The sequence below is a fragment of the Notamacropus eugenii genome, chromosome 1 (assembly GCF_028372415.1).
Source record: "Notamacropus eugenii isolate mMacEug1 chromosome 1, mMacEug1.pri_v2, whole genome shotgun sequence".
NCBI lineage: Eukaryota > Metazoa > Chordata > Mammalia > Diprotodontia > Macropodidae > Notamacropus > Notamacropus eugenii.
Window position 1 is genome coordinate 250,692,194 of NC_092872.1, and position 144,179 is coordinate 250,836,372.

General features: G+C 38.9%; 1 long non-coding RNA gene across 1 annotated transcript; it reads right to left on the reverse strand.

The window, feature by feature from the left end:
• Nucleotides 1–13,995: 13,995 nt before the first annotated feature.
• On the reverse strand, nt 13,996–118,418 carry LOC140525011 (uncharacterized). The gene is made up of 3 exons (XR_011973892.1): nt 118,331–118,418; nt 14,535–14,615; nt 13,996–14,272 (listed from the first exon to the last, which is right to left on the reverse strand). It is a non-coding gene; the product is annotated as an uncharacterized lncRNA (long non-coding RNA).
• Between the last annotated feature and the right edge of the window lie 25,761 nt (nt 118,419–144,179).

Consider the following 144,179-nt stretch of genomic DNA (forward strand, 5'->3'; position numbering starts at 1 on the left):
CTCCCATATCAAACTATAATTCTTCCAATTATTTCCTCTAGATCTCTCATTTCATTTATAATATTTATAAATTCTGTTTTATTTCTTACAGGAATTATATTTGACATTGTGGCCAAGCTCTGACTCTCTGCCACAAACCACAGGCCCTAACCTTGAGCAAGGGGCTAGAAGGTTCTGTACAGGCCTTTCTGGTTGGGCCTCTTTCCCAGTGCCCGCTAGTCTCTAGCTCTCTCCCTGTTTTTACCTATGCTTGAAAAATGGTCTCCTATGGTTTCTCCTTGGATTCACAATCACCACTAAGTTAGTTACTTTTCCTCCACCTTTGAAGATGTGAGCAGAGTTATGCTGCATGGCTCTCACTTACTCCCATTATCTTTGCCAGCCATGACTTTATGTTGTTGAACTGATCAGGTTTGATCTTAACTTTTATGGGTCAAATGGTTTTTCCTTCCTGAGCAGTATGGCTTTGAAGGTGTGAGTTCTGCTGTAGTCTGGCCTGCCCTTTTTACTTGATAGTCAGGGCTTGACTGGCAGGTGATATCTTCAGTGGTGTCCACGTGTAGAGGGTTGGTCATGGGCAGCCTCTGATCAAACTGATGAACATACAGGTGGTCCCAGATGTTCTCAGGGTTCTCAGCTCCCCTTCAGCTTTGTCCTCTTTGAGAACAGAGGTGTTTCACCTGGAAGTCTATTTGTGCCTTCTGGCAGGTAGACTTCCCTGTAGCTGCACGCCTCCTTCAGGGAGTGAATTAGTGCCATTCTGTTCAGGTTAATTCAACTCAACTCAGTTTAATTTGATTCACTTTGTTCCATTTGACTCAATAAGCACTTGTTAAGTGCCTACTATGTGCCAGGTCCTATGTTAAGCTTTATGAAAATTAATATGTCTTATGTAAGTTTTAATAAGCTTTATAAAACTTCCCTTTAAGGGGCTAATATTCTGAGTCACACAGTATATACAAAGGTAAATAAATACATATTATTTGCAAAACAAATATAAAGCAATTTCATTGCATGGAGAGTCCTAAACACTGACCAAATCAGTTCCAGTTATATGGGATGTGGTACCTGAAGTAAACTTTGAAGAGAGCTAAGGATTCCAAGATGTGGGGTGAGGGGATAGGGTATTCCAAGGAGATAGTCTGCACAAAGGTATGGAGGTAAAATGTCCCATATAGGGAACAGTAAGTAGGTCTCTTTGACTAGAATACAGAAGTGATATATAATAAGTCTGTTCATTTTCTAACCTGTAGTCAGATTGGAAAGGGCTTTAATTATCTGAGGAAAAGATCATAGGACATACACTTAGAACTGGAAGGGCCCTTAGAGGCTGTTGACTCCAAATCTTTCATTTTACAGATGAGACTGGGAAATATTTGTTGACTTGTCCAGGGACATACAATGGTGAGTGTCTGAAATAGAGTTTGAACTCAGGTCTTTCTGACTGCAAGTTCAGCTTGCCATCAACTTTGCCACCTAGCCACTTTTAATATGCTCTTTTATATGCCTGCAAAGTCTGGAAACAGTCATAGATGTGTTCAATCTTATATATCCATGGCTTGCTAAAGATGTCACATACCCAGTAATGGGCATGCACCCCTACCAGTACAGTTGGACACAACTAAGGCAGTCACATGTTATGTGCATGCATTTGGCAGCAACATGCTCCTTCCAGACATGAAAACAGATGCTTCCCCATGGTATATGTCAGAAACAGCATTTAGTAGCACATCATTCAGAGCTGGATGTTGAGCAGACATTGTTATTAAAAATACCCAGCCAGGAGGATGCCCCTTGCTGCGTTTGGAAGTTAAATACCCACCTACCCCTGCTCTTTCAAGAAGCTGGGATAAATATGGCAGATGTGAAATGGATCTAAATTGCTTTTGATGGCTCTATCCAATAATGTTGGTCTTTTTCTCCAGTGGTAGATAACAATAGTCATTTCCAAAATGGGGTATAGCAGTTGTTTTTTTAAAGGAAGAATCGGCAATTTTGACCTACAGAGTGGTGATTTGCAAAATGTTCTCTCTGAATCATTCACTTGGAAATGTAAGAAACTTACAAGTGCTGGACTTTGGAAGAAATGGTTGTAACTAATGGTCTCTCTAAGTGCAAAGTTAACTTGTTCTTTTTCATGCCTTCCTAGTCAAGGAGCCTAGGACAGTGGGATAGGGAAAAAGAAGACTTTAGCTAACATTAGTTGTCTCTGAGCTCTTGGGATTAAGACTTTTTTTTTTTTTCACATTTCTTCCATTGGTACTCCAGACAGGCTGCCCAGGGATGTGATCCAGCCCTGGTCAAAGACTGAATTAGCCAAGAGATAGATTCCATGTCTTCAGAGAGGGACATCTGTCCTGGGGTGCCTGTCTGTCCTTCTGTCTGTCTGTCTATCTATCTATCTATCTATCTATCTATCTATCTATCTATCTATCATCTATCTATCTATCTATCTATCTATCTATCTATCTATCTATCTATCTATCTCTCTTTAAAGTAGATATAACAGTTAAATGTTCTGAATCTATCGGGTAACATTCATCCTTCCCCAAATATTCTTGTCTTAGGAGACTTGAAGATTTTCATTCTTGATATAAGCTCTTCTGAGTTTTTTCTAGATAGAATTGGAGCTGAAAATTGAAGATGAAAAGTGTCTGTCCTTTTTCCTCCATTGCGTATATCTCTGTCTAGATGTGTAACTCTGCTGGTGCAGTTGTGTATACCTGTGATTATGCATGCATGAAATTGCAAAAAAAAATGTGCTGTGGGTTCACCCTTTTTGCCTTTATATCCCTAGTACTTAAGGAGATGCAGCCTAGTCTCTGACCTCTAAAGCAGAGATCATGGATCTCTTAGGCAGTTTGGTGAAGCTTATAGTCACCTCATCCTTCCCCTCCCCCCATTTTAATGTAGTTAAATATATAAGATTGCAAAGGAAACCAAATATATTGAAATAGTTGTCACAAGTTTATATACTCCAGGTTAAGGACCCTAGCTTATGTGCTTTCTGCATAAAGTGTTCCCCCCTTTACATATAGAAATTACCTTCCTAACACCCTTTACCCTAGTGAGCTTGGGGAGGTTGCTGTAACTCTAACAGGGAGAGTGACCCTTTGTCCCATGTTTATGAATGACAGGAAGAAGCTAGAGGGACAGTGTGTATGCAGGGTTAGGATAATGAGAATAAGTCATGTTTTGAAAGTTGTTGAAGGTTTACAAAGGAATTTTTTTTAGTGTCCCTATGAGACAGGTTGGAATGTCTCCACTTTTTTTTTTTTTAATTTTTACAAATAAGCAAAGTGATGCTTAAAAAGTTTATTCACCTGCTTAAGGTCATCTAGCTGTAAGTATTCAAGTCAGGATGTGAACTTCTGTTGTTCCTGAGCTCCAAGTCCAAAACACTTATTTCACTGTACTATTCTATGTCTGAGGCTGGTCTGATGATCTCTTGAAGCTTTTTTTTTTTTTAGCTCCAAGTGCTCTGATTTTTGACTGTCTGATTTTAATACCTGAGTTTTGATCTGTTCCTTTCTCTCCCTCTCATCATCTCTCTCTACTAGCCTTTTCTCTCTCCATCTTTCTCACTTCATTTCTCTCTCCGTATCTATCTCTTTTTTCATCTCTCTTCCTCATTCTTTCTTTTCTTCTTTCTCCCTCTTTTCTTCCCTCTCTCTCCATCTTTCTCTGTCTCTATCTCTTTGTCTCTGTCTCTCTGTCTGTCTGTCTGTCTCTCTCTCTCTCTCTTTCCATATCTATCTCACTCTCTCTCCCCACCCTTTCCCTCTCTCATTTCCTTCCTCTCCTGTGTTAGTTTCCATGGTGCTCCTTTTCGAAATTGTCCATATGTTACCTGGTAACATGGTTTCATTTGACATTTCTCCCTACCCAAGCATTCCGTTTCTCCAATCTGCCTGGCCCTCTGTTTGCAGCATGCATGTGAAACACCGTGTGTGTGTGTGTGTGTGTGTGTGTGTGTGTGTGTGTGTGTGTGTGCGTGTGCGCGCGCGCGCGTGCGCGCGCACATGCGCGTACGCGCACACTGTTTACTGTGCACAGAGATGAGCAGGCAGCCCTGGTTTTCAAGGCAGCCAAGTTTCTAGAACAAAGCTGGTTCCTCCCTTTCTTTTCAGCTATCTCAAGCAGAAGAGGTCATCCTTACTTTGGATAGGGGAGAGGAGGTGGACACAGACCCAGAGTTTGTGGGATTGTCAGAGGCTGACCCCTTGGACCATTTCAGTAGTTTCTTGGACTTGCCAATTCCATACTATGACCATTGATCTGGTTCTAGGCTTGAGGTCCAGATCACATAATAGATGATAGGATCATAGATCTGAGTGTAGAAGGGATCTCAGAGGCCGTTTAATCTGATTCTCTCTTTTTACAGATTAAAAACAAAACAAAAAACCCAACAATAATAATAATCTATGGTCCAGAGTTGTTAAATGACCTACCCTTTCACAGGATCAAATATAAAATCCTATTTGGCTTTCAAAGCCCTTCATAACCCGAGCCCTTCCTACCTTTCCAATCTTTATATACCTCCCACGTTGTCTGAGAGTTAGTAACATTTGTCTGCTTGTTGTTTCTCATATACAACATTCCTTCTTCTAGCTCACAGTGTTTTTCACTGGCTGTTCCCCGTGGCTGGAACACTTTCCCTCATTTCTGTTTCCTAGCTTCCTTGGCATGCTTTAAATCTCAGCTAAATTCCCACTGACTACAAGAAGCCTTTTTCCATCTTCCTTAAGCTTGGTGCCTCCCATCTGAGACCACCTCCCTACCCCCAATTTACCTGTTTATATATTGTTGTCTGTTGGCTCCCTTGTTCCACTGTGAGCTCCTTGAGAGGACAGTCTGATATTTCCCCTTTCTTTGTATCCCTAGCACTTAACACAGTGCCTGGCACACAGTAGGCTCTTAATAAGTACCAATTAACTGACTACCTTTGGCCACACAGATAGTAAGCTGAGATTTAAGTAAGAGGACAGATTTGAACTCCAGAGTCTGTAATCTTTTAATGTGCCATGCTCTCATGCTCTAAAGCCTTAGGAGCTCAGAATTACCTACAAACTCTCTAACCTGATATTATCCTAAGTGATAATTATCAATATAAGTCTAACCAAAGGGATGCAGAGGAAGCTAGGATCTAGGTCAAGGCCCAAGAAAGCCAGGCCTCAGCTACCTTCCTTTGTTATCTCTAAACTTCCTGGGACCTTTCCTCCTTCTCTTGCACTCCTCATCCTTGCTGGCTCACTGAGGTGGGATCATCCCTCTCTGCGGCAAGTCTCTCCCGAGTAATCAAGGAGGAGGCCCCAGGCTTTTTTCATCCCACAATAGTTCCTTTTCTTTGGCAAACAGATCAGTGGTATTTCCTGGGACCTTCTCTGTGGCTGCAACATCAAGTATTTATGAATGCTATCATTCTTACCTATCACTGGCATCGATCTTTTCTCTCTACACCATCTGCAGCATCTCTGGCTGCCCAGTACATCCCATTTGTCAATGTAAACTGCTTCTTGGGGAGATCTATGATGTCAAGTCATTTCAGGGTTGTTTTTTTTTATTCCCCCTGCCTGCATTTGGTCTTGGTCTCATGGATGCCCTTAAACAAATTCATGTCCAACGTAAAACAATGGACTGCTTTTGTTCCCTGTTTATTTTCTTAGCTTCTCTCTCTCTCTCTCTCTCTCTCTCTCTCTCTCTCTCTCTCTCTCTCTCTCTCTCTCTCTCTCTCTCTCTCTCTCTCTCTCTCTTTCTCTCTCTCTCTCTCTCTCTCTCTCTCTGTCTCTGTCTCTCCCCCCCTCTCTCCTTCTCTCCTCCCCTCTCTCCCTCTCCCTCCACGACAAAACAAGCTCTCCTCATAAAAGACACTGAAAGGCAGGAAAATTCTGCTTTAAAGGTAGAGGACAATTGCCAAATTCCTCCATTAGAATTCTTCTTCCCTTTTCCATTTACACAAACCTTACATATTTTCAAAGTCCTATCTCAAATTCCACCCCTTTTTCTCCATTAGAATATAAGCTCCTTGAGGGCAGGGACTGTTTCATTTTTGTTTTTGATTCCTCAGGACCTAGCATGATGTCTTGTACTAAGGTCAATCAATCATTCGATCAATCAGTCCTTACTCTGCACTAGGCACTGTGCCAAACTAGAGATAGAAAAAGAGGCCTCAAAATCTACTGGATTCTAATGGATTAATCTTTGTGGATCAGCACTTAGTAGGTACTTAATAAATTCTTGTTGTTCAATCACTTGATTTCCTGACCACCTCAGCCTTCAGTGATTCCTTCCTCCTTCATTTGCTGCTTAGCATCTATTGCCTTATGATCTGTTCTCTCTGTTTCTGTCTCTATCTGTTGGTATCTCTCTTTCTCTCTCTTATATTGATTATGTCATATTGATTACTGACTTCAGTTCCTTGCCTGCAGGATAGGTGATAATAAGTTTGTACCACCTACCTCACAGGGTCCTTGGACAAGGGCTTTGCAAAACTTAGATTTCTTTTTTGTTTTGTTACATGTGTTTTGATTATTATACTTAGTCTGCTTGATCCTATACGGCAGAATGAAGAGCAGTGGACAGAAATTGTAGAGAGGAGAATCTGAGCTTGATGTAAAATGGTGTAAGAAAAATTTCAGCTTGGTGAGTGCCATCCAAGAATGGAATGGACTTCCTCAGAAGTCTCATTGTAGAAGGAAAGAATTTGATTTTTGTTCATGTTGACTTGAAAGTCTATAAGGGGATGCTGTATGAACCCTTGTCAAAATGTTGTAGAAGGAATTAATTGGGACATATGAGAGGGATTAGCTAGTCATGTAAACAGGAGGAGAACCAAGAGAGAGCAGTGTTCCAAATAACAAGAGAGAGTATTGAGAAGAGTGTGATTGGCAGTGTCAGAGGTTGCAGAGAGGTCAAGAAGAGTGATGAGTGAGAAAAGGTCATTGTATTTGGAGATTATATCATTTGTAACTTTGGAGAGAGCAATTTTGGTGGAGTGATGAGGTTAGAAGCCAGAGTGTAGGGGGTTAATAAGAGAATGAGAGCAAAGAAAGCAGAAGTTCCTACTGCAGATGGCCTTTCCAAGGAGTTTAGCTACAAAGGGCAGAAAAGATATAAGATAATTGTGGGGAATGGAAGGATTGAGTGAGGGTTTTTTCAAGATGGGGAAGACATAGGCATGTTTATAGGTAACAGGAAATGAACCAGTAGTCAGGGAGAAATTAAAAATAAATGAAAGAGTGAGGATGACAGAGGGGGCACTCTGTTGGAGGAGAGGGAATGGAATGAGGTCACTTGAGCAGGTAGAAGGATTATCTTGGTGTTCCTTGGATTACCAGGGGTTAGCACTGGTAAGGAGTAAGGTCATGTGAGAAGGGAGTGAAGGAGTAGATAGTGGCAGAAAGCATATCAGTGATATGAGATAAGGAATAGGGGGATGAATGACCACAATTTTTTTCTGCAGTGTATGAGTCAAGTTTCTTAGCCAAGAGAGAGTGGGTAGGGGGAAGCCATGGTAAGTTTGAGGAGGGATGAAAATGTCTGAAAGAACTGCTGTGAGAACTGGGATAGAGAGTTGATATGGGAGGTATAGTAGAATTGCCTAGCAGCAGTGAGGACTCAGTTGGGGTTGTGAAACAGGAATTTGTGGGTTACCAGTCAGAATGACTGTGTGTTTTTTCCTCTCCTTTGTTCAGTAGCATGTAAGTAGAAGCCAAGGTAGAAGATGGTGTAAAATGAGCCAAGGCGGAGGTATGGCAGGGCTCAGGGATGTGATAAGGGAGTTAAGAATTCAAGAGAAGAGGATGGTGGAGTTGAACTGATTCATCTAAAGGTTAAGATGAGGAAAAGAGGAGAGAGTGGCTAGTAAAAGGGTGATACCCTGGGAAAAAAGTGGAGGGGTCAAAAGAATGAAGGTCATGGTATGGACAGATAAAGTTTGGTATGGCAAGGCAGAGAGAAAGAGAGAAGTGGAAAGCCATTAGACCATGGTCAGATAGGGGGATTTCAGAGTTCTCTAACATGGAGGTGGTACATTTGTGGGTGATGGCACCCCCTTTTTGTACATAGTTGTTTGCACATTATTTCCTTCCACTTAGACTGTGGGCTCCTTGAGAACAGGGGCTGTCATTTGTCTTTTTTTTTTTTTCTATTCCCAGCATTTAGCACAGTGTCTGATATTTAGCAGGTGATCAATAAGTGTTTATTAACCGACTGTCTCAATGTCAATTTGGCATTTGTAAAGCATGGACATGGAAATATTCCTCCTCAGCTCATGGAGCTCAGGTGGCTCCCTATTGCTTCTGGGACTAAACAAAAATCTCCTCTTTATGGAATTTAAAAGTCTTCTGATTCACCGCACATTGTTCTCTTTCATGCAGTTTATGTCCCAACTAAATTGGCCATTTTACTGTAAATTACCTTGCATTTTCCATCTCTGTTCACAGTACCTGACATGTACTAAGGACTTGATAAATGCTCTTATCCACTTATACGTCTATCAGCTATCAACCCTTCCCTCCCCACCATTATCTTCAAACTCTATTTTCTTCAAAGTTCAGCTGAAGTGTGACCTCTTACAGGAATCCTTTCCTTATTCCCATCCTGTTGTAATGCCTTTAGCCCATGTTACTCTATCTTACATTGTATATATCTGTTATTTGCTTATTTATTTATGCATTTTCCTCACCTGGGAGAATATAAGGACGTTGAGGGTAGTAACTACTTCTGTACTGATTTTGTATCCCTAACACTTAGGACAACATTCAGATCAAAGGTAATAAACTGGGGTCCATGGTTCCTCCATGAATGGATTTCAAGGTGTATGAGATCTTGGATGATAAAAAAACTACACCTTTATTTTGATATAATTAATTTCCTTTAGAATTCTATTTGTTGGATACATTTAAAAGTATTATACTGATAAAGGAACGATCCATGGACTTCATCAGACCTCACCAGAAAGATGCCAGGTTTAGAGCATTGTAAACATGCAATGAATGTTTGCTGAAGAAATAAGGGAATGTATCTCTCTCACCATGTACCCCCTCTCCGCCAAGAATTCTTCTTGGAAGAATAGACTCTTTAATTTTTTCTTTGAAACTTCAGATCCTAACACAATCCACTGCATAGAGAAGGTGCTTACTACAAGCTTGTTGAACTGAGTTTAAGTAAATTGCACAAACCCTTTTCTTCCTCACTTTAGAAGAGACAATCTTGGAGATTGCAAAAGCAGCTTTAGTGTGAAGCTAAGGGATTTTGCCAAACACAATACAAATGGATTTATAGAACACAGGAGTGTTATACTCAACTACACTCAAGCTATACAGGGGCTTGGCTGGCAGTGTCTGAGGGCCACAGCGACCTGTCCTTATTCCTCCCTTGGTTCTGGTCTGCCACACTAGCCAGACAACTGATAAATTTGTCTCTACCTTTTTAAAGGAAGGTCTTTTACTTCACTTTATGCTCTCAGGCTAGAATTTAGGCCACTCTCATCACTGGTCTTGTGATTCAAATGGATGTTTCTGTTTACCACCTTGAGCCTGCCTCACTCATGACTTTTTCCTGTATGTTTCAAATGCAGACTGTTTCCCTACCTTATGGAACCTTGGTAGTCTTTCCCACCTCCCACCCCTTTCCCCCTTGCAAGGCCTGGGTTCAAATACCTGATTCTGTTATCCCAAATTAACTTTCCCTCTCTGAATCTTTTTTTTTCTCATCTGGAAAAGGAGTGGATTTGACTTGTTCTCATATTCTTAATTTGAAGATTGTGAACTCTCAAGAAGACTATAGATAAATTACATGGGAAAAAATTGCATCTGTATTTTCCACTAACCTCTGAAATCTTTATATTTCCTTGTATTATCAACATAGCCAAATAAATTAGAGTAGTATTGAGTTTCACCAACCTATTGCCAAAGATGTACATGACCCCAAAAGGTTAAGAATACTTAGCCTAGATGATCTCTAAAGTCCTGGGCCATAGCTTTTGAGCTAGAAGGAATTTTAGAAGTTAACTGGTCCAACCTCTTCATTTTACAGATAGGAGAGGAAGTGTCCTGCCCAAGGTCATTGAGCTAAGAAGCAAGAAAACTGAGATGTCGACCCAAGTGTTCTGACTCCCTATGAATGTGGCTCTTACCACTGTACTGCCCTGCTGCTGCTTAAAGTCCAAGGATCTACCGAAAACTGCCACTCAGCTGTTGTGACTGGGGTGCAATCCAGTCAAGCCTCTTAGGTTCTGTTTCTAACCTCCATTTCTAAACTCATTTGCAGAGCAGAGTTGGCTATCCTGTTCTCCCTTCAGTGAACATTAGTAGGCTACTCTCTCTGCATCTTCCTCAAGCCTCTTTATTGAATCAACCTTAAATCCAGAATCTCCTATTATAATTTTAAAATGTCACAAATATGTCAGATGCTTTCCATCAGTAATAATGATTCATCTCCTCATGTCAAGGCTCCTTAAAAGTGCCATCTATCAATGACTTATAGAAAGACTGATAAAATCTGGATCACCTCCGCCTCTTGGAGATGATGTATTCCAAAAATCCAATGTGACACCTTTCAAATGACCTTCTGAATTTTCAGCCTTAAAGGACTCAAATCTGAGGCTTGGCCATCCTACAACGTCCAGCCCATCTCTACCTCTTTCCAACACTTGCTTATTTGGAAAAAGGTCTATCTGTTTGTGTCTAGGTAATAGCAGTAGCCTTGGCACCGGAAATTTTAACCCCAGCCATCCCAAGAGGTATGTGGCCTTTTTACTGGATAGCTCTTGTGGTTAATATGGTTGGTGACATTAGCAACAACTCCAGCATGTTGACCGTTGAAGAAACTTACTCAGCAAGAATGGGGAGGGGGAAATGTACCACAAAGCAATTGATTCTGCTATGCTTCAAAGTTTTTTGGTTTGGGAACTTTATTGTGGGTCTTTCCTGGTAAGCAGAGGGAGGTATATACAATCTCCATCATAATGATATCCACTTATCTGTTAACATGCTATACCTCATTTCCAAAATGATGTACACTTCTTGAGACTGCTTTGCTTTTGTATTTGTATTACCATTGTTAAGAACTTGATAGGTGCTTCATGCCATGAATCATCATGCCCCACCCAAGATAAACTGATCTCACCTGAAATCTCATCATAATGCTGATTTTTGATACTCAGCACCTTCTCAACCCAGTTGTCTGTCCCTTCTGACCCAAGGGCTGGAGGGTAGAGAATTAAACTCCTCCAAAAGCCTTCTTTTATAGAGGACTTGGAACTTTTATAACTTTCCAGTAATGCTCCTTTTTCTATTAGTGCCTTTGCTTAGTTTTGATTATATAGAACATCATGCCCCTATGCAGAGCACTTCCTGGTCCCCTCAACCCTCCCATCCCCAATCCAATTTTCAGCTTCCTTTTGCTTATTGTCCTCTTCCCTTAGATTGTAAGCTTCTTGAAGGCAGGGACTGTGAGTTTTGTATTTCTATTCCCAGTACTTTGCACAGTGCCTGGCACATAGTAGACAATAAATGTTTATTGAATTGAATTTATTGAAAATACTTAAAAACATGTTGATTGATCTAGGTTATACTTCCATTACATTCTTTGTGGAAGAGTGGGAAGGAGGTGTAAAAAATAACATCTCTTTGGGACTTATGACATTACTAAGGAAAGGGAGGGGGTAAAGACCATCTGAGAGTATTACTTGCCTGAACCTCATCCTGTCCAATTTCAGTCCAATAATTAGTGGTATACTAAAAAAAAATTTTTTTTGGATTAACTCTCAGTATCCCATGTACTATGCCCAACTAATCTGCATAGCACACCTTTAATGAATTTAAATAGCCAATTCTGGACAAACTACTGGCTGGGGTATGAAAAGAAACCATGCCTATTATTGTTGAAATATCAGTTGTGATGCTTGAAGCATTATGTTGCATTGGAAAACAGTTGTGGGATTAGAAATGCACAAATATTATCCTAGTTTTCATAAAGGTGAAATAAGGTTGATTCTTTAAATTCCAGGCTGATGAGTTTGATGCTAATTCCTAGAAAAATTCTAGAATATGTTAGTAAAGGGATGTTTTGTGAGGGGAAGCAATGATCAGCATGAGTCAGCTTGGATTCATTAAGAGCAAGTCATGCCAGGCTAACTTCATTTTCTTGTTTGATAGAGTTACTCAACTGGTAGATCTGGGAATGCTGTAAATAGTGTATTTAATGAGGCATTTAAAAAAGTCTCAATGTGTTTTGTGGGATGCATGAAGAACTGTAGACTGAGTGATTAGACAGTTAACTGAGTTTGGAACTGATGGAATGTCAAGAGGCAAAGAATAGTCATTGATGGTCAACTTGATGAGAGGTGTCTGGGGGAGTGTCTCAGGGATCTCTCCTTGCCCTTGTCATATTGAATATTTCATAAATGCCCAGGATTAAGCCATAGATGTCATGCTGATTATCATGACATGAAACTGGTAGAGGTAGCTAATATGTTAGATGGTATAATTTAAATCTCAAAGTAGGTTGATAGACTGGAACAATGAGTCACATCTCACAAAAGGTAACCTTTCTTTGATGTTGTAATGCAATTGTGCTCTTATGCTTGCAGGCACTTCATCTACCAGGGAAGATCACAAACCATCCACAGTTTCTTATCTTCTAGAATTCTTGTGTGTTTCTTTCCATTTCTTTCAGAGAGAATCTATCCAATGTAACTGGGCATCTAAGTGGCCCAACAGAGTGCTGGACCTGCAATCAGAAAGGAAGAGCTGAGTTAAAATCTAGCCTCAGACTCTTACTAGTTGTGTGAACCTGGATTAGTCACTTAACCCCTGTTTGCCTGTAAATCTGTAAAATGGGAGTAATAATCCTTCTCCTAGGGTTGCTGAGATGATTAAAAGCGATGATAATTGTTAAGCACTTAGTGCCATTTGTAGCACATAGCAAACTCTATATAAATGCTGTTTTTGCTGTTATTGCCAGAGATCTTCTTTTGTGTCTTTTACTATTTTGGAGGTATCATTAAACTTGACTCAGTCTATCCATTTACTATCCCTTTCTCTTCCTACATAGGTGGTCCTCCTCCTTTTTCGATCATGCGTATCCTCCACATTGTTTATGTTTCTTGAGCACAAAATGCCATTAACAATATCCTTCAGCCTTCTTGCCCTTTAGGTCATTTGCAAATTTGATTCTTCTGAGGTCATGGCATTCACATCCATATACCATCACTATGAGAATATTGGTGTTAATTAGTGGGAGTCATTTAGGTTAATTGAAAGAACTGCCCAATTTAAAAAAAAATAGCCCATCTCTCCTAGGTTCCACTCATTGTCCATCTACTATCATCATCCAAAGCATATATTCTTATGCACTTCCCATTTGACCATACTTCATAACCTGGGTAATATACAGTCTTCATCCTCTTGCTTTTTCTGTGTGGATTGCCATCTTGATTAATCTCTCATGAGTGACCATGGATCTCATTGAGGAAACCAGGAATCATATTGATGCTAACATTTATTCAGTCATCCACAGACAGTTACATCTGGCGAATTCACCCTCTACAGGCAATCCTTCCATTTGGATTAGACAGGAAATTCTTCATGAGGTTGGCAAATAGTATTGGCAAGAATGTATTGTCCTTAGCTTAATAATGGTAACTGAAAGATTTCTGAACCTCAGATACTTTCTGCTTGTGTCTTATTCAAGTCTTTTTGTATCTTCACTTTTTTTAATCTATAAAATGGGTGTAGTAGGGTGGAAAGATGGCTTCTCAAGTCCCTTCCAACTCTTAATTCATGATTGATTTCTCTTGTATTGTTTATCTTAACATGTCACATATATATCTTATATATTATATCTATATGTCTTATAGTATGCATATGTCAGTGATATCTATCTGTACATATCTATACATCTGTGTCTTAACATATGTGTGCAAGATGTCCTGTTGTTCGAGGTTGTACTTTGCTCTGTTGAATAGGAATAATAACAACAAAATATCAATAGCTAAGTATCTTATATTTTTTACATCCTTCAGTCAATTATAGTTGGTTCTTGGACTATTAAAATGTAATCCAATGTAGAAAATTGCTCATTCCATTTTCATATTTTCATCAAAGTTATTCTTGTCATATGTAAATTGTACTCATAAACATATTTAGTGATGAGGAAATTAGCAAGGAAATTGTTAGTTACTGATGTCTTCTTGGATACCAACAGCAACAGCATCAAGAAGGATAATCACAAAGCCTTTGACTCAGTTGCTCACATTGTTTATGTGCTGGAAATATACAAAATAGATGATAGTGAGAATGCTATTAAAACTGAAGTCTAGGTGAAAAACTCTATTTACTTCTACTTCTATCTAAAACATTCCATCAACAAATAATGTTAAGGAAATTGGTTAAAGCGTGCTATTTTTCAGGGAGACAATTTAATCCCATTACATTTCTGCCTATTTAAGCATGCTATCATCTCTCCAGAACAGAAGTAAGTATGGCTTTCAAATTAAAGAAGCTGAATCCAAACATCTCATTAATTACCTGTTGTTCAAAGTTGACACCATGCTATGTGGTTCCATCCAAAGCACATGAAATTGCTTCTTTGTTTTGTGGAGACTTTCTCTGAGGAAATAAAAATATAATTTGAATTTAATACATATAAAATTCTTAATATATTCCAAGGAAGGACAGAGACTGAAGATTTCAACCTTGAACCCAGAAAACCTAGTAAACCAATGGAAAAAATGATACTTGAAAATATTGTGGTCTTTTCCATGTAAGATACTCGAAGCACAAAAAGGTCAAAAAGGCAGCTGTGGCTGGATCCACTGAGACCTACTGGCATCCTGAAATTGAAGCTGAATGGGAAGAATATATTTAAAACAATTAAACCTGACATAAAGTCAGTCTTTCGTGTATACTTTCAGAACTGTAAAATGGAATGTAAGAGATTTGCAAAATATCCTAATAAATATTATAATGAATATCAATGAAACACAGGACCCTAAGGCAGCTAGAGAAAATTGAACATTTCTTTGCCAAAAAGAAGAGAGGGAGTTGATATTCATAGGGCACCCAATGTACACGTCAAAACCTACAGAAACATGTTTCATAAAAGAAGACCACTTCAATTAGAACAGTAATATAGGATTGGATTTGTTGAATGTAATCACAAAGTGTTTATCTCCAGATGGAGCCTACAAAATGGCTGAGATCCAATCACAGAGCCAAAAGGCCCTTAATGGGTAATATCCACATGAACTCAAACAACAATATGTTAACAAAGAGGCAGAACAAATAGTTGTCATGAGGTTTTGTTTATCGTGATTCAAAACCAGGTCTTCACCTCTAGAAATGACAGGAGGATTATCCTTAAGAAGGTTGCACTTAGATATCAAGGCAGATTATGCAAGGAAACTTGAATTTCCAAAAACAATAGAATGATAGAAATTCCAAATGAATTTCTAAGTGTCTCAGATGTCTGGAATACACAGAAACAATAGAATTTGTGCATCACATCACCACAGACTGTAAAAAATTTAGCACCTACTGAACGTCTAGCACAACATGAGCTGTTGCTAGAATTATATACCAAAAGCTCATTATCTTCCATGGATGGACATATGACAAATCACTGTACTACAAATACAGACTTCAAAATATTCTGGAGAAATTAACCAATAAATTGAACTGAAATTGTGCCATTATTACAGGCTGAACCACTGCTCATAACTACCCAGACATAAATTCCATAAAAACCTAGGACAGTTTTTAATAAATGGTGCCATTTTGAATACTCATAGTTTCCAATGTACCTGGAATAAAAAGCTTTCAAAAATATAAAAGACCTAGCAGAAGAGATCAAACTCATTCAGGAATGGGATGCTGTATATATTATCCATGTTCCATCTGCTGCTGAAGTTTATATTAGGGATGTTTTCCATGATCTTACAGAGGGTGAGCTGATATTCTAAAACTTTATTCACCTCAAAAAATGTTTATTTTATTTACCTGTTCATTGGTCTGCAGAACAATAACTATAGAAGGGATAATATAAGAATAATGATTCATGTCAAGATTTTTTCTAGCTGAACCTCATTGAAAATGGTGAGAATGAGAAATGACAATAATAATAATAATAGAAATGCCTATAGATTTATGGAAATAGAGAGGTTTATGATAGCAATTTAGGACCAGATGACAATTACCAGAAATTACAAATAAATTATAAGAGACAGTGATCAATATAGATTTTTGTAAAGAAATGAAAGTATCACAGGCTTCAAAACTTCAGCGCTTAACAAATACATAGTAAGGCATGATGTGTTGACTAGCATTGTATAATAGAAACACTATTTTTCATTAAAAATTTCCCATTCTACAACTATAATCCTCAAAATATCAAAGAGAGCTCAATCAAGAACCTGTACCGAAGCTGAACCATTACACAGGTGCCCTTTCCAATTTCTCATGTAGTAATCAGAAATATTCTGGCTGTACTATCATTGATGCTGGGAACAGATCGTTATGGAAATGATGATGGAGTGGTCTATTTCAAGTTTATTTGTTTCATTTTTCTGAATTTCAACTATAAATGCTCAAAGAATGTTTTGATTTATATGAGTATTATGAAAATATTTTATGCAGAATCTTACACTATGCTACTGCTTTTCAATGTTTTATGAGGTGATTTTGCATGTAGTCTCTCATCTTTTCAGAAATGAACTTGTATTCTAAATTGATATCACTTTTGGCTATCACGTCTCTCCACTTGGCAAGGAATTGTATCAGTTGGATTTTTTTTCTCCTTATGACCTTCTTGTTGTGACAATTGCTTTGTACTGGAAAAATCTCTCTAAGAAATGGCAATAATCTCAGTCAAGGTCTTTAATTATATTCTTTTTTCCCCCATTTTTTTAGTTGACAAATTATTTAAATACTTTGGATCCAAGCTATTGTAATTACATGCAATGTATTCTTCTTATCTTTTACTTATAAGCTATTCTTCATTTGGACTTTCATTTTAACCAAATGGATGATCAAAATGCACAAAGATCTCTGATTTGAAGTGACTCCCTCATTGATATCCAGTCATTTCCTACCCATTAAGATACGATCAATACTTTTTTTTGTGAAGTTGTTCAGTGCTATGCCAAGTACCTTCTGATTTTCTTTTCTTCCTTATCCTTTCTAAAATGTTGGCTCATAAGTTACAACAACGGTCCCTTAAGTTATTCTTATCATGAACACTGTGAGGCAGAATGATCAAATGTTCAATGAAAGGTTGTTTCTTTTTACCTTTGTGTGTGTGATGAAAATAACCCTGACAGCACTAACTAAAAAAGCACATAATCAAGGACTTCTTATCCTGGGGTCTGCAAGTTTAAAATTATATTTCAGTGTAATGGATTGACTTTGTAATCTCATGCATTTTACTCCATCTGTTTGAAAGTACTCCAACAAGTGGTTTATAAGCTTCATCAGACTGTGGAAGGAATTCATAATACAGAGGTGGTTAGGAACTACAGATCTATACAAATCAAAATATCACTATCTAACTGGTAAATCTTATCCCTTGGTTTCCTAATCCTCTTTTGTCTCATGTTGACTTTGTGACTGAGGGATATCCCTATCATGTTTCCAGTGTGTTCCAGATCCTTGGACTCCCTCCCTTTCTTCACTTTGACCCATAGAAGCAACTTTAATTAACTAAACTGAAGCTTCTAAAGTTTTCATTCAGTTCAATATACTTATGCTGCCTTGTTCAGCTTTGGGGTATAATAAGGGAATCTGAGGACCCTGCTAAGTCTTGTATTGTGGGGAAAAACAGAATTACCTTGAGAGTCAGTCAAGTGTCCAAAGAAGAAAGGCTGGTGCTAGTCAGTAGAGACCATGTGGAATAGTGATTGAATGTGATGTCAGAAGACTTGAGTTGGGATCTCATCTCCGCTATTAACTCCCTCTCAGATGCTACTTCCTCCCCAAGGCCTTTCCTGACCCTTCTCTCAATTGCTCACCACTCTTAGTGATTTCTCTCTTCCTTTTAAAATTACTCTGCATTTGTTAATCTAGAAGTAGCTAAATGGTGAAGTGCATAGAGTATCCCACTTGGAGTCAGGAAGACCTGAGTTCAAATCTAATCTCACATACTTTCCAGCTGTGTGACCCTAGACAAATAACTTAATCTCTTCCTGTCTCTGTTTCCTCATCTGTAAAGTGGAGATGATAATAACACCTACTTTCCAGGGTTGTTGTGGGAATTAAATGAAGCAAGTGTTGTAGGGAATCAAACAAAGTTAATCACTTTGCAAACCTTAAAGCATTATTTTAAGGCTAGCTGTTTTATTATTTTTATAAATGTTGTATTCTGCCTGTGGAATACAAGCTTCTTGGGGCAGAGACTTTTTGTCTTTATCTTTGTATCCTTGGTGCCTAACCCAGCGTATTGCTCATTGTAGGTGCTTAGCAAATGTTTATTGAATTGAATTGTTGAATTGTATGACCCTGAGCAAGTCATTTAATGTCTATAGGCATCAGTTTCCTCACCTATAAAATGAAGGAGTTGACTAGATGAACTCAAAGATTCCTTCCAACTCTGCATGCAATTATCTTCCTTCCCACTAGCCTCTGCTTTGGGTCATTCATGAACTTCATTGGATTGAGGTCCCCTTTATATTCACTGCTAGAGCAGCAGCCTGGAAAGAGATATAAAATCTCCTTACCAACTGGTACCATCTATTTGGCAATGGCAGGTATGACTTGGGATCACTCTACATGCCTTGTTTTCCCAGTAGATTACAAGTTCCTTGAGGGAACAGAGCCTGAGCTCTTTTGTTCTGAACAGAGCTTTGGAGCCACAAAATTAAAAAGGGATCTCAGAGGGCATGTAGTCCAATGCTCTCATTTTACAGCTGGGGAAATTGAGAGCTCAGTTAAGTCACTTGTTCATAGTCAGATAAGAATTAATTGGCAGGGTTGGGATTTGAACTCAGGTCCTTTAACTCCAATGGTAGTATTTTGTTTTGTTTTCTATTCTGTGCTGCCTAAAATACAATAAGTGCAATGAGTTTCGCCTTTATGTATAGAATTTCTTTACAGTCATACCATTTTTATACACCCCAGGCATATAGAGTTGTCTTATTGGTAATTAACTGATTACTGCTATGAATCCAAGAGATCCTCATTCATTTTGGGATTGCTCTGGTGCATTTGGCCCAGGCAACAGGTTATGGACCATACGATCTGTAAAGGAGTCTTTCTAGCCCACAGGACTCTATAATTCTTGATTCTAAAGATTCTGGGTAACTAGATAAATGCCTTTTCTTTTTAAAATTTATTTATTTTTAATATCACTTAAAAATGTTTTGAGTTTTAAATTCTGTTCTTCCCCCCTGCCCTTCCTCTACCCACTGAGAAGGCAAGCAGTATGATATCACTTATACATATGAGGTCAGGCAAAAATTTATATATGTCATTTTACAAAAAATAATAAAAAGCAAGAAACAAAAAGTAAAAAAAAATGTATCCTTCAATCATCAGTTCAATTATCAGAGTTCAGTTCTCTCTCTAGAGGTAGACAGTATTTTCTATCCTAGATCCTTTGGATCATTGCCTTCATCAGAGTAGCTAAGTCATTTACAGCTGATCATCATACAATATTGTTGTTACTGGCTACAGTGTTCTTCTGGTTCTGTTTACTTCACTTTATCTCAATTCATATAATTCTTCCCAGGTTTTTCTGAAATCATACTGCTCATCATTTCTTGTAGCACACAATCATATACCATGACTTGTTCAGCCATTCCCCAATTGATGGGCATCTTCTCAGTTTCCATTCCTTTGCCACTAAAAAAGAGCTGCTATAAATAGTTTTGCACAGAAAAGTCTTTTTCCCCTTTTCTTTGATCTCTTTGAGATGCAGACCTATTGGTGGTATTACTAGGTCAAGATAAATGCTTTTTTATTGGTCTTCATGCTCTAGGAAGGAAAATCCCCTTGAGTCTTAGGAAGAAGACAAGTAGAAAAACTGAAGGTTGTAATATTCATTCATAGAAGAGCTGGCATGAGATTATGGTTGAACAAGACTCTCAGGCTATCCCTTGCATTGGGGCCAAGGTGCAGGAAGAGTTCCCCATTGAGAAAAAAAAATGGATCAAGTCTCATTTTTTGCATAAGGCTACAATTGGGTGTTGATAAATTCTGTCTACCTCTGATTCCTGCTGTATTAGCTTAACATTGATGCGTTAACTTTGGAGTAAGTGGATCTTGGATGAGGAGGAGGGTAACTGGGTTTCTGTAAGCAGAGATCAAGGGCCAGAGCCGTAGTACAAACTGGAGATTCTTATTCACTATTTGCTTTTAATTTCTTCAGTGACCTGAGGATGCTATGAGTAATGACCTGGCACGTTCTTTCTATTGGGGAGCTAGGAACTGCATGCAGTTACTGAAGCAGCAGTGGCGATGCTGCAGTTCCTCTGCATTGCTCAGGACTATTACATGCCTCTCTGGATGGGGCTTTTCAACTCTGAATGTGGGGGAAACCCTTGAAAGAGATAATTGGACACACGTAGAAAGAGGGAGTCTGGGACCAGGCTGCATCATCACTGCTAAGCAGTCTGGCAATTTTCTTGTCCACAGACCATTCTGACTCAAGGGGCCTCTGCCATAGGAACCTGACCTTTGGGGATATCAGCCTGAACTATCTGCCCTTGAGAGACACCCAGGAAGGCACAGGAAGCTCGCATGTTCTGCTACTTAAAGCCCTCCACAGTCTGACTCTTATCTACTTTCCAGATTATTAAAAAAAATGATTTGTTTTCGATTTCCAACAATCACTTCCATAAGTTTAAAATTTTCTTCCCCTCCTTCCTACCTTCCTCCCCAAGATGGCATGCAGTCTTATATGGGCTCTACACATACATTGTTATTAAACACATTTTCGTATTAGTCATGTTGCAAAGAAAAATTAAAACGAATGGAAGAAATCATGAGAAAAACCAAACCAAAATAAGACACAACAGAAGAGAAAACAGTCTGCTTCATTCTGTGTTCTGATTCTATAGTTCTTTCTCTGGATGTAGATGGCACTTTGCATCATGAGTCCTTTGGAAATGTTTTATGTCCTTGTCTTGCTGTGGAGGACTAAGTCTATCATAAACAGTCCTCACATACTGTGGCTGTTACTGTGTATAATGTTCTGGTTCTGCTCATGTGACTCAGCATCAATTCATATAAGTCTTTCCAGGTTTTTCTGAAGTCTGCCTGTTTGTCATTTATTATAGCACAATAGTATTTCATCACATTCATATTTGACAACTTGTTCAGTCATTCCCCAAATGCTGGGCATCCCCTCAATTTCCAGTTCTTGGCCACCATAAAGAGAGCTGCTATAAAGGTGGGTCCTTTTCCTGTTTCTGTGATCTCTTTGGGATACAGTCCCAGAAGTGGCGTTGCTGCATCAAAGGATAAGCACATTTTTATAACCCTTTGGGTGCAGTTCCAAATTGCTCTCCAGAAGGGTTGGATCATTTCACAACTCCACCAACATTGAATTAGTGTTCCAATTTTCCCACATGTTCTCCAACATTTATCATTTTCCTGTGTTGTCATATTAGTCAATCTGATAGGTGATGTGGCACCTCAGTTATTTTAATTTGCATTTGGTGATTTGATTTAATTTAGTGATTTAGAACATTTTTTTCATATGACTAAAGATAGCTTTAATTTCTTCCTCTTAAAACTGCTCATATTGCTTCCCTATCTGTATTCTAGCAGCATTTAATTAGCTTTTACTATGTACCAGATGTACTTTATATTCCTTCTAGATTGGCCTATTTCCTTAAACTTTTTGTCTAATGTCTTGCCTCCATGCGTTTGCTATAGTCTGTCCCCTCTGCCTGTAATGCACTCTCTCTTCACCTCTGCCTGCGGAAATTCTCCAAAGATTCTCTCCACTATGTCACAATGACTTTTATTTTCATGCTGCCTTCTACTCAGAGACTTGATACTTAATGAACGTTGGTTACATTGAATTGAATAAAGAAGGAAGGAACTCCCATATAGTAGGTGCTTAATAGATGTTTCCTTCCTTCCCTCTTTCCCTCCTTCCCTCCCTCCCTCTTTTTCTCCTCCCCTCCCTCCCTCTGTCCCTCCCTCCCTCCTTTCCTCCTTCCTTCCTTCCTTCCTTCCTTCCTTCCTTCCTTCCTTCCTTCCTTCCTTCCTTCCTTCCTTCCTTCCTTCCTTCCTTCCTTCCTTTCTACATTTCATGTTTGTCATACTGAACACATATAATGCTTGAAAAATACCCAGCTACCACCTTGCTGTGACTTCCCCTGGCACACCAGGAGCAAGAGCTGCTAGCCCTGATTGGCAGGTTACCAGCAGAGCTTTGCCTCTTCCATGGGCTTGTCTTCTGGGTCTGGGAATTGCTTGACACAGGAAAGAAATAATCAAGTGCAAGTGACAGGTTGCCACACTGTAACTGGGAAATGGCTACACCTGTGCCAGGCTCTCTCCTCTCTTCAGCACTGACAACTCTCTTTACCTCTGGACCATATGGTGGGCATGGTTTTCATTATTAATAGGGAACTTTGTTTGTCTTGTTCCAGACTCTGCTCTGAGAGAGAACTCTTAAAACACAGGCAGATTTCATTCACCTCTCCTGGAAGGTGTTAACGTATATTCTGTTTATAAAGAATTAAGAAATAAATCACTGTAACCACCTACCCTATTCCACTTTCCTTGATGCCTTAGAAAGAAAAGCAGTAAGTGTCAAGAAACTGCCAGTCTTTTGCTTTGGTCCCGAGATGGTAAATACTCTGCATAGTATTCTTTCTAGAGAGCTGGGTGGCATAGTGGATAGAGCTCTGTACCCAGAATCAGGAAGACCTGAGTTGAAATCCAGCCTCAGACACTTAAAAATTGTGTGCCCATGGGCAGGTCATTTAACCTCTGCCTGCCTCAGTTTCTTCCTCTGTAAAATGGGATTCATAATGGCACCCATATCACAGTGGTATCATGAGGATCAAATGAAATAATTTTCATAAAGCATTTAGCACAATGCCTGGCATGTAATAGGTGCTTAATAAATACTTGCTCTTGATTATTGGGAAAGTCTAAGTTTATTGCAACTTCTAAGCTGATGACTCTTGGTAAATAGAATCAGATGCCCTGGAAAATGGTATTCTGTGTCTGACAGGAATGATCTTTTGGTGTCTAATGCCATGTTTTAAAAGTAATCCAGAATTTCCACTGCCAAGACATTAGATAACCCCAAATCTTCACCTTCCAACCCCACTCAAACACTGTCTAGTCTATTCTGTGCTCAGACCATCCCATCTGAAGCTCCAGAGCCAGTGGGACTCTGTACACATCCAGAAAGTTGCTTCAGTGGCAGGGCAGAGCCAAGATGGTGGAGAATAACCAGGAAATTGCCTAACCTCTGCCCAGTTTTCCTCTGAAACAACATTAAATCAAGCCTCTAAATGGATTCTGGCATGACAGAATCAATAAAAAGTTAGAGAAAAATGATTTTCCAGCATAAGATAATTTAGAAAGACTTTAAGAAAGGTCTGTTTCACTTGGCTAAAAGGGGAGTGCAGCCCAGCACAGATGGTATCTGGGCAAGCCAGTGGGAAGCTCTTAGCCACTCAGATCAGTCACCAAGGCCCCTTGGTCCTGGCTCAGGAGACTAGAGGCACAGCAGGCCAGGTGTGAGGCCTCAAGCCTCAGCATAGAAGGCAAATTGCCAGCCCAGGAACCCCTGGCACAACTGATGCAACTAAGTAGGCCACCCCAGAACCAGAAAGCCAAGGACCAGGTTCCTGGTGCCCAACACAAGAAGCTAGGGACAGTGCCCCTGTGCCCAGGAGCAAAGCTCAACATTAAAAGTTAAAAAAATTAGTAAAAATAAAAATAGTAAAGAGTCCTAACTGTAGAAAGCTACTATGGTGACAGGGAAGGTCAAAACTCACACACAGAAGAGGAAAACAATATCCAAATGCCTACATGTGAAGCCTCAGAGGAGAAGATGATTTGGTCTCAAGCCTAAAAAGCCTTCTTGGAAGAGCTCAAAAAGAATTTTAAACATCAAATAAGAGAAGTATAAGAACATTTTGGAAAAGAAACAAGAGTTATGCAAGAGAGAGTCAACAGCTTGGAAATGGAAGGACAAAATATGACTGAAGAAAACAATTCCTTAAAATTTAGAATTGGGCAAGTGGAAGCTAATTGGGACATCAAGACATAATATGAGACATCAAGAATCAGTCAAACAAAATTTTAAAAATCAAAACATAGAAGAAAATGTAAAATACCTCATTGGAGAAAACAAAACAAAACAAAACATTTGACCTAGAAAATAGATCTAGGAGAGATAATTTAAGAATTGGACTACCTGAAAGTCACAATAAAAAAAGAGCCTGGATAGCATCTTTTAAGAAATTTTCAAGGAAAACCATCCTGAGATCCTAGGACCAAAAGGTAAAATAGTCATCAAAAGAACCTCCTGAAAGAAATCCCAAAATGAAAACTCCAAGAATATTGTAGCAAAATTCCAGAACTATCAGGAAAAGGAGAAAATGCTGCCAGCAGCCAGAAAGAAACAATTCAAAGATCAAGGAAGCATAGTTAGTATTACACAAGATTTAGTAGCTTCTACATTAAAGAGTGCTTTGAATGTAATATTTCAGAAGACAAAGGAGCTTAGATTACAATCAAGAATCAACTACACAGAAAAACTGACCATAATCTTATAAGGGAAAAGATGGACATTCAATAAAATAGGGGACTTTCAAACTTTCCTGATGAAAAGACCAGATCTGAGTAGAAAATTCAGTCTTCAAATACAAGACTCAAGAGAAACATAAAAAGGTAAACCGGAAAGAAAAAAAAGCGTGTTATTCAACAAGGTTAAACTACTTATATATCTACATGAAAGATAATACTTGTAACTCTGGAGAACTATGTTTCTATTAGGGTAGTTAGAAGGAGTATACATAGAGGGTGTAGGTATAAGTTCACTTTGATATGATGATATAAGAAAATTAAGGGATAAAAAAGTATTGTATTGGGAGAAGAGGAAAGGCAACCAGAGGAGGCAAAATAGGGCAAATTACATCAGACAAATAGGCACAAAAGACCTATTACAGTAGAGAGAAAGAAGTGAGGAAATAAGCATTATTTGAATCTCACTCTTACCAGATTTAGCTCAAAGGGTTAATAATACACCCTTGATTGGGTATAGAAATTTATCAGAAGTAAAGTAGGTGGGGAAAGGGGATAGAAAAGGGAGGGGGGGACTGATAGAAGGGGGCAAATTGAGAGAGATATTGGACAGAAGCAGAACACTGGTGAGGAGGTACAGGGTGAAAAGAGAGAGAAAAGTATAAATGGAGAAAAATAGAATGGAAGAAAATAGAGTTATTAATCATAACTGTGAATGTGAATGGGATGAACTTTCCCATAAAATGGAAGTGAAAAGCAGAGTGGATTAAAAACCAGAATCCTGTAATATATTGTTTACAAAAAAACACATTTGAAGCAGAGTGATACACACAGAGTAAAGGTAAAATACTGGAACAGAATATCTCATGCTTCAGCTGAAGTAAAAGAAAAAGCAGGAATAGAAATCTTGATCCTAAAGCAAAAGCAAAAATTAATCAAAATCGATTAAGAGAGTTAAGAAAGGTAACTACATTTTGCTAAAAGGTACCATAGTCAATGAAGTAACATAAATACTAAACATATATTCACCAAGTGGTATAGCATCCAAATTCTTAGAGCAGAAGTTAAGTGAATTACAGGAAGAAACAGACAGAAAAACTATGCTACTGGGGGACCTCAACACCCCCCTCTCAAAACTAGATAAATCTAACCACAAAATAAACAAGAAAGAAGTTACAGAGGTGCATGGAACTTTAGAAAAGTTAGCTATGATAGATGCTGGAAAAAATTGAATGGGAATAGAAAGGAATATTCCTTTTTCTCAGTAGTACATGGTACCTACACAAAAATTGACCACGTATTAAGGCATAAAAACCTCACAATGAAATACAGAAAGGCAAACATTAAATGCATCTTTTTGAGATCATGATGCAATAAAAATTAAATGTAATAAAGGGCCATGGAAAGAGAGATTAAAAAATAATCAAAAATGAAATAATCTAATTCTAAAGAATGAATGGGTCAAATAACAAATCATAGAAACAATGAATAATTTCATCAACGATAATGACAACAATGAGATAATATAGCAAATTTATGGGATGCAGCCAAAGCAGTTCTTAGGGGAAATTTTATATCTCTAAAAGATTACATGAATAAAAATAGAGAAAGAGGAGATCAGTGAACTAAAAAAATCTAGAAAAAGAACAAATTAAAATCTTCAATTAAACACTAAATTAGTGAAATCTGAAAATCAAAGGAGAGATTAATACAATTTAAAGTAGGAAAACTTTTGAGCTAATAAAAATACCTAAGAACTGGTCTAATAAAAAAAATAGATAAACTTTTGGTTAATTTCAATTAAAAAAAGAAAGAAGAACACCAAATAATTAGGATCAAAAATGAAAAGGGTGAATTCACCAGTAATGAAGAGGAAATTAAAGCAATAACTAGGAGATATTTTGCCAAACTGTATGCCAATAAATCTGACAATCTTACCAAATTTCTTTTATGGCACAAATATGGTGCTGATACCCAAACCAGGAAGAGCCAAAATAGAGAAAGAAAACTATAGAAAACATTTTCCCTAATGAATATTAATGCAAATTTTAAAATAAAGTATTAGCAAAGAGATTACATCTATTTATCATGAAGATAATACACTATGACCAGGTGGGATTTATGCCAAGAATTCAGGCTGGTTCATTATTAAGAAAGTGCCACCATAATTGACCACATCAAAAACAAAATTAACAGAAATCACATAATTATCTCAATAGATGCAGAAAAAGTTTTGACAACACACATTTCTATCAAAAACACTAGAGAGAATAGGAATAAATGGAGTTTTCCTTAAAATGGTAAATAGTATCTATCAAAAACTATCAGCAAGCATTATATGTAATGAGGATAAGCAAGGAGCATTCCCAATAAGATTGCTGAAAGTGTTGAAAGAAGAAAGATGCCCATTATCACCACTATTGTTCAATATTGTGCTAGAAATGTTAATTAGCAATAAAAGAAGAAAAACAAATGGAAGGAATCAGGCAATGATGAAACAAAATTATCACTCTTTGCAGATGATATGATAGTACATAGAATCAACAAAAAAAGTACTTGAAATAATTAACAACTTCAGCAAAATTGCAGGATATAAAATAAAGTTACACAAATCATCAACATTTCTATATATTATCAACAGAGCCCATCAGCAAGAGATAGAAAGAGAAATTCCACTTAAAAGAACTGTAGACAATATAAAATATTTGGGAGTCTACCTGCCAAGACAAACCCAGGAACTATATGAACACAATTACAAAACACTTTTCACACAAATAAAGTCAGATCTAAATAACTGGAAAATGTCAATTGCTCATGAGTAGCCTGAGCTATTATAATGACAATTCTACATAAATTAATTTACTTATTCAGTGCCACACCAAACTAACAAAAATTATTTCATAGAATTAGAAAAAGTAATAATGAAATTCATCTGGAAGAACAAAAAGTCAAGAATATCAAGGGAATTAACGAAAAAAAATGCAAAGGAAGGTAGCCTAAGCCATGCCAGATATAAAACTATATTATAAAGCAGTATTTATCAAAACTGTTTCTGGCTAAGAAACAGAGTGATGCATCAGTAGAATGGGTTAGGTACACAAGACACAATAGTTAATGACGATGATCTAGTCTTTGATAAGCTCAAAGATCCCACCTTCTGGGATAAGGACTCATTATTTGACAAAAACTTCTGGGGAAAATAGTATGTCAGAAACTAGGCATAGACCTATCTTTCGCATCGTATATATACCAAGATAAGGTCAAAAGCAGTCTAAATTTACATTAGCTCTTTGGGTTTTTTGTTTGTTTTTTGTGTGTTTGGGTTTTTTTTTTTTTTTTTTTTGCTATCACATCACACTATCAGCTTGTTGCCCACTTTTCAAAAAAAAAAAGATTTTCATTTTTAGACAAATCATTGCCTATACATACCTCCTACATCTTATCCCTGGAAAGTTGATTGTTTTTTAGTCCCTAGACTGCTTTAAGAGAAGGTTATTGTCCATGACTAGTGAAGTAATAATCTTGTCCTGATAAACCACACCTGGAAGACTGTGTTTAGTTCTGGGTGAGACATTTAGGAGTAGACTTGATAAGCCAGAGAATGGCAAGAAGAAGGCAGCCTGATTGGTTGGCTATCTTCAAGTATTTGAAGGACTGTCATATGAAAGAGTAAGAAGACTTATTTTGCTTGGCCCCAGAAAGCAGCACTTGGAGCACTCAGTGGAAGATGCATAGAATCAAGTAAAGGCTGTTGGTAAGGAAACATTTCCTAACAATTAGAGCTATGCACAAGTGGAATAGATTTTCTCAAGAGCTAGTGGGTTTTTCCCTCCTGATTATGTGGTGACCTCTTGTTAGATATGTGGTAGAGGGGATTCTCTTTTGGCTAGAGATTGGCCCCCATGTTGTCTGAGGGCCCCTCCAGCCTTGAGACTCAATGATTACTAAGAGGACTTTCATGCTCATGACACAGAGGAGTTCGTACTAGCATTTGTGATTCTGGAACAGGAATTCTTAACTTTTTTTGAGTGTGTGTCGCAGACTTGGTGAAGACCCTTATCAGAATGTTTTTTAAATGTACTAAGTAAATACATAGAATTACAAGAGAAATCAAAGACCAAGAAAAAAAAAGATGTGATTTTTTTTTTCCCATCCAAATTCATGGACCACCTGAAACTTATCATCAGGTATACGTCAAGAACCATGGATCTATCGATAAAATGATTAGTACAATATATTTGGTTTTACACCATATTAACATGCCTATTTAATTGCTTACTTTATACATTTATTTAATTAGATTTTATAATAACAAGTTAAGAGTTAAAAAAATTACTTGAGATCTGAATTCTGAGTCTTGAGGACCTGATAGTATGCTTGTCAAGGGTGAGCTAGCAAATGTTTAACTATTTCTTCTCTGAAAGAGGTATTGATAGGATACCCAGTTTAATCTACATTATTAACATTTTCTCCTTCACTATCTTAAGTCTGGACGTGGAACAAAACAATAAATCGAGCCTTGATTTGTGGTTTTTGCCAGTTTCTGAGGTTTAAATACTCACGCTGAAATTGTAACCATCAGCTCTTGGGAGCCCAAAAGAAGAGGCTCCAACACACCTCTTTCTTTTAGACAATACTCGTGGAGTTTTGAAACTTACATCCATTTCTGCACTGCGACTCTCAGGACAGAGAACTGCATTTTTGGAATGTGAGTAGCTAGAACTCAAGTCTCCCAGAAAATACCCGGTGTCCTTGGTTAGTTTAGATCTATTTTAGATAAGATACATGGATATTCCTTGACAGGTTGACTGAGTCAATGACATTGTGGAACTATTGTTGAAATTAAAAGACCTGGGTTCGAGTGATGTTCCCATTTCTTGCTATCTGTATAACCCTGTGCAAGTCACCTAGCATCTCTGACTCTTATTTCCCCCATCTCTAACAACCTCACAGAGCTGTTAAAAAAGAAACACTTTGCTAAACTTTAAAGTGACATGTGCAGGGCATATAATGTTGGACTTAGAGTTAGGAAGGTCTGAGCCTGAATTCTACCTCATACAATGAGACTTTGGGCAAGTCATGTACTTTCAGCTTCAGTTTCTTCATTTGTAAAAGCAGATGGGGATAAATTAACACCTACCTCCCAGGGCTGTTATAAGCATCAAGCGAGATGACACATGCAAAGTACTTTGCAAATCTTAAAGGGCTCTACAAATATTTCTTATCACCATTGTCATCAACAGTGTGAAATAGTATTCTAACAGGAATGATGGCTGATCTTTGGCTGTGTCTACTGAAGGGAAAAGTAGAAGTGAACTTAAAATGAGATGGAATGGGATTAAGCTAGACTTCATTCCTTCGTTTATTCACTCAAGAACTATTTACTCTGTCTACAGCTGTGCTAGGCACTGCTGTAGATACAAGGAAAGGTATAGACTTTGTCCTGGAAGGGTTCCTAGTTGATTGGAAAGACAAGGTAGACTCACCTTCACCTCTTAGAATTCCAGGCTACCTTTAAAATGCATCTCAAATATGACTTCTTCCATGAAATCTTTCTTGATTCTTGCCCTACCTCCCCAGCTGTTAGTGTCTTCCTTCCAAAAATTTTGTTGTATTAATTTTGTATATATCAGATGCATACTTATATATGTAGATTTTAGAATAGAAACTGTGTTATTTACTGTATGTATATCCCTAATGACTAGTACAGTGCCTGGCACATAGTAGGTGTCTAATATTTGTGAATTGATTATTAATTGATGTCTCCTTCTATAGAATGTCAGTTCTTTGGGAGTGGGACTGTTCCACTTATGACTCCATAGCCTTAGGACCTAGTGAAGTGCATGACATTTAGGAGGTGTTTATGAATATTTGGTGGTTGTTTAACAGAAGGAAGTTAAATAATGATATGAAATATCACTAAAAATATAAAAGTTAGCTGCAGATAGAAATAGGTCCAGAATCATGATCTTGGAAGGATCGTTAGAAGCCATGAAATCCAGCCTCTCTAATTTCTAATACCTTCATAAAACTCTTGGCAGTTGATCTTCCAAACTTTCCTTGAACCCTTCCATGGTCAGGAAAGCAGTTTTCTTGTTAAACTGCTCTTATTATTGGCATATACAGAAAAGGACTTCCAGGGTTAGGAAAATAATTCTTTTGTTTTAGCAAATCTAACCATTGGGATAGATAGAGGGAGGCTAGCCCCATTCCCAGGTTGGATTCTCCATAGCACCAAAGAAATCCAGGGAACAAGCAAGCTCCTACTTACTAAGGAAGACTGAGGCTAGTTATTCCTAGAGGTTATGGTAATAATAGCTAGCATTTAGATAGCACTTTTAAGGTTTGCAAACCACTTTATATATACTATTTCATTTGATTTTCACAACAACCTTGTGGGAATTTAAGAATGCCCATTTTGAAGACAGGGAAAACTGAGACTGGTAGAGACTAAGTGACTTGTCCAAGGTTGTCTCCTTAGTAAGAATATGAAGCGGGATTAAAACTCAGGTCCTCCTCACTCCCAGTCCAACTTTCTAGAGTTACTTGGCAGCTTCTAGATACTTTCCCAAAGTTGCAAAATAAGTGTCAAGCCTAAGTCTTTGGACTCCAACACCATCAATTTCCACACTGTATCATAGTATTCAGTTTGACCAGAATTTTGTATTATTTTGTCATCTGTCCTTTCTTAACATCCCTAACTAGCTTTGGCCTGAATTCTTACTAAAATCTTACCTTCATAATGATCCAGGATTATCTAATGATTTTGTTCAGAGTTTCCTTGAACACCTTTTGGCTATGACTATTCTCTTTCTCTGTTAATTCCTCGGGCTGTGCACACTAATCGCTACAGAGGGAGCTGTCTCTCTACCACCAGATCTGGAGGTGGAAGTGAAGTCTACCTGAACACAGGCTAATATACTTCAGACAGAGTTGGAACAGAGCCAGAAAAAATAAGTGCCCAGGCAGGTAGCAATCTAGAGGAAGGAAAACCAATGGCTATGGTTGTAGTCCATGGAGATCCCCTGGGAAGTTTACAAGCAATACCAAAGAAAGAGATTGCTTCTCAGAAATGCCTGAAGCTATGACCCTAGGACTGTTCCTTTGATCAATCAATCAATTAATCAAGAAACATTCATTGTATAACTACTATGTGCCAGGCACTAAGAACAGAAATGTAGAAATGAAGTCACCCCTGCATTCCATCAGAAGAAACAACATGTACACACCTAACAAGGGATATATTGATCAATATTTAATAACTCGGCTTTCAGAAAAAAATAACATGTATGCCCATCCACTTTTAAGTTTCATCTGAACTATTAACATTTTGTTATGTCTAGACCAAACCAATAAACAAATCCCTGATATGTAGTGATTTTTGATTTTGGTGGCATAAATACGCATATTGGATATTTAGCATTTGGCTCCTGAAGAGGGTTAGAGTTGGCTGTAATCTACCTCCTACATATAATTATTTATCAAATATATGCCAAGTAAATGAAAGGGATTTTTTTCCCAAGGGACACTGATCTGGGGGAATCAGAAGAGGCCTTGGGTAAAAGATGGCATGAGTCAAATTTAGGAGGATGTATTTTTCCATATTGAGTCACATGTGGTAGATTGGAAACAGGAAAGGTGACTTTCAAGGAAGCTAAGATTGTTGTTCTTGTTTCTCCTTCATGGTTCATGTTTTGACTTGCAAGTGAATTGGATTTAAGTGAGGTAGAGCTGTGCAACGTCAGCAGGCTGACTCTCCCCTCCAGAGTCCAATGGCAAGACAAAAGTGAAGATGATAGCAATGGCCCTGAGGAAACTAAGAAAGAAGTTGAGGAGGGGGTGCATTCCATGACAGGGGTCAGCCTGAACAAAGTCAAGGGTCAAAGGGATGATGAGATTCTTGGTATCCAGGCTACCAGTCTGGATATTACAGCATGTGCTATTCCTGAGTACATCTAATGCCTTCCAGCCTGACTTCCAACACTTAATAGGGAAAGACAACACTTGATTTTGGACAATGAGGTGATATGATGGGTAGAGGGCTGGGAAGGGAGTCAGGAATACCTGAGTTCAAATCCAGCCTCAGACATTTGCTGACTGTGTCATCCTGGGCAAGTCACTTAACCCTGTTTGTCTCCGTTTCTTCATTTATAAAATGAACTGGAGAAGGAAATGGTGAACCACTATCTTTGCCAAGAAAACCCTAAATGGGGTCACAAAGAAATGGACATGACTGAAATGACTGAACAACAACAATGACTACACTTAAGGATGAAAGTAGCATGTACCTTGGAAGCCTTGCTGTGTTGGGAGATCAACAATCAAGGTCTCAGCCAGCTCCAGCAGAAGTGTGGCTCAAGGGTGGAACATGCCAGTGTGTTCTGGGCTCTGAGCCAGGATCTCAGTTGTAGTCCCTTTATATTTTAAGGATCTTCGATTTTGTCAATGTGGATATTCCCTACACCATCACAGATGGCAACTTTATGACTTGTTAGACAGTTTTTGAGAGTTGCCAGGGCCAAAAAAACAAAATTCATCACCCTGTAGCCTCTCCAAACTTAACTAGACTAGTCCTTAAATCATAGATTTAGAGCTGGAAGGAATCTTAGAGGCTATCTAGTCTAACTACCTCATTTTACAGATGAGGAAACTGCAGTACAGACAGTTTTTTAAAATTCCATTCCCAGGATCTTAGAACTGCTAAGTGTCTGTGGTAGAATTTGAACCCAGGTCTTGATTTCCAAGTTTAGTGCTCTACAGAGACTATACTTTGTTGCCTTTTACTGTTTCTCACTGAGTCTTGTACTCAAAGATTTCCAACCTTGTAGGACCTACCAGAACTTGAATTCTGCTGACATAGTCCTGGAGGAGCCATAGTCATCTCTGTACCATGATAAGGTTTCACAGCAGGACTTCAGTGAAACCCAGTTTTTGGTTGGAATAAGGCCACACTAATGAACCTACTTTGAGAGGGATTAATGAACTCTTGGATGAATGTGCTAGGGTGGAGTTGGCCACATGCCTCTTATAAAACAGAGCTTTTGTTCCCATCCCAGGAGGGTGCATCTTGTGCCTTCTCTAGGCACTCATGCTACCAGCAGCCTCCCACATCTTTGGCATGTGTCTCCATTTTCATTGTTCTCATCAACTCTCTCCTCCCTCCATCTTGGCTTTGGTCTCTCGTATGACTTCATGTAGTACCCACCTGCAGGGGAAATCCTGGCGTCCCCTCCAGACATCTGCTGAATGCAGAAGCTGCTGCTGCTCCTAACCTCATCTTTATTGTAGGACAGAACAGCTGTAGCTGTCAGCCCTAAGTCCCATGGAGGGGCAGTCCTGGCATGGCAGCTCCATCTGTCAACTGAGCTGAGCAGAGAGGGAGCCTGCCCAATAACTGGATGGCATGCACCATGAGAACCAGTGGGTATCTTTTGCCTGTTGCTTGTTCTCATCACTTGTTATTCATCCACCACAGCTCTCAATGAGGGAGGTTATCTCGTGTCTACCCTACATCTGAAATGGACTGGCAGAGTCAACTTCTATGACTATAGACGTCATGGGTTCAAAGACTCAGAGCTGAACTCAAGAAACTACTCCAGGCAATTCATTAAACTACAGATCTAATCCTGTTCCTCTGTCCACAGTCTATACCTTCTACTCTGACAGAGGCCCCTAACAAGAATATGCTATACTGTCTCTCTCCCCATTGTATTCACAGAGGGGATGAGACTGCAAAGGTCTTTTCATGCAGGCCCTACAGTGGCAAAGGCAGAATTCAGTCACAGTCCTTGAGAATCCAACTGTACATGGATAGTTTTTTAGAGCATATGAATTCAGAGAATCCCCATTCAAAGCCTTAAACCATGACTAAAATGACCTTGTCTGGAAAGAGAGAAGGGAGAGAAAGAGATAGAGAAATAAGGAGAAGGGAAGGAGAGACAGATATACACAGAAAGAGAGACAGAGAGATGGAGAGAGGAAGGAAGGGTAGAAATATAGAGACAGCCATAGAGGCAGAAAGACAGAGACAGAGAGAGATGAAGAGAGAAAGGAAGATAGAGGGAGGGAAAGACAGAGACAGAGATGGAAAATGAATAGAGAGATAGAGGTGAGAGAGAGGAAAGAGTAGGAAAGGAAGAAGAAATGGAGGGAAGAAGGGAGAGACAGAGACAGAGAGGCAAGGGATGGAAACAGAGACAGAGAGAGACTGAGAGATAGAGACAGGAAGAGAGAGAAACAGTAGCATGTGGCTTCTCTTGGAAAACACCTCTAAGTTTTTCTGCAGTCTGAGGCTCAGCTTTCACAAAGGTGCTTACCACATCAGACACAAGTGTGGTGGATTCAGGTCAACAACTGGTCTGCTTCTATATGTTTCTGCTCCCTCCTTTTCTCCCCTCCCCTTTACCTCCTCCCTTCAAACAACTGAACTGACGTTTTTGTTTTTCTCAAAGGTGACCAGATCGAAGGGTTGTTTGTGTATCATAAAGATATAACCTGAACCTTCCAAAGGGAAATGGGTTTCATTGCCGCTTTGATGGATCCCTGGTCTCCATGCAGGGACTCCTTCCACTGATGGAGACCATAACCTCTTCCGTGTAGTTGTTGCTTGCGGCTCTCCAGGGTTCTGCAGACTTTCCTTTTTGTTTCTGATAATGTCAGTATGTGATTGTGCTTCACAGAATGTCCAGTTGTTTCTCATTCTTGCTATATGGATCATACATTTGGGGTCAGTACCTTCGTGGTCCATAGGACCATAGATTCCAAGCAGGAAGAGACCTTAGAGGTCATGTTTTCCAATTCCCTCATTTTACAGATGAGGGAACTGAGGCCCAGGCCCAGGCCTAGGACCAAATAAGTAGTAAGTGGCAAAGATGGAATCTTATCCCAGCTCCTCTCACTCCTAATCCAATGGGTATATCTGCTATGTCAAACTGCCTCCCCTTAATCTCCTACGTCAATCCCCTTAATTTTACAGATGTAATAGTAACTAAAATTTATATAGCACCTATTATATGCTAGCTACCACTGTGCTAAGCACTTTACAAACATTACCTCGTTTGATCTTCACAACAACCCTGGAAAGTAAATGCTATTATTATCCCCGTTTTTCAGTTGAGGAAACTGGGGTAGACAGATTAGGTGACTTGCCCAGGGTCACACAGTTTATATATCTAAGCGCCTGAGAGAAATTTGAAATCAGGTCTTCCAGACTCCAGGCCCAGTGTTGTATCCATGGCACCACCTTGTTGTCCCAGGGATGATGGGAAAGAAATTGAGAAACCTGAGGCCTAGAGAAGCTAAGTGACTTGTCCAAAGTAACACAGATAGCAAGGGCCAGACACAGGATTTATACTCCAGTCATTTGATGCCGAAGTTGGTCCTCTTTCCATGGTGCCACCTGATCAACCCACTTCTTTTTTCATTCATTCACATCATAAAGTTTACTTTTGCTTCTTGATCTGGACCCGTGATTTTATATTTTAGAAATTGTTGCTCTTGTTGTTCATCTGTGTCCCCCTCTTTGTGACCTCACTGGGGATTTTCTTGGCAGAGATACTGGAGTATCATTTCCTTCTCTGAGTCATTTTACAGATGAGGAAACTGAGACAAACAGGGTTAAGTGTCCTGGTATCTTTCTGCCTGAAAGACTGGTCCTCTATCCATTATGCTAAGTTGCCTCTCCAAAATTAATTAATATCAATTGCTTTTTCTAAGTGTAAAGAAGACTTCTGTCCTCTCTGAAGAGAACTGAGTAATGTAAACTGTGTGTGGACATGTAGGCAGTCCCTGCTGAATGGCCCTAATCACATGCCTAAGCTACCTGCCCTCACTAAGGTTACTCAGTATTTAGTAGGTATCTAGTACAAGCCCAGCACTGTGATAGGTACTGTGGGGGAAGAGAAAGGGGGAAAACAAATTTCCTATTCTCAAGGACATCACTGTCCAACAGGAGATACAAGGAGTGCCATTTGAGTTGCCCCTAGTCTTACCAGCAGTACTAACTTTTTTTTTAAGCTAGGACAGTGGCCTATCTTCTCTCATCAAAAAATGAATTCTTGGATTTTATTTTCCCTGTAGGAACGGAGTTTGCTCTGATGTACCTTCATTTTGGTTACCATGGCTACAAATGTAATCGGGGGAGGAGGGGCAAATTGCACTGACATTCAGATTGGATACATCACCACCCAAGTTCAGCCGTGGCACAGAGAGAGACAAGACTAAGTCTGTGTCAACCAGGGGCTCAATAGAGCCTCCTTAAGTCACCATCTTAGCTGAATAATCTAAATAACTCTAGCCTCCCCTCCTTACTCTAGGGCACCAGCTGTTGGTGGTGGTGGGTGTCATACCCAGAGTCCCTAGACCAGAGAGATAAGTGTATCTCTGAAAAGGGAGGGAATCCTCAGAGCAGTCAGACTTGGTATCCCCATGCTGCTCCACTTTGTAGGGCAAACCACACAAGCTCCCAGTTCCCAGGGAAGATAGTTGATTTTTCAGACAGGCTGGTTAAGAATGATGGAATTACAAAGATTTCCTTCTGTGAAAGCTCATCAGGACCATAAAAGCAGAGCTGTTGCCAAGAGTCCTCTTTCTGTCTTGGTTTTTATCTCTGATGCCTGAAAGGGACAATGCCTTACTCACCAATTCTGCATCTGAACTCCCAAGCAAATAGTAATTCTCAGACCCCTCAGTCCCAGTGTTCAAATCATGGAACGAATTGAGGTGCAAAATACTTGGCAGTGTAGAACAGTGGGAGGGGGGCTGAATTTGGAGTCAGAGGACCAAGGTTTGAATCATGTCTTTACCACTTCTACCTGCTTGACAAATTTCTTCACCTCTATGGGCTTTATCTGTACAACCAGGGAGTTGGACCAGATAAATGGATGAAAAGCATTTATTTATCACTAAAACTATGTACCAGGGACTGTAATAAATTCTGGGGAGAAGTTCAATTAAGCAAGATAGCTCCTAGCTTTAAGGCACCTACATTCAAAAAAGGAAGTTTTGGTCAAGGAGGAATATTGTGAACAGGAAAGTCAATGGGTCAATGATTACCGACATAAGGCAATTGACTGATATCTCCTTTTCAAGAATATCATTTTGATTACTATTCTCAGACCCAGAAGTAGTGAGTTGGGGAGAGGTGGGATGCGGAGACTGGTGGAATGGTATGAAGATGGCCTGGAAGGAGTTGGATAGAGACACTCCATCATTAGGCATTAGAGGAAGAGTGTGGTGAAGGGATTGGTTATACATGGACTCTAAGAAATGGGTGCCATGTTGTGACACCTTTGTTTCTTCTGCTAACATCTTTCCTTGCTACCTCACTAGATCTGGGGGTGATTCTAAATTCTGAGAGGCAAATCCTCTAACATGGTGCAGAGGACAGAATCCTGGCACAGGATTTGGATTCAAACTCCACTTTTGGCACTTAATATCTAATATCACTTGGAAAAGTGACTTTACATTCCTGAGCCTCAGTTTCCTCAGCTGTTTTCCTGTGTTCTATCAAACAGGGAAGGTTTCAACACTGCATTCTGAGAGAGATTGTGTCAACTGTCCAGCTTAAAGCCTAGTCAATCGAAAGAACGTTCAACAAGTATTTATAAGGGGCTTAGTATGTGCAAGGCACTGGAGATACAAAGACAAAACAAAAATAACCCCAAATAGTCCCTGCCCTCAGGGACCTTATACTCTACAGAAATATGCAACATTTATGTAAATCAGCACATGTAAAATAATTTGAGAAGGAAGAGAGCATTAATGTGTTTCTAGTGTGTGGTGGGGAGATCATTCAAGTTATCTTGTTGGTTCCCAAGTTGTGCTTTAGAAGAAGCTAAGGTCTCCAAGAGGCACAAATGGGTTTGGCCATGTAGGGCAATTTATGCAAAGACATGGAGACAGGAGATTAACCAAATGCGATTTTGGGTAATGGCAAGGTAGACCAATGTGGCTAATAGAACCAATAAAGAGAATCGATATGAGATAAGAAGGCAAAAGTAGAATGGAAATCTTTAGCTCCACCAATTTGAGTTTCCTGAATATCATCATTTTATATTAGAGACAGTTGGGAGCCACTGAGGATTTTGGAGCAGAGGAATGACATGGTTGCTCACATGCCACCTTAAGTTATTATCATTAAAATAGTGACTGTTCTATCCTCCTTCCCTAACTCACCTCATCCTATCTTCTTCTTCATGCCTAACTGAAAAGCAAAATCATTTTTCTACTTGTCACTGAGAAATGAGATGCCATTTTTCTTTTAGATTTTTGGAAAAGCAGTAGAAATTAGGATTCAGGCAATCCTTCCTTCTGTTTCCTCCCTCAGCTGCAACAATTATAGGCATATCTCTTTATTTCTAGTTGTAACAAATTTGTGTAATATCGAGCTAGCTTGATGGTGACCCTCCCACTTCAGTCTGGAAGTCAGAGTCAATATAACTTTGAATCAGCTGCTGTCCCACAGGCAGTGGCTCAGCTCTGGGCATGATCACTTCTCACTGATGCAGTTCACTTTGTCCTGTCAAAGGCCTGAGACCCAGAACTTATTTCTTAATGGTTCTGATCTGACAGAGGTTAATAACGTGAGTGAACTCTGTTAACATTCTCAGTAGCACCGAATGTGAAACATTCTGTGGTCTGTAGAAATTAATGCTGTGTTGGAATTACTGACTTGTTGAATTTAGGAAGTAAAGAGAGAAAACACAAATGAGAAGATTGTGCCTACGTTTATAAAAGCAGAATTCAACCATGAGGCTGATTAAATTGTAGAATAAGGTCTTAAGGCAGATGTGCCATTTTCCTTTATGGAATTTCTAGACTATGGGCACCATTAACAATCAGGCTTAGATAATTTCTATGACGAAGTGCCTGAAGTCAAATTCTAACTTAGGGCTTCTAAACCCAAGGTACACACTCAATAGATAGATTTCATGGGGTATATGAATTTGGATGGAAATAAAATTGCATATTTATTTTCATGAACCTCTATTTGAATGTTAACTTTTTTTTCAGTTAGAATTTAGATAACAAACCACCATAATATGTGAATTTATCAGATTACCATAGGAGTCCATGACATAAAAAATTAGAAACCCCTGGTTTGTCTCTATGAAGCAATGAAAATATGAATAACAATCAGCCATAGTAAGTCTAAAATTATAGATACCAAGCTTAGATAAGACAGTGTCCTTTTCTTCAAAGAGCTTGTGTTCTACTAGGAATCGAGTTTAGACATAGTTGGTAACTATGAGCTGCTGGTGGGAATGGTGGATGAGAATCACAGAACACCAGAATCTCAGTGTTGAAAAGGACCTTGGAGTCATCCCTCTAGTTCAGCCTATACCTGGCCAAAGAGCCCTTTACAACAGCCTGAGTATGTGTGGCAATCCAGCTTTTGGTTCAAGATCTAAAGTAAGGGAGAACCTACCATTTTTTAAGCATAGAGGTTTTTTTTATTCTTTTTTTTTAGAATTCCAGATTGTTTCCCCCACCCAATGAAAAAACCTATTACAAGTATGTGCAATGGTTATCATAACTTCTTAACAGACAACATTACCCTGTGCCCCCTTCAACCCATTTTATTCTTTCTGAATTCAACATACTCTTTGATAGCTGTACTCCAATCATGAGACTCATCTTCCCAAATCTGGGAGATACCTGGGAATTCAAATGTGTCTCTTTACATTAGGATTTCTGAATCATCTTACTATTCAAACTTTTAAAAAATAATATTTTATTTTCCTCCAATTACGTGTAAAAACAATTTTTAACATTCATGTCTCTTTTTAGGTTTGGAATCCCAAATTTTCTCTCTCCCTCCCTTCCTTCCCCACTCCTGAGACAGTAAGCTATCTGATATAGGTTATACATGAGCAATCATGTAAAACATTTCCATATTAGTCATTTTATGTAAAAAAAACCTTAAAACAATGAAGAAAAAGAAAAGTAGTATACTTCTATCTGTATTCTTATGACACCCGCTCTTACTCTGGAGGTGGATAGCATTTTTCATCATGATTCCTTTGGGATTGTCTTGGATCATTATATTGCTGAGAATAGCTAAGTCATTCACAGTTGTTCACCATATGACATTGACGTTACTGTGTACAATGTTCTCCTGGTTCTGCTCACTTTATTTTGTGTCAGTTTATATAAGGTTTTCCAGACTTTTCAGAAATCATTCTGCTTATCGTTTCTTATAGCACAATAGTATTCCATTACATTCATATATCTCAACTTGTTCAGTCATTCCTTGGTTGATGGACAATTTCCATTTCTTTACCACCACAAAAATAGTTGCTATCCTTTTTTTTGTGTACAGATAAACTATTTCTCTTTTCTTTTTGATCTCTGAAATACAGACCTACTGATGGTATTTCTGGATCAGTGGGTATGCACAGTTTTATAACCCTTTGGGCGTAGTTCCAAATTGTTCTCCAGGATGGTTGGATCAGTTTTCAACTCCACCAACAGTGCATTAATGTCCCAGTTTTCCCACATCCTCTCCAAATGTATTGTTTTCCTTTTCTGGAGTATTAGCCAGTCAGATGTGTGTGAGGTGGTACCTCAAAGCTGTTTTACTTTACATTTCTCTTATCAAGAGTGATTTAGAGCATTTTTCCATATGACTATATGTAGCTTCAATTTCTTTGCTTGAAAACTGCCTGTTCATATCCTTTGACCATATATCAAATTGGGGAATGGTCTATTTTTTTATAAACTTGACTCAGTTCTCTACATATATGAGAAATGAGACCTTTATCAGAGATGCTTGATGTAAAATTTTCCTTGGTTTTCTGCTTTTCTTCTAGTTTTAGTTGCATTAGTTTTGCTTTTGTAAACCCTTTTTAATCTAATATAAACAAAATTATCCATTTTACATTACTTGCCTTGGGGTATGGGGGTAGAGCCTCACTGGTGGTTTGCCTCTCGGTTTAGAGCCTCACTGAGGGCAGCTAGGTGGTGCAGTGGACAGAGCACCAGTGCAGGAGTCAGGAGGACCTGAGTTCAAATCTCACCTCAGACACTTGACACTCACTAGCTGTGTGACTTTGGGCAAGTCACTTCACCCCAAATGCCTTCTCCTGGGTCATCTCCAGTCATCCTGATGAATATCTGGTCACTGGATTCAGATGGCTCTGGAGGAGAAGTGAGGCTGGTGACCTGCACAGCCCTCCCTCACTGAAAACAAAGTCAAGTGCAAGTCATGTCATCATATAATCATATGATGGCATGGTCTTCTTCAGCAATGAAGGACAAACACATAGAGCCTCATTGCAATCCCCCTGGGGTGTGGCTTGATGCTACTGCTCACCAACTGCACTCCCCTTCCACCCCAGTGAGATGAACCTTTTCTGTTGAGTTTCTAAGCTGTCCTGGACTGGCAAGTTGCTTTCCTGTTGGTTCAGAGGCATTTCCAAGGTTATTTGGGAGAAAATTTGGGAGAGCTGTGGGGGATTTCCTGGTGTACTCCACCATCTTGGAAATTTGAACCTTCCATCTTTCAGCGCAGCCTAGACAACTTTTAGATAGGTCTAATTGTTGGGAAGCATGTCCTTGCCTTCATCCTAACTCTGCCCCCTGCAATGTTCAACCACTGCTTCTAATTTTTCCCTCTGAGCCTAAGCAGAACAAGTCTGATCAATTAACTAGCCAAGGGGACAATAATTTTCTTGTCAAAATATAATACCAGTTCCAAGGAGTTTGGCTGCTGCTGCTGCTGGTGTGTGTGTGTGTGTGTGTGTGTGTGTGTGTGTGTGTGTGTGTGTGTGTGCGTGTGTACACATATATGTATATATATCCATATATACACCTAAGTATATAAAGGATCTCTTCCTATATGATATTCCTGTATCTATGTCTCTATATCTAGCTGCATGTCTTTAATAGAAGATGCTAATCAGGAGGATAAAGCAATGATTTTGCCTCTACTTAGTTTTGTTCTAGTTCACATCCATAGATTTGGGATTTTTTAACCTTAAGTAAACTGTTGTCTAGGATGAAGGACTGCAATTCAGGCCAGATATGTGATACCCTATGAAATGCCTTATTGTTTGCCCAAGGGCACACTTCCTGGATTTTGTTTATCAGTCCAGCCCTTTGGCTGATTGTGGTAGCTTATACCTGCTGGTTATTATTGAAGAGTTCTCAGGATGCACCCATCAAAGATATTTTCTAATCACTGCATTCCAGTATGCAGGAACTGATATCGTCTGCAAGAAACCTTGAAACAAAGAAGCTAGTAAGAGGAAGCAACTTCCAGTGGCAACCATAGGGTTAGCAGAATAATGTTTAGCAGAGGCAACATGCTCTGTGATGACCATGAGGTTATTAAAATGCTAATTTGGGAGCAGAGTTGTAAGCCTAGCTGAGAGCAGCCTACTGACATTACCCTAGGATATTATCATTCCTGTAGCCTTAGAAGTATGAATTCACTTGGCAATGAGCATACCTTGTCCCAATGGGACCCTGATGTTTCTTTACTATATGCACTAAGTGACTTTCTGGCACATACCTACATCTTTATGCATCAACCTGGTAGTATGTATCTCAACAAGTGAACCTTCCCTACTAGTAGTATAGTAACTGTAAATACCCCTCAGGGTTCTGTCCTGAGTCTTATTCTCTTCTCCTTCTATACTACTTCACTTGGTGATCTCATCAGCTGCTATGAATTCAATTATCAACTCTATGTTGTTGATTCTCAAGTCTACCTATTCTGCCCCAGTCTTTCTGCTGAATTCCAGTCTCATATCTTCAACTGTCTTTTAGACATCTCAAACTGAATGTCCAATAGACATGTGAAAACATGTCCAAAACAGAATTCATTATCTTTTCTCCCAAACCCTCCCTATTCCTACATTTCCTGTAGAAGGCAACATCATTCTTCCAGTCCCTCAGGCTCGTAGCCTAGGAGACATCCTAGACTCTTCATTATTCTTCACTCCCCCTATCCAAGCTGTTGCCAAGGCCTGTCAGTTCCACCTCTGCAACATCTCTTGAATATGTCCCTTCCTTCTCTCCTCTGATACTGTCAACCTCTAGTGCAGACCCTCATCACCTCATGCCTGGATTGTTGTAACAACCTGCTAGTAGGTCAGCCTACCTCAAGTCTCTTTCTACTTCAATCCTTTCAACCACTGGAGTGATTTTCCCACAGTACAAGTCCTATAACGTAAATGACTATTCACCTCCAGTGACTTCCTATTTTCCTCCAGGAGTAAATACAAAAGGTTCTGTTTGGTATTCAAAGCTCTTCATAACCTAGACAGCCCCCTTCTGCCTTTCCAATTTTATTCCTCAAATAAACTGTTTGATCCAGTGAAATTGACTTCCAGGCTCTCTTACAAACAAGGTGCTCCATCTCAGTTTCAACATTATTACTGGAGTTGAGATTGACTAATAGATTGATTTGAATTTTGAATTCTTTTGATACTGTCTTTCTTTCTTTGCGTTATTGCACCCACTTTATATATTGTTCATTTGGTTCTGCTCACTTCCTTCTGTATCCATTCAATTCTTTCCATATTTCTCTGGACTCTTTGTATTTGCTGTTTCTTGTATATGATAATAATATTCCATTAATGCCATATTCTGTTTAACCCTGATGGTATTTTTGTGAGGACCAACTAACACAAAATTTGAGATGATAATGAAAATTAAAATTTATTTGTAATTTTTGCAGTTCATAAAACCTTTTGCATATATTATATAATGTGATCCTTATTAACAACTTGGTGAGCCTTGGGACAGCTACATGGTGCTGTGGATAGAACACTGGGCTTGGAATCAGTAAGTCTTGTGTTCATGAGTTCAAATCTACCTCAGAGACTTACTTGTTGTATGATCCTGGGCACATCACTTAACCCTGTTTGCCTAGATTACTCATCTGTAAAATGAGCTAGAGAAGAAAGTGGCAAACTACTCCAGGATCTTTATCAACACATTCGTGAAGAATCAGGCACAGCTGAAATGAGAAACAACAATGAGAATAGCCCTGTTATCTCCTTTATATATGGGAAAACAAGTTCAAAAAAGGTTAAGTGAATTCTCCAGGGTCATATGATTAATGACAACACTGGATTTAGGACTAGTTCCTTTAACTCTAAAGTCAGTGATTTTTCCACCACGGAAAGATGAATGTGAAAGAATCAATCCATATTGACCACATTGACCAAATGGCCTCAAAAAGTTTTTCTGAACACAAGGACACTTATTACAAGATCTAGCTCAGGTAAATAATCATAGATCCATTGAATCTTAGAGTTGTAAGGGAAATCAGAGTTCATGGATTTCACTTCATATCCAAAATGAAATCTCCTCATCTAGCTCTCCAGCAAATGGTCTTGGGGAGAGGGTATGGTTCTGTGGAAAAAGCACTAGATTTGGAGTATGGAGGTTCTGAGTTCAAATTCTATCTCTGATACTTTCTACTTGTGTAGTGGGCAAATGCACCTTCTTTATGACCCTGAGTTTCCTTATCTATAAAAAGGATTAGATTCCACAACCTCAAATGACTTCCTCTTTTCCAACTATGATTCTGTGATCATCAGATTTATTTGAATTCTTTCAGTGATGGGAAACTGACTACCTTTTGGGGCAATCTATTTAACTTTTGAATAGCTCTAATTGTTGGGAAGATTTTTTGTTTTGTTTTTAATTTAAAATAAAGTCTAACTTCTTTGTAATACCCACATGGATCTGTCTCCTGAGGTCAAGTAGAATAAGTCTAATCCCTCTTTGCATAAATAGTTCTTCAAATATGTGATGGAAACTATCCCATTCCACCTCTGTCTTTAATTCCTTAGGGCAAACATCCTCAGGTTTTTCACTTTAATTTTACGTTGCCTGGCTTCCAGTCTCCCTCCTTTCTCATCCCCCCCCCTCCTTATCACACCCCCCCTCCAATTCAAGCAATCATTAGGTCTGAAGATTCTAATTTTAATAATTCATTACCTGAATTTTGAAATAATTAATTCAATGGTTAATTTCCAATTAATAAGAAAAAATGTTTTAAAAATCAGAAAGAAGGTTTTTCATTTTTAACAAAGAAATGTTAACCAGAAATTTACACCTGAGCCCCTACAACCCAACAGATGGTATTTTGTAGCACCTGCCCAAGGCACATTATTTTCATCCTTGGCTGCTCAGGGAATACAAAATTCATCTCCTCTGAATCCAAAGTCATTCCTCAATGAAGCCTCCTAGTCTTCTGTGTCATTGGAAGACTGAGGCAGACAGTGAAGATGTGCCTTTGTTGGGTGAAGGGTGAGTTTTCTTGATTGTCAGACATGTCTCATTTTAACTTAACCCAACTGGCATATATCCCCAACTATCCAAAGAACTGAATTTCCCCTACACCAGTCTCTAAAGTGAAGGGCACCTTTGACCAGTGCATAGTGGTCACTGAATTACCTTATTCCTCACTGGGTTATAGAGACAAAAACAAATAGAAAATAATTTCAGCAATTAGCACAGTGCCTGGTCCATAGTGTTTAATGAATGCTACTTGAGTAATTAACTTACAGGTTCTCCCCCCTCCCCCTCCCACCACCATAGGGAACCAGGAAATGGAGAATTAAAATAGACTTGACCATAAATTTATTGATTATCGTCCAGCCTAATTAACAAATTGATTTTTAATACATGGAAACTTTGTTTCTTTGGAATTTTATTCAGAATAGCATAGAGTTTGTGTTTGTGTTTGAGTTTGTTTTGAGTAAGGAAGGCTGTGCAAGGTCACCACCCTCACTTCTCCTCCCCAGCCATGCAGTGACATTCATCAGGATGACTGGAGATGACCCAGGATACACTGGGAGACCTTGGGTCCTTTAGGCCAAGGTCTTTCCAGGTATTCGTTTAGGATGAGGTAACACCTATTCATTGAATAGGCCTGTTTAAGAAGTAGCCAAGGTATGGCCACTTTAATGAGGCCAAGAAAAACATAGACATCAGACTGGGAGGGAAACAGTAACAGTTACTATTGATAATTGCTCTAAAGCCATGAGGGTCCAGAAGAACCCTTAGGCAGGGGCCCATTGGCATCCCAGCTTCAGTGTGCAGTAGGTTTAAGGGAAAGGTTTCCTTGGGAAAGGAAAAGACAGGACAGGGCAGGAAAGGGAAGGGAAAGAAAGGGAAAGGAAAGGAAGGGAAGGAAACTAGTCAGTAAAATCCAAGTCAATTGGGCATCTTTGGGCCATCCAAACTTACCTTCCTTTGGAGAGGAGAAAGAAGGGGAGGGGGAGGCAGATAGAAGAGGAGGAGCTGAGTTACTCACCTAGCTGGGTCTCCATTCAGCCAGCTGCATCTACTCACAGGATTGTGTTTATCCTTCGTTGCTGAAGAAGACCATGCCACCAGAGAAATGATGACATGACTTACACTTGACTTTGTTTTGAGTGAGGGAGGGCTGTGCAGGTCACCAGCCTCACTTCTCCTCCAGAGCCATCTGAATCCAGTGACCTGATATTCCTCAGAATGACTGGAGATGGCCTAGGATGCACTGAGAGACCTTGGGCCCTTTAGGCCAAGGTCTATGCAGGTGCTCACTTAGGGTGAGGTAACACCCATTCATTGAACAGGCCTCTTTAAGAAGTAGCTAAGGCATGTCCCCTTTAATGAGGCCAAGAAAAAGAAAGACATCAAACTGGGAGAGAAACAGCAACAGTTGCTATTGATAATCACTCTGAAACCATGAGGGTCCAGAAGAGCCCTTAGGCAGGAGTCCTTTGGCATCCCAGCTTCAGAGTGCAATAGATTTAAGGTTTTGGGAAAGGAAAGGAAGGGAAGGGAAGGGAAAGGAAGGGAAAAGAAGGGAAGGGAAGAGAAAGGAAAGGAAAGGAAACTAGCTAGTAAAACCCAAGTCAACTGGGCATCTTTTGGTCATCCAAATTTACCTTCCTTTGGAGAGGAGAAGGAAGGGAAGGGGGAGGCAGAAAAGAGACAAAAAGCTGAGTTACCCAGCTAGATGGGGCCCCATTCAGCCAGCTGCATCTACTCACAGGATTGTATTCATCCTTTGTTGCCAAAGAAGACCATGCCATCAGAGAAATGATGACATGACTTGCACTTGACTTTGTTTTGAATGAAGGAGGGCTGTGCAAGGTCACCAGCCTCACTTTTCCTCCAAAAAAGTAAAAACTTTTCAACTGATTAATTGGCATAGATCTAAAATTTGAACTTGGTCCTTTGACTCCAAATCTAGCACCCACACTCAACTTTTTTGATAAGTAACACATCCTAGCTAGCCGAAAATCTGCTCAATAAAAATTCAATCCTCTCATTTGCTGGTACCCTCTGATACCACTTAGGGGGAAAGCCACTGCATTCCTCTTTGACTTGAAATTTCTGTGGCCATTATAAGATAGAAACAGCCTTTGAAATGGATTTTTAAAAAGCTTTTTTCCTTTTTTGAATATTTTATTTTTCCTAATTACATGTAAAAACAATTTTTAACATTTGCTTTTTTAAAATTTGTAATTCCAAATTCTCATCCTCCCTCTTTCTCCTTTCCCCTTTATGAGATGGTATGCAATTTGATATAGGTTATATATGTACAATCATAAAAAGCACATTTCCATATTAGTCATGTTATGAAAGAAACTACAAACCAAAAAAAAATGAGAAAAAAATAAAGTGAAAAATAGTATGCTTCAGTCTGCATTCAGACTCCATCAGTTCTTTCTCTGGGGGTGGATAGCATTTTTCATCATAAATCTGTTGCAAGTCTTGAATAATTGTATTGCTCAGAATAGCTAAGTTATTCATAGTTGATCATCACACAATATTGCTGCTACTGCGTACAATGTTCTTCTGGTTCTGCTCACTTCGGTTCCTTGAAACTGACTCTTACCAGTGTTCCCAAAAACCTATCATTGTCTTAATTAGACTCTCCCCTTCATCACTCACAATTTATTCACCCCTGTGGCAAAGCAGGTGTCTTCTGTGAAGGATGAAACAAGACAGGCCAATTCCTACACGAGCCTGCCAGAAGTCTATATTAAATCCTTACTGAATCAATGCTAATAAACCAAATTGTCACAAATAGACAACAAGTTGGAAAAAAGTAAAGTTCTAAGGAATGTACCTCTCTTGGTGTCCCAGGGGGAAGAAGTTAGTGTTAGTCAGTTTTGCAGACTCAGTAGATTAGAACTCAATATTGTTGAATGTGACCTTTTGCTTCTAGCTGAGACTAAACCAAAATCATCTCAAAGAGACCCTGGATCACCTTATTCCTCAAATTCCAGAAGAATCTTCATTTTCTTTATATAAAGGTTTTATATCTTTTTCGATCATAATCATGAAGGACTCATGCTGAATATCTAACTTAATTCTTTCACCTTGAAATATAACCCCACTTCTTCTAGGTCAGGGTTTATTATCTTTTTTAAAATCAATTATCAAGCATCAAGCCTTTATTAAGTGCCTAATATGTGACAGGCGCTATGCTAAGTTCTAGGGGTATAAAGAAAGGCAAAAAAAAAAACAAAAAACCAAAACCATTCCCTGTTCTCAAGGAGTTCAAGGCTTAATGTCTTGAGGAACCCTTCTCAAAATTATATTTTTTGCCTTTATTCCTAATTGAAGGAAATGATGAATGTCAGTTAGAGGTATGCAAAAATAAAGACAAAATTTTTTTCCTTTCAGATTCACAGACTCCTTGAAACCTCTGAAGAATTCCTATCTTAGATAATCTCTATAAATTGGATAAGAAGAATATGGTGATGGAACCTGAGATTTTCTTTCTAGAAGGTTACACTCCATGCTGTCTTGTTAAATATTCCCTAAATTCTTTTTTTTCCTTCTCTAAATCCTATCATTTCATTGTTTTGAGGTCAGGAAGGAATTTAAAAGAGCTGGTAGTGGGTACAATGAGCTTTGGAGTTAGAGGACCTGTGTTCAAAATCTAGCTTTACTGCTTACTACTTATGTGACTGGTCACTTAACCTGTCTGAGCCTCAGTTTATCCATCTGGAAGACTGGTTCTCTGAATTAAATGAACTCTAAGGTCTTTTTCAGCTCTAAATGCTATGATCCTTCAGTCTTTTTTCACTTCCAAAATTAAGTGCCCAACATCTCTAAGAGTATACTAAGAGCTCGGTGTATGCAGAGTGATTAGGTTTATCCTGGGGTCCATAATTCTTAATTATAGCTCTAGACTTTGCACATGTAACACTTATTGGGTATTCAGCATTGTAGATATATACAATAGCCAAAGGCTTTTGTTATGTGGGAGAATATATGGGCTGTGTATTGGAAGAAAACAGCTCCTTATTCTGAGCACAACCTATCCTTAACTCAAGAATTACAGGAGCCATGCACCCCTGTGGGGAAGAGAAAATAGCTGACTTTATTAAATTATAAAAATAAAATTTTAATAATTATGGTAATTGGATTTTATAGACTTTTAAATTGCCAAATAACTTTACATGTTTCATTTGTTCCTCAAAACAGTCCTGCAAAGTAGGTAGTTACAAGTATTTTAACCCCATTTTACAGATGAGATAATTGGGATTCAGAAATAGTGTCAGATTCTTAAGGTCACACAGCTAGTACATGTTCAAGGCTGGATGTAAAGTCCACAGACTTCTGACTGCTGACAAATGCCGTGCTATTTCTAGAATAAAATACCTTTTATCTGAATTTGGGTTGTCATGAATAAAGACCGATAAGCAAATCATATATGTTTCTTAAGAGGGGTCATGGAGTAATCGATAGGGAAACTTTCTCAAAGTATTGAAGAACTAGTTCAAGTCCCCTCTATGATTCATACTGTTTGTGTGACCAAAGGCAAGCTATTTAAACTTTCAGTGTCCCAGATAATTCTCTGAGACAGTAAGTTTTTAAGTCAGGGGTGGGGAACCTGAGGCCTCGAGCCCACATGTGGCCCTCTGGGTCCTCAAGTGCAGCCCTTCGACTGAATCCAAACTTCACAGAACAAATCCCCTCAATAAAAGGATTTGTTCTTTAAAACTTGGATTCAGTCAAAAGGCCACAGCCAAGGACCTAGAAGGCCACATGTAACCTCAAGGCCACTGGTTCCACACACCTGTGGAAAGAGTCTACTTATCTGGAGTCCTCTATTCTGAAAAAATCCAGATTTGGTCCAAAAAACTCCCCAACCCAACAATTCATCCACTACTACTTGAATTATACAAGCAAATTGTTTAATTTTTTGTTCAGATGATCTTTGTGCCTCAATCAACTCAGAGAGGCTGACATGTGTCTCAGCTGGGTGAGATTTGTGGCATCCAAAGACAACTAGGAAGTGATTTGTAAATGAGGTACCAAGTGTAACTTAAGAAAGAAGAGGCTACATGCACTTTTTGCTATACTACACCTAGATGAAGCCCATATGTATGTGGATTTTCCCCTGTAAAGGCATGCACATAGACCAGTTGGGTAGCACAGTGGATAGAGCAATAGGCACAGAGTCAGAAAGATCTGAGTTCAACTCCAACCTCAGACTGGCTCTCTGGGCAAGTCACTTAACTTCTGCTCATCCTAGTTTGCTTATCTGTAAAATGGGGATACTACAACAATCCAGAGGGGTGGAACCAAGATAGCAGAGTAACAGCACGGACTTTCTAGAGTCCCTCAAGCCCAGTCAAATACCTGTAAAAAATGGCTCTAAACAAATTTTGGAGCTTCAGAACCCACAGAACAATGGAGTGAAGCAAATCTCCAGTTCAAGACAGCCTGGAAGGTCCCCAGGAAGTGTCTAGCACCCCATGCAGGGGACAGGGTGAAGTCCAGCATGGGCCACGTCATCACAGACAGGACCTGATCAGGCCTTGGGGAGACAGAATCTCTCACACCTGTGGTGGTTTCCAGACTTCAAAACACTGAGGATAAATTGGAAGGTCAGTGGGAAAAGCCTGTGGGACCAGTGTAGGAGAGTGGAGTGATTTGGCTTCAGCTCCAGGGCAGCAGAGGGGGAAGGAGCAGAGGAACCCCTGCAGCACCCACAGCAGCAGCAGGGGCAGCTGCAACCATTGTTTCTGAAGCTCTAGGCCCCCAGATTTTGGGTGGATTGAGCAGCAGCAGGCAGTACACCCCTCACCCACACTGGAAGCAGAGAACTACCTTGACAAAGAGCTCAGAAGTCAAGTAAATGGCTGGGAAAATGAGCAAACACTCGAAAAAGAATCAGACTACAGAATCTTACTTTAGTGACAAGGAAGACCAAAGCATGCAAAAAGAAGAAAACAAAGTCAAAGCTCCTGCATCCAAAGCCTCTAAGAAAAATGTGAATTGATCTCAGGCCATGGAAGAACTCAAAAAGAATTTTGAAAATCAAGTAAGAGAGGTAGAGCAAAATTTGGGAAGAAAAATGAGAGTGATGCAAGAAAATCATGAAAAATAAGTCAACTGCTTTCTAAAGGAGACCCCCCAAAATACTGAAGAAAATAATGCTTAAAAATAAACTAACCCAAATGGCAAAAGAGATCCTAAAAACCAATGAGGAGAAGAATGCCCTAAAAAGTAGAAATGGCCAGATGAAAAAGGAAGTGCAAGAGCTCACTGAAGAAAATAATTCCTTAAAGATTAGAATGGAGCAGACGGAAGCTAATGACTTTATAAAAAAATCAAGAAGTTATAAAACAAAATGAAAGGAATGAAAAAATAGCAGACTGTGAAATATCTCATCAGAGAAACAACTGACTTGGAAAATAGATCCAGAGAGACAATTTAAAAATGATAGGACTACCTGAAAGCCATGATCAAAAAAAGAGCCCAGACATCATCTTTCATGAAATTATCAAGGAAAACTGCCCTGATATTCTAGAACCAGAGGGTAAAATAATTATTGAAAGAATCCACTGTTCACCTCCTGAAAGAGATGAGGAGAAAATTTCAAACTCAATCTTGTGGAAATGAATGTTGAAAACTAAAAATAAATAAATGAAAAACAAAAAAAAATCAGTGATACTAATAATATCTATTCAATGCTCCTCCCCCCAGCATTGTTGAGATAATAAAATATTTAGAAAACACTTTGCAAACCTTCTGGCACAATTTAAATTTAGCTATTATTTTTATTACTAGTTGGGCCACCAGTCCCTATACATGGGTAAACAGAAACAGCTATTTCAGGTTTCCTCTTTCCACCTCTCTCCCCCATTCACCTGTTTCACTGCCTTTGATGGAGTATCCATTCTGATATTAAGGGCTGTTAGGCATTGCTGTGTGGGATCTGTTCATATTTGCATATCTGACTGATGTCACTAATGTGGAATTCCCAGAGAAATGTGTAATATATTCTTTTATTTTTCCTAATGAAGTCATTGTTTCACAATCCTACTACCTTAAATGCTCCCTTGAAGTGCAAAGAAATGCAATGAATTTCTAAATTTGTCTGGGGATAATCCTTCACCCTCATTCCAAGGGTCCTATTTAATCTGTGTTCACACTGGAGTGAAATTCTTCCTTTTCTTCCATGTCTAAGTCAAGCTTCACATACACATGCTGACCAGGCACAGACCATACTTTATGAGTGATTTCATCTGGCAAAGAACTGGAGACCTGATGTTACTGATGGCTGAAGATTTGAGAGCAAATCCTAGGTATGTGAGGCTTCTAGACAGGGACAATGGAGAGGATTCTTGAATTTACAATCTGAGTATCTGAGTTCAAATTCTGATGATACGGCTCACTGTCGGTCTGGCCTCAGGTAGATCACTTAGCCTTTTCTCATCTCTCATCTGTAAAAGGAAAGTCTTGGACCAGATGATCTCTAATATCCCTTAAAATTCTAAATTTATGAACCTATGACCCTTGAGGCTAGTATTATGTGCATATACGTGTGTGCATACGTGGGCTGCGCTCCTGTGTGGGCCTGTGATCACACAGACATCACCACATATCCTATAAACTCCTTGAATTCATTTACTCCTTGGAAAAGCCTGTATTTCCCTCAGAGATGTTTCTGTGTTAATTTTTGTCAAGGGATGTGATGGAGGGAGCAGTGTAACTCTCCCATCACACATCCCCGCTTTGAAAACATTTGGCTCAATTCTTTTGGACCATCCCCATCTGGAGATTCCATTGGCCTCTCAAATTCAACCAGCTGAGAACAGAAATCATTCTTTTCTCCTAAACATAACTCTCTTCTGAATTTCTCTTTTTCTGTGAAAAATTAGAGCTTTCATAAGAAATCCATGAACCATAGAATTTTCGACCCTATGGAAGCAATTTATAGGTCACCAATCCATCCCTCTCTCCTCTCCCCATTTTACAGAGGAGAAAACTCATTAAATTTAAGTGACTTGCTCAGGGTTGCATAGATAGTAATTGTTAGAGTCATAATTCAAACCCAAGCCCTCTGATTAGTGCTCTAAGGTTGTGAGTTTTACATTCAAAATCTCCTTTTAAGGAAAATCCCTACATTACCAGACCCAGGCCTACATCTGAGAATCCAAATATCTTTTAAAATGCTTACTTTGTATAAGATTAGCCATCTGGCTAGAGGCAGCCATCCCATCAGCACTTAGCCCCTAGCATTGCCCTCTAGGAAAGGCAGGATCAGTCTCCCATCTGGAGTGGCTGCCTCTTTCAGTGTGTCCGCATGTTTCGCATTTGTTCAGTCTGTGAAGAGCATTCCAAAGCCCAGAAGAGTCAGCATTATTTGAGCATGTGATTCCCTAATCATGGAAATAATGAACCACAATGGGGCATTTATTTCAATCTCAGGATCATTTGAACTTGATTTATTCGTAAATGCCACAGCTTGAGGGGTAGAACTGAAAAGAAAAAAGTTCCACTGGAAGTTTAATCTCTGACATTTAATTATGAAAATTCCTTTGCTACAGGTTTGGCCATTGTAGCAGCCTAGGGCTAAACATAACACCTTTCTGTCATGTGACCCCCATCAGGTTACTTTGTTTCCAGATGCCCAGGCACCAACTTCCATTGGCTTGGGTCTTTTGACACTGTCTAAGACTGAGCTCCAATTGCATAGTACTTTTAAAAAAATTTTTTTTAGCATTTGCCTTTTGGTAAAAAGGAAATATTCCCATCTGTAGACATTTGCTCATTTCATTCCCTTCCCTTGGAGCACCCTTTCTTCTCACCAAGTACTCAAACCCTGCCTATCCTGTAAGGCTCCAATAAAGATTCTTTCCAGATGTCTCCTGGGACTATCATTCATAAACAACACTAATAGCAAACACTGATAAAGGGTTTTGAGGTTTGCAGATATCATCTCATTTGATCCTCACAACAACTCTATGAAATGGTGCTTAGTATCATCCTCATTATGCAAATGAGGGAACAGAAAATGAGAGACATGAAGTGACTGGTGTAGCATATGAGCATGTAAGTCAGAATTTGAACTCAGATCTTTGTGCCTCCAAGCCCAGAGCTCTATCCACTGGTTCACTTGCATGGGCATCAGCAGAAGCACAGTCAGCAGTTTTGATAAATTTGAGCAGGCTCTTCATCATTCTTTAGGCCTTTGGCTTGTCTCCAGGTTGAGCAGGTCAGGCCTCCCCTTCTCAGCACGTTGTCACTACAATATGCTATCCTTCTAGTTCCATTAAGAGATTTCCTCACTTGGGGGCCATAGTAGGTATTCCTTTCCATTTGTGGGCACAGGATGCTTTTTGTTACTTAAAAGATCCAGGTCTTTGTCTATGAAAAGAAATTCCTATTTGTTCTATGGTTCTGACAAATCAATTATTTCTCTTTCCTTTTTTTTTCTGTGTGTTGCATTCATGCACTTACCAGTATCATTGCATTGATTTTCATTCTCCTCTGTCTCCTTCAAATCTGTATTTCATCCTTTCTTGCTTCTTGGAACATTTCTTTTATTCAATCTATAAACTCTTTATCTTTTTCAATAGATTAGAGCTCAGAGACTCAATTATAAATGGACAAAATTCTTTAAGAAATTATATTTTTGTTTTGCCATCACCTTCATTTCCCAAATGTATCCCCCTCTTTTTCCCCTTGAGAACCATCCCTTATAGCCAAGAGAAAAGTCATTACTTTAAATATGGGACAAAACCATTCAGCAAAACTAACCAACACATCAACTAAGACTGATATTTTATGCAGTGCTGCATATCCATAGTCAGCTTGCTACCTCTGCAAAGAAGAGAGAGAAGTTCATTCTCATAAATCTTTGGGATCCAAGCTTTGTCATTATGATTTCACAATATTTTTCTTTGATTTTTTTGCAGAGTGTATATGTTTTTTTTCCATTGACACTTTTATTCATTGTAGGTATTATTTTCCTATTTCTTCTTGCTTTGCTTTGTATCAAATTATAGGTTTCTCATTCTCTTCTGTAGTCTTCATTATCAGCTCATTATTGCTAATAGTGCAGTAACGTTCCATTCCATTCCTGACCTGCCATCCATTCTCCAATCAAAGGCTATTAGAAATGCACTTTTTAAAAAAATTATTTTTTTATTTTTAGTTTTCAACATTTATTTCCACAAGATTTTGAATTCCAAATTTTCTCCCCATATCTCCCCTCCCCCACCCCAAAATGCCTTGCATTCTGATTGCCCCTTCCACCAATGTGCCCTCCCTTTTAACATCCCTCCGTTACCTTTTCCCCATCTTCTCTCTTGTTCTGTAGGGCAAGATAAATTTCCATACCCCATTGCTGTATTTCTTATTTCCCAGTTGTACACAAAAACAATTCTCAGCACTTGTTCCTAAAAGTTTGAGTTCCAACTTCTCTTCCTTCTTCCTTCCCCACCCTGTGCTCTCTGTCTCTCTGTCTCTGTCTGTCTGTTGTCTGTCTGTCTGTCTGTCTCTCTCTCTGTATAATTCCTCCAACTACCCAGATACTGAGAAAAGTTTCAAGAGTTACAAATATTATCTTTCCATGTAGCAATGTAAACAGTTCAACTTTAGTAAATCCCTTGTAATTTCTCTTTCCTGTTTACCTTTCCACGCTTCTCTTGATTCTTGTGTTTGAAAATCAAATTTCCTTTTCAGTTGTGGTCTTTTCATCACGAATGCTTGAAAGTCCTCTATTTCATTGAATGACCATTTTTCCCCTGAAATATTATATTCCATTTTGTTGGGTAGGTGATTCTTGGTTTTAATCCTAGCTCTTTTGACTTCTAGAATGTCATTTTCCACGCCCTTCAATCCCTTAATGTAAAAGTTGTTAGATCTTGTGTTATCCTGATTGTGTTTCCACAATACTCAAATTGTTTCTTTCTAGCTGCTTGCAATATTTTCTCCTAGACCTGGGAACTTTGGAATTTGGCTACAATATTCCTAGGAGTTTCTCTTTTTGTATCCCTTTCAGGAGGTGATTGGTGGATTCTTTCAATATTTATTTTGCCCTCTGGTTCTAGACTATCAGGGCAGTTTTCTTGATAATTTCATGAAAGATGATGTCTAGGTTCTTTTTGTGATCATGACTGTCAGGTGGTCCCATAATTTTTAAATTGTCCCTCCTGGATCTATTTTCCAGGTTAGTTGTTTTTCCAGTGAGATATGTCATATTATCTTCCATTTTTTTATTCTTTTGGTTTTGTTTTGTAATTTCTCGGTTTCTCATAAAGTCATTAGCTTCCATCTATTCCATTCTAATTTTTAAAGAACTATTTTCTTCAGTGAGATTTTGAACCTCCTTTTCCATTTGACTAATTCTCCTTTTTAAAGCATTCTTTTTCTCATTGGCTTTTTGGACCTCTTTTGCCAATTGAGTTAGCCTATTTTTAAAGGTGTTATTTTCTTCAGCATTTTTTGGGTCTCCTTTAGAAAGCAGTTGACTTACTTTTCATGATTTTCTTGGCTCTCTCTCATTTCTCTTCCCAAGTTTTCCTCCACCTCTCTTACTTTATTTTCAAAATCCTTTTTGAGCTCTTCCATGGTCTGGGACCATTGCATAATTATTTTGGAGGTTTTGGATGCAGAAGCCTTGACTTTTATGTGTTTCTCTGATGGTAAACATTGTTCTTCCTCATCAGAAAGGATGAGAGACAATATCTGTTCACCAAGAAATTAACCTTCTGTAGTCTTATTTTTTTTTTCCTTTTTTGAGCATTTTCCCAACTAGTTACTTGACTTCTGGTTCCTTTGTCAAGAGTAGGGTATGCTCTGGGGACCTGTAAGTTCTCAGTTCCTCCTAGGTGGCACAATCAAGGGACAGGAATTTACTCCCTGGCCAGGCTTGAAGCTGTGATTAAGATCAGCTGTTCCATTCCCCCAGGGGCTTTGGGGGGGTGGCGTTGCCACTCAAGGACAAGGTTCAGATCAGCTGCTCAATTCCCCCAGGGGCTTAAGCTAAGGTTCCAACGATGGAAGCTGCTGCTTGCTGCTGCCACTGCCACTGCTGCCACCACCGCCTGGGACCAGGGCTAGGAGAGGACCTTGCTCCCTTCTTGCCAAGTTGGAAAAGCCCTCTTACTGACCTTTGAAGCTGCCTTTTGTGCCTGTGGGTTGAGGAATCTGAGGACCTCCGCTGCTTCTGCTGGGGGTTGCACCCCCAAGACCTGCTCGGATCCTGCTCCTCCCAGTGGTGCTGCGTGACCCATGCTGGGCTGTACTCCACTCCTCCCCATGCAACAGAGCTTTCCCATTGGCCTGTTCACCCTGGTCTGGAAATCTCCTCCACTCAGTCGTTCTGTGGCTTCTCCTGCTCTAGAATTTGTTGAGAGTCTTTCTTTACAGGTCTTTTATGAGCTGTTGGGGATGAGCTAGAGTATGTGCATCTTTCTACTCCAGAAATGCACTTTTTAAGTCCTTTGAACTTTGTTAGGCAGAACAATTGGTGTATTGGAAGAACAAATGGATCTGGAAGCAGAAAATTTTTGTTTCAGCCTTGTCATTGTTATCAGCTTCTCTTGGGGCCTCAGTTTTGTCATCTATAAAGTGGAGTTATGTTAGATAATTGCTAAGGGCTCATTTAGCTCTAATTTTCTGTTCTGTGATGCATAGCACACTTAGTTGGTGATTGCTCTCAGCACAAAGTGAAACAGCATGATTCCCATAAGTTGCTGGAATGGTTTTCACACCTCTGGTATGGGGGGTGTGTGTGGCTAGGGTTAAAGTTGAAAGGTCAAGGCAGAGTCTTTTGTTGGTTATCATTAAAAGTCTTGTAAGTCATGTTTGTTCCCTCTACTGGACTTTAAGAATTTCAGGGCTCCCAGGATTTTTAATCAGCTTGAAAAGTCTCTTCTCAGACCAGTCTGTTTTAACTAGTACTAATTTGCTCAGACTTAAAAAATGCTGAGGCGAAAAATTACTTTTAAAGTTTGAAGTTAGAAGAATTAGAAAGGGATGTCTCTATTTCCCAGTGTGTTTGATGCAATGTTAGTAGAAAAGAGAGAGGACTTTGCATCTTCTCTATCAAGGAAAATGACCACACTGGTAGCAGAAAGGTTATTTAAGTGTTCTACTTGAGTTCAGTCTCCTGGCTGTGGGAGAGTTGGGATTAGGATGGCAGGTGAGCTACTCCCATTTCTGTCATCTGGAGACACTTTATCACCTAGTTTGCTTTAAGTTTCTTAGGGATTGTTTCTTTACTGTCCTTGAATTCCCAGTGCCCAACATAATGCTTGGTGCATTGATTAATTTTATTTGCTCAGGAATAAGCCCAGGGTCCTCTCTGACAAATTTTCCTGACTTTCCCTTTTCTCTACATCATAATTTGCTCCAAATCAAAGTTTTTTCTTTTCATGTTTAACATGCCCTGCATCCTTGCCACCATAAAAAAAAAATTCATTGATTTTTTTTATTAAGCACCTGCTATGTTATACAAAAAATAAAATAGTCTCTACCCTCAAGGAGCTTAAAATTTACTGGAGCAACATGTAGTGAACTATGACTTTGCTTCTAGGTCTGAAGCAGTCTACTTCATCATTTCTTACTGCACAATAGTATGCATCACAATCATATACCACAACTTGTTCAACCACTCCCCAAATGATAGGCATCTCTTTGAATTCCAATTCTTTGCTGTCACAAAAAGAGCTGCTATAAATATTTTTTGTAGAAATATTTTTGTATAAATTCCCCCTTCTTTGATCTTTTTGGGCTACATACCTAGTAGTGGTATTTGCTGGAAAAATTGTTGGGCCAAAGGGTATGCACAGTTTTATCACTCTTTATTATTCTGAAAACTCCCTGTTCATCCTTTGATCATTTGTCAACTGGAAATTGGCTCTTATTTTTATAAGTTTGTCTTAGTTCTCTATGTATTGGAGAAATGAAGTCTTCATCAGAGAAATGTGCTGCAAAATTTACCCCAATTTCCCATTTCCCTTCTAATTTTGATCACATTAATTTTGTTTGTGCAAAGAATTTTTAAATATCACGAAACTAAAATTTTCTATTTTACTTGCTATAATCTCCTCTATTTCTTGCTTGGTGACAATCTTTTCCATTTTCTATAAATCTGACAGGTACATTTTCTCCATGCTCCTCTAATTTGTTTATGATATCACCTTTTGTATCTAAATCATTTATCCATTTTGGTCTTATCTCGGTATATGGTGCGAAGTATTGGTCTATGTCTAGTTTCTGCCAAATTGTTTTCTAGTTTTCCCAGCATTTTTTGTTTAATGGTGAATTCTCATCCCCAAAGCTTGTATCTTTGACTTTATCAAACACTAGATTACTATGGCCATTTACTACTGTGCGTTTTGTACTTAATTTATTGCACTGATCCACCACTTTATTTCCTAAGCAGTATCAGATTGTTTTGACAGTTACTGCTTTCCAGTTTGAAATCTGGCACTACCAGGCCACTGCTGGTATTTCAGAGCTAGTTTTGGGGGTTTAGAAGCTTTCAGTGCTTCCAGATTGGTGTGATCTAGGGAGAGGTGTGGTCATTACTTTCTTGGTCTGCACTCTGGTTCTTTTCTTTTAAGGGCCCCTGATCCCTTGGGACTGGAAGTGATAACACCCCCCAGGGCTTCTACTCTTTCTTGACCAAAAGTGCTTACCTCCACCTTTGAACTATGACCTAGCTGTGAATATAGGCAAGGAAATTACCAAACAGCATCTGGTCCTGTGTCCAGCATTAGCATAGAGGGCCCTTGTAATCTCTTTCTGATAAGTTGCTAGGTACACCTAAAGTTTATGGTTTGTGAGCTCCCAAAATTGCTGCTACTTCTGTACCACCACTTAGCCTGACCAGCGATGTTTCATCCATGTGGGCTCTGGGCCAGCCTCTTCTCCCGTGTCAGAGATCTCTCTTTCTGAACTCCTATGTTGTCTTGGACTAGAAGAATGCGTCATTGACTTTTTGTTGGTTCTGCCACTCCAGAATTTGATCTTAAGAATTATGGTGCCACTCTGCCATCTTGGCTCTACCCCCAGAAGCCCTCTCATCAACTTATTTTTCAAAATAATACTTTGGTAACTTATTTCAGTATGATTTGTTTCCTTTATAATTCAGAATATTTTATTTTATAAATTTAAAAATAGTATTCTGAGTAGTTCACAGGGGATCATCAAACTGCCAAAGGCTTATGTGACACACAAAAAGGTTAACAACTCCTGAACTAGATATCTTCTAAAGGTGCTTCTTGCTTGAAATTTATGATCAATAGAAAACGGGCTACTTCTAAGGTTCACAATCCATTAAGGTGCTCAAGGAGAATCTGGGTGTTTCCTGTTGAGGTTATTATAGAGGGCTCACTGCTATTGGATTGGACTAGATGATTCCTAAGATCTCTTCTGGTTCTAGACTATATAATGAAGTCCCATAAATTGACTGGCCACTCTCCAATGGATTAACCATTGACAGTGAAAAATCTGCTGGATTTGAAGTAGGAGAAACTGAGTTCCAAACCTGGCTCTGCTGCTTACTACCTTTGTGACTATCAGCAAGGTACTTAAATTCTCTGATCCTATTTCCTCATTTAGCTGTAACTCTACTCTCCTTTGATCTTGTGATGCTTCAGGAATTGTTCCTGGCTGTGGTAATTTTCCTGTTAAAAGACAAAGTAAATTTAACTTACTATAGTTGGCAAACTACACATCTGATAGCCTCTCTAGTTGTGATAGCAAACTTATGGTGTTTTTTTCCTCCCACTTACTAAAAAAAAGAAAAAGAAGAGAAAGTACACAGATTTGAAATGGCTTAGAGCAACTGCAAAGAGCCTACAAGGATGGAACACAGTCAAACAGAATACATGAAAATTAAAAAGGAGGAGAGATGCTTCTGGAGGCATAGTTAGGAGTTAGAGAAAAGGTTTTAAGTGAAGCCCTTCTCCAGGGATGGCCCCCACCACCTGAATGTGCTCCTTCCTTCAATGCCACTTCTGAGAACTGGCTTGCCCTGAATCAGCACAATGGGAGAGGCAAAAAATATGTGAATTTGGCTAGAACTGCCTGTCAATTCCTTCAAGGATTCCATCAAAGGCCTCATTTGGGGACACAGAGACCAAACATCCAGATGTGCTGATTGAATTCTTGGCTGAGACTTTGAGTCCTGAGACATAGTGCAATGTAATAGAGAAAGACTGTCTGGAAGTCAATAAGGCTTGTGTTCCCTGATTCTGATACAGATTAACTTTGTGAATTGGAGGTCGCTGCTCCTCTTAGTGTCCCCAAGAAATTATCTAAGAAAAGGCTATCTTTGCAGGTATTTCATCTGAACCTAGTATGTCAGTCTCTAGTCCTCTTACTATTCTCCTATGGACATTATTTCAATTGGAAAGTATCCTTCCTAAATCATGGCGCCCAGAAGCAAATGAAGCACTCCAGAAGCAGTCTAGCCAGATAATAATCATTACCTGTTCTGGATGCCATGCCTCTCTTAAAAGATTAACTTTAACATCCTCCTGGAGTGGAAAGCTTTTCTGGGCAGGCTTGGAGATAAACTTTTTCTTCTGAAGATCAGTTCAAGTTCAGAGATCTGTTGCCTGGGGATTAGTTATGAGGCACTGAATTTATTTTGACCTTAGTAACTCATCAAACCATCTCCCAAGGTGTATAGGTATTGGAACATGCATTGAAGAAAGGCATATCCATGTAGGTGAAAGTATGAATCCTAGTACTCATGAAATAGCAAGGAATGTGAGAGAAAATAGTATGAGGTAGAGAGAGCCAAAGGAAAATCAGTTTAGTGCCATACAGGAACCTAGAAGTCACCGGCTGTGACCATTTCATTTTACAGATGAAGAAACTGATGACTGAAGAGGGTAAGTTGCTTGTCCAAGGTCACAAGGTAGTTTGTGATGGAGGGGAGATCTGAATCCAAATCCTCCAGTTCCCTTTCTCCTTGTGCTGCATCATTACTTCCCCTTTAGAGAGTCCTTTCTGGGCCTGGACACGCCTATTCACCACCAGACTTAAGGTGGGGAACTTACATCCAAAAAAGTGAGTATGCCCTTCTAAACTCCCAAAGAGCAATTGGCAAAGGATCCAAGACACCAAAAACAAATAAAAACAAACAAAAAAGATGTCATTGTACTGAATTAAATGTCTCCCCTGAAGTTTGGGCCACACATCACTGAAGAGAAATCCTGTTAACGATTACATTATATATCATGCTGTGGGAACCCCAGAGGGCTGTCTGCTTAGGCAAATGCTGAGCGTAACCAATGGAGAGAGTCTTCTGAAAGTTTTCATGACTTTCTGGTTGGTGACAAGCAGAAAATACTATAATGGCAGATGCTTAAAGCATTGATATTGAATGCTACTTTCTGGAAACAGCATTCCATTAAGAGGTTTCTGCATTGTAGACACCCCACCTGGGAAGGGTGTGTGTGAGGGTGCCTTCAATGGAGATCATACTGACAAAAATTAAAAGAGATCTTTTGGAAGAGTTGCTTTGGAGACAGGACTGATATGTCCCTACCTACTGCCTAGTTTGGTGTGAATAAATATGTAGAAATACCACATGGGGTCCCTTTTCTATTTCAGGCAAGTCAGTGAGAAATTTCACTTACTACTTAGTAGATTGTTTAAGCCTTAGATGTGGGGATGGGGTGAGAAATCTAGTCAGAGACATAGCTAGGACATGGCCAGTTAGGACTTCACTGGTGCAGATAATCTGGGGCAGGGAGAGGGATTGCAGAGATGCAATTCCCTTCTGGAATCAGTATTCTAGGGAGAGAAGGTGAAAGAAACTCCCCAAATCAATCTTGGGATAAGAAAAAAAGTACTGAATGGGTCCTTGGAGAACTGCTTTTCCTCCGAATCAAGTGTAGTCCAAAGTATGGGAAGAATGCATTTTCCAGGTAGCCAAGGGAAAAGTGACCAGGATAAGTGTAGTATTCTGGGTGACTTTCTACTTTCTGAGAAGGGATCCTCCAAGGAAGATGAGGGAGGTGTACTTCTCTGCCTCTTATTCCACCTGGATAGGGGATGCTTCAGGATCCCTCATCACCCTAGTAGAGGGACAGGGCTACTATGGAATTCTCCCTGGGTGAGAGGGGATGCTGCGGGAGCATCCCACATAGGGGAGAGAGAAGAGAAGTTTCTGATCAACCAGAAGGCAAGTGGGTAGGCAGGGTAATGGCCACTTGACCATAATCTGTGCATAAAGTGAGGGCCCTTCAGATCCTTGGGGTCAAATGAACTCATAGGTCATAGAGTTAGAGTTGGAAGAGAATTCATTCATGAAGAGAGTTCATTGAATCCAATCCCCTAATTTTACAGATGAGGAAACTGAAGAACAAGGAAGTGACTTGCCCATGGTCAAACAAGTAGTAAATGTATGAAATAGTATTTGAACTCAGGTCTTCCTTTCTCCAAGTCCAGCACTTTATCCACTCCACCATCTAGCCATATAGTACAGACCAAGCATAAGTGGTGGACTAGAGAACAGTCTTTTGACCATTGATTTATTGCTCCACAGCCCTATAAGTAAGTTTGTTTCACATGTGAGAATCCTTAATTACCCTTAATTAGCCCTACCCTTATAATGGACCTTCCTTTAAGGAAAAAGGTGGAGAGGATCAAGAGTTTGGGCGGAGCCAAGATGGCGGAGTGAATGCAACAACTCACCTAAGCTCCTGGACAAATTCCTCTGGATACCTCTGAAAGGAGAATCTGACCAAACTTTGGAGGTGCGGAATCCAGTGGGTGACAGACTTTGACGGATTTGGAGCCCAGGTTAGACTGGAAGGTCCACGGGAAGGATTTGTTCCGCCAGGGTGAGCCCCCAGCGCACAGCGCAGTGCGGTCAGCACAGCGGGGCGGAAGGGACCTGAGAAGCCTGAGAGCGGCGGACGGAACCAGCGGAGCAGGAGACCAGCCAAACCAAGCTGGTGAGAGCCGCTGAGAGCCAGATATCAGCGCAGCAGCTCCTGAGACCTTCAGCCTGAAGATTAAACTTTGGTAAGTCACCTACTTGAACTTCCAGGAGCCAGGATGGTGGAGTGATCAGTAAATGCTCTCTCCTCCCCCCTGATGTCCGTGAAAGAACCATAAAATATTTCCCCAGAAAAATCCTGGATCAGTGGGAACAGCAGAAGGGGGCAAATAGTCTCATAACACTAGAGGCTAGGAAAATAGCAAAGGGGGATTCTTCCTACTGTGGCGGAGGCGATCCAGAAGGACAGAGGACCCAGGGCACAGAAAACTCGCACTGAGACCCAGGCAAGCCTCAGTGCTGGGAGACGAGCCCCAGGAGGGGTGGGAACACGTATTAGCATCTAGGCATGCCTCAGCCCTCCAGGGGAAAAGGGAAGACAATAGAGAAGCTGGGATAACCATTCCCTGAGCTTGCCTTTGCCTCAGTTCAGCTGAGGAGATCTCCTGTGACCAGACCACTCCTCCCACACACTTAACAAGCTAACCCCAGGGTTGATCTGGGAAACAAAAAACAAAAACCTGCTTTTAGCTTCTTCACACATCAGCTCAACACAAAGTTCTGTACCTTCTGACTGAAAGAACCAGAAGCTACAACACTCAGCCAACATCATGAATCGGAAAAAGCAGACGAAAAATGAAAAAACCATAGAATCTTTCTATGGGGATAAGAACCAAAACACAAACACCAAAGAGGTCAGAGCTGAGACTGTACTTCCATCTGAAACTTCAGAAGGGACTATGAATTTCTCGCAAGCACAACTAGCTTTCCTGGAACAGATGAAGAAGAAAATAGAAGAAAAACTGGCCAATGATTTTAAAATTATAAAAAAAGAATTCACTGATGAGAACATCACTTTGAAAAGGAAAATTGAACAAATGGAAAAGGAAGTTCAAAAATTAACTGGAGAAAATAATTCCCTAAAAGGAAGAGTTAATCAAACGGAAAAGGAAACCCAAAACCTAATTGGGAAAATTGATCAAATGGAAAAGGAAACACAAAACCTAACTGGGAAAATTGGTTGAATGGAAAAAGAAGTACAAAAATTAAATGGAGAAAATAGCTCCTTAAAGGGAAAAATTAGTCAGATGGAAAAGGAGATGCAAAAGTTAACTGAAGAAAACAATACGATGAAGATTAGAATTGGGCAAGTAGAAACTAATGACTCAATGAGGCAACAAGAATCAGTCAAACAAAATCTAAAGAATGAAAAGATAGAAGAAAATGTAAAATATTTAATGGGAAAAAGGTGGAGAAACTGGAGCAAAACCATAATGACCCAAGTAGCTCTTGGAGAATCCTGGCTGAGAGCTCAAGTAACATCCTTTCTGGTACTTGCCCTCCCAGCCTCCTCTTGAAGGAGGCAGGAACCCTCATTTCCTGTCTAGTCTGCTGGGATAACTGCCTCAACATTTGTTTTATTCTCTTTATCCCTAATTGGGTCCAATCAAGGCCATGTGAAGACCAACTCAGGCAGGATGGTTTCCCCAATGATGAAGTTGGTTTTCTAAAGTGTACATAGGAACCCCTCAAACCCAGAAGCTTTAGGGCAATTCACTTTCAACTTGGTGACCATTGGCCTCTGGTCCCACTGCACCATCACCTGTCATGACAGCACTGGGCCTCTTTCCTGGGGGCATCTCTCCAAAGAGGTCAGGTTTGCAGGTCATAGCATGTGAGGGCCTCCAGACAGAGGCTCAGCTTACCCATTGCCCCAGAACAGGACTCCTGGTGCCTTATTTGCTTCAACATGATATGCTTTTAATGACTAGTTTGATTCAGCAGTTTCTGGGCAATCCAGGACTGGGACAGACTGAGGCATAGTCTAGGGAGTGGTTTTATTTGGTTTTGGCAATGGCTTCCTCTAATGACTACTTAAATCCCTTATTGTTTTATCCTGTAGCTATGCTCACTGCCCTCAAGGCACTGGTGAAGGGCAACCCGCAAGAGCTACAAGTCCTGGGTAACTTCAATATCTGTTTATTGCCCTTTGCAGGCTTGGTTGCTGCAACATTAGTGGTGTAATTTTGCAATTTGTCCTTTAAAAGTGAACTGTTTATGCAATCATCCCAAATTGTGAGTTTGTCTCCCAGGAAAACTCAGCTCTTATTATAGAGGGTTGATCTGGGGTTGTGGAGGAGGAGGTGGGTTGTGGAAGGAGGAATTCAGAGAGGGAGGGAGAATCACCAGCTTCCTGGCACTGCAGGCACTGAGCTAACTGAAAGAGATATGATGTCCAGAAAATGCTGAATGCTGTTTTCTATCATTAGTCAAGGCAGAACTGTAACATGGGTAAGGTAAATACCCTTTGTGCCTTAGGTGCACAAAGCTGAGGTGTGAAAAAAATATATTAAATATACAACTGCTATCCTAAGTATCTGAGCCCATTAGAGGTGTGTGTGTGCGTGTGTGTGTGTGAAGACAATTTTATTTTTGCCTCAGGTACAAAATTAGTTCCAGTATTGACTAAAGGTGCCTCTATTTTCTTAACTTCAGAATAAAGACTTACATGTATATAGATCATTAAGGTTTCATATCACAATGTTCACAAATATCTTATAAGATGGGCAGGGCAGATATTATAGTTCCCATTTTAGAGAGAATCAACTGAGGCTAAAATAGATTTTATTACTTGCTTAGGATCACATAGATGGTTAAATATGAAAGTCAGAACTCAAACTCAGTTTGCAGATTGCAAGTTTACTGCTCTTTCTACTATTTGTAGAGGCAAACTATCATCTGTCGACATATCAATTTAAGAATTCATTTCAACATGTATTTGTTGCTTGCTATGTCAGGTACTGTTCTAGGTGCTGAAAATTCAACAAAAATGGAAAGAGTTCTAACCCTTAAGGAGCTTATATACTATCAGGGGAAAACATTATGTATATAGATGAGCATATAAAAATATATATAATTTGGGGGGTAGGCCACTAATAATTTGGGAGATCAGAAAAATACACTATAGGAGAATCACTATAGGTGATTCTCCCTCCCTCTCTGAACTGTGCTTTGAGGGAAGGTGGGGATTCTAAGAATCCTAAAGTGGGTAGGGAAAGCATTCCAGGGAGTGGAGGTTGGGAGGGCAGCCTGAACAAAGGCAAAGAGATACTATATACAAAGAAATAACAGATGTAATGTCATGAATAGAGAACAGAAAACAGGCTAGTATAACTAGAATATAGAGTGTATGAGGGTGTAATGGGATCTCAGTTAAGAAAGATAGGTTGTAAATGCCTTTTTTTCCTTCTCTATCCCTCTCATGACTACCATTAGATAAAATAGGTATGTGTATATATATATAATATATATTATATATGTATATATGTAAAATTATTCTATACATGCTTCTATTTATCAATTTTTTCTCTGGATTCTTACATATTTATTATATATTTAAAAGGAATAGCATGTTGTACAAAATAGATCTACAGTTTCATGTGCAATCATCTTTTTATTATACTATATCATGGAAATGACTGTCTGATTCCACAAATTAAAAATCAAATAAATAAATATGGAAAATAAATTTGATCTGCATTATTAAGAAAAAACAACAGGTAGGTTTTTATTAGATCATGAAGGGCTTTCAATTACGGCAGAGAATACAATTTTATTCTAGAGGCAGTAGGGAATCTTTGAAATTTGTTTGGCAAAAGAGAAACTTGGTCAGACCAAGGATGCCAGGGAAGAATCTTTGGTCAATAGAGCCTATTCCAGTCCATTCAGTTCTCAAAAACTCAGGAATATCTTCCCTAAAACTCTTTGGCTCTTCTTGACTACTCATTGGAGATTGTTGTCTAGACAAGCTTCAGTAGAATAATCTGTCTTATCTCCCATCAGGTCAGTTTGTATGATCAGTTACCAGAAAAAGAACCCTGCCCAGTTTAGAGTGATGAATTTAGTTTAATAACCCTTCATTAATATGTCTGGTCTCCCTCAGCCCCAGTGCTTAGATCATTGACAGTTCTGGTTTTTTGAGAAGTCAAAAAAGTATATTCAGGTGCAACAAACTTGGCAAGTAGCTTCTGAATTTCCCCATCATTTTTTTCAAACTAGTTTTGGTGTTTGGGAGTGTTCTGACCCAGATGAAGAAATGCAGTGCCATGCACCAAACCTCTGAGAATTGTCCACTCCTTTTCTGCTCCACTGTTGCCAACTGTGTGTTGGCTCAACTTTCCTTTCAAGTCAGCAGCAAACTGTTCACTCTCAGAGAAGAGCTCTAATTTGTTGACATTAATTCTTCTGGTAGTCATTTTGCCTTGGGGGTGGTGCTTTTGATGAATGCAAATATTTAGCTTGGAAAGGATAAGTCTATGATCAGTCCAGCACTCTGCACCACACACTGCCTTTGTCAGTCTCACATCTTGTCTGTCTCTTCTCCTTACAATCATATAATTTATTAGATGCCAGTGTTTGCTGTGAGGGTGCATCCATGAAGTTTTATTGTGTTTAGGTAAATGGAAGACAGTGCTGGTGATGAGAAGGTCATGAGATGCACAAGTCTTCAGCAGAAAATAACCATTACTGTTGCTGTTTCCAAATCCATTCTTTCCTAGGACTCCCTGCCAAGTCTGATAGTCTGAGCCTACTCTAGCATTAAAGTCACTCAGAATTATAAGCTTGTCTTCTTTTGGCACATTGATAATAAGGGTCTCTAGGTCTTCATAAAATTTTTCTTTGCCTTCATCAGGGTTTGTCATGGTGGGAGCATAGGCACTGATGATGGTGTGAGTGGCAATCATATTGTCATGAGCCTGTCATTCACTCCTTTTGGCAGTCATACCAGCTTGCTGATTAGATTAGTTTTGATTGCAAAACCCCGCCACTTTCACAATGCTCCCCTTCACTGCTCCCACTCCAGAAAAAGGTGTATCCAGCTCCAACTTAAGTAAGCTGGCCTTCATTGTCAACATTGTTTCACTCAGAGCTGCTATTTAGATGCAATACCTGTTGAGTTCTCTTGCAACAAGAACAGTTCTTCCTCCAGGTCTACTGGATTTTGTGTTGTCTATTAGTGTGCACACATTCCATGTGCTGATGGTGAGTGGAATCATCTTTGCAGATGTTTTCGTACATTTTTTTGTATTTTGATCTCATAGTGGGATTCCTCGCCTGTCATGGTAATCAGGCCAGGGCTGGGTAAGCAGGTAATGTTTAGGGCACCTTTCCTAGCCCCCTTCCTCACACAAGGAGGTGAGCAGTGCTATCCTTAAAAGGCTGCTCAGACACCCAGGGGGTTGCCAAGTCCCACTGCTGCTTCCAGTGAGAAATGACCCTATGGCCTGGGCTGCCTGTGTGCAGGGTCATGACTACAGCTCCCAGTGTGTCTGCACCTGCCACTTCATTACTTTCCTGTTGCCACATGCATAATAGTGAAATGGTATGGGTGATGTCTTTTGATTCGTGTGTAAATTGGATTTAATTGATGTTTGAATGCAAAATGTACGCTTGCCAAAAAGACTATTTTATGGAGAACTTGCATGGGACAGGTGATCACATGGTGGCCAGAAGAAATAATACAAGGACACTCTCAAGGTCTGTCTCAAGAACTTTGGATTTGACTGTGCAACATGGGAGACACTGGCACAGGACTGCTCAGCATGGTATGCCCACATAAGAAAAGGTGCTGTGCCCTTTGAGAAAAGCAGAATTGAGTCAGCACAAAGTAAATGCAGGATGTGCAAATTTGGGATATCCACCCCAAATATTCAAATGAACTATCTGTGCCCTACCTGTGGTAGAGCATTCCAAGCTCATATTGGTCTGATCAGCCACAGTTGGACACACTAAAATTTCACTTTACAATGGTGATGTCATTTTGGTTCTCTTCAAAGACGAAAGACAACAACCAACCAACCAACCTGGCAAGTGGTCATCCAGGCTTTCCTTCTGTAACTCTGATGAAGGATTACTTAATACCTGCTTAGGCAGCTCTTTCTACTTTTGGACTTCTCCTTTTAGTTCCTATATATCCAGTCTTTGCTTCCAGTTCTGATACAGTGTGGTCATGTAGAACTTGGAGCTGGAAGACCTGGGTTTGAACTCATGCTTTATCACTTAGTATCTGTGTGACCTTAGGCAAGTCAATGACTCACCTATCCCAGGACTCAGTTTTCTCATATATAAAAAGTAATGTGGATCTTCACAAGTTTGTTGTGAAAAAGTGGTCATAAAGTTTTAAAATGAGTTTTTTGTCATTATTTTACAACCAAACCAAAGTCCTCCAAGACTCTGTTCCTCACATAGTATCATGTCTGATTCTGGGGGTTAATCCCAAGATCATGTTTTCTTTTTCTGACTCATTGCCCCCATCTGGAATCACTTCAGAAAATCTCCTTATACTTAAACAGTAGATCATGACTAGATTTCCCCAGAAGTAAGTAGAACCCCCCCTTCAAATCCTGTAGAGGCTAATCATGGTTCTAAAGGCATTTTTGATGTGGGACACCATTCATTTCACCCTATAAGCAAAATACATAAAGGACTCAAAAGAGCCCAAACAAAGCTATAGAAAGTCATATAGCTTTCAAATAGCTCATCTTCCTCTGCAGAGGGGAACTCAACATAAGGCTGCCATTGGGAAAATCCTTTGAGTTCCTTTTTCTCAAGATCCTACATAGTCCCCACAAGATAAATGATACCACCATAGTACCCTTGGAAGCTAAACAAATGTTGGACTGTCTGAGCAATTCACTGACTTTACTCTATGAATAGGGTGCCACAAAGGAACTATATGGACCATCCTTGTCTTTTTTTCATGGAGTATGGCATGATACATTAGTGAATACTCCTGTTTCTCTAAAAGTTTTGTTTCCTGAACTCTCAAACCTGAGAATTTTCAGACATGAAGTTCTCTGCTCAGAAGACTAAATTTTAAGATCACATTGTCTAATGAATTAAAAAATCCTCTTTATTCCACAAGGAGTTGGGCTTGATGAATACTGTCTATGAACTACTCTTTCAGGCTGAGTGGGCTCATGCATATCTGTCTCTGCTGTGTGCTTCTGCAGGAACTCTGTCATGACCCTGATTGTGACCATCTATTACACTAGGCAAGTCTTCTTAGGATCTTTCCTTTAAAGGTGAGTGCAAACATATGCCTATCATGACCTTGTGCTGTCACCAACTATTTCTGTAGCATGGCAGGAGAGAGAAGAAAAAAGCTGAAGTGGGAGTGCTAAAGAGAGCACATTAAGTGAGTCTGTTAGTTCACTTGCATAGACATCAAAAGCGGACAACTTCCTCAAGAGTCTTTCCCCCTGAGCCACAATCATCCAATCATTTTTGAGGCAGTTGTAGTCTTCTAAGTAGAGGTGTTCATCTTCATGGGGAGGTCACCCCCTACTTCTGCCCCTAGTTGTGTGCAAAGGCTCATGCCCTAGAAGTCTCATCTCCTTTATTGGGGATACTCATTAAATTGATCCGAAATTCCCCATTCAACTTTTTAAAATTTATAACAAGTAGGGCTGCTCCAAAATGGAATGATCTGCTGTTTGAAGTTCCCTGCTATTGGAAATGTTTATACTTCTGAGACTGGTTGACTCCCTTTCATGGTACCAAAAGAACTTGGCAATGTGGTTGATGCATTTTGAGAAATTGTGGAGGGTGAGGCAGATTTGGCTCTGATTTTCCAAAAGGGTAAAGAGGTATCTTGTAAGCATGGCTCAGAAAGCCTGATGCCTATCCTCTGGCAAAATTCCAGAACTGATGATTAAACAGCTGTTTTGTTAGCTCTTAGAAAGGAAAGTGGTAATCAATATGAGCAAGCTTGGGTTCATTAAGAACAGGTTGATTCCATCTCCACAACATCTCTCAAACATCTCATTTCCTTTTTGACAGGGCAACTAGACTGGTACATCAATGGAATACACCAGACACATGGTGTACTGGGATTTCAGCAAATAGTGTGACAAAAATATCTCATGGAATCCTTCTGAACAAGATAGAGATTGTGGACTATATGATAGCACTGTCAGGTGGGGCCAGATCAGTTTGAACAACCTGATTGACATCAACCTGGAAGGAATCACTGACGGTGTGTTGTAGGGCTCTCTTCTGTTAGTCATCCTCAATCAACAACTTGCATAAGGACTCAGATACCATATTTAATAAATTTTCAAAGGATAGGAAGCTTTCAGTATTATATAAAGGGGTTCTTAAACTATACAAGTAAGCAAAACTTAATAGGAGAATATTTCCTTGGGATAAATAGAATGTTCTGTGCTCAGGTTCAAAAATTCAAGTTCCCAGTATGTGATAGAGTACAGAAAAGGGAAGACATGGTTAGACAAGTGTTTGTTTATAAAAACCTGGGTGTTTTAGTGGACTGTAAGTTCAGTATGAATCAATAGTGACATGACAACAAAAAGAAACAATTTGAATGTGGGCTCCCTAGAGGTGACTATAATGGGTATTTATGGTTCTATTGCATTTATAATATGATATTGAATTCTGCACACCAGATTTTAGGAAGGATTGACAAATTGAAGCATGTCCAGAGAAAGATTATTAAGATAATGAGAAATATAAAGCATGCCATATGAGGAATAGTAGAAAGAACTGATGATGTTTAGTTTAGAGAGGACTTTGGAGGAAGAGGACAGGTGCCCTTAGACCTTTAAAGAGCTGTTATTTCAAGGAAATATTCTTCTTGGGAAAGAAGGAAGAACTAGAACAAATAGAGCAACATTACAGAGACAGATTTTTAGCACAACATAAGAGAGATCTTTTAAAACAATTATTGTTCAAAAGTAGAAAAGATGGCCTCAGGAATTAGTGAGGTCCCAACTGATAGCTATCTTCAAAGAGGAACAAGAAGACCACATGTCAAGATGTTGTAGAGGAGTAGTGTCAAACTCAGATAGAAGTGGGAGTCCACCAAACCATTCATAAAGATTCTTGCAGGTTATATATTGAATTAGAAAACCATATAATAACATTATATATGTTCTATGTATTTTCATAAATATTTCTCAATTACATTTCAGTCTGGTTTGGGCTGCATTTGAGCTTTGTAATGGGTACCCTTGTTGGAGAGACAGTTCAGACTGCTTCAGGTAAGGGTTGGACTTATGGATTGTTTGACAATGGAGGACCAATTTGGTGTCCATAGCTACACTGGACAGCTCCTCTAAGACTCCAAACATAGTCATGAAATCCACCCTATGAACTGAAGTGGTTTGGAACTCCTAGAGTCCAGATTCTCTTGTTTCTTTGGCTATAGAAGGGGAAAAAATGGACAAGAACGTAAGCAGGCCTTCCATAATAAATGAGTAATAACAATTCCTAACATTTACATAGTGAAGTTTGTAGACATTCATACGTTAGAACCTTACAGTAATCTTATGAAGTAGGTGCTATTATTTCCATTTTACAGATGAGAAAATAGGGTGAGAGGTTAAGGATTGAAGGACACAGATAACAAGTGTCTGAGAAAAGATTCAATTTCTGTTTTCCTGACTCCGGGTGTATCACGCTATCCATAAAGTCATATAGTGATACTCTCTAAGCCTTTTCTATCCTTTCCCACCCTGGTCAACTCATCTCACATTAATTAAGCACCTACTCTGCACAGGGAACTGGGATAGAGTTGTGGTTAGGTAAGATTCAGGGCTAGATAATAAACAGTCACCTCCTCTTTAGGAGCTCCCCTTTTTGTCTCCCTTCCTCACTCCTAGCACTCTAATATCTCTCCACCCCTTCTACTTCTGATATTATGAACTACACACTTCTTGCACAGCCATATCATCCCACAACCACCTCTGTACACTGTTCCTTTGATGTTGAGCATGCTGATCTCTGATTTTTTTTTGATCCAGACCTGTGATTCATAATTGGTGTAGAAAATTCCAGTCATAACTGCAACTCCTCTATAGTTTAGAGGAAGTTGTCAGGGGGCATTGGAAAGTTAAATGACTTGCTCTTGGTCATACTGCCAGTATGGCATCTCTACTTAATTTAATTTAAAGGTTCAGCACCCATACTGTGCCATTGCAGTCATGGGTCCTTAGTCCTCCATCTCGGTTTATCCCAACTTTAGCCCTTGGCGATTATGCATAGTATGGCACCCCATCCCTTACCCCAATCTTGTTTTCTTCCCTATTTCTTTCATGGCTTTCAGATATGAGTATGTTTTCTACCTGAAACTCCCTCTTCAGCTCAGGCAAAAGGAGAATGTCCTGGGATTTTTCCAGGATACCTTTCTCTTCCCTCATGCCTTTTTATTCAGTTTCTGCATTTGGTAAAAACTTATTTCCACTTTAAAGACAATCTTGAATTTCTGATTAAAGCCTCCCCAAATTGGAAGATCCTTGAAAAACCTTCAAGCAGAACACCCTTTGTGTTGAGTAGGAACCACAGCATTCCTGAACTAAAGGAAACCTTAGAGAGTATATATAATAAGCAGGGTTGTTTTGCAAGCCTTAAAGTACTCTATAAAATTTTGCTATCATCATTATTTTTATAACAATTAAGCACAATTCTCTTATTTACAGAGAAGAAAACTGAGACCTATTGAGAGGAAATGAAATGCCCAAGGCTACCCAAGTATAAATGAATGAACCAGGCTTTGAACCCAGGTCTCCTGACTCCAGGTTCGAACTTTTCCTATGGCACCATTAATGTTTACAAATGTTTTTTAAATTCTCTGAACAAATGAATGGTTTTCTTGCTTAAAAAAGCAAACTGTCCCCTTAAAGATGGTAAATTTTAAGAAGACACCTAATTCTGAGGGTCTCACTGATCTTATATGAATGAAGTTAGGACACAAACAAGAAAGGAGCTGATGGCGCCATGGGAAATCTTCTAAACCTGAACTCAGAAGGTCTGGGCTCCAACTGTTTTGTGAATTGAAATGATGGGAGTTTGTTATATGCACAACAAATCTTATCTTTAGATCCCTCAAAAGGCCTTTCCTTTGTCATTTTCTTCTTTTTGTGAATGTTGGAGTCCATAAGCTGACAGAGGCCAGCGGAAATATTTGCCACCATGCAGATAGTGTGGACTATATGGTACATTGCCTAACTTCAGAGGGAAGATACTAGAAGTGAGGGCAGGGCTTGGGAAAGGGTTTTGAGTTGAGTCTCGAAGGAAGCCAGGTAAGCCAGGTGGGGGAGGCAAGGAAGGAGTCCCTGACAGACACGATGGATTAGAAAAAAAAGACTTAGAGACTGAGTAATTAGGAGGCAGATGATATGGTCTGTGTATAAAGTGGGAGGTTATGAGCTAACAGTCTGGCAGTAAGGATGAAACAGCTTTGAGAGCTCACAGACCACTGGAAGTTTAAAAAAATTATTTCTATATGAAATATGTAGAAACTTATTTCCACATATAATAATAATGTGCAGTGAAGTGAATAGACTGGTGGTTGCTAGTAAAGCAGATTTGATTTCAGTCCTGCCTCTGACATTGTCTAGGTCATCCTGGGTGAGTCACAATCTCTCAGACTCCAAGAAAATATCAAATACTTTTAGTCTCAAAGGAAATGCGGATCTGTGTCTTTGGAGGGTTTCTTCCAAGGGAAAATTCCTGATTGGGTCCAGATAAAATGTATTTTTGATAAATTTGATGCATTCTATATGTTATATGCCCTTGACAAATGACATTTTCATGTAAACAAATGAGTAACAACAATAAAAAAAAAGCTATGTTCTGAGTCCTACTGAGGGTCCCCAAATTCTACTAGGTAACAGGAATCACTGGAAAGAGAACAAGTCTCAAAAATCCCTTCTTCCCATAATTAATGGAAGGCCATTTGAGGGGGCAGGTACCCCCTGTACTATTCTCATCTAATTTCTGAAGGAGCTTGATTATGGGGAGCTGTTTGCCGATAACTATCAGAGATGCTGAGGTAATGGACAGTGACTGATTCAATTAACTGATAAATCTATTACTGGGAGTCAAACAATCTATTCAGGGTAAATAGCATTAGGTACCAAGAGTCTCTAAGCACCTGCCACTCTCAGTTTGGCCACGTCTTCTTAAGGAGATAGTCTGATCGTCTCTGAGCAGTGTTGAAGGGAGGAGCCCATGTATTTAAAACCTAGACATTCTCTAAGTGCCAAAGATCCTAAGGCAAATCCCAACTTGCCAGTCATGATTCCTAATTTGGTTCTGCTGTTAAAAAAAGACTACTTACCCTGCCTGAGTTTGGTTCTGAGGAGATTTCTTGGGAGACACTCTGGGGCATGGATGGTATAGCTTACCTCTGGTGCAAGGGTTCTTAACTTGGACCCATGGGTAGAGTTCAGGGAGTCCATGAGAACACACACATACATACATATATCTTTAGCTATCTATCTACATGTACATATTCTCTCTCTCTCTCTCCATCTCTTTCTCCAACTCTCCCTCCTTCTTCTCTCCTTCCATGTATATATACTATATATAATACATACATATGCATATATAACATAAACATGTTATATAAGTATAAATGTGCTATATTTCAGTTTGATTTCCTTTATGATCCAATGTACTTTATTTTATGCATTTAAAGACATTGTTCTGAGGAGTCCATAGGATTCAGTAGACTGCCTAATGGCTTCATGACACCAGAAAGATTAGGAATGTCTGCAGTCAGGAGCTTTGGATACGCAGGACCAAGTCCTACCTGATTAGTTGTGGCGAAGGTGGTCTCTAGGGTTTACAAAGGGGTTTTGTGGTGCTGTGGTCCTTAGATAAAAGACAACTCGGTCTCCCTTTTCCTTCTCAATAATACCACAGGGAGGCAGCATGGTACTGTCTTTGGAGTCTGGAAAAGTGGGTTCAGATCTCACCTCTGCTACTTACTGTGTATGTGGTCTTGAGCTCATCACTCGACCTCCCTGTAGGATGAGAGCAGTTGGACTAGATGACCTTTTAGGTCCTTTCTGGCTCTTGATCTATAATCCTTTGAAGGGAGCTGTACAAAATCAGTGCACAAAAAGGAAATATACAAACAGCACATACACATAACATTTCACATACAAATAAAGTGGAGGAAAGATCCTGAGAGAGAGGAAAATGGACTTCACAGCCAAAACAGAAATTCACCTGTTTGAAAAAAACAAAACTCGCTAACCTACATGATGCTTCAATTCCCAGGGCTATTTCCCAGCAGTGGGGTAGTTGGAAGGAGATATCTTTAAAAGTTGAGTTTCTCCAAAGATGCTCTAAGGGGAGAGCCCCATTCTCTTGGCAGGAGGGTGAATCTGTTGCCATGGAAACACTCCAATGTGAAGTCCTGCCATGGTTTGGGAAGGGTGTCATGAAGATTCTTGAGGCTTTTAAGAAAAACAGACACATGTCACTTTCCAGTAACCCTTGAACATTATACAGATTTAAAACATTTCCCTGGGAAGAAAAAAAGGGGAGGGGTGCTGAAGTTAAGTTTAGCTGTTTATTTTAAGATAACTCCCCTGAGTGACTTTGACAGTAGAGCTTTCTTTTTCTCTGCCCTGAAGAAAAAAGCTGGGCCTCCAGTGTGCAGGCAGGGACATAATTACTAGAATTTCTTATATTAGCTCACTCAGGGGTGTAGCTTTCCAGAACAAGGACCGAGGATGCAGCCATTCAACTCTTATTTATATCACAGTGGGAACACGTGGCCCTCCTTCCTCCTTTCTCCCTTGCCATGTACACAGTTTCCAACCCTGCCCCTGAGGACTCATTGATACTATAAAGCCAGATTGATTGACTGCTGTATGTTGTTTTCCGTTTCGTGTTTTTGTTTTTTTAACTGGCAAAGGAAGGAAAGCAAATTTTTACTAGAAATCACTTTCTCTGAATTTTTGACGCTGAAAAAGAAGGAGGGAGCTGAAGCTTTGCCTTAATTTTCTGAGCTGAGTGCCAAGAACTTTTCTGTGCTCCAAAACACAAATAAAATCACAAACCAACTTTAAAAAATTAGATAAATAATATTATGTATTATGAGGATCTAATCACTCCCATCATGCCCAAACCCCTCAAAGGGACCAATTTTGAGTCTCAGTTTGGGGAGGATGATAATTGAACTTTGAAGTAGGCAGGGGCTAATGTAATGATCTTCAATCCAGATCGCTTAGGATACTGTATCAAGAATGGAAGGGACCTAGCCTAGAGGCTATCTATTCCAACTTCTTCATTTTATATTTTACACTTCGTGGAAACTGAGCCAAGGGAAGTTAAATGCCTTTCCCAAGGTTATAGCCTTTACCATCTCCACTCAGCAACCTTTCTTTATTTGAGGTTCACATTAACTTTTGATAAATTTGCCCAGATCCTGGTGACCTTTATATCAGCCCATATCTCTCTCATTTCCCAACGAGGCCAGTACCTGGTTCACCATTTTTCTCTCTACCTCAACTCCTCCCCCAATACCAGGGGACTTCAGCACAGATATTAGTGTTTCCTAAAATGTCTTCCCAGTTCCCCAGTCTACTTACCTACTTCCCCTCCACTCGACCTCAACTACACATAGATACAATCATATCCTAGATCTTGCTGTCATTCACAAGTATTCCATTTTAGAGTTCATGAATTCCACAATTTCCTCATCAGATCATAGTTTCTGATCACTTACAGTCACCAGTGAAAGAGTAATGAAAGCAAGCATTTCTATAGCATTTTAAGATTTATAAAGCACTTTAAAAATATCTTGTTTTATCTTCATAACTATCCTGGGAGGCAGGTACTATTGTTATGCACATTTTACAGATGGGGATATTTTGGCAGGCAGAAATTAAGTGACTTGCCCAGGGTCACACAGCTAGCATCTAGCATCTGAGCAGAATTTGAACTGTTTGCTTCCTGACTTCAGGTCCATTTCTCTTCTTATTTCTCTGTCTAGTTCAGACCCTATAACATTTCTCCTGATGTATTACAATTGTATTCTAAATGACCTCTTATTTCCCCATTCTATCCCTTACTTCTGATAGCTGCCAAAGTTATTTTTTTTCCCTAATGTGTAGGTTAGACCACATCATAGCCAACTCAAACTAGAGTTACTTCTTATTATCTCCATGATAAAAAATGAAGCCCCATTTTGGAATTTAAGACTCTGACACCTGGTCCCTTCTCACTTTCACAGTCCTCTCCTTTATTCCTACCATACACTTTCAGGCCCATTGACATAAGTCTCTTTGTTTTTTATGGAACATGGCTCTCCACCACCAATCTCTTTGACTTTTCACTGGCTATCCCCAGGGTGTGCTGAGACCCAAGAAGTGAAGTCATTTGCCTACTATTGCATGGGTGGTAGAAGAGGTAGAAGTAAGGTCTGTTGACTCCAAACTCAGTGACCTTTTACTTTACACTAAGTGATTTCTGAGGATTATTGTAGAAATCAGAAGAGATCAAAGGATCCTAGCTACAGAACTAGAAGGAATCCCAGAGGACATCCAGTTTAGTTCCCTCTTTTACAGATGGAAAACTGAGACCCAGTGAGGTTAACTGATTTTCCCAAAGTCACATAGGTTATAATTCGATAGAATTTCAACTCAAGTTCTCTGATTCATGAGTTAATTTTCTTTTCTAAAGTGATTCTCTCTCTCTCTCTCTCTCTCTCTCTCTCTCTCTCTCTCTCTCTCTCTCTCTCTCTCTCTCTCACACACACACACACACACACACAAACACACACATGATACTATCCCTTTTGCATATGAATATAAATAAATGTCATTATTTTATTCATTAGATCAACAAAGGCACAACCTAAAATCTGTATCACAGAATACCCAAATGACAGAATTTTACAGATAGAACTAACCTCAGTGGACATAGACTCGAAATCATAGCTGAAACAGAATTACCCACTATACCCCACTCAAGAAGTGATCATCCAGCCTTTGCTTGAAGCCTTCCTTCCAATCAGGATAAATTCTTTACCTCCTTAGTCATCCCATTCCACTTCTAATTGTTAAGATTTTCCTTGCATAAAGCCTAATCTACTTTGTAATTTCTACCCATTGCTCCAGATTTTACTTCTTGGGGCTCAAGCAAACCATGTCTAATCTCTCTTCCATGTGGTAGTCTTTTAAATATTCAAAGACAGCTGTCATGTCTCTTTTTGAGTCTTCTCTGCTCTGGGCTAAATACCCCCAATTTCTTCATGCAACATATTCTTAAATCCCCTAGCCATTCTGGTTGCCTTCTTTGGGATGCTCTCCAGCTGTTGCCAGACTGAAGTAGAATGTGGGGTGGGGGCACCATCCCTTTATCCCTGGAAGCTTTTAATGAAGTCTGAGATTGCAGTGATTGTTGTTGACTGTCACTACACTGTAAACTCACCTAGTTAAGTCTTGGTTAGTGGGAATAATTTAGTGGGAATGATGAATCCCATGAAATGGTCATGTATTTGAATTAGCACTATTTGAAGATATAATTACGTAAAATATGGTAATTGGTTTTATCCCAATAGAAATATTCAGCACAAATTTGAATAATGTGACCACTAATTGGGAAGTGGTTGTATTAAGCTTTTCTCAGACAAAACTACCATCATGTTGGGCCTCATGTTGTATATAGGGAGCCAATTTGTTGAATTCTAGTGCAAGACTACATTTATCTCTATATGTTATTAGTGTTAGCCCTTTTTTCCTAGGCTGTTTAGATCAAATTCTTTCTCTGAGTTCGTTAGCTATCTTTCACAGCTTGGTGGTCAAAATCTCAATATAAATGGTCTCAAATCGGGCTGAAAGGAAGTTTTTCCTGGTTCTAAGTAATGCATGACTCATGGCAATAATGGGCAACGAAGACTTGAAGTGGTCTATCTTCTGCTAACAAATTGGACCAACAAATGAAATGTGAAAACCCAGTTCCCAAGGCTAAACAATGAAAGCTAGCTGCTTTTCTCCTTGAACATTCTTGAGTTTAGTGTATGATTTCGATTTTCTTTTGAATATGAGAGCATAACATGGATCACTTGCTGTTCAGTCATGTCTGACTCTTCATAACTCCATTTGAGGTTTTCTTGGTAAAGATACTGGAGTGGTTTGCCATTTCCTTCTCCAGATCATTTTACAGGTGAGGAAACTGAGGTAAACTGGGTTAAATGACTTGCCTAGGGTCACAGAGCTAGTAAGTGACAGAGGCCAGATTTGAACTTAGGAAGATGAGTCCTCCTGACTCCAGGTCAGGCATTCTATTCACTGTGCCACCTAGTGTATCAGCAAGCACCCTACTACCTAGGAGGGCCTGCTGCCAGCATTCTTAGATCTGCTTTTCTAAAAGGAAAGCAACTTTAAGAGGTGTAAACAATCTTATTTTAATTACATATACCAACAGAGAAAATACATGCAGGACCAACAGACAGGGCTTCCAACTCTCTGACCATAGGCAATACATACATCATTACCAGAGAGAGAAGCACCAACATCTGAGTTTTCAAAGTGGTAGGTTTCTTAAAACAGCTACTCAGAGTCTCATCTGGTCATAGCACATGAACATTCTTCCAAAAACTAAGCCCTGAAGCAAATCTCAACTCAGAGTACATATACTTTTTTCAGAGCCAAAGAGCACTACCCTATGTGACCCAGTACCTCAATAACAATCAGCAAAATGTGTTGTCTCCCATGCAAAACAAGCCTCCCCTAATCAAGCCTCCCTTAATAGACCCATTGGAGACCTATCAATGGATGGGAAAGATTTTTTTAACTCCCATTACACTATTGAGATATTCATAGAGCCTATGGTACCTATGAATATCCCTGTGTAATTCTGAATCATGAAATGCCACAGACTCTCTACATGGAAGACAGAACCAAAACATTGATTCAGATACTAGAAAGCCAAATTCATCATAGTAACAAAAATCTATACACGCAGGGAACAACACCAGCCTCAAGCCTTCCCCCTGCTAGGCTTCCCACAAGCCAGCTCCATTAAACAAAAACATAAACAAGCTTTCTCAGTCATGCTAGCCAGCTGCCTTCGTGCCTGCATCCTTTCTAGCTCTGACTGCTCTCATGACTAACATCCTCTCAGCTCTGCTCTAGCTCTACCTCTTCCTTTTCTACCCATTCAGCAAACTCCTCCCACCATATGTGACTTAGGCTTCCATGTGATTTAGGCTTCCATGTGACTTAAGCAGGTCACATGGGTCTATTAATGAATGGGAAAGATCTTCCCATTTAAATTACCATTACACCTAGCTACCTAGCATGGACATGGGTTAGCAGCAAACTATAAATCTTGCATCCTCAGCAACTGGAGGTGTATTAATTTTTTTGGTATAAACTTGATTGCTAAGGTGCATTTCAGATTTGTGGTTTTGATCTGATTATATCTGTTAATTATCATCTTTCTGTTTCTGCCCGAGAAGTCAATAATAATCACATGTAACGAAGCAATCACCGTTTGCTTTCAATGATTGAATTGTTACTGTTTGTCTTTAGTTTTCAAAGTGGATCAATGATGTCATGAGGTGGTCTTGACTTGCATGCAAATTGGATTTAAATGAGGCAGAGTTGTCCCAAATCATCAGCCCCACTCTGTCTTCCGGAGTCATTAAAGTCCAGTAGCAGGAAAAAAGTCAAGATGACTGGTGTTATCCTGGGAGGCAGTGTCTTTAATGTCTTATCAAGTTCTAAATGTTCCACAGTCCCTACTCTTCAGCCACCTTCATGGCCATTGGAACAAATTGTTCTTATCTACCCATTCCACCAGGTGAAGTCTTAACATGCTTAGGGTAAATATCCTCCTAACTCACTGATGGGGGATGCTTCAGTCACCCTCAATCTGGTTTAACCCATCTTCTGAGATGGTTTTCTTGGGGTATGGCTGCTGTGGATTCTACAGCTTTTTGGAGTCACAGGTGAGATTTGTGTGACTAAGCAGATGAGCAGCCCTGACAAAGGACGAGCAAGCCCTCACGCCAGAGATGCTAGTCCTTTCTGGACACTTCATACAACCCAATTATTGGATTACAGGGGCAGCAATTGTCCCCTTTTCTGGAGTACTTACCTTATAAGTGACTAGAGTTAAAGAATATTATTTAAAATATTTCTTTGGTTTATTTAGAGGTGATGAAGCAATTGTGGCACCTTCACATTTCATTGGCTCTGCTACTTGCCCCTTGCAGTTAAAAAATTTACCAAAGTCTGAGAGGGACAATCCTTTTAGGATCATAGATTTAGAATTAGAAAGGACAATGTTGTTGTTTAGTTGTTTTCAGTTTTGTCCAGCCCTTTGTGACCCCATTTGAAGTTTTTTTTGTCAGAGATAATGGAATGCTTTGCAATTTTTTTCTCCAGTTCATTTTAAAGATGAGGAAATTGAGTCAAACGGTGTTAAATAACTTCCCTCGGGTCACAGTTAGTAAGCACCTGAAGTCAGATTTGAACTCAAGAAGATGAGTTTTTCTGACTCAAAGGCTCAGCACTCTATTCACTGTGCCATCTATATTTCATCTAGTCTAACCCTTTCACTGCACAGAAGCAGACACTAAGGGTCAGAGAATACTAGAAGAAACTAAAAACAGTGTTCTAGGCTTAAAACTGGAAGTAATATGTACTATAGTTGCTGTTGAGGAATAAGTCTGAGCAGAGGAAGAACTTAGAAACAAAGAATCAGAAAAGTTATGTCAGTTTGACTAATTTGGTGAGGTGTGCCCAGTGAAATGTTAGCTAAGCACAATGTAGATCAACTTAGAGAGCTGGTCAATGTAGAAACTATGTTCATCAAGGAAATATTATGTATAATTCCTGAGACTGAAAGAGTACATTGATATTTACTGTTCCAGAATTTTGAGTTATTCTGAACTGCTGGATTTTCCTCAATACTGTTCTTTCTAGTTATTTGTAAGTATATGCCCACATTGCCAGCACAAATGTTGAGTACATTGGAGGAAAATTGTGAGATCTATCTTTCTATCTATCTATCTATCTATCTCTATATATACATCTATCTATAGATGTTTATATGTATATATATATGTGTATATATGCATGGATATATTCACATATATACACACATGCACATATTATAATGCGCTTATTAGTTCTTTATTTATTTTAGTATATGAGTACTGCTATCATGATTTCTTTTTGCCTTATTGCTAAGGAAATATTTACACTTAAGAAATAAATGTCTCATTATTACGAGTAGCTGGTTTTCTGTAAATGGAAGCACGTAAGTGGGGACTCAAAACTATAGTGGTGTACAGGAGGATTGTATTGCTTCACAAAAAGGTTGCTTTTAGGATTCTGAGAGAGCTGAGTATAGCCATATGTTAACAGTTCTTTTCTGTTAACACAGAGGTGCCAGTGTTTAGGAAGGCTGAAATGAATTGGATCCATATCTTTCAAGATGTTTAAAGTGCTACATAGTTGGTGGAGACACCACACATGTATCACTCTAGAATCAAGGTTCCTGGAGCTCTTATTCTAAGTCTTTTCTCCATGCTATTTCCTCCCTTGTTACAGATTTAATCATTATCCTCAGCTGTTCATTCACTAATGAATGGCTAATCAAAATTTTCTAGTCTTCCTAAAAATTGCAAAGGATAGCAAAATAGCGGTATCCAAAGCTACCAGATCCCAGGTATCTGGGCTTCCTGGATCATGACATGAGCGATATAACATTTTGATCCATTTAAAATTTAATGTTGATATACCTAGTCAAAACCAGAATCTAGAAAAGGTGATATTGTTAATATATCCTAGAAAATATTCTGGTGAAAGGGGTTCTTTGATCTTCTCTCAAAAATATTTCATTATTTTGGGATGATGATTAATAATAGGCAAGTCCAACAATTACAAATCTGACTTTAGCTCTGACCTTGCCCTAACGAATCTTGGAACTAGATTTGTGAGGATTCTCTTCTTTCTGTAAGATATAGTCTCTTGTTAAATTCCTTAACAGGTTATCTTGAAATTACACCTAGATATCTTTGTTTTTAATTCTTCAGAGACAGAGTTCAGACAGATTTGAAGTATTCCTATCCAGTATCTTAAACACCACATAGAGAATTAGATGCCTTGGACCCCTCTATTTCTTCCTTTTGATTTTCATAATAAGGTATCAATGCCACTTCACTAGAATGGAAAATTGATCTCTCAGGGAACACAAGAGTCTCGTTCTCTATTTCTCTTTTAAATAAATGATACAAAATCTCTCTATTCATTGACTTTTTTCTTCTTTATACACTTGATGGCTTTTGAAGCACTTCGAGGGTGGATTTCAGCATGGTGTAACTCAATATGAGGGGCAGTACTGGGAGTAATGTGGACTGGATTCTTTTGCATTTCATCAATTTTCATCAAATTTTTCATCATTTTCATCAATTTTCTAGATTTAGATAGATCAGACTTGTATCTTGGTAAGTAATTATCATCACCACCATCACTAAGCATTTATGAAATGCTTACTTTATGACAGACATCATGCTAGATGCTAGGAATACAAATACAAACAATGAAACAATCTCAGCTGAAAAGGAGCCTATGTTCCAGTGATAGAGACAGCAAGTATACAGACACAGGTACGTATATATATCTTGTAAATATAAGGTGGATAAATTGAATTATATATAAAATAGTTAAATTCTAGGAAGTTTGGGAGGAAGGACACTTGTAGGTGGGAAGACCAGGAAAGACTTCATGAATATGCCAACATTCTAAAGGAAAAGGAAGATTCTATGAGGTGGGAGTTAGGAGAGAGTGCATTCCAGGCATGGGGCATGGCCAATGTAAAGCACAGAGACAGGAGATAGAGATTCCTACGTGAGGAATACAGAGATCAGTTTGCATGAATTGTAAAATTTTGGAGGGGGAGTAATATCTAATGAAGCTGGAAAGATAACTGGGGACCAAGTTTGTCAAAGACTTTATTAGTTAAACAGAGGAGTTCATATTTTATCTCATAGACAATAGGAAGTCACACGGCCAGATCTGTGCTTAAGGAAAATTGCTTTGGCAGAAGTGTTCAGGAAAGACTGAAATGGTGAGAGATTTGAAGCAGGGAGATCAGTTAGGAAGCAGTTGTAATAATTTGGGTGAGAGATGATAAGGGCCTGAACTAAGGTGGGATCTGTGTGAGTGGAAAGGGTTGAAATCAGGAGATCTTGTGGAGGTGGAAATTGCAAAATGTGTCAACTGATTGGATATGTGAAGTGAAGGAGAGTATGGAGTAAAGGATAATGCCAAGGTTATAAGTTTGAGAGATGGAAGGATACGAAATATCCTTAACAAGAACTGGTAAGCATGGAGGGAAGGGCTTGGGCAAAAAGATAATAAGTTCACTTATGGACATTTTGAGTGTGAGTTATCTCCAGTCTGAAATATATAAGAAACAACTGGTGATGCTAGATGAGCAAAACTTTTCTCAGGCTGCCTAACAAAGAAGAAAGAAGTCTGTGGAATCAGTAATCTGGCTCCACGTCTCAGTTCTTTCATGAAGAAGTAGCTGTATGAGCTTTGGCAAATCAGTAAATCTCCTTGAGACTTAGTTTCATTTATAAAATGAAGTAATTGGGTTAGATAGATGGTCTCTCTAAGGTACCTTCCTAGCTCTAAAATTCTATGATTTTATGCTAAGCTGCTAAAGATGGCTGATTCATGCCAAAGAAAACAAGGGGAGAATGTATATCTATAAATTGGTGACAGAGAGGATGACAAACATCTAATAAAAATGGTGAATAAAACGGGAAAACATTTAATCACCCTAATCATGCACCAGCAAAGTCTCCTCGAACTTCATTTTTTTGGCAGTACTCTGGACCATTTGCACTCCTTCTTCTCTTCCAAGTCTCTTGTAATATGGATTTTTTTGCTTTGTTTTGTTATTTCACTCCTCAACTGGACCTACCTTCTCCAAAATAAATAATAGTAAGAATAGGTAACATTTATATATCATTTTAAGGTTCATAAAATGCTTTACAAACATTTCACTTGATCCTTATAACAACCCTAGGGGGTAGGTACTATTATCATTCCCATTTAAAGATGAGGAAACCAAGGTAGAAAAGGTTAAAAGACTTGCCCAGTCACTTAAATGTCTAAGGTGGGATTCTAATTCAGGTGTTCCTTTCTTCAGATCTAGTGCTCTATCCACTTAGCCATTAAGCTACTTTTCTTTTTATTCTAGGCCTTTTGATTTGTCATATTTATGAATACATCCCCTTCCCCCTATTTACCTAGTCTTCTCTTTTACTAAAATGAAAAACTGAAAAAAAATTTGGAAAAATCAGCCAATGCATGCAACATGTTTGATAGTTCATATAATATTCCATACCTATAGTTCTCCACCTCTTCAGTGAATGGATGAAGGTATATTTTCTCAGGAGACTTGATTATAATAATTATATTCTGTTTAATTTTATCGTTTTTTCTGTTCATATTGTTATCATTATTTGTATGATGATTTCTCTTTCTGATACCTTTACTTTGTAAGAGTTCCTATGTTTTTCTATAATTTTTATATCCATAATTTCAAATGGTACAGTAATATTCCATTACCTTCATGTGCTGTAATTCCTTTGACCTTTCCCCAATCCGGTCCTTTGCAATCTCAAAAAGTGCTGCAATGAATGTTTTGGTATATACAAAAGCTTTCTTTCTATGTTTGACCTTCTTGGTAAACAGGTGATGCGGTGGCATCTCTGAGTCAGGAATTATGGACATTTTTGTTACTTTCTTAGAATAAGTCCACCTCTTGCTCTGTATACAGTAATCATAGGAATAATATCTTTGTTTATGCCCTTACGGATCAATTCACAATTCTTGTGACTCATTGACCAAAATGTCCCCTAGGCCAACCCTTTCCTTATATTAATTATTTCCCCTGCTAGGAGAGGAGGCCAGGGACTTGAGGGCAAGGCAAGGACTCTCTCTTTCTCTCTCCTGTCTCTCACACCCACACAGTGTATGTGTGTGTGTGTGTGTGTGTGTGTGTGTGTGTGTGTGTGTGTCCCCAAGTGTAGCATAGTCCCTGGCACATAGTAAGAACTTAACAACTATGATTTCAATAATTCATTTATGTGCTTATAACTCCAAATGCTTTGCCAGAATGCTTGGACAAATTCATCGTTCCACAGCAACTATATTTGTGCCCTCATCTTCCTGCAGTCTCTCTAGCATTGATGATTTCCATCTTTTGTCATTTTTTCTAATTTTCTGGGTGAAAAGTGAAACCGTAGAGTTATTTTGATTTACATTTCTTTTATTTTTTATTATGTGAAACAATTTTTCATGACTGTTCATACTTTGCAACTGTTCTCCTGAAAACTGTGGCTTATATATTTTGACTGGAGGGATGTTAATGTATTTTCCATTTTTTAACCAAATGAAACCTCCAAAGGATTTATCAATAAGTGACGGGCAGTGTAGCACAGTGGATAGTTAGGCTTAGTAAGATCTGGGTTTGAGTGCTGACTCTGATACATAGTAGCTATGTCAAGTTGGGCAAGTCACAACTCTTGAGACTCAGCTTCCTCATTTGGTCCATTTTAACTCTAAAACTATGAAATTATATTGAGGCACTTCAATATGTAGCTAGGCAGATCTTCCCATCTTGGTTGAATTTTCTAGAGATAATACTCTGCTAACCCAGCCTTTGAAAACATCATGCCAGAATGAGGAATTGGAGAGATGCTTTTGTAAAGAGGGTAAAAAATAAGTCAAGAAAATTTCTTGGGCATAGGAGAGACACTGATGAACATCAGTTATCCCAAACAAGGATGATTCACTCATAGTCACAGAGATTGATCTGCTATATCGGGCATATCTGATTCTTTTAATTTTTCATGGATACTAGTGCAAAATGTAGAATATCCATCTACCATCCCTTGGTCTTGCAAGTCCTGTTGGCCCACCTCATTTTCCTGCACTGCCAGTTTTGATGAGGCCTCTTAGACCATTTCTCATTGTTGATAATCTTCTGAAGTCCGCTTTGCACGCATCATGTCTTTTATTTGCTTTTTGGGCAAGCTGAACATTTGATTTTTCTGAGATTATGATGGAGCCCAAAACTTCCCCTTTACACCTCCCCAGATTATTTCTTTTCCTGTCCTTCAGGGATAGTAAAAAAAGTTTAATGTCTCAGCCATATGACAGCCTCTCAAGTTCTTGAATGCATCACAAATTCTCAGGTTGAAAAAAAAAACAGGACCAAAGAGAGTTCTGGAACATAGTGACCTCCTTTCATGGTTAAAGCATTTTGTTAATGAATACTCTTCCCATCTAGGTAAGATTAAATAGATAGATAGACGGACAGACAGATAGATGGATGAATAGATAGAGCATTTGTTAAGTGCAAATTATGTGCCAGGCACTGTGTCAAATGGAGAAAACACAAACAAGTAAAAGCAAAGAGAGTCTCTACTATCAAGTGCTTACATTCTGATGCAGGAAGATAGCACAAGAAAGGGAGATGAGGAAGTGGGGACCGGGGAAGTACCTACATGTGGACAAGTGGGAGAAATCTTAGGAGGTCTGGGTTGTTTTGGGTTTGAGTGAACATGGTTAATGTGGGTACTTTCTTAAATGGAGATTCCAGGCATGGTCTCACCAATTAGAGGAGGGAATTATAGGGGTGAAAGTAATGCCAGATGAAAAGACCAAGGGATTAGAGGTTAAGAAGTAATTGAATCACAGGCTGAGCCACGTTTGGAATGAGTATGGCTGACATGGGTACTTCCTCAACAATATTTTTTTCTAGCCCATAGTTTCCTACTCTTTTCCCATAAGGCTGATATGAATGTATCAAATAACTTGCTGAAATCCTGATATATTGTACCCACGGCATTCTTTGGATTTAGTAATCTAATAACCTTTTAAAAATGAAGTTATTCAGGGGTAGCTAAGTGGTACAGTGAATAGAATACCAGCCCTGGAGTCAGGTGGAACTGAGTTTGAATCCAGCCTCAGACACTTGACACTTATTAACTGTGTGACCCTGGGCAAGTCACTTAACCCTAATCCCTCACCCCCAAGGAAGTTATTCAGGCATGACTTGCTTTGAATTAACCCATGCTGGTTTATAATGAAAACCACTTCATCTTTCTTTATGTTAACATCCCATCCATTTCGTAATCTGCTTTAGAATATTGGTTTGGATTCATATTAAACTCCCTGGTCTGTTTGCTGAATCAACTAGTCAATTAATTAACATGTAGTAATTAATGTCTACTACAGACCAGGTACTAAGCTAGGCAGTTGGGATACAAGAACAAAAATGAAGCCTTCAGGAATAAGGAGTCTGCCTTCTATCTAGGAGGATAATGTGAATATATAACATATATAACAGATACGTACAAAATGAGCAGGAGATGTTTGGGGAAGAGATACCAGCATTTGGGAGGCACATGGAGGGCTTCACACAGAAGGTGATGCTGCAATTGAAAGAAACCAAGGATTCTAAAAGGTGGAAATGATGAAGAATTCATGCCAGGCATGGGGGACAATCAAGACAAAGGCACAGAGGTGGGAGATGTAGAATTGTGTGTGAAGTAGAAGGGTGTAGCTGGATTGTAGAGTACATGGAGGTCATTAAAAGAAGAAGACTAGGCAACTAGGAAGAGAACAAGGTTATGAAGAGCTTTAAATACTAAAGAAGGGAGTTTATAGAGTTTATTGAGTAGGTAACAGACCTGACTAGATCTATGCTTTAGGAAAACCACTTTGGCAGCTCTATGGAGAATGGATTGGAGTGGAGTGAAACTTGAAGGAGGGAAACTAGATGGAATGCTATTACAGCAGTCAAGGAGATAAGTGATGAGGTCCTGAACTACAATAGTGTTTTATGAGTGGAGAAAATGGGAGTATAAAAGTTGTTAGGGTAGAAATGACATGATATGACAAATGATTTTATCGATATGGAGTGAGAGTGAATAAGTGAGGGAGACACTATGGTTGTGAGCCTGGGTGAATTGGGGAATGGTAGTATCCTCGACCAAAAAAGGAAAGTTAGAAAAATGAGTTTGTTTAGGGAAATTACATTTTGGGCATATTGAGTTTGAGATGCTTATATTCCATTAAGTTGGAAGAATCCAGTAAGAAGCTGATCATATAGAACTGGAATTCAGGAGAGATAGAACAGGACTGAATAAATGGATCTGGGAGAGATGAGGACTGAATTCATGGAAGCTAATAAGATCCATTGCTTATTTAAGATACCAGTTCCAAATATCTTCAAGTCTATTTCTTTTTTATGTGTACATAGAAAATAACTCCTCATTATTCTTCTCATAAAATCTTTCATAAGATGTAGAGAATTTCTGATATGGTTTGGAGCAGATGACTTCTGAGGTTTCCTTCAACTCACAATTTCTAATTTTCTATGATTCACTGACTTGGATGAAGATATCAATGGCATCCTGTACTTAATGAATCTCTAAAATATGGGAAGCTAAGATGAGGAGAAAGAAGTTAGATGGCAAAGTTAAGATCCGAGAGGATTTTAACAGTGTTGAACAGTAAGCTGAATATAACAAGATGAAATATAATTGAGATAAATGGAAAGTTCTGTGTTTGGATGAAAAAAAAAAGGATTGGACAGAACCAGAATGGGGGACATTTGGTTAGGCAGCATTTCATGTGAAAAAGGACCTGGGGGTTCTATTTGACTGCCAGTTCAGCATGAGCCAAAAGCGCGATATGGCTGCTATCCTAGATAATGAGTGCTCAGGCTGCATTAATAGAAACATAGCATACATTAGATCTGACCACATTTGGAAGCCAAGACAGAGTCAGGGAGGGAGCCCTGATTGTGAAATCAAAAAGTCAAGGCTCAAGACCTGGCTCAGATGCTTTAGGTGTGGCATTGATAAGATGGGAAAGGAAAGATGATGAGGGTCCTAACAGAACTAAAACAATCGTATCATGAAAGGCTTGTTAAAGAAACGTGTTTATATGTACATTTCATCTTTTCATATACTCCAAGTAGAGAGGTAACTTGGTGTAATGGATGGTGCTGGTTTTAGAGTGAGGAGAGTTGGATTCATATCCTACCCCTGACACATAATGACTGTATGACTCTGGGCAAGTTGATTTCTCTCTCCATGGCTCAGGCAGCTCTAACACTGTAAGTTATACAGGGGTGTAGTTCTGAATTGGAAAAGAAAAGAGTTTTGTTTTTGGAAGTTCTCTACACTAGTGAGATTAGTTCTGAACAATAATGAAATATCCTATGAAAAATTTTGTAGGAAGAATAATGAGTTGTTTTCTATGTATACATAAAAAAGAAATAGACTTGAAGATATTTGGAATTGGTATCTCAAATAAGCAATGAATCTCATTAGCTTCCATGAATTCAATCATCAACTTCAAGTCTTTCCCTCTAGCAGAATATGAGCTCTTTGACAATAGGGAATGCTTGCCATTTTGTTTTGTCTTTGTGTTCCTAATATCTAACACATAGTAAACGTTTAGCAGATGCTTGTTGGATTTACCTAGATGGGGTTTCAAAGGGTTGGGGGGTTGTTGTATGTAATGGATATGACAACTATATTCAAATATTTGAAAGGCTTTCATATGGAAGAAGGACTGGAATATTTTGTGGGGTGTTGTAGAGGAGATTCATATTTAGGAACAAAAATCCTTTGTTGTCCCTTCTGAGTCTAACTTTTAGGATTTGATAGCCTAATGCTGCCCCATATTTTTATGGTTCCTTCTCTGTTAGCATTCATACACATGAACAAAACACACATGGATGCACACATATGTAGGTTAGTCATATGATTAATTTGCACCTATTATTCCATTAGACATTTGTGCCTTTGACTTTTCTTCACTACCCACCAACCTATAGATGGTTAAATACTGAACAGAATTTGCAGTAGTACCCATGTCCCTTTGCTATTCAGTGGCATTTTCCATTTCTGATTCATCCTGAAGATTTTATGTCCTAATCAGAGTGAGTCTCCTATGCTTATTGGAGGCCCAATAGGTTAACAAGAAGCTGACCCTTGGAAAATAAAAGACTAGCCAACTTGTCCGCTGGCAACAGATGCCCACTGAATTTGAATCCCATCTCTTTGAAATGGGAGTGATGACCTGCCTTTACTGCAATTATTGGTATCCTGATGAGGGAATGGTTGACCTCAGGGCTGGCTGTAACAACAAGAAGGTCCTTGAAGATGATCCATTACCAGACTTAACAGAGGTTGGCATGGTCGGAGCAGTGCTTTGCCCATGGTGGCTGAATAAGTCCAACTTTCTAATAAGGCAAGTGAAGCCAATGGGAATTTTGTTGTCTGACAAATTCAAAACTTGGTTTGTAGCAGCTTTAACATTTTGGCTAAAAGCATTATTCATGGCTCTATATAGATCTTAAATTACCTATAATTTTCTTGCATTCAGGGAAAAATTCAGTTGGCTTTTAAAGGTTTTTCTTTCTTACTGACCAAGACATATTTCCAGTCTCTGCAGCAGACTCTGAGAACATAGAAAATGTGTCAAACATTCCTAGAAGATCTGAAATGTGCCATTCCAAATTCTAGCATCCCCCTAAAGGAGACAGGAATCAAAACATCATCTGGAAAAGTAATCACATTCTACATAGTGTGGAATCTGGATTGGAGATGACCCAAAGTACAAGAAAATACTAGATTTGGCTGGGGTCACAGAGTTGCCCATCCAGTCAATATATAGAAAGCAGCCACCTCCTTGGATAAATCTTTAAATTAGACCCAGACTCTCTGAGTCCCAGCTATTAGCCACTCCTCTTGGCTGATCCCCTTGGCCCCCTTCCTGATGAGTTTTAGGCACTGAGTGTAAGGGAGCATTGACTTAGGCAAGATGCATTATGATAGTCTTCCTGCCTTTAGAGGGTGCCACTTCAGTTTATCCTATCTACCACCCTTAGACAAACAATGCCAGCAAAAACAACGACAATGATGAAGGCTTGCAAAACACTTAAGATATGTCATCTCTTTTGATCTTCACAGATACTTATATTACTCCCATTTTATGGATGAAGAAACTGAGGTGACAGGTTTAGTGATTTGCCCATGGTGATGTGGCTGGTAAGTGTCTGAGGCAGTATTGAAACTTGGATTAAGGTCTTCTTGGCTCTAATTGCATCATTCCATCTGTGCCACCTAGCTGCCATGTCTTCACTTCTTGCTAGTCTTGAACAAAACGCCATTTTCATTGGACTCCTCTGAAGGTAACATGTGTCACCCCCTTCCCCATCCCATTCTTCCCTCACCCTCTGCCTTTGATATAAAGTACAAATTCTTTTCCTTGGCTTTCACGGTCCTCCAAAATACAATCCAATTAAACAAATGCTTAATTGCCTTTCCTGTGCAAGGCACATGGGATATGAAGAAAGAAGTGATAAGTGCTCACATGTATTTAGTACTTTTAAGTCTGCAAAATCCTTTCCATATTTTCTTTGATTTGATCCTCACAACAATCCTGTGAAGTATGGGTCATTATTATCTAAATTTTTCAAAATGGGAAACTGAGGTTCAGAGAAGTTAAATGTTCCCCAGGGCCACTCACTTACTAAGTGTTAGAGGTAGGATTGAATCTACATCCTGATTTTCTGAGCCATTGCTGCTCCATCACACCCGCTCTCTAGGACTACAGGTTCTCCTGGGAGGTAGAACGTGTAGACAGATAATTAGATGGAAGATAATTTGAAGAGGGGGAGGAAGCTATTTGAATAGAAGGTGACATCTGAACTAGGCCTTAAAAATGTTAGGACTCTGAGGAAGAGGTGAGGAGGGAGTGCATTCCAGGCATGGAATGCTTTCATTCCTAACTTTGTGCTCATGCTCCATAAAACATGACCTGACTTCCCCCTTTCCTGAACTTTCCTAGGGCTTCCAGCTTTTAACATATAAGGGGGCAGTTATTGATATATAACACTGTCTGTATTGTACCTACTCTTAAGAGCTGGCCTGCAAGGCATCCTTATCAGTACCATAATTACCACCTAACTTGAGATTTTTTAAGGATGGAGGGCATCTAATGACTTACTGCTCCTGGACTAAATTCCAGTCAGAACAATGGTGGACTCTAATGAGTCATACATGGATTGAATTGAAGAGACAGCTTTATGTTAGCACATGTGTACCTCTTGATTCAAAAGAGGATTTGCCTTTGAAAAAGGCACACTTCTAATGACCTCAAGATCTGAGCCAGAGTTTAGGATGACGAAGGCACAAGTTGCTCCCCCCCTCAAAAATATAGAAATTATCCTAGGCTGTAGCCTAGGAAGTAGGAAAATGACTAGGAAATTTAACCTGACTAAAAATAGAGTTAGGGACTAAAGATACAGTTTTCAGTGGTTACTTCCCTTTTCTTTCTGTTTCTTTATCTCTATCTCTTCATTCCTCTTCTTTCCTTTTCACTTCCCCATACCTAAAAATTCTTCTTCTCTAATGTCAACTGAGCCCAAAAGAAGTAACCTATTACCATCTTCCTTTCAAGAATGTTTGTTCTGGAGGAGGGAAGGCAAGGCAATTGGGGTTAAGTGACTTGCCCAAAGTCACATAAGTAATAAGTATCAAGTGTCTAAGGCTAGATTTGAACTCAGATCCTCCTAACTCCAGGGCCAGTGCTCTATTCACTGTGTCACCTTACTGCCCCATGAATATTTGTTAATCTTTAGGAGGATTTAAAAAAATGCTGTATATACTCAACATATAGAAATCACTCTGATGGACTTGTGTCTTTTTCCAGAACTAGAACTCAATAATTCTCATTAAATACCTCTTTCTGTCTATCTCTTGAGCAAAAACCGTATTTATATTCAGTGAGGGTTCAGCCTGCTGAACTTTCTATTGTTCATTGTTGCAAAGGTCCCTAGAGGGCTGGCCCTTAAAGAGATTTGATGTACTCTAGTGCTATTAACATTTGGCTAACCAGCTAGTAGTACTTCCTGGGCTTATACCATCTCAAGATTGATGGTTCAGGTCAGAAATAGTTAAGCACTACTTGCAAAAAAAAGATCATGGCTCTGTATATTGAATTAGTCACTTTAAGGAAATAGTTCTCATTTTTTTTTTGGCCTCAGGACCCCTTTACACTCTTAAAAAAGCATTTGAGGACTGCAAAGAGCTTTTGTTTATGTGAATTATATTTATTGGTATTAGCTGCATTAGAAATCAAAGATATCTTAATAATACTATGAAAATAATTTTAACCTTGTGGACCCTCTAAGTCTTACAAAACTCCAGTGGTCCCTGGACCACATTTTGAGAACCGTTGCCCTAAAGACATGTAACAAGATAAAGGGGAATGGGCACAGTCCTAGAAGATTTGAAATATGTCATTCAAAACTCCAGCACCAACTTAAGGAGAGAGGAAACAAAATGTTACCTGGAAAATGAATCAAGATCTATAGAATTATAGTCCAGCTGTTTGGGGTTCCCATTCTGAAGGTTTACAGGAAAGTGTCAGAGACCGATGTGAGAGTTAATGTGGCTCATCTCTTCTGCTATCAGGAAGTATATGTGACAAAAGGAGCTCAGGCCTGTCTGTTCAGTCTAATCCAATCTGGTCAATCCTTCTGGTACTGATGTTTGGCAGTGGGAGGTGGTAAGAGAAAAACACCCTGAAAAACTGAAAGAGCAGATGCTAAGGAAGAGAACAGGTGGGGCACAGAAAGTAGAGACATAAGGAAAAAAAAAGTCTATAGCAACTCTGCAGAGTAACAAGAGATAATAGTCCCAAAAGTCTATGATGCCTTTATACCAAATGTACAAAGTATGCTTAATTAACAAAATCAACCTGAGATTTTAATTCAGGAAGGTAAAAATAACCTCATGAAGTAGGTAAAACAAAGGCTTAGTGGATTAGAGTTTATGTTTGCAATCCTGAAATGGAAGGATATATTTTGTTCAAAAGAAACAGACTAAATATGGCGGTCTAGTATTATATGTCAGGGAGATGCTACATTGCTAATGGCATTTGTGAACCTCAGAGAAATAACAGCTACTCATAAATCCATGGTAGTCCAGTGCTTTGTAAGAGCATTTGGGCTAAGATAAAAGGTGGGATAATCAGAAATTATACTGTTAAGGGAATAGACAAGGTGTCCCCAAAGTATAAGCTGTTTTTTGTAATAAAATGCTTAAAACCACACTAAGATTTTTAGAAGACAAGATGGAGGTCAGTCATAACTATCAAGAAAATAGCTGTTATAATTGATCTTCACTGTCTGGATGTGTTGAGATATCCTTTTCACTAAAATACTTTAATCACCTCCTTCCTAAATTATTTTTAATTTTTAATTAAAGTAGCTTTTTAATTGCTCTCCCTGCCTCAAACCTTCCTTTGCTCCAATCTATCCTCCACTCAGCTGCCAAAATGATCTACTTAAAGTATAGGTCTGACCATGTCATCCCCCTACTCAACAAACTCCTTTGGTTCCCTACTACCTCCAGGATCTAATAGACAATCCTCTGACATTCAAAACTCTTCATAAATTTTCCCCTTTCTACATTTCCAGTTTTCCATTATTTTAAAAAGTGAGTCACATAGTTATTTCGAGGAATGACAGGGTCAAGAATAGAAAGAGAAAGATTGAAAATGAGATAATGTACATTTTCACAAGGTCCCAGGGTTGCTGTCACATAGTTATTAATTAATAAATAGTTACTCTAGGGAAGAATGTTTTAAATTGAAATTCAATAAAATTTACATTGGTTTTATTCGAAAAAATGTAACTTGACTGTGGTAGTCTGTCTATCATCTGTCTATCAATCTATCTATCGATCCTCTATGTACCTATCTTTCTGTGTATGTTATATGTTTGTATGTATCTGTCTATCTATGTATCTGTTTATCTGGTGCAGCAGATGAAACTTAAGCCTAGAGTTTTCAGGAGGACCTGAGTTCAAATCCAGGCTCAGATACTTACCAGACAAGTCAATTAACATCTGTTTGCCTCAGTTTCTTTACTTGTAAAATGGGGGAAATAATAATACTTACGTCTCATAGTTGTTCTGAAGATCAAATGAAGTGATAATTATGAAGTGCTTAACACACTTTGCCATATAAAGATTAGCTATTATTAATCTTACTTATTCTGAATGTCACTTCTAGCGTTCTTACACTTTATTTCCCTCAGCAACACTACAATTTAGCGACATTAGCTTACTTGTTGTTCCTTACATGTGATAATAGTCATATTAACAGCAAGCATTTATATAGTACGTTGAAGTTTACAAAGCACTTAAGACACATTATCTCATTTATTCCTTACAACAGACCTGGGGTGTAAGTGTATTATTATTATTATTATTATTTCCATTTTATAGTTGTGGAAACTGAGGCAAATAGAGATTAAATGAAGTGTCTGAGGTCAGATTTGAATTCAGGTCTTCTTTTATCTACGTCTAGTACTCTAGCCTCTGTGCCATTTTTTGTGCTGACTGTGCCACATGCTTGGAATGCTCCTTCTTACCTTTATCTCTTGGCTCCTTCAAATCTCATTCCAATACTGCTTTCCACTGGAGGCCTTTCTCCATCCCTTCAAGTTACTGGTACCTTTCCCTCAGAGACCATATCCACTTTGGGGGTATCTATCTTGCATGTCATCTCCCTTTCTATTAAAATGTTTTTCCTTAAGGACAGAGACTATCTTTTGCATTTTTTTGGTATTCCTTCATGTTTAGTACTGTCTGGCACATAGTAGGCGCTTAATAAATGCTTATTGACTGCCTAAAGGACACAAAGTTTCTTTACATTTCTCTGTATCCCCAGTGCTTTGCACAGTGTCTGGCACCCAGATCATAAGTACTTGATAAATGCTTTTAGACTCAATGTTTGATGGTTCAAGTTTCACTGAGTTAAGAAATTCCTTCATGAATTCAAATTGTGACAACCTCATCCATATCTTAGTAGATGGTGTTTATGAGTTGCTGTGGTTAAAAAGAATTTATCACTGGGTGGACAAGAATTTGATAAATTATTGATTAGTCTCACTATAATTCTGTCTTTTGAAAAGTAGAAGAAGCAATAAAGAATCCTTTTGTCTTGATTCTGATAAATTCAAAATATTTATTTGAGGGAATTATAACTAGAGGGGGTTCTCATTTTGCCCAAGGCAGGAACATGTAGGAGGGGTACCTCTTCTTTGTAGTGGTCCAGAAACCTTCAACCCTGAACTTTACAGCCTTTTTTCAGCCTGGCATGGGTTCCTTTGGGAATTAGAGGAGAAGGAAAATAGTAACCCAAGAGTAGGATTGTAGACTATCAACTGTCAGGAAAGCAGTAGGAAGAAATATATCATGTCCTCACAACGTGAAGTCACCTGTGCTCAGACGGTCTCTTTTAGTGCCCACCTATGCTACAACACTGCCCTCTTCAAACTGGATTTGTGTCAACTGCTTAGATTTATAGTTTGTGGTGGGTGAATTGAAAATGAGGGGAACCCTGGGAGAAAATTAACGATGGCAAGCAGTGGAAATATTGACTAAAATTTCAAAGAAAGAAATTGAAGGAATTAGCATAGGCAACAAAGAAACAAAACTATCACTTTTTTGTAGAGGATATGGTGGTCTACTTAGAGAACCCTAGAGAGTCAACTAAAGATCTAATCAAAACGATGAACAATTTTAGCAAAATTGCAGAATATAAAATAAAACCTTAAAAATCAGTAGCATTTCTATATAGTACCGACAAAAACCCAGCAAGAAGAGATAAAAAGAGAAATTTCATTTAAAATGAAATGTATTAGAGTCTACCTCCTATCACAGAGGAACTATATGAACATAATTACAACACAATTTTCACACAAATGAAGGCAGATCTAAACAATGGGAGAAATATCAATCACTCATGAGAAGGCTGCACAAATATGATAAAAATGATAATACTACCTAAATTGATACACTTATTCAGTGCAAAACCAATCAAATTACCAAAGATTATCCTGGAGAGCTAGAAAAAATAATAGCAAAATTCATCTGGAGGAACAAAATGTCAAGAATATTAAGGGAATCAATAAAAAAAAAGTGAAGAAAGGAAGTCTAGTAGTACCAGATCTCAAACTATTCTACAAAGCAGTAATCATCAGATCAATTCACTACTGAATCAGAAATAGAATGGTTGATCAATGGAATAGATTAGGTACACAATGTACAGATGTAAATGATGACAGTAACCTAATGTTTGATAAACCCAAAGAGGCAAGCTATTGGAGTAAGAACTTAATATTTGATAAAAACCGCTAGAAAAAATATAAAGCAGTCTAGTATAAATAGGTACACGATTTATACTGAAAGGGTGATGCCATAAGTAAATTAGGATAGTATAGAAAAATTTACTTGTCAGATCTATGCACAAGGGAAGAATTCATGACAAAAAAATGTGCTTAATTTGCTTAATGACTGAACAAGCTCTGGCATGTGATTATGTTGGAATACTATTGTACTATAAGAAATGATAAGATGAGTTGTTTCAGAAAAAACCTGAGAAGACTTAGGTGAACTGATGCAAAGTTAAATTAGTAGAACTAGAACATTGTACACAGTAACAGCAATATCATACGGTGTTCAACTGTGAATGACAGGGATTTTCAGCAATATAAAGATCTAAGACTATTCCAAAGAACTGAGAATGATATAAATGCTCTCTGCCTCCAGAGAAAGAACTCATGGCATCTGAATGAAGACCAAAACATGCTACTTTTCTTTATTTTTTCATGTTTTTTTGTCTGTTTTCTCTCAGAACTTGACTAATATGGAAATATGTCATGCATGAATGTACATGTATAACCTATATCAAATTGTTGCTGTCTCAGGAATGGTGAAAGGGAAGGAGAGCAAGAGAGAAAATTTGGAACTCATAATTTTAAAATAGTAAATGTCAAAAATTGTTTGTATATGTAATTGGAAAAAATATTAATTAAGAAAGACTTAGCTACTTATCAATATAATGATTTAAGACAATTACAAAGAACTTACAACGAAAAAATGCTATCGACCTCCAGAGAATGAACTGATTGATGAACTTTGAATGGAAATTTTAGCATATTTTCTTTCACTTTCTTAATTTTTCTTGCTTTTTTTGTCTTTTGCAATGTGTTTAATGTGGAAATATATTTTGCATGGCTTCATATATGTAAAGGGTATTGTATTTCTTGCCATCTTAATTGGTGTGGGAGGGAGCATAGGGAGGGAGAGAATTCAGAACTGAAAAAAATTGAAAAAATGCTAATACTAATAACAAAGGTGTTAAATAAAAGAAAAAAATTTCCTGGGGATGCTAGACTTTAGAAAAATGTATTTGAAAGAGCTTAGAGACAAGATGGTTATGAGTTCATGGCCTGGGATTCTAAAAAAGATAATAATTGCTCAGAAGGGACTGGAACCTGTTAAGAAGGATATTCTGATGACTCACAGCCATGGATAAAATAGATAAGGAGGAAAAGGGGAAAGCATATAGAGAACAATGTAGCAGCATATGGAGTTCACTTGGGAGTTCCAGTTTTAAAAGCCCTACAGGAAAGAGAGAAACAGGCATACATAACCAGAGAAAGTTGTGAAAGAGTCCCAATGGCACTAAGAATAATTTTAGGAAAACTAAAATCCAGAATCAACTAAATTTATTGGAAATGCTAGGGAAACACACGTATATGCACACACACACACACACACACACACACACAGCCCTTGCAGATATGTAGGGCAAGAAAAGAACATAATTTGGTTGGGCTTTTAAAATTAACTTTTTTTCCCCATGGAAACTGAAGGGTTGACAGTCAGATCTAGGGCAGGGAGAGAAGGGCTAAGAAATGCCAAAACTGAGAGAGGAGACAGAAGAGAGTCAAAATGGAATCAACCTAAGTGAATAAGTGAGGACAGATGGAACATTACTAGAAGAACAAAGGTCAGAAAAGCTCATCAAGAATGAGGATACAGGCAAGTTGTGCATAATACCAGGTTTTTACCCAATGAACCTCCATTACTTCTAGCAGCCTTCTAATGGCAAACTGATATATGCCACCCGCACCTTCCTTTTTAGCATCTGTGTTTTTGTAATTTTAAAGGAAATATTTTACTGGTTCTAGATGTTGGTGGTAACAGTAGTAGTAGCAGCAGCAGCAATAGTGCTGCTATTAGTGGTAGTAGTTCTAATAGTAATATTAATAGCAGTAGTAGTAATAATACTACTAGTTGTAATAGTAGTAGTAATGATGATGATGATGATAATGATGGTATAGTTAACATTTATATCATGATTCAGGGTTTTGAAAGAATTTTATGTATATCATCTCATTTGATCCAGACAATAACCCTATAAGGAAGATACTATTATTATTATCCTCATTTTACAGATGAGAAACTTAGGCTGAGAGATATTAAATGAATTGACACACTTCAAGTACACCCCTGGTTGTACTCATGGAAAGCAAAACAGTGGTCAGTTCAGCTGCACATGGAAGGGTATAGATCATTGAGAGAGAGGGAGAGAGAGAGAGGGAGAGAGGGAGAGAGAGAGAAAGAGAGAGAGAGAGAGAGAGAGAAGGTAGATGTAAAGTGGGGGAAAAAGTCAAGGTGAGGATGTTACTGAGCTCAAAAGCTGGATAATTGACAAAGGCCTGGTTGAGTTGTCTTATGTAGCACAGTGCTTGACACATGTGTAGTAGGTGTTTAATATATGTTTACTGATTATTTGATTATGTCCACATGAGCCAATAAATGTTGAGTTTCTGGGTAAACAGTCACAACCATAAGAATTTGGAGATGATTGGTTTCTGTTTTATATGTGTCTTTCTATTTTGTAGGATGACCTGAAGATCTACCTGGAGAGTCTCACCTTCAAAATGTCCAAAAGTGAACTTACTATCTTTTTGCACAAGTTCTTTCTAATCCATCTTCCACACAATTACCCAAGTGATATTCCTAAAGCACAGTTACAACCATGTACGCCCTTGCTCAATAATCTCCAAAGGAAATCTCTTATTTCTAGGATTAAGTATAAACTCTCCAATTTGTCATTTAAAACCCTTCAAAAGTGGGCTCCTACCTCCATTTCTAGTTGTGTCATACATTAATCCCCTTCATGTATTCTACAGTGCAGCCAAACTGTCCTCACACAAAACATTCCATCTCCTCTCTCCATACCTTTGTACTAACTATCTTTTATGCCTAGAATGTATTTCCTTGCCTTCACCCCTTAGACTCCCTACCTTCCTTCACAGTTCATCTCAAGCACCATGTCCTGCATAAATATTTCCTTTTCTCCTAGCTGCTAATTCCCAAATTAAATTGTATAAATATTTGCATATACCTATATGTACATGTTACACCCCCATCTGAATGCAAATTTCTTGAGAAAAGAGACTGCTTCATATTTGTCTTTGTATCTTTGGAACCTAGCATGATATCTGGCACATTGGTACCACACCCCAGTTGCTCCTTACTAAATGTTTATCGATTAATTGATGGGTAGATTTTATGGCTATGGATGAATCCATTCTTGTCAGACAAGAGTGAGATCCACAGAATTTTTGAAAGTCCTAGAATAAACTAGTATCTGTACTTGGAGCATGTTGTGGTCTAGGACAGGTTTGGGGAATCTGTGGCTTTGAGGCCACAAGTGGCCTTCTGGGTTCTTGGTCCAGCCTTTTCACTTTGTCCAAGTTTGACAGAACAGATCTTTTTATTAAGAGGATTTGTTCTGTGAAGTTTGTATTCAGTCAAAGGGTCACACTTGACGTCCTAGAGAGTCACAGTTTCCTCACCCCTGGTCTAGGAGTTCAGAATCAGTGGTCTAAAAGAGATATTTATATAGATCCACAAGATGATGGGACCAGATGGAAAGTTTCCTTTCGTGACTGGAGAGATTGGATTTGTCCAATCTGTTGGTCCCCAGCGTAAGACTCCACATGCTAACCATTCTTTCCTTCAGAAGATGTCATAAACAAAAAGTAAAACAACATAAAAGTTTCATCTTATTTTGTGCAGTTCTGTCCCATCACTTATCTCATCTCTCCATGCCCAGGGTTTCAATCTGTTTTCCATTCATCAAGGTGATGTGAGCCCTTCTGAATTAAACATGATTTCCCAGAGACTAAATTTTCCTTTTTCCTGGAAAAAATATGTTGAAAGGAAGCATCTGAGTTAATCAGAGAAAATAACACTGCACATAATGCCAGAAAGAAAGACATCGTCAGGCAGAAAATAAAGGGCAATTTGAAGTCAGCAAAGCCAAGGTATAGAGTTGCAAGTTGCTTTTCCTTTTGGTTTTGTAGGACTGAATGAGTTCTGAATCTTTTAGGCCTCTCATTTGTGAAGCTATGTTGAATTCTTCCATTATAAATTTGTGTTGTAAAACTTAGATTGGGCACTTGCTGCTGCTCGGTAATCCTTTTCTGCATCACTTATCAACATCTTATCATATTTCTCAGAATTCCTATTCCAAACTTTCATTCCTCAAGAGACTGGTTGATCCTTTTCCACACCACTAACAGGAGATGATTTCAACTAGTATTTTCCTGATAAGATTAAGTCTATCTCATCGGTGTTCTTTCAAGTCCCCTCTTCCTCATCTAAACATTTCTGGGTTTTTTTGCTGGCCAATCTCCTCTGCCCTCCTCCCCCATATCCAATTTATGGAATTCACATCTCCTCTGGGACCTCATTGCTTAGATCTTTCCTTCTTTCTCTCTTGTTTCTTCAATTTTCCCCTCTCCTTTGATTTCTTTCCTTTTTAATAGAATGTGGGTGAGTCTCTCCAATCCTAACCCCTCCAAAAATAATAACATCCATGTTATTCCCTCATATATATCTTTTCCACTAACTGCAAAAATTCTTTAACAAATTTTCTGTCATAGTTGAATAAGATCATTTTGATTGCTTTCGTTTCCTCACTATTCATTCATATTAAACCTCATGCAATCTGACTGCCATCATGACCACTCTATCAAAACTATTCTTTATAAAGTCACTAATAACCTCCTAATCACCAAATTTGATGATCTTTTGTCAGCTGTCATCTGTCTTGATCTCTCTGCAGCAGATGCTGTTGATGATCACGTCTACTTTCTTGATGTTTTCTTGTCTTTTTGTTTCCTTGTTGCCACATCGTCTGACTTTCCACTTACTTCTCTAATCACTCTGTCTCTTTCATGGTCTTTCTTACTATTCTTCCTACTCCACCATAAGGAATTTGCCCACTCCATTTATGACCCTCTCTTCTTTCCTTTCAACATATTCCACCTAGTTGATGTTTTCCCTTCCCAAATCTTCAGTGATAATATCTCTTCAGGCTAGCCTAGCCCCAACCTCTCTCTCAAGTCCCAGACTCAAAATTCTGGTATCTCTCCTGGGTTTTCTGCCAGCTCTTGATTTTTCACTCAGGATGCCATGGAAAGTAGCCCTCTTCTCCTGCCAAACACATGCACACACACATATGTATATGTGTATGCATATAGTTGATTGGTTGTTGTTCTTCATTCTCAAAGAGGACCAAAATGTCATCACCATGTTAGAGTCAAGTTACATCATGTTTGACTGTGACTAATAAGACCAATATGAGCTTAGAATGTTCTACCATGGGTCAGGCACAAATAATCCATATGAACATTTGGGATGGATTATCTAAATTTGCGCATCTTGCTTTTCTTTTGAGCTACTGGAAGCTGTATATGTATATATAAACTATGCATTTATATACATAGTTATCATTATATTGTGTGGATATACATGCATATACATGTGTGTCTCTGTGCATATACACACATACACACACATATATATGTGTATGTATATATGCTTTTGCAAGGGTACTTTATACCAGTAATTACCCATCATTGCTGCATGAAATTCCAGACCTCAGGTGTGTCACTGAAGCAAGAACAATGTTTGTTATCATCATTTTATTGATGAAGTGACTACAGTGTAAATGCTTTATTTTAATGCCTCATGGGATCAGGATTTCATCAGTGTAGCACTCCTTTCCTAGTAGACATCACATTGGCCCTCACTCCATAACTTAGTAGAAGATCATTCTGTGGCTGAAGATAGTGACCACTTGGTGGACTACCTTCCAGTGACAAACCTCTCTTCCTTTAGTCTATACTTGGGACCATAATTGCAAAATCCCAAGGCACATCCTGAAAACCTTTCCAGACTGGTCAACCTTGCTAAATTTATTATACTCTTGGAGAACTCCATGACATGATGAGAAATCAGAGTTAGATTTTATTGGATTGTAAATAATTTATAATCAGTAAAACAGTTCGCACCACACTCTGTGGAATGAATTCAAATCTCCTTAACAGTACTTCACCTTTCTGGAAAACACTATTAATCTAGGAACAACTGCAATTATCAAATGATTATCAGTAGATATCTGACTGTTTTCTAATATATTTGCTAATACAGTTACTGTCTTTCTAATATATTTACATGGATGGATATAATCTTAAATTATATATAATAAATAATATATTCTATATAATTTTATTTACATACATGTACATACACACACATACAGATATATGTCTGTATACACATATATACATATACACTATCTATGTATCTATCTATCTATCTATCTATCATCTATCTCTCTATCTCTCTACCTATTTATCTATCTATCCATATCTATATCTTCAATGGAAAGACCAGCACACCAAGGCAGAAGCTAAAACAGAGAATAGAATTCCTGTTGCAGAAAGTTCTGAGTCCTATGATGAGAGAAAATTATTAGAAAGGGCATCATTATATCAACACTTGTTCAGATCAAGTCATATCCTCTTAGATATCTGGTCACATTAAGCCAGAGCTATGCCTGTTATATTGTGCTAACTTGGATATTCAAGTGGAGCTAAAATCTCATTGATTTGAACGTTGTCTCCAGTTATGTGGATTGTGACTCTGAAATGCTGCCTATCCTTTGCAATCCCTGTCCACGTCTTCCTCCAGGTGGTCTTGGGCATCCCCTCAAAGTTCTGTAAGACTGTTTTACTTTCTGCTGACATCTGGTGGATCCCTATGGAACACATGGGCTCTCCACAGGTTATCCCTTGCTCTTGCCATGTGACTAGCTAGCTTTATTTGTGGTCACCCATTATTTTCATGCCGTTCTTTATCATGGTTCTTCATTATTCTTTAATTGTGTTGTGACCTGCTAATATCTACTTGTACTCCACTATTGCTCTCTGAGTGATAATGAGTTAATTCTTCAGAAAATGTAATCTTCTCTGTTTCAGAGTCATGTAACAACAATTGTGAAATATTGGTATTAAAAAGTTTTGCTGATAAGAAGTCTGGAATCATTGAAGTATGTCTGCAATTTTGCAGAGACAATAAATCTACTCTTCTATTTTAATTTTAATTCATTATCCATTTGCATCGGCTATCCAAGATATTTAGGATGGTGGATATATTAGTTGCCTGTCTGGAAACTTATTATAATATGGTTACTCGACTTTCTTTATCTACTTGGTCTTTTGATCAATTAAGAGTTATGTGCATCTTATGTGCCAGATACTAAACCAGGTATAGGCATACAAAGTCCAGTCCCTAGTACAATAAAACAAAACAACTCCTCAAGCCCCCTTCTCTCCAAAAGTTTTTATTCTACTATGGAAACAATAAGGCTATATGTTCACACAGAATCAATAGAGACTCATCTTGGGGAACAATGTGCTAGCCACTGGGTTGCACAAGTCAGGAAATGTTTCATGTAGGTGGCATTTGAGTTAGATTTTGAATGAAATAAGGCTAAAAGTGGATGGGAAGTCATATTTCCACTTCACATGGTGGATTTGGAAGAAACTGATAGATAAAGCTCCTTACCTTCAGTCGCCTTTTCATCAAACATCAATCACTAGAATTAGAGAACATACTCTATTCTAGGCCTGCATCATCCTGGTCAGTAACTAAACCACTTTCAACCACCAATTATTGTCTAAAACAATCAATACTTCCTCCCCCTCACCAAAAAAGCTGAGCTTGCACATATTATCTGGTAATGATGGACATCAGTCACCCCTGCATGGATTTCACTTATGCCTCAGAACTGAAAGTGGTGAATAAAAGAGAAATACAGTGAATGGATAGATTCCATGACTGAAGTACCTAATACATCTTGCCTCTCTCCCCTACACATTGCAGTGAAATTGGAACTTGAAAAGGAGTAGTTATAATGGAATGATCCCTAGGTTTATTGATTTTTAGATGAACTCTTTAACCTACTTTGGCACACATTTTTGGAAAAATATTCAATAAGACTCAGGCTCCTAGGTGGTAAGTCAGAGTATTTGAGGCATTGAAATAGACTGGGAAAGATAGTTTACATCTTAATAGAATCAGAAGTTGCTACAAAAGCCTGGCAGTACAAATACTATTTGAATACTGCACATGTAGTGTCTAGCAATGAAAAATTTTGCTTGGGTAGCATATCTCATAAAGTAATTTAGAAGGGAAAATCTCATTTGAAGGATCCTTGAAGACATCATATTCTACTAAAAACTAAGGTATAGATTTACATATAGTCACATGCACATATATGAATATGTAGCACAAACATAAATGTACACAAAATACATATATATGCATACAACACATATACATGCCATCTCGAGAGGGAATATGCATATGTATATATACATATCTATACATTATACACACATTTATTTGTGCAGAACTGACTTAGTGGATAGAGAGCAAGGATAAAGATATATGGATTATAATTCCACCTCTGGCAGATATTGACTTTGTGACCTTGGACAATTTGATTTCTAGGACTGTAAGCTGTAGAGGATATGTCAGTCTGTATTGGTAGAGAAAGCTTTATTATTGGGAATTCTCTACATAGATGAGATCAGAGATCTATTCTTATAAGAATATATATATATATATATATATATATATATACACACTATACACAACCCACATCACACATATATGCATACATTTAACATCAATGTACATGGAGAGGGGGGAGGGAGGACAGGAGGGAGGAAGAGGCAGAGAGAAAGGAGAGAGGGAAGAAGCAAGGGAGACAGAGAGAGAGAGAGAGAGAGAAAGAGAGAGAGAGAGAGAGAGAGAGAGAGAGAGAGAGAGAGAGAGAGAGAGAGAGAGAGAGAGAGAGAGAGAGACTGTCCAGATCAGACCACTATTCCTGGAAGGAAGAGAGCCACTTAGATCAGTATTTCCTAAGAACTTGTCCTCATCTTAACTCTGGCCATTTTATGCTCTGCTGCCTTGCTTGAAAGCAATGTGGGAGCTAAATCATCGAGTTTTAAATTCTAAGTTGGAGATTTAAAAGAAGTAATCTATTTCATTAAAGCTGTGTTTTATGGCCCATCATGACCCAGAGATCACTCGGGTTGTCTGAGGGTGTGCCAGCAGAGAACAAGCTCTAGCAGGTCCTGGTATAGCTTTCAGTCCAGCTCTGATGATGGACCATGTGTCTCTGATATGTGTGTAGTGGCTTATCATCAGAAAAACAGCACATGATGATCATCTACTAAAGCAAGGATTGGACTGGGACCAACATTGGCAAATAGATTGCCAATAAGTCCTAGATCCTTTGAGTCTTGGAACCCTTCAGTTACTGGCAAAAGCTGTTACATGCTGGCACAATTTCCTTTTCTTGGAAATTCAACATTGGACAGGAATTTTTCTTGGTAACAGTTGCCATGCAGAAACATCTCGATCTCAAATTTATTGTCATAATTAATAATTAGTGAAGTTTTTATGAACATAGCTACTATACATAAACATTCAGCTTATGCTCAATGCCATTTTATAGCAGAAACCAGGTCCAAATTATAGCTCTTGCTGTGAATTATGAGACGCAGTGAAGAATAAAAATGTGTGGAATGCAGCATGTATTGGCAATGAAAGGAAACAATTTTGATCCTTTCACAATGTCAAACAGAGCCTCCCACTAATAAGCAGAGAAGGGCCCAAAGTGCACCTTTCATTAATACATTTCATTAGCTTCCTCTTGTCCAAAACTAGCGGTTGCAGTCTTGTATTAGAATGGCTCTGAGAGCAGTTTCCTGCCCTGACCACGCTCGAACTGAGATTCAGGACTAGTATTAACTAAGAGAACAAGACCCCAGGAGCCCTTTTATCTTCCTTTATTTCTATGGTTTTGATATTCTTTGGTTTGATCTCTCCTTTCCCCTTTTCCCCTCCCCAATAATGATGAGGGGATGAAATCTTAGATAATTCTATGCACTGTGCGTGTTTCCAACTTTTTTTGTTGCTACTGGATTCAAGCTTTGTATGTAGGGGTTGGCTAAATGATCTCAGAGGCCCCTTCCAACTCTGTAATTCTAAAATTCTAGGATTCTGTTTTTTGGGTGTGGTGCTTATCTGTCTATTGACATGAAGAAAGAGTGGGAGAAGAGTTAATTCCAAGTTTCATGACTATCAAGTAAGGACACATTCAGAAATATTTACTCCTACCATTGGCTTCATCGACTCCTATTCCTGAATTGCATGACACTGCAAGAGAAAATAATGAAATCTTACTAGTACTCCAAATGGTATAATATATCAAAATTTAAAGAATAACATTAATCTTGGTTATTATTGTTTAAGCTCAGCTGGGCAGTCAGCACTGCATAGCATGCCTTGTGCTCAGTTTTAGTCATTCTTTATCACAGTCTCCACAATGTCTGTTCTATATCTTTTCTTGTCTGTGTCATCTCCTTATCTGTGTCAGCAGATGCCCACCCTACTTTACCGAGAAGATTAAAACCATCTGATGAAGATTTTCTCAGTGTCCTCCTCCATCCTTCTTAGCCTCTTAGTGTTCCCATAATCCCTTGCTCCAAAGAGATGGTTCTTATCCTTTCTAAAGCTAATCTCCCTACCTGAACTTTCATTCTTTCCCATCTTTCTTGGTCTTTCTCAATAAATACTATCCCTCCTCCCTCAAAATTCCATTTTTCCTCTTCACAGATACTCTACCATTAGCCTACAAATACACTTTAAAAAATTCCTTCCTTCCCTTGACTATAGCATGTCCTTAAACTATCATCTTATCTGTCATTGCTATTCTCATATAAAGAATAGTTGACACTATGAAGTCTACTCTCTCAACAACTTCTTCCTCTTCAGTTCTTTGTATTCTGGCTTTCTTATCACTACTCTACTGAAAGAGCTCCTTCCAAAGTCATTATTGACTTCTTAGCTGAAGAAGTCCTTTTCTTTGACATTCGGCATTGTGGATCCCCTTCTCCTTGATAACCTTTTTTTCCCCTTAGCTTTGTGATATTTGATTATCTTTATCTTGGTCCTCTCTTACTGTCTTTCTCTGTCTCTTTTGCTTCATCTTTCTTTCACTTGTGAAAACTGGCAATCCTATTACAAATACTGTCTACTTTTACTAGAGCTGTTAAAATCATTGGAATGTACTAACTCTCGTAAAGGTCAGTGCTCACTGTAACTTAGGCTTCTTTTTGGCAATGGATAACAGTATACTTCTTAGACTGAACTTCATTGAATAAAGAAATACTTGGAGTGTGTGTAAGAGACAGAGACAGAGAGATAGAGAGAGACAGAGAGAGAGATAGACAAAAAGAGAGAGAGAGAGAGAGAGAGAGAGAGAGAGAGAGAGAGAGAGAGAGAGAGAGAGAGAGAGAGAGAATGAGCTTCTAGGGAAATTTCTATTCAAGTTTTTTTTTTAAAGAAACTTACAATTCCCTAGAAATGACTTCTATAAATTAAGAATATAATTCTTTACAGTAACTCTAGAGATACAAAACCTGAAGTTATTTCTGAAAGTAGGATAGAAGTGGGCTTCTCTCACGTGCATCTAGTTTTTCCTCTCTTGAAGCCAGGACACATATACTTTCCAACTCCCAGCAAATATAGATATACATACAAACAGGTGGATAGACATATGGACAGTCAGGCCGATAAATTATTTCTTGCTACTCTGTTGTTAGGAAGAGGGAATGAAGCTTCTGTCTACCATTGGGCTACCAGGGAGTCTCCAGTCCTCCCTCTCCAACTGCCTAAGAAAGTGAACAACATAAAGAAGATGTAGCCAATGTAAAAGAAAATGTGTTAATTTATTTAAAATTTATTAAATAAAAGAAGATAACAAGCATTTATAGAATGTCTACTATGGTCCAGGTAGTGTGCTAAGCACTTTTTAAAAAACGATAACTCATTTGATTCTCACCACAACCCTGAAAGGCAGGTGCTATTAACTCCATTTTATAGTTGAAGAAACTGAGGGAAACAGAAATTAAGTATTTTGTCTAGGATAATATAGCTAGTAAATGTCTGAGGACGGATCTGAACTCATGTCTTTCTGACTCCAGGTCTATTGCTCTATTCCCTGAGCTACCAGGTACCTCTGGAAAGAAAAGAAAAACACACAATAAAATGAAGGGATTGATTGTGCAAAACCATTTGGAATCATGCTAAGAAAGTGATGACAATTCCTATGTCTTTTAACTCAAAGATTTGACAGCTAGGTATATATCCAAAGACCATTAATGATCAAAAGAAAGGTCCATATACACCAAAATATTTATAGCAGTTATTTTTGGTAGTATGAAAGAACTAGAACAAAGCAAATGCCCATGGATAGAGAATGCAAAATATATCATGGTAAATGAGCGTAATGGAATGTTATTGGGCCATCAGCAAACCTGAATATGATCAAGACAGAGAAGGATGGAGAAGCTCATTTGAATTCAAGCAAAAAGAAGTAAACAGAGTTGGGGAAAAATATACTCAGTGCTTACAACAATGTAAGTGAAAGAAAGGACCCTACCACCAAAACAATCAAAAGTGAATGCTATAAAAAATAATGACCAAGCTTGGCCCTCAAGAAGCTATGAAAAAGTCATCTTTCTCACTTATTTGCAGAAGTCAGGGTCTACGAATATGGAAAATTCCATATGATGTAAGACTTGGTCAATACATACTTAAAGATCATTTGCAGTAACTCACTCTGATGCTTGGAAACATCTATATTTGTACTGATGATGCTGGTATGGACTACTACCCCTCCCTCCACATTTCATGTTTTCCAATGGCTCCCAAATTCATTAACAGGTAGACAGACTGGTGAGATCTCCTTGCACTTACCCTCAGATAATTTTAAGAAAAGTAGAGGACATTTATCTAACATGTTAAGGCTTGCAAAGTGCTAGATATATTATCTCATCTGATCCTCACAATAGCCCTGTAAAGCGGGTGCTATTAGTATCCCCCATTTCATAGATAAGGAAACTGAGGCTGAAAAAGGGAAAGTGATTTACCTGAGGTCACATAGTTACTAAGTGTCTGAGGCAGAATTTGAACTTAGGTTTCCTGCACCGCGTACTTCCCTTAGAAAACAGATACATAATCCATCTCTGACCTTTCCAGCCTGGCAGACTCTAAAAGAGGCTTCACCTACTGGCATCCTCTTAAAACACCAAGCTTAGCTTCTTACCATGATGGGGGACCATCGATAACATTTTGGTGGAAGTCGCTTAATCTCATTTAATGAAACTTGGGGAGTCAACCCCCGCCCTCCTCAACACATTGGGCTGTCTTCTTCAACACCCTCTTTATACCATTCCCCTTCAAAAGCTCTGCGTGATGCTTGCTTTATTTCTTCCATGCATTTTGAATAATAATTTTTTTTAAAACTGCCTGTGAAATTGAACAAACATGTTTTTATTCATGCCTTAAAATACTTTTTTATGCCTCTCCTGCAAGGCTTTTGTTTGTTTCCTTTTTCTCTGAGCCCTGAATGAGTGTTTATTAAACATAATCATAATAATAAAGTAGAGGTAGGGTCTCTTCATTGGCATTAGTTCAGATTTCCATTTAATCTCTCCCTGGCCTCACTTCATTATAACTCCATCCAGGAGTGTATTTCATAACCAGCATGTGTCACAGTGAATGAAGTCAGGCTTCAGAATAACATGTCAGTAAGATGATTGCTCATGGAACACACAGTACCTCTAGTCTATAATTAAATTAAGGGGGAAAAAACCTGTGCTGAAAAAAATAGCAGTAAAAGACTTTCTTTAATCCATAAAGGAAAGAAGATGAAGAGATCAAGGCTGTCCCTTTAAGCACTTTTGCCAAATTATGCAACAAACTTGGTATTGGCCTTGGTTTGAATGCCTCAGAGCCTCTTGCAGGACCAAGAAAGGGACTTGTTGGCCTTGGTGGAGCTAGAAAAACCTTTGATGGACCCAGGTGGCTCACATCCCTGTCTCCCACCAAAGTGAACCCTTAAAGAGGGACTTGACCTTATTTTGAGAGATAACTAGTGAAGATTTCATAGCTTCCATTGGAAAGAAAAATAAGTGTCAAAGATATGATTTATTTAATCTTGGGTCTTCACAGACTTCCACAAAACTAGTCTGATACCCCATGGAGGCATGAAGGTAGCTCTGGACTGTCAAGGGCAGTGACTGAAGATCACAAGCTCTGACAGCTCCTTTCAAGTTGTAAAAGATTTGGGACTAGATGAAACTGTAGCACTCATTTAGTTCAATGGAGTAAATGATTGAAGTGGGATTTGAACCCAAGTCCATTGACTCTCAATCTATCTCTCCTTCCCCTATATTGTGCTCCTCCTCAGGTACCCTATATGATCCAGTGACAGACTGTGGGTATACCCATTGTCTGAGGACTATCAGGCTAAATTCAGAAAAACTCATGATCATATTGGCTAGACCAAGAGTGGGGAACCTGTGGGCTTGAAGCAACATGTGGTCGTCTAGGTCCTCAAGTGTGGCCATTTGACTGAATCCAAACTTCATAGAACATAAAATGATTTGTTCTGTGAAGTTTGGATTCAGTCAAAGGTCTGCACTTGAGGACCTAGAGGGCCACATATGATTTCAAGGCCACAGGTTCCCTACCTGTCATGTTCCATCCTGGTCTAGACATGGGTGAATTTTATAGTTATAGCCATTGCCATAGAGAAATTGTAATCTCTGTCAGTAGATGGAGTTACCACACTGATCAAATTGTGGATTTCTGAAGTGATGGATGGAGGATGTTCAACAAATCACATAATCATAGCTTTAGGCTTCCACAGAATCTTTGAGATCATAAAATCCAACTCCATTTTACATATGAGAAAACTGAGACCCATAGGGGAAGGGACTTGGCCAAGGCCATACTATGAGTTTAAAATAGAACCAGGTCAAGGGTTATTCCCCATTATAGCAAAGATTCTCCATGTGTAGATTCAGCTGAGGCATGATGGAAAGTTGACTCAATTCTGGGCTCAAACACTGACTTTAACCCTTAGTAGACAGGTGATCTTGCATAGATAGCTTCTCTTTGAGCATGTTTCTCCATCTATACTCAGATATTAAAATCCAGACCATCTGGGAACTTTTCATGGGGAGATATAAAATGTTCTGAGCCTTGGAGATAGGTAGGAAGGATATCAACAGATGGAGTTCGTGGGTGTGAGGTGGCATCTAGTTATAGGGAATGGTATGAACCAAAGCATTGGAGGGGGCGAGTGAAACTAAGGGATATTTGGGGAGGTAGTAGAAGAATAGTTCTGTTGGAGGCTAACATATATGAGAAGGATGAGTGTATCATATTCAACCAGCAAATCAACCATTTATTAAGTGCCTATTATATGCCAAGTACTATTCTAGGCTCAGGGGATATAAAGTCTAAAAAATATGCAATCAGCCCTCTCTTTAAGGAGTTTATATTAATGTGGGCAGTATGTGCACAAAAGGATATTCAAAATAGATTTTTAAAGAGTTACAACAAAATGGTTTCTACTTGTGTAACACATACTAAAATGAATAAGATTAGAAACACAGTGGGTTTAGATTCTGAAGGGCCTTGAATGCCAGACTAAATAGTTTGGATTTTATTTAGAAGGTAATGGAGAGTCATTGTGGGGTTTTAAGTGATGTGATAAGAACTGTGTTTTAGGGACTAAATTAGCATGGTGGCAGTGAGAATGAAAAGGTATAGGCAGATGTAAGGGATATTGTTAGGGGAGAATCAATGGGACTAGCATTTGGTTGTCAAGGGGGGATGGGAGAGGGGTCAAGGATGATTGTGTTGTTGTTGCAAGCATGGATGACTGGGAGAATGAGATGGCCAGATAGGGATGAAATCAGAAAGAGGGATAGGTTAGGGGACATAGGTGGGAATGGTGGCTTCAATTTTGGATTGTAGGTACCTGAAGCAACATATATTCTCTCTTGTGGTGATAAAGCCCTTAATTTTCATGACCAAGTTAAGTTGACCTTGGGACCAAGCATTCACAGAGATGTAGGTGACCAGAAAGTTTCCTGTTGTAGCATGATTCTGCTTCTGGATCTCCCATGCCATGACTAAGCTCTCTGGACATATTCTCACACTGGAGATCAAATTAGCCCAGCAGGTTGGAAGGGACAAGCTCCTTGATCTGCCTTCTGCAGTTACTCATTGAGAAAAACAAATTTTGCTTCCTGACAGCTCTCCCAAGCTCTCTTCCTGCCTGGGGTCAATTTTTCTTTGGCCACATGCACCTCCATTACTGGGAAAGCCTAGGCCCTTCAAGGGTCTGCTAGGGGAGAGAGAATGACAGATACATATTTATACAGTGTATATATCAAAAATACATGGACTCTAACCACAACAGAAGGTACTTGGATGAAATATATAAATAGCTTCCTGAGGGTGAAGACTGTGAATGTAATAATGGCACAGCATGGCATATGGGAAATTTTGTTGCCTTTTCTCAAATTATTTGAGCATTAATCAGCAATCAACCAACAAGCATTTATTAATTGTCTATTATATACCCCACACTGTGCTAGATATGGGGGATTACAAAACATGAATGAGGCAGTCCTTCCTTCAAGGAGCTTATATTTTGTAAAGAACCATGACATATACCCAGAACATGGAACACATGGCCTTTGGGAAGGCCAACCTGGAAGTAGGGCCCTGTATGGTCTGATTTTTTAAGTAATGTGTGTAGCCCAAACCAAGTTCTGGATTGAAAATGTCGAATCTTTGATGTCAAAATGTCCCTCTTGTGGACAAGAACATGAACGTTGCTTACATTGGTATAGGGAACTCTTGTATAAGGAAATTCTACCCCCTACTAATTAATGCTGACACTGTTTTGAAATTATATGCTGAGAGTGGCCTAGAGTACTGAGGTTAAATATCTTACCCAAAGTTATATAACCAGCATGTGCCAGAGGACCAACCTGATGACAGGTCTTCCCAGCTCCAAGGTCAACTATTTGCTATTCCATGCTGTCCCTTTTTAGAAATGACAATGATAAAATTGACAAGACTCAATCAATGGTTCAAGAGAACACATATATGTATTTTTGTATGTATATATTTATGTTTCAGCTAAAATATCTCAACTGACTTACAGCTGTTTACCTGTCCTCACTAATATCTCAGTGGATCAAAAAGGTGTTTTTATTCCATCCTCACTCCAATCTTCCTTTGAAACAAAAGAATTAAAGAGAAGCATAATTTGTTATATTTTTCACTCAATAAACAAAATTTGAAATGCTAACAGCTTTTAAAGAGAGTAACACTTACCCAGCTGGTAGCAAACCCATTTTGGAGGAGCTGTTTCTAAATCTCTCCCTGAAATACAATACTCTGTACAGAGGGAAAATGCAGGAACCATACAGGACCATGAACTGGTCAAGGAGATTGGCTAATGTTTTGCTAATAATGCGTTAGAATCTTGTCAGGGTGTTGCCCAAGGAGTGCCATTGGCCATTTGTTTCCAGCTCTGATATGAATGAGGTTGTTGACCTCTCAAAGGTCCAGCTTCACAGAGACTTTGGCCTCCAAGTTCATGTCCTAAAATGTCTCTGATCAACGGGAATAGGTGCCCTCTCTTTTGCCCCTCCCCCAACTTTGGCCTTCCCTCTGATTTTACCTGTAGATGTCCTATATAAAAATAATTTTTACATGTTCTTTGCTCCATCAGAATGTGAGCTCCATAAGAACATAGACTATTTTTGCTTCCTTTGTGCCCCTCCCAATAGCTGCCCCTCCCTGTAGGGAGGAGAGATTGCTAGCAAAAGGTGAATGAGACCAGAAGACATGTCGAGACAAACTGTCTCCCTTAGCTGTGCCTTCCCTCCTCCGATGACTTCTTATTTTGTCTGCATGTTACATCAGCTTATTTGTGCATATATTGTATCGTCCAATGAAATGTAAGCAACCAGAGGGAAGGAACTCTTTAGTTTTTGCCTTTGAGGAAAGGCTCATCTAAACTCCTGTTTCTCTCCTGAAAGACAACTTGGAGTCGTGGATAAAGAGATAACCTTGAAACTAGGAAAAGATGGGTTCAAGTCTTGCTTCTAAAGTATACTGACGGTGTGATTCTGCACGTCAGTCCCTTCTCAGTGTTCTATGGGCAAATGCCTAATGTTTAAGTTGAAAACCAGAAGTACTAACCAACAGTGGTGGATGTACCCTCATCTTGGTATTCCTCTAACTGAAATCCTAGGGTTAATCCCTATGCCCAGTGCCTGTCACACAATGTATACTATATACACACCCAATGATTAAGAACCTCAAAAATCCTGAATTCAATAACAAGGGCTATTATGGATTAGGGGGAGGCTCAAAGAATCTTCTTTCTGTGCTCCCTTGGGTAAAATACATGTAACTCATCTAGAAGGATCACCCCTCCCCATCTGACATAACCGTTAAAGGCTAAATGTGACTTTCCCCAATAGACAATTTCACTCCCCAAGGCCTCTCTTCCACAGTAGTTCTCAATGAAAGTATCATCTCTTTCCAGGTTACATCCCTATCAGAGGTTATCCTTCAGTGTTACTACATGTTTCAGCATATTTTTGTCAGAGCAAGGTTTCCTTACCCTCCATTACTCAGACTTAGGGTTGTAAGTTGTTAATACCTGATCCCTTTTCATTTTTCCCTAACCCCAGCTTCAAGAAAATGTGACCTCAAGTATCATCATTGGAGGTATCTTCTTAGCATACCTAGTACCCTCTTGTGTACCCACAGTGCACCCCCTTCTCGCTATTACTGACTCTATATCCTAGCATTGGAAGAGACCCTCAAGACCATTTAGTCCAATCCCTATCTCAATAGTTCAATCTTGATCTGAAAAATAATCCTATGGAAGTGAGTTGAACCAGGTCCACATTGCACACAGTAACAGCAACATTGTGTGATGACCAACTTGGATAGACTTAACTTTTCTCAGCAATACAAAATCTAAGACAATTCCAAAAGACTCGTGACAGAAAATGCTATCAACACTCAGAGAAAGTACTACGGAGTTTGAATACAGATCAAATTATACTGTTTCCTCTCTCTCTCTCTCTCTCTCTCTCTTCTTTCTCATGGTTTTTCCCTTTGGTCATAATTCTTCTTTACAACATGACTAATGTGGAAATATGCTTTTTTTTTTTTTTTAAAAGAACTCCTGTGCCCACAATATACCCAACAGGTATTAGTTCAAAGAATTCCAAAGAGAGGAAAGACACTCTCTTAACAAAGACAGCAGCAGAGTGGGATAATTACAGACTATATAGTAGCTTTGCTTACTACTCCTACAGGAAGACCATTCTATTTTTGGATCACTCTAAATGTTTGGCAGTGTTTCCTTACATGGAATCTGAATCATTTTCTCTATAATTTTACTCCCTCACTTTGTTCTGTGCTTTAGGGCCAGGCAGAACAAATCAACAGAATGCAAACTTTTTCAGGACAGAGACAGTTTCATTTTTTTTTTTTTTTGGCCTTTGTATGTCCAGTGCCTGGCTAGCACATCAAAAACATAGTGAATGTTTGTTGACTGAATGTTAAGGAAATCTCTCTTCTTCATGGTGGTCTTTCAAATACTTGAAAGTATCCCCTCTAAGTCTTCTCTTCTATAGGCTAAATAGGGCATGAAGTCCTTTATTATACTCATCCCTGGATTCTCCCCAGTTTATCAATATTGTTCTCACCATGAGGAACATAGAACTGAACACAATACTCTGGATGTCTTCTTAACTAGGGCAGAATAGAGGAAGACTATCACTTGATTTGCCCCTGGATGCTGCACCTCCCAGTGAAGACTAAGATTTTTTAACTTTTTTAAAGTGCCTTCCTTCGTAGGATCATGGGTACATAGAATTTAGAAGCAGAAGGGACCTTAGAGATCCTGTAATTTGACTTCTACATTTTACAGATGAAGAAACTGAGTCTAGTAAAAATGAAATGATTTGCTCAAGGTCATACCTACATAATTAGTACAATATTCTGACAGTACTTAAAGGTAGTGTTCAAAACCAGCATTATTAACTCCAAATGCTTTTCACTTACTACACCAGCCTGGGAGTTCCTATCCCATTCCTGACTATTTTGATTTCCCTGTATTTTGGAGATGTTCTCCATATCAGATTGTTTCTATCTACCATGTGACTTCATGATTAGGGATACCAGATCAGAAAACTAAGTTATGATGAAGCTGGTATTGCCAGGGCTGGGTGCCTGCCCCCTCCTGCCCACTCTGTTCCTAGTTACATGAGGTTAGAGCATCTTGTTAGCCTTGTGATCTTTCTTGCATCCCTTGAAACTCATTTCTTTTAGATCCCTGATCTCCATAGCATACCCTTCCTTTGTTCTTGTAGGTGATTATTGAGCTGCGCTGCCCTATCAGTTTGGCCAGTTGGATGATTAGGAAAAGTGTGTGCTCCAGCCTTCCTTTTGTTTCAGTCTTATCTTGACAATTCCTACTAGTATAAGCACCTCCAAAATAGAAGATGAACCCCAACTAGAAACTTATCAATGTATTCAGCCTAGCGAATATCCCATTGCCTATTCTCTAACATTACAGTGCTTCACTGTGCCTGCATGCATGATGCATACCTAAAGGAAATGCATGAGCCTGTGTAAGCAGTGCCAATAGCGTCCCCCAGAAGGGATAATGTTCATTCCTGCTGTCCCTTTAATTGTCAGGAGGGGAGACAAGGGCAGGCTTGACCTGTGGGGATGTGGGAACTGGCCTTGGGGCACGAATAGGGTCTCCTCCTCCTTGACCCAAAAGAGAATACTGTATGAACCAAAGCCCATCCTGTTAGAAAGGAAGATGCAGGGAAGGAAGGGAGAAAGTACACAACACTGATGGATAGCTAAGGAAGCCTATTTGGTAGAAAGGCACTGACTCTATTTTTCCCATCAGAAAATGAACCAATCTGCTAAAATGGAGATGACAGAAAAGTACCTGGATTTCACTTTCCACATCATTGGTTCCTTCACTCATCATTCCTAGGTGTGAGCCAGTCACTTTCAGCTATTGATTCCTTAGCATTTTCGTTTGTCAATGCACAAGCAACATTTCTTGCAGAAGTGCGTTAATTACAGGCTCCGAAGGAGCTTTGCTTACTTTGTTCAGTAGATTGTAAGATTAATGCCTTCCCCTGTAAGGTTAACTTGTGTCTACTTTGTGTGTAACCAATGTACATGTAGCACCCATTCTGGACCACTTCCTCCTTCTCCTACTCATACTCACACCTTAGGCTCCCAGAGAGTGGCTGCTATTCCCTTGTTCTAGATTGTAGTCTGTGGGTCTGTTTTTATAAAACTTAGAGTTCGTAAACTTAATTTTAATAGTCAGCCAGTAGATGTAATTACCCCAAAGCAAAGGCATTTTTTAAGATGGTATAATAAGAATAGCAACTATAAAAAAATCCTTCTTCCCTCCTCCCCCACCATATGAGACAATAAGCATGAGATAAAAAGCATTTAGCCTGGCATGGAGTATGTGTTTAATAAATTCTTATTGCTTCCCTTCCCTTCCCTTCCCTTCCCTTCCCTTCCCTTCCCTTCCCTTCCCTTCCCTTCCCTTCCCTTGTTTATAAATCTGAAGTATACCATTCCACAAATTCACATAGCATCTGTGGAAAAAGTGGGCTCAAACTTAGTCACTGTGGCAGTGAAGCATGCACCAAAGGAATCCATGTTGCCATGGCAACATGTTCTGGTACCCATGTTCAGAACCTGCTCAGAACCTAGCTCTGGCACCACAAGGCCTAGGAGTCCTTTCTCTTCTCAAGAACTCTTCACATAGCTATCCCTTGAGCTCAGTATCTCTGTTGGGCAGGACACCTAGCTGGTTTTCTAAATTCTGCTCTTCTCTCTTTAACTCTCAGTTGCTAGGGCTAGTTCTCCCTTGAATACACAGTTTTTTCTACTGCCAGCTGTCATGGTTCCTTGAATTGATCCTCTCTTGAAAATAACTTTTCTTTGAGTTTCTTCCCCTGAATGGACTCCCTGGAACCAAGTCCTGAACGGACAAATCCTCTAACTGATGAATAGGTCGTCTCCTAATAAATGAATAGCTTTGCTGCTGGACATTGAAAAATGTGCATCTATGGTTCCTGCTGGGTGTATCTTAACTATTACTGAACTCTCTTGGACTATCTAACTCCTGGATGAAGAGTATCTTACAGGGTGAATAGATATGCAAGGTGAATGGTGGGGGGGCAGGAAGCAGAGAGATCCCTCAGGGCTGGCCTCTAGAATAAGCATAGGGGCCATGCTCCACAAGGCTGCTCATGGTTTGGCTTGATTTGTACTGATGAACTGTGTTCACTGACTCCAGGGAAGGAAGGTTTTAGCTATTTTAAAAAAAAATTGTAGGGACGTGGCCAATTTTTAGCCAGGCAATCCTGAGTTCCCTTCCAGTTCAATCAGAGAAACTTTTTCATGCTTCCTAAGGGGACATAGGATTTAGCTGCATTTTTACAGTTGGTTTTACACCTCATTAAAATATTAAAACATCATTATCTTTTAATCTGCTTTTTGCTTCCAGTGACTACATCAGCTCAGCTGAACTAGATATGGAATCAAATCCCCCCTTTCATTTACATATGTACACATTGTCTCCCATGTTAGAATATAAGCATTCTGAGGGCAGGGTTTATTTTGCTTTAGTCTTTGTATCACCAACATTTATCACAATACCTGGAATACAGACACTTAAATACTTATTGGCTGATTGATTTAGAAATGGAAAAGGTTTTAAAAACTATTTAGTATACCTCCTCATTTCACAAATAATTAATCTGAGGTTCAGAGATGAGGAATGACTTGTTCAGAGTAATGTAGGTATGGACGCAGGTCTTGTGATCACAAATCTAGTGCCCCTTCTAAAACAGAACAAGTTTCTTACCTTTTGTTCTTAGCACTGCCAATATTTCTTTTTAACAGAAAATAGAGATACAATTTTATTCCCCTTTCAACTTGACCTATGATCTTATCTTTGTGGGGAGTTCTTTGTGAGAGAATTCTTCTATTGACTCAGATTCTGGGAATGTTGTGTAAATTATTGCCTTTGCGAGTTTCCTGAAGCACTGATTGGTTAAAGGACTTGGCCAGGGTCAGAAAACTGGTGTGCGCTATGGGGAGGATTTGAACTCAGGCCTTTACTGATTCTGAAATCAGTTCTCTTTCTGTTAGTCTGTGCTGCTTCACATCAGTGAGGTCAAGTTCTTTTTTCTCCCCCTTTAAGTTTTGTTTTTTGTATTCCTGCTTTATTCTTTGAACGTGTTGTTTCTGTTACTAAACAAATATTAATTTATACTATTCCTGGAGTACTCAAGGAACAATATGGCAAAGTGAATTTAGAACCAGCCTTAGAATCAGGTGGGTTCAAGTCCCATCTCTAATACATACTGATTATGTATGATCCTGAATGAGTCACTTAACTTCTCACTGCCCCTAGGCAACTCTCTAAGAAGGGGCACAGACCTGCATTAAGCGAAGGAGTTTCCTCATTTGAGAGTTCCTTACACAGAACTGGATTCCATTATGCCTCCCCACCCCATGGGGCACTTTATCAACATTAAACACTCAAAATTTTTTCTTAACTATTTGAGTAAGAAATTCATGTAGGTGTTGGAGGTACAACATGACATTGGAGAGTGCCTGTCCATAAGAAGCCCATATTCTATGGGGAGAAACAATACGTGCAAACAAAATAATACAAAAAATAAATATAGAATACATAAAATGCAGTTTGGGAAGAGAAGACTGTAGCAGCTGGGAAATTAAGAAGGACTTCATGTAGAATTTAAACCTCTTTGAAGTTAGATAGGGAGGCTCTAAGGATGATTTGATGAGTCAACACATCCAAGCAAGGGTGATAGCCAATGCAAAGATATGAAGATGGGAGACAAAGGGTTGTGTGTGTGAAAAACACAGTGAAGGCCAGTTTGGCTGGACTGTGCAGTGTGGTAAGGGGAGCACTGTATAATGAAACTAGGGAATGGGATCGGGCATATGTGCATAATGCCTCCGATGGCATCTCCTATATGGAAATGTAGAAGATCTGGCTTCTGGGAAAGTCATGTTGACATGGAATAGAAGAGCTTTGGAGAAACTATGGCACATGTAGAGTTAGATATTCTATAACTGATTCTGGTATGGTAACTATATGGTTAGGAGAACTTTATTTTGATTGGCTGAATAGTTAGAACTGGGTAGGGGAGTAGCCTTCAAAAAAGGTTGAGTCAGTCTCAGGATAGCCTTTTGTCTTATTCTTTTCCTGTTCATGATTGAATTCCTTCACTCATGGTGACTGGTGAAAGAATTGCTATAAGGGTAGAGACTTTGGGGACTTCTTTCCATGGAGGCCTTGTGACCCTATGACCACCTAGGTCATAGATCAAACAGGTTTTGTTTCCAGGCTTCTTTATTTTTTTTTCTGTTCTAGGTGAAGGAAGTAGAGTCTCTGATCTTGTGACTTTTTTGAGTGCCATAACATCTTGACCAATTAGCAGTCAGGGCAACATTGATGCCCTAAGGATCGGGGAGTAACTACTAGGAGATATCTTTGGGACTTAGCCCAATAGTAGCAGAAACGAGGAAGTATCAGGCTGTGATGTCACCATTATATGTAAACTGGGTAAGGACTGATGTTTTGCCAGAACTGAGCCACGTTTGAGACCATTTTCTTTTCTTTTTTTTTTTTCTATATGGGAAGATGATCTATGTACTTAATTTTTTTTTAAATATTAATTTATTTGTTTTCAGTTTTCAACAATCAATCATTTCCTCTAGATACTAAGGTAATATGAAGGAGAATATGCCCCCAAGGTCTTGGTAAAAATGTTTGTATTCTGTTCTTTCTTTCTATCTCTTTGAATTAAATATCCCTTTGTGAAAACTGTCATGTTAAGTGGTTAAATGGGACTGGGGCATTAGTCACTAGTACCAACTATAGAAAGCACTTGACCCATGGGGCTCAAGCCAGTAACAATAGAGAAGAGACATCCTTCCCCACACCCTCAGGATATCTAGTCATCCCCAAAGCCCTGGAAGATAGAGGTTATTATCATTCCCATACTACAGTTAAGGAAACTGAGGAAAACAGAGTGTCTGGGGGCAGGGGTGGAGATGTAGCCTGCCTCTCAGAGAATGAGCCAGAGCAAACTTACTGCAGCTGGAAAAGTAGTCTGGGACCATGTTGTGAAGGTCTTTCAAAGCCAAACAAAGGACTTTAATATATTATCCCAGAGGAAACTGGGATTTCTTAGAGTTTACACAAGAGAAGATTGACATCATCAGCCTAAAGAAAACTACTTTGGGAGTTAAGGAGTCATCTTCCTCATGGATGATAGGAATTATACTTTTCTCTGTCCCGTAATTTCACAAGGAGGCTTTCAACAACTTTTTGGTGATTGACTGAATGTGTCCAGTGAAGAAAAGGAAAAAGCAAAATATGACTCCAATTATGGGTGAGTAGGAGAAGGTGGCACAGAAGACAGAGTGCCAGGCCTAGAGTCAGGAAAACTCATCTTCATGAGTTCAAATATGGCCTCAGACATTTACTAGCTGCTTGACCCTGGAAAAGTCACTTAACTTTGCCTCAATGACCTCTTTTGTAAAATGAGTTAGAGAAAGAAACGGCGCACCACTCCGATACCTTTGTCAAGAAAACACCAAATGGGGTCACAAAGAGTCGGACATCACTGACACAGCACAACAAGATAATGGGATAGTGAGCAAGAATTTCGAAGTCAGAAAGGCAGAATGATTTCAGGTTTAGTGGGAGTGGGAATTAACAAAAACAACTGCTAACATTTATATAGTGTCTACAATATGCTGGGCACTTTACTAAGTGTTTTACAAATATTTCATTTGATCCTCACAAAAATCCTGGGAGGCAGATGTCATTGTTACTCCCATCTTACAGTTAAGGAAACGGAGGCAAAGAAAGGTCCAATGACTTGGCCAGGATTACACAGCTAGTAAATGTCTGAGATTGGATTAGAACTCAGGTCTTCTTGACTCTAGGTCTATACACTACCCACTGAGCTACCTAGATGTCTCTGAACCACCAAGTTGCCCATGTGAGGAGTCCCCCAGGTAGGTAAGAATCTTTTAAGGCTCATCTTAGTCTGAATCTATACCCTGACCTATATGGTCACAGAGCAAAATTGTGTTTGTCCTTTGTTGCCAAAGAAGACCATGCCATCAGAGAAATGATGATATGACTTGCACTTGACTTTCTTTTGAGTGAGGGAGGGGTGTGCAGGTCACCAGCCTCGCTTCTCCTCCAGAGCCATCTGAATCCAGTGCCCTCATATTCCTCAGGATGACTGGAGATGACCAGAATGTACTAGGCCTTTGCAGGTACTCACACAGAGCAAAAAGATGGATAAGGAATAGTCAGTTTTATCAGTGGGAGTTGTATTTATATTGGAAAGTGCACTAGATCCAAGGCTTAGCTCAGTGCCTCGCACATAGTAGTAACTTGATAAACGTTTGTTGTGGTTAATTGTGTTTGATTGATTGATTTGGAGTTAGAGAATCAGGGTAAGAATCTTGGTTCTCTGCTATTTTCAACCTATGTGACCTTTGCTAAGTCACCTAACCTCTATTTGCCTCAATTTCCTCGTTTCTCAAGTAAGAAAATTGGACTAGTTGATGTTGAAGACTTCGCACATTTATGATCCTATGAGCTTGATAAGATCCGTTTTTTAGGTAGAGAATTTGTTTGCTTTCTATTTATTATTCTAATTCAATTACAATTTATTTCAATTCTAATAAAACCCTCCATTCCTGATTTTCTAGTAAAGTGATTCACAGAATGAGTACCATAAAAACCCTTTGTATTACATGAAGATGACTCCTATGACTTGCCAATGGCATTTGAGTTGTTTTTCCCATTAGTTGAGTATCTTTTCCCCAACTACCCCCACACACTTGCTGTATCACCCTTATAACCAAGGGCAGGGGCCCTCTTTCAGGCCCAGTAACATTATACACAGCCCAGTCAACAGAACCCTACCTAGTATTTTTGGTAGAGAATGCTTCTATGTATTCAGATTCATTTTCAAGCAAAATGTAGTGTGTAAACCAAGTCATTGTGTTCTTATGTCCATTCAGCAAACAATGCAGAATAATTCCCTTTACTGAGTATTTCTAAAGTAAAAGTACATTTACTTACTCTCCATCTTTAAAGAAAAGAACAATCAATGGCACAGATGGAGGCTAAGGACTTTATGAGAAAGCAAGAAATCACAGAACAAAGCGAGAAGAATGGAAAAATGGAAGATAATGTGAAATATCTCATTGGAAAAACAAATGACCTGGAAAATAGATCCAGGAGAGACAATTTAAAAATTATGGGACTACCTGAAAGCCATGATCAAAAGAAGAGCCTAGACATCATCTTTCATGAAATTATCAAGGAAAACTGCCCTGAGATTCTAGAACCAGAGGGCAAAATAAATATTCAAGGAATCCACAGAACACCTCCTGAAAGAGATCCAAAAAGAGAAACTCATAGGAACATTGTGGCCAAATTCCAGAGTTCCCAGGTCAAGGAGAAAATATTGCAAGCAGCTAGAAAGAAACAATTCAAGTATTGTGGAAATACAATCAGGATAACACAAGATCTAGCAGCCTCTACATTAAGGGATCGAAGGGCATGGAATAGGATATTCCAGAAGTCAAAGGAACTAGGACTAAAACCAAGAATCACCTACCCAGCAAAACTGAGTATAATACTTCAGGGGAAAAATTGGTCTTTCAATGAAATAGAGGATTTTCAAGCATTCTTGATGAAAAGACCAGAGCTGAAAAGAAAATTTGACTTTCAAACACAAGAATGAAGAGAACTATGAAAAGGTGAACAGCAAAGAGAAGTCATAAGGGACTTACTAAAGTTGAACTGTTTACATTCTTACATGGAAAGACAATATTTGTAACTCTTGAAACATTTCAGTATCTGGGTACTGGGTGGGATTACACACACACACATGCACACACGCACACACACATAGAGACAGAGTGCACAGAGTGAATTGAAGAGGATGGGATCATATCTTAAAAAAAAATGAAATCAAGCAGTGAGAGAGAAATATATTGGGAGGAGAAAGGGAGAAATTGAATGGGGCAAATTATCTCTCATAAAAGAGGCAAGCAAAAGACTCATTAGTGGAGGGATAAAGAGGGGAGGTAAGAGAAAAACATGAAGTCTACTCTCATCACATTCCACTAAAGGAAAGAATAAAATGCACACTCATTTTGGTATGAAAACCTATCTCACAATACAGGAAAGTGGGGGACAAGGGGACAAGCAGGGTGGGGGGGATGATAGAAGGGAGGGCATGGGGAGGAGAGTGCAGTTCGAGGTCGACACTGATGGGGAGGGATAGGATCAGAAGAGAATATAAGTAATGGGGGACAGGATAGGATGGAGGGAAATATAGTTAGTCCTATACAACACAACTATTATGGAAGTCATTTGCAAAACTGCACAGATTTGGCCTATATTGAATTGCTTGCCTTCCAAAGGGAAGGGGTGGAGAGGGAGGGAGGTAAAGAAGTTGGAACTCAAAGTGTTAGGATCAACTGTTGAGTAATGTTCTTGTCACTAGGAAATAAGAAATACAGGTAAAGGGGTATAGAAAGCTATCTGGCCCTACAGGACAAAAGAGAAGACGGAGACAAGGGCAGAGAGGGATGATAGAAGAGAGAGCAGATTGGTCATAGGGGCAATTAGAATGCTTGGTGTTTGGGGGGGGAGGGGATAAAAGGGGAGAAAATTTGTAACCCAAAATTTTGTGAAAATGAATATTAAAAGTTAAATAAATAAATTTAATTTTTTTTAAAAAAGAAAAGAACAATCTTTATTGTCTTGTAGATGCACTCAAAAAATCAACTTCCCAAGGGTAAGATGGAGGAGGAAGTTTGAAAAAAACCTAGGAGACTATAAACTCAACACATTAATTAATTGTCTGACATGTCAACCCCCAAAGTTAATGAAATATTAGAATGGATTGAGGGGCATAGTATCCAAGACTAGAGAGATGAAAGCCTTGTTTAATTCTGGCCTATTCAGATTCTATTTAATCTAATTGAACAAGAATTTATTAAGCACCTACTATGTGTAAATCACAAAGAGGATAAAATAACCCCTTCCATCAAGAAACTTTTTTCCTACTGAAGGGACAGAACATTTAAACAGGCAAATATGTACATGGAAATTTGAGGACAAAGGGCATCTGGAATATTTTATGGACTTTTGTGTACCATATTTTAAGAAAAACTTTGATAAATTGAAGAGCATTCAGAGGAGGGTGACCAAGTTAGTGAAAGGGACTCGAGATTACTCTTAGTTAAAAGAGAAACAACTTGGTGGGGATATGATAACTACTTTCAAAGCTTTCACAGAATCCCAGAATTGGAGAACTGGAAGGAATCTTGGCCATCATCTATGCCAACTCCTATCCAGAAGGAATTTCTACTACAATGCACATTAGAAATAGTCACTGGTCCCCTGTTTGAAGATCTTCAAGGATGGAGGACCTGACACTTGTTGAGGTGGCCTTTTCCTCTTTTTGAAAGCTTGAATTGTCAAGAAGTTTTTCCTGATTATCAAACCCAGATTTGTGTCTTTGCAACTTCAGTCCCAGGACTTGGATTCATTGTGCTTCTCTCCAGGAGGCAGCGCCAGCAGCAACAGATTAAAACTGAAGAGATTACCTGAATAATCTCCAGTTTCACAGAAAAGGTGCTCCTTTTCCTCACCAAAGCCATCCCCACCCCCAACATTTTGTGCCTTTGACTTCATCCTCTCCCATATACCTTGGCAGCTTGCCGTTTTGATAATCCTTCCCCCTTTAATCTTTCCTTTAGACCTTATCTCAAAAAGGCCATGGTCTCCCACTGCACCATTGACCTATATGTTGCCACTAGACTCCAGTGACTCTGGAGGAGAGAATGAGTCTGATGACTTTGCACAATCCTACCTCATGGCAATTCATTTACGAGTTGAGACATCACCATCCCAATGTCATTGGTTCTCCAATCTTTCCTTTATGTCAAACACATGACCACAATTCCTCCATGCTAACAAGTCATCTGCTTAAGTTATTAGCCTTTATCTCTTGTCTCTTTTACCAGGTCCTGGAAAATCTGTGACTCTTTGTTGCTTGTTCACTTTTCTCCCACTCACTTCTCAACCCCTAGCAAGTTGGGTTTGGACCTCAGTCCTCTGTTGAACCTGTTTTTTTAAGGTTATCCACCATCTCTTAGCTGCATCAGTCCACAGACTTCTCAATTTTTAGTGCTCCCAATTTCTTTCAGCACATGATGCTTCATCATCTTGGATACTCCCTCCTCCCTCCTGGACCTGTTCCTGTTTCTTTTGTCCCCTTTCCTCATTATCCTTTGTTGTGTTATCATCTCCATCCTACACTCAAACTTTGGGTATCCCACACAATTTTGTCCTGGGACATTTTTCTTTCCACACAATCTTTCTCAGTAATCTTTTTACTTCACATAGGTCTAATTATTAACTATAGTAATAATAACTACTAAAATATATATTATATAATAGATATATAAATTATAACTTTAACTATGGCTATAAAATTACATAACTATATAATTATGTAACTATATATGACTGTATATATAAACTGTATATATATATATGTGTGGAGAGAGAGTCTCATTTGAACCTCATAGCAGATTTTATTATTCTCTTTGTCCAGATGAGGAAAAGGAGGCTGAAGTTTAAATAACTTGCCTTGGGATAAGCAAATGGTAAATGTTTGAGTTCAAATATCACTCAATACTTTTCTTTTTTTTTTTATATCTTTTATTTTAATTTTTTTATTTTTATTTTTTAATGTTTAACAATCACTGCCATACAATTGCGATTTTATCCCCCCCCACCTACCCCCCACTACCCCCCTCCCTCCCCACAACTGCATACAATTCTGTATAGATTCTACATATACTTTCCTGTTGAGTATATTTTCACTATAGTCATGCTATGTAGTCAGACTAAGATAAATGAAAGAAATCGTATAACAAATCAGAACATGATACACAAACACATACACATACACAAACATGATCTGCTACATTATGTGAGTGACTTCCATATTTCTCTCTCTGAGTGTGGAAGGCATTTTGCCTTGAGATCCACCATTGGGATTTTTTTTTTTTTTTTAAGAAGTTCTTGTGTTATTACAAAAATCTAAGTCTACCAGAAAAAACTCTCACACACTGTGGTCGTTGCTGTGCATAAAGTTCTCCTGGTTCTGCTCCTTTCACTCAGCATCAGGTCATATAAGTCCTTCCAGGCCTCTCTGAAGTCTTCTTGTTCATCATTTCTTATGGCACAATAGTACTCCATTACATTCATATACCATAATTTATTCAGCCATTCCCCAATTGATGGACATCCCCTTGACTTCCAGTTTTTGGCAACTACATAGAGTGCTGCTATAAATATTTTTGTACATGTGGGACCCTTTCCCATTTTTATGATCTCTTGGGGATATAGTCCTAGTAGCGATATTGCTGGGTCAAAGGGTATGCACATTTTGGTAGCCCTTTGGGCATAGTTCCAAATTGCTCTCCAGAACAGTTGGATGCGCTCGCAGCTCCACCAACAATGAATTAGTGTTCCAACTCTCCCACATCCTCTCCAGCATTTATCATTTTCTTGTTCTGTCATGTTTGCCAATCTTATAGGTGTGATGTGGTACCTCAGAGTTGTTTTGATTTGCATCTCTCTAACCAATAGTGATTTAGAGCATTTTTTCATATGATTATAGATAGCTTTAATTTCTTCCTCTGAAAATTGCCTGTTCATATCCTTTGACCATTTATCAATTGGGGAATGACTTGTATGATTATACATTTGGGTCAGTTCTCTATATATTCTAGAAATGAGGCCTTTATCCCCGAGCTTAGCTGTAAAAATTCTTTCCCAATTTACTACATCCCTCCCGATTTTGTTTGCATTGGGTTTGGTTGTGCAAAAACTTCTCAGTTTAATGTAATCAAAATTATCCATTTTGCATTTCATAATGCTTTCTATCTCTCCTTTAGTAAAGAATTCTTCCCTTCTCCATAGATCTGATAAATACACTATTCCTTGCTTCTCCAGTTTATTCATGGTATCAATCTTTATACCTAAATCATGTACCCATTTGGACTTTATTCTTGTGTACGGTGTCAGGTATGGGTCTATGCCTAATTTCTGCCACACTGTTATCCAGTTTTCCCAGAAATTTTTGTCAAACAATGAGTTCTTATCCCAGAAGCTGGGGTCCTTGGGTTTATCAAACAGAAGGTTGCTATATTCCTTGCCTACTGCATCTTGAGTGCCAAGTCTATTCCACTTGTCTACCTCTCTGTTTCTTAGCCAATACCAAGTGGTTTTGATAATTGCTGCTTTATAGTAGAGTTTGAGGTCTGGTAGCGCTAGGCCACCTTCCCAAGCATTTCTTTTCATTAGTCCCTTTGATATTCTGGACCTTTTGTTTTTCCAAATGAATTTTGATATTATTTTATCCAGCTCTAGAAAGTAATTGTCTGATAGTTTAATTGGTGTGGCACTAAATAAGTATATTAATTTGGGTAGAATTGTCATTTTTATTATATTAGCACGGCCTACCCATGAGTAACTAATGTTTTTCCACTTACTTAAATCTGACTTTATTTGTGCAAAAAGTGTCTTGTAATTGTGTTCATATAATCCCTGGGTTTGTTTTGGCAGGTAGACTCCTAAGTATTTTATACTGTCTACCCTAGCTTTAAATGGGATTTCTCTTTCTATCTCTTGCTGTTGGACTTTGTTGCTAATATATAGGAACACAGAAGATTTGTGTGGGTTTATTTTGTACCCTGCAACTTTGCCAAAGTTGTTTATTAATTCAAGTAATTTTTTACTTGAATCTCTGGGATTCTCTAGGTAAATCATCATATCATCTGCAAAGAGTGATAACTTAGTTTCTTCTTTGGCTATTCTTATTCCTTGAATATCTTTATCTTGTCTAATTGCTACAGCTAACATTTCTAGTACCATATTGAATAATAGTGGTGATAATGGACAACCTTGTTTCACCCCTGATCTTATCCCCATTGCATATAATGCTTGCTGAAGGTTTTAGATAGATACTGCTTATTATTTTATGGAAAGTTCCCTTTATTCCTACGTTCTCCAATGTTTTTAGTAGGAATGGATGTTGTATTTTGTCAAAAGCTTTTTCTGCATCTATTGAGATAATCATGTGGTTTTTGTTAGCTTTGTTGTTGATGTGGTCGATAATGCTAATAGTTTTCCTAATATTGAACCAGCCCTGTAGTCCTGGTATGAATCCTACCTGATCATAATGTATTAATCTTGTGATAAGATGCTGTATTCGTTTTGCTAAAATCTTATTTAAAATGTTTGCATCTATATTCATTAGGGAAATTGGTCTATAATTTTCTTTCTCTGTTTTGTCTCTTCCTGGTTTGGGTATCAAAACCATATTTGTATCATAGAAAGAATTTGGGAGGACTCCTTCTTCCCCAATTTTCAAAAATAGTGTATGTAGTATTAGAATTAACTGTTCTTTAAATGTTTGATAGAATTCACTTGTGAATCCATCTGGCCCTGGAGATTTTTTCCTAGGGAGTTCATTGATGGCTTGTTCAATTTCTTTTTCTGAGATGGGGTTGTTTAAGTATTCAACTTCCTCTTCTGTTAATCTGGGCAATTTGTATTTTTTAAAATATTCATCCATCTTGTTTAGATCATCGAATTTGTGGGCATAAAGTTGGGCAAAGTAGTTTCTAATTATTGTTTTAATTTCCTCCTCATTGGAGGTGAGTTCACCCCTTTCATTTTTAATATTAGTAATTTGGTTTTCTTCTTTCTTTTTTTTAATCAGATTGACCAAAGGTTTATCAATTTTATTAGTTTTTTCATAAAACCAACTATTGGTTTTATTTATTAATTCAATAGTTTTCTTAATTTCAATTTTATTAATCTCTCCTTTGGTTTTCAGTATTTCTAATTTGGTATTTATTTGGGGATTTTCAATTTGTTCTTTTTCTAGCTTTTTCAACTGCAAGCCTAAGTCATTGATCTCCTCTTTCTCTATTTTATTTATGTAAGCATTCAAATATATAAAACTTCCCCTAATAACTGCTTTTGCAGTATCCCATAAGTTTTGGTATGTTGTCTCACTATTGTCATTCTCTTGAATGAAATTGTTGATTGTTTCTATGATTTCTTCTTTAACCCAATCCTTCTTTAGAATTAGATTATTTAGTTTCCAATTGATTTTTGGTTTCTCTTTCCATGGCCTTTTATTACATGTAATTTTTAATGCATTATGATCTGAAAAGGATGCATTGATTATCTCTACCTTTCTGCACTGGATTGTGAGATTTTTATGTCCTAGTACATGGTCAATTTTTGTAAATGTTCCATGTACCACTGAGAAAAAGGTATATTCCTTTCTATTCCCATTTAATTTTCTCCAAAGATTTATCATATCTACCTTATCCAGAGTTTTATTTACCTCCTTAACCTCTTTCTTGTTTATTTTGAGGTTGGATTTATTGAGTTCAGAGAGGGGGAGGTTGAGGTCCCCCACTAGTATAGTTTTGCTATCAATTTCTTCCTCAACTCCCCCAACCTCTCCTCTACGAATCTGGATGCTATACCACTTGGAGCATACATGTTTAGTAATGATATTGCTTCATTGTCTACAGTGCCTTTTAGCAGGATATAGTTTCCATCCTTATCCCTTTTGATTAGATCTATTTCTGCTTTCGCTTGGTCTGAGATTAGGATTGCTACTCCTGCCTTTCTTACATGAGCTGAAGCACAATATATTCTGCTCCATCCTTTGACCTTTATCCTATGTGTATGCCCCCGTTTCAAATGTGTTTCTTGTAAGCAGCATATTGTTAGATTATGGCTTTTAATCCATTCTGCTATCCGTCTCCGTTTTATGGGAGAGTTCATTCCATTCACATTCACAGTTATGATTACAATCTGTGTATTTCCCTCCAATCTCTTTCCCACCATTTGTGCTTTTAGCTCTCCCGTCTCCCTTCCCCTCCTCAATAGTATTCACTTTTCTCCCCCTCCTCCTGCAGCCTTCCCCTCCTTCTTTTAGCCCCCCTCCCTTTTACTCCCCTTTACTCTTATTGCTTCTTTCCTCCCTTTTAGCCACCCTCCCCTTTTTTCCCCCTTCCCCTCCTACTACTTATAGAGCTAGTTAGGATTATCTACTTAAGATTATTGTTCCCTCCTTTGAACAAATCAGATGAGAGTACCTCTCAAACAATGCTCATCTCCCTCCCCTCCTTCCCTCTACTATAGTTTTGTACTTCTTCCTGTGATATAATTTGCCATTTTCTGCTTCCCCCTTTCCACACCTCCTATTACATTCCCTTCTCATACTTAAATCATATTTTTGACATGACATCATTTACTTTATGCCTGTTCCCTCTACATATATCCCTTTTATCATAATAGCTGCACAGTTCTCAAGATTAACAGGTATCATCTTCCCTTATAGGGAGGTAAACAGTTTGCCCTAATTGAGTAGCAAGTTTTTGTTTTTGTTTTTTCCCCTCTGTTTACCTTTTTATGATTCTCTGGAGACCTGCATTTGAAGATCAAATTGTCTATTGAGTTCCGGTGTTTTGGTCAGGAAGCTCTGGAAATCCCTTATTTCGTTGAATGACTTTCTCCTTGCCTGAAATGTTATGCTGAACTTTGCTGGGTAGTTGATGCTTGGTTGAAGTCCCAACTCCTTTGCCTTACGGAATATTGGGTTCCAATTCTTTCAATCTTTTAATGTAGAAGCTGCAAGGTCCTGTGTGATCCTGACTGTGTGTCCTTGATATTTGAATTGTTTCTTTCTGGCTGCTTGTAGTATTTTCTCCTTCACTTGATAGCTCTGGAATTTGGCAACTATATTTCTTGGGGTTTTGAGTTTGGGATCCCTTTCGGGAGGGGAACGGTGGATTCTTTCGATGACTATTTTGCCCTCTGAGTCTAGTACTTCTGGGCAGTTTTCCTTGATGATTTCCTGGAAGATATTGTCCAGACTCTTTTCTTCATCATGGGTTTCTGGCAGGCCAATAATTCTTAAATTTTCTCTCCTGGATCTATTTTCCAGGTCAGTTGTTTTTCCAATTAAATATTTTACATTTTCTTCTATCTTTTCATTCTTTAGATTTTGTTTGACTGATTCTTGTTGCCTCATTGAGTCATTAGTTTCTACTTGCCCAATTCTAATCTTCATCGTATTGTTTTCTTCAGTTAGCTTTTACATCTCCTTTTCCATCTGACCAATTTTTCCCTTTAAGGAGCTATTTTCTCCATTTAATTTGTGTACTTCTTTTTCCATTCGACCAATTTTCCCAGTTAGGTTTTGGGTTTCCTTTTCCATCTGATCAATTTTCCCAATTAGGTTTTGGGTTTCCTTTTCCGTTTGATTAACTCTTCCTTTTAGGGAATTATTCTCTCCAGTTAATTTTTGAACTTCCTTTTCCATTTCTTCAATTTTCTTTTTCAGAGTGATGTTCTCATCAGTGAATTCTTTTTTTATAATTTTAAAATCATTGGCCAGTTTTTCTTTTATATCCTTCTTCAGACGTTCCAGGTAATCTAGTTGTGCTTGCGAGAAATTCATAGTCCCATCTGAGGTTTCAGATGGAAGTACAGTCTCAGCTCTGACCTCTTTGGTGTTTGTGTTTTGGTCCTTATCCCCATAGAAAGATTCTATGGTTTTTTCACTTTTCGTCTGCTTTTTCCGATTCATGATGTTGGCTGAGTGTTGTAGCTTTTGGTTCTTTCAGTCAGAAGATACAGATCTTTTAAGTTGAGTTGATGTGTGTCTAGGCTAAAAGCAGGCTTTTTTTTGTTGTTGTTGTTTTCCAGATCAACCCTGGGGTTAGCTTGTTAGGTGTGTGGGAGGGGTGGTCTGGTCTCAGGAGATCTCCTCAGCTGACTTGAGGCAAAGGCAAGGTCAGGGGATGGTGATCCCAGCTTCCCTATTGTCTTCCCTTTTCCCCTGGAGGGCTGGGGCACGCCTAGAAGCTAATGCGTGTTCCCACCCCTCCTGGGGCTCGTCTCCCAGCGCTGAGGCTTGCCTGGGTCTCAGTGCGAATTTTCTCTGCCCTGGGTCGTCTGTCCCTCCAGATCGCCTCCGCCACAGTAGGAAGAATCCGCCCTTGCCACTTTTCCAGCCTCTGGTGTTATGAGACCACCCGCCCCCTTCTGCTGTTCCCGCTGATCCAGGATTAATCTGGGGAAGTATTTTATGGTTTTTTCACGGTCATCAGCAGGGAGGAGAGAGCACTTACTGATCACTCCGCCATCCCAGCTCCTGGAAGTTCAAGTAGTTGACCCACCGAAGTCCAGTCTTCAGGCTGAAGGTTTCAAGGGCTGCTGGGCTGATATCTGGCGCTTAGCGGCTCTCATCGGCTTGGCCTGGCTTATCTCCTGCTCCGCTGGTCTCACCCGCCACTCTCGGGCCCCTCAGGTTCCCTCCGCCCTGCCGCACCGACCGCGCTGCGCTGTGCGCTGGGGTCTTACCCCCGCGGAACAGATCCCTCCCGTGGACCCTGCAGTCCAACCTTGGCTCCGAATCCGTCAAAATCCGTCACCCACTGGATTCTACACCTCCAAAGTCTGGTCAGACTCTCCCCTCAGAGATATCCAGAGGAGTTTTTCCAGGAGCTTAGGTGAGTCGTTGCTTTCACTCCGCCATCTTGGCTCCGCCCCCAATCAATACTTTTCTGATTCTGAGTTCATCACTCTCAATATTAGGCAATGCTACCCCTCTAAAACCCCCAGATTTATACAGCTTAAATCTCTCTTTTGAGTTTATGTCGCACATAGTGAAATTAGCATTAAGCCTGGAGTTAGGAGGACCTGAGTTCAAATATAAATTAATTATGTGACCCTGGGAAAGTCACTAAATCATGTTTACCTCAGTTTCCTCAACTAAAAATGGGACTAATAATAGCATCTATCTCTCAGGATTGTTGTGAGGATGAAATGATAATATTTGTAAAGTGTTTAGCATAGTGCCTGGCATAGAGTATCTTTATGGTTTCATTATTTCAAACTCTTTATTACTCCATTTTGGAGTTTTCTTGGCAAAGATACTGGAATGATTTATAATCTCCTTCTCCAGCTCATTTTACAGGTGAGAAAACTGAAGTAAACAAGGTTAAGTGACTTGCCCACAGTCACATAACTATGAAGTGTCTGAGGCTGAATTTGAATTCATGAAGATGAGTTTTCCTGATTTCAAGATCAGTCCTCTGTGCACTGAGCCACCTAGTTGCTTAATGCTTGTTTTGTCTGCCCTCCCCCCCAATTCCAAAAAACAGTGTTGGAAATCACTAATTGGATGTCCTTCTAAATTCAAGATCTTGAAAATATAACTTAGTTCCCTTTCAAAATGAAGAAACAAACAAAATGTAACCCATCTCTAAACTACTTTTGTTTAGGGTTCCATCATCCTCCCCCAGACTGTAATTTTGATATTAATCTCTAATCTTTTCTATTCTCCACCCTCAACATCTTATCATTCACCAAAGTTCATTGATTCATCCTCCTGTATACATCCTACATTTGCCCCGTTCTCTTCATATACATGGCCATCACCCTCACTGAGATCATCTTCCTTTCACAATAGAAACAGGTTGTTAATTGGCCTTCTGGATTTTAGTCTCTTCTCAGCAATTTCTAGATCCATGTTGCCTTGATTAATCAGGGCCTACCATATCTAGCCAGTCCCAAACTCCTGACCATGTTTTGATCTGGCCATCTTCCTGCCATGCTGCGCTATCGCTGCTGTTAGAGAACTCCTGCTCTTGGACTATGCTCTTATTGGTGAAAGTCTCTTATATCTTGTTGGTGCCAGAACCCAGGTTCCTGACCATCATTCACTCCAGCTATCTTTCTGCTATGGCACTATTCATACACTCAACCATCTTTCCACCTCTTATTCTGGGAACATTATTCAAATTAATATGTTCATTGGTTCTGGAAAGACTGTGACATTCTACAGATTTATAGCTCTACCATCTCTGAGACCTCTCAAACCAAAATTCTTTTCCTTTGCTACCACTCCTTTATTGATGTGGTTTCTCTTATTAGAAAGTAAGTTCCTTGAACCCAAGGGGTGCCCTTTTAAAAATTCATGTCTCCGGTGATTAACATAATTCCTGCAGCATTAGGAAGCACTTAGGGTATTCTTTTTCTTCCCTTTCTTCTTCCTTCCTCCCCTCCTCCCCTCTCTCCCTCCTCCCCTCCCTTCCTCCCTTCCTCCCACCCTCCCTTTCTTTCTCTCTTTCTTCTTTCCTTTCTTTCTTTCTTTCTTTCTTTCTTTCTTTCTTTCTTTCTTTCTTTCTTTCTTTCTTTCTTTCTTTCTTCCTTCCTTTCTTTCTTTCTTTCTTCTTTCTTTCTTCTTTCTTTCTTTCTTTCTTTCTTTCTTTCTTTCTTTCTTTCTTTCTTTCTTTCTTTCTTTCTGTCTGTCTGTCTGTCTTTCTTTCTTTCTTTCTGTCTGTCTTTCTTTCTTTCTTTCTTTCTTTCTTTCTTTCTTTCTTTCTTTCTTTCTTTCTTTCTTTCTTTCTTTCTTTCTTTCTTTCTTCCTTCCTTCCTTCCTTCCTTCCTTCCTTCCTTCCTTCCTTCCTTCCTTCCTTCCTTTCTTTCTTTCTTTCTTTCTTTCTTTCTTTCTTTCTTTCTTTCTTTCCTTCCTTCCTTCCTTCCTTCCTTCCTTCCTTCCTTCCTTCCTTCCTTCCTTCCTTCCTTCCTTCCTTCTTTCTTTCTTTCTTTCTTTCTTTCTTTCTTTCTTTCTTTCTTTCTTTCTTTCTTTCTTTCTTTCCTCTCTCCCTCCTTTCCTTCCCATTCTCTACAATCTGCTAAGACAATATTCTTAAAGACCCAAAGTCTGATTATACACTCCTGCTCAAGAACCCTCAGTGACAGCCTAGTCTCATTGAATAAGATATAAGATTCTAGCACAACATTAGAAACTCTTGCCTGTATAACTGCAGCTTTTTCCTTTCCAAGCTTATTGCACACATTTAATATTTCAGCTCAGCCAGGGGTGCTACATCACCAGCTTGATAACCTTGGAAGAATGCATTACAGTTTAGTCAATTAAAGAGGAATACAATTCTGCCACATAGATAACACTCCCATGCCTCCACATCACTGAAAAACCATCATTTAGTTATTACTTATAGACTGATACAGTGAGGGGAAGCTAGCTCCTTCCCGAGGCTGGTTGTTCTATTTAAAATAACTCAAATTGTCAGGAAGCATTTTGTAAATTAGCCAATATCTTTATACTTTCTGGCTATTTCACTTGATTCTTCCCTCTGCAGGTAAGCGGACCAAGTCCAGTGTCACAAAGAAGCAGTGTGGTACAGTGGAAAGAATTCTGGCCCTGGAGCCTTAGGTCCTGAGTCTGAATCTTGTCTCTGGTTCTTATTTATGTGTATGACATTGGTCAAGTCATTTAAGAGCTTTGGGACTCAGTTCCCTCATCTGACAAATGAAAGGGTTAGACTAGATGACCTCTGAAGTCCTTTCCAGCTTTAAATATATGATACAAAGACAGATGCTATGTTTTTCCTAAATCCATTCTTTCCATTGCTAAATATCCCAATTGCCTTCAGTTAATCCTCTTATGTCATGATTTTGAGGTCTTACACCATTATGGCTGTCATTTATACTTTCTCTCTACTTTATCAATGCCCTTTAAGAAATGAAATATTCCAGATATGGAATGGTCTCTAATGAGACTCTAGGATTATTACTTTCTTTTTTCTGAACAATATGTTTCACAGGTAGGCCAAGGTCATATGGACATTTTTTTTGACCTTCATATCACATTACTGATCTGCATTGAACCTGTGGTCTACTACAACCCCCAGATATTTTTCAGAGAAGTGCAACTTAGTCATGGCTCTTCACATCATGATAGCACTGATGAATTGGTAGCTATCATTGATTTTGGCTTTCCCCAGAACAAAACATAACACTTCCTCCCAAAAATTCTGTTTTATTACTTTACTAGTGAATGCTGTTGGCTTCTATTTACATGTGGCTGAACTGACTGGCAAGGAGAAATATTGAAAAGTGGAGCAATTTATTTCTGTTAACTCAATAGCTGTCAGTTCTTCCAGGTGGGTGGTGTGATTCACAAAGAAAGCATGGGACTGCGTCTCCCTCTTCATGTTTTTTGCTATACCATCAATTGCCATCAATCCTCCCATTGGTAAATGTTCAACTTGGGTTATAAGATTCCCGTTGTTCCCTTTGTAAGGAATTATATCCCATCACCAGGGCCACAGATTCAGATTTACTAAAATAAAACTGGCTAACTTCAAGAAATGTTTCTGAGAAGTCTTCTATAAGTCTTATGATGGAGAATGATACGTGATCCCAAGCAATGAGGGGTTGGAGTCAGTAGAGGTCTTTTATTGAAGGGAACTAGTACCTATTGGAGATTCCCATCCCTTCATTCTAGAAAGGGCAATTGACTGCCCTTAAACGCCCTTACCTTGCTCCTACTCCCCTATATGTGTTATTTCCTCCTGTTGGAATGTACTTTTCTTAGGTGGAGGAGTAGGTTGCTTTCTCTCTGTATTTGTATCCTCAGCACTGAGTATAGTACCAGAAGTACCTTTATTCCTGGGTACTTAGAAATTGGGATCCAAATGGTAGTTTCATACACAGAACATTTGCAAAATCAGAGCTTTCAACCTTTCTGTGAATCATGTACTCATTTGGTAGGCTAAAGAAACTCACAGACCCCTTCTCAGATAATGTTTGTTGCCTACATTCATAATTAAAGGAAATGCTAAATTCCAAAGAAAGGTTAGGGAGTCAAAGGACCAGGCTTCAAATATCGTTTCATTCACTCACAACTTCTGTGACCATGGGCAAAACAGTTAGCCATTCTAAATCCCAGGTTTCTCAGTTGTAAAACAAAGAGATTTGACTCGAAGACTTTTAAGATACATTTTAACTCTGAACTTATCATCCTGATATCTCCCACTCCCTTCTTTCTTCCTTTGATCCAATCTCTGATAAAGAGGAAACTTTTCTCTTTATTCCTCCAAGCTTTTCCTAGGTTTTTTTTTTTTGCGGGGGCGGGGAGGAGGGATATGTATATATCTAGATGGGCATAAGAGGAAAGGTCCAGGGCACCCACAGGAAAAATCTCTAGTCTTTACTCAAAGGACAGAGTCAATCACATTTGTCAGCATATCTCACTCTAACCTGAATCCTTGGCGTTTGAACGTGAAATGTTATTCAAGGAAGGTGTCTGGAGAAACTCTCTAATTATTTTGCTGACATTTGAGTTCAGCCTGTTCTGCTGCCTCTTGATCAAAGGGAATTTGTGAGCTAGCTGGAATTTCTGGGGATTGTATAGGTGTAAACAGAAACAATTTAGCTATAGTTGGCCTTACACAGCAATCAATCATTTCTCATTCAGTTTGTCCATACGCATTCATTAAACGCCCAAGAAGTGGTCATTTCAGAAGTCACTAGTATTTTTGAATAATTATGAAACTGGGACTTTTTAAAAAAAAATTGAGGTTGTTTCTAATATTTTCTTGTCCCTGTTGACCTTCTTCTAAAATGGTTACAATTCTAGTGGATTTTAATTTGAAACGTGCAAAAATTATAGCCAAAGAGAATATGAATTCTAGTTATGACTACTTTTTTTTTTAGTTTTTCTTTGATTTCACTGGTATAGGGAAGAATGAACATGAGGAAATGCCTTCCTGTTCTGCACTTCCAGTCTTTGGGAGTTGTTGCTCTTGTGCTTGTCCTTCATTTTGGAAGAGGGTCATGACATCAAGATGATGACATGACTTGCACTTCACTTTGATTTGGGTGAGGGAGGGCTGTGCAAGATCATCAACCTCACTTTCTTTTTCAGAGCTACCTGAATCCAGTGACATGATATTCATCAGGATGACTGGAAATGGCCCAGGATGCAATAGGAGACCCTGGCTCTTTTAGGCTAAAGTCTTATGAACTTATCATTTGGAGTGAGATATACCCATTCAATGAATAGGCCTCTTTAAGTAGTTATTCATGGGTTGGCCCCTTTTA